The sequence below is a fragment of the Sus scrofa genome, chromosome 14, assembly GCF_000003025.6.
Source record: "Sus scrofa isolate TJ Tabasco breed Duroc chromosome 14, Sscrofa11.1, whole genome shotgun sequence".
NCBI classification, from domain to species: domain Eukaryota; kingdom Metazoa; phylum Chordata; class Mammalia; order Artiodactyla; family Suidae; genus Sus; species Sus scrofa.
In genome coordinates, this window is record NC_010456.5 from 132,036,217 (window position 1) to 132,152,048 (window position 115,832).

At 49.8% G+C, this 115,832-nt stretch overlaps 1 protein-coding gene across 1 annotated transcript; it reads left to right on the top strand.

Annotated features, from left to right (window-relative positions):
* HTRA1 (HtrA serine peptidase 1) lies at window positions 6,828-67,374 on the top strand. Its single transcript, XM_003133208.4, is given in 11 exon segments — window positions 6,828-6,903; window positions 6,906-7,316; window positions 34,588-34,687; window positions 35,380-35,555; window positions 35,558-35,583; window positions 57,076-57,270; window positions 58,501-58,533; window positions 60,852-60,966; window positions 61,556-61,613; window positions 64,745-64,840; window positions 66,661-67,374. Coding segments are annotated over 11 exon segments (1,440 nt in total). The 5' UTR covers window positions 6,828-6,842; the 3' UTR covers window positions 66,830-67,374.

Below are 115,832 nucleotides of genomic sequence, written 5' to 3' on the forward strand. Positions count from 1 at the left end.
CAGACGTGGCTTGGATCTGTGGCTGTGGCATAGGCTGGCAACTGCCGCTCTGATTAGACCCTTAGCCTGGGAACTTCCATATGCCACCGAAGTGGCCTTAAAAAGAGAGAGAGAAGTTCCTGTGATGGCGCAGCGGGATTGATGGTGTCTTGGGAGTGCTGGGACGCAGGTTCAATCCCTGGCTGAAACAGTGGGTTAAGGATCTGGTGTTGCTGCAACTGTGGCTTTGGTAGCAACTGCGGCTCAGATCCGATCCCTTATGCCATGAGGTGGCCAAAAAGAAAAACAAAATCAAGAGAGGAAAAAAAGAATGACAGTGGGATGAGGTAGAGAGACGGATCTGTGAATAAAAGAGAATCAATGGATACATAAAACAAGAGGGGGCCTTGAATGGGAAAGTATTAAAAGTATGATTTACTCCATCTCTGCATCTGAGGTCCAAATAAATATATCAATAAAAATATTTTGAGTTCCCTGGTGGCCATCAGTTAAGGATCTGGTGTAGTCACTGTTGTGGCTTGAGTTCCATCTCTGGCCTGGGAAACTTCTCATGTGGCAAGCGCTTCCTCCGACTCCCCCCCGCCCCACAGTTTAAAACTACACTTTTGAAAAGCTCTTAAATGTTAAAAAAACTTTTCTTAGAAAAACAAAAATACCTTTTCCCGAAGGCAGGTTTTTTTTTTTTTTTTCCAATAAGTGTTTTTTTCCGACTGATTTCTGAATTATATTTTCCAGGGTATACTTTGTGACTAAGTTAAGGGGGCAGCAGGATGCTGCCTTCTCTACCTAAAGATGATATCATCAGCCCCCCACCAACAGGGCGTGCGTTCTGATTTGTTTTCTATGATGTGGTGCTATTTTGTGTTGATCCATCCAAACTCTTCAGCAGGGCCTGGGAACTTTCACAGGCTCGCCCCAATCTCCCTTCCTCTCCTTCTTTCTTCCCCGCCTAAACAAAATGGGCTCCTCACTGCTCTTTCAACAAACTTGTCATAGCTCTGTGCCTTGAACATACTTCTCGTGTCTTCTTTGAAATATCACTTCCTCTGCGAAGCTTTTTCCAACAGGGCCAGGAAGAGTTAATCACCCACAGCAGGGAGGGGACAGATGACCTGGGTACCGCAGCTTGCCTCCAACACATACGAGCAGGATGATTTGCTGGATTTTTCGGAACCTCAGTTTCCTTATTTAAAAAACAAGGTTATGCTCATAAACACCTACATTACAGGGTTGTTGTCAGGCTTGGATATTTAAACTATTGGGAATTGGCTGGTGCTTGAGAAATGCTTGTTCCCTTCCTCCCCTCCAAAATAAATAAATAAATACATAAATAAATAAAAGTCAAACAAAAACAATCGTGCCTAAAAGGCAGCATGTTCTCTCTGTGACCTTGTCCAGCTTTTCATGCTGTTCCTGAATTACAGAAAATTGACAAGCTGTCACTCATTAATTACCCTCTGGTGGCTGCCTGTGGATGTATTTGAACTTGAATCTGACCGATATTTGGTCATTGAGAGTGGAAAAATTGGTCATGCGCCAAGCACTGTTAATTTTCTAAAGCAAATATATTGCAAAGAGCCAATGAGTGCAAAACATGGGCTGTTGGTTTTCTGCAACAAATTTAGGAGACAGGTGAGTCTAAACGAATGAAAGATCTGTAGATCCTGAAGTTTCTCCACAGAAGAGCAGCCAGGCCTGGGATTGTTTTTTAAGGGGTCCTTCTTTATTTAATAAACATGAATGTTTTATGATTTGATATTAGAATCAGCAATATTCCTTTTTATTTTATTTTATTTTATTTTATTTTATTTTATTTTATTTTTTTTTGCTTTTTAGGGCTGCACTCACGGCATATAGAGGTTCCCAGACTAGGGGTTGAATCCAAGCTACAGCTGCCAGCCTACACCACAGCCACAGCAACACCAGATCCAAGCCGTGTCTGGAACCTATACCACAGCTCACGGTAACGCCAGATCCTTGACCCACTGAGCAAGGCCAGGGATCGAACCCGCAACCTCATGGTTCCTAGTCGGATTCATTTCTGCTGCGCCACCATGGGAACTCTGAAATGCCGTTATTCTTGAAGCACTTCGGAAGTTCTCAAAAATATGTGAAACATCTTTACCATGTGCTCTGTTTTTGAAGGAGGGGTTTGCATTGAAGGGATCAGGGCCGAAATGAATTAGGCGTCACAAAGCTAATGGAATCTCTGTCTATCCTATTGGGCCATGCTGTGTCTTTAATGTAATTCAAAGTGCTCCTTCACCGAAAATCTAAGAATGTATATACATTTAAACATGTCTGGGGAGTTCCATTGTGGCTAAGTGGTAACAAAACCGACCAGTATCCATGAGGACATGGGTTTGATCCCTGGCCTTGGTCAGTGGGTTAAGGATCCAGTGTTGCTGTGAGCTATAGCATAGGTCGCAGACGTGGCTTGGCTCTCGTGTTGCTCTGGCTGCGGCTCTGGCAGCTGCAGCTCTGATGGGACCCCTAGCCTGGGAAATTCCATATGCTGCAGGTGCGGCCTTAAAAAGATGAAATAAATAAATAAATGGGTCTGGGGAGTTCCCTCTGTGGCACAGTGAGTTAAGGATCTGCTGTTGCCACAGCTGTGGCATAGGTTGCAGTGGCAGTTCGGATTCTATCCCTGGCCCAGGAATTTCCCTATGCAGTGGGTATGGCCCCAAAAGAAAAAAAAAAAAAAAAAAAACAGAAATAGATAAATATGTCTGTTACCGAATCTGCTTTTTTCAATCTTCCATCCCTACTGCAACCAGGCAGTTCTGCCAAAGCACATGTCTTTAAAAGCCTAGGAACCTCTTAGCATCAGTTAAGTCCAAATTCTTCGGGAGGACAGTTGAAACCCTTCACAACCTGGCCTCCCCTCCAGCTGCCCTCCTGCCCGTGGGGACCCCTTTCCTCTCTGTGGCCACAGTGGGATTTCCCCAACTAGGGGGCTCCGTACTATTGCCCCCCCCAATGTGCTTCCCCCTCCTGCCGGCCTGGTGAAATCTTCCCCGGCCCCCAAGATGGAGCTCAGTCAGCACCTTCTTAACGCCCCAATTTCCCCCTCATGGAATTCCCTTCAATCTCCCTGCTGTTTCTGATCTCCCCTCTCTCCAGCATAAGGCACTTATGTCCCACACCTTTAAAGGGCCAATCGTGTGGCTACTTACACTTAGAGGAATGAAAGAAAAATGAAATCCAGTTTCTCCCTTGCACTTGCCACCTTGCAAATGCTCAGCAGCCACATGCAGTTGGTGGCTACTGCCTTGGGCAGCACAAACACGCAACCTGGGAGTTCCCATTGTGGCACAGCGGAAAGAATCCAACTAGGGACCATGAGGTTGCAGGTTCGATCCCTGGCCCCGCTTAGTGGGTTGGGGATCCGCATCGCCATGAGCTGTGGTTGTAGGTCACAGACACGGCTTGGATCCCGTGTGGCTGTGGTGTGGGCTGGCAGCTGTAGCTTGGATTCAACCCCTAGCCTGGGAACCTCCACATGCCATGGATGCAGCCTTAAAAAGCAAGGGAAAAAAAAAAAAAAAAGTACACAACCTTTCCATCCCTGCAGAAAATTCTAAACGTTGAGCTCCTGGGAGTTCCGTTACTTAGCACCACATCTCCAGTGGCCAGCAGAGTGTCAACACATGGCAGCCACTGAAATTTTTCCTTTTTTTTAATGATTTTTATTTTTCTCCATTATAGCTGGTTTACAGTGTTCTGTCAATTTTCTACTCTACAGCAAGGTGACCCAGTCACACATACATATATATGTTCTTTTTTCTCACATCATCAGGCTCCATCACAAGTGACTACATACAGTTCCCAGTGCTATACAGCAGGGTCTCATTGCTTACCCAGCCCGAAGGCAACAGTCTGCATCTATTAACCCCAGATTCCCAGTCCCTCCCCTCCCTCCCCTCCCCCTCCCCCCTGGCAACCACACATCTGTTCTCCAAGTTCATGATATTCCTCCAGCTCCTTAGTTTCTGGTCCTGTGGATCAGGAAAGGCAGCAGGAGACCCCAACCATCCTGGGTCCTTCATGCACCTGGGTGGCCCCAGGCAGGAGAGCTTTCTCCTTCTGGGAAGCGCAGACCTGGCTGCTCTGCTCCACTTCAGAAGCCTCATTTCCTAACCCAGGCTCTGGCAGCCATGGTGCTTCATTGTTCATTATTCATGAATAGACCTGACTTTGTTCAAAATTAAAAGCTTGCATGCTGTAAATGTGGGCTTCAGAGAGGATGGCCGGGAACTCATCTGGGTGGCTTCAGAGCTGCCCCCTTTTCTCTGGAAATAGTCTCTCTATGAATCTGTAGTGAGAAAGAAATGACTTTTCATGAGGTATTTTTTCAAGAGGTAGTCAAAAAAAATGCATCTTTTAAGAAACTGTCTTTAGGAGTTCCCGTCGTGGCTCAGTGGTTAACGAATCCGACTAGGAACCATGAGGTTGTGGGTTCGATCCCTGGCCTTGCTCAGTGGGTTAAGGATCTGGTATTGCCGTGAGCTGTGGTATAGGCCAGCGGCTGCAGCTCTGATTCGACCCCTAGCCTGGGAACTTCCATATGCTGTGGGAGTGGCCCAAGAAAATGGCAAAAAGACAAAAAATAAATAAATAAAAAATAAAAGAAACTGTCTTTATAAATGGCATCAGAGGGGAGAGAAATAAAAGAGAGAAAGAGTAAACTTTCAGATTGAAAACACTATTTCCAGCTATGGAGGCGTTAAGACAAAGGGAAGCTCAATGAAGGGCCCACGATGCCACATTTCACCTCATTTATCGTGTCCTTCCGAATGTTTGTCTTTTTAGGGCCAAACCTGTGGCATATGGAAGTTCCCCGGCTAGGGGACAAACTGGAGCTGCAGCTGCTGGCCCATACCACAGCCACAGCAACACCAGATCTGAGTTACATCTGTGACCGCGCCACAGCTTGTGGCAGCGCCAGATCTTAACCTACTGAGTGAGGCCAGGGATTGAACCCACATCCTCCTGAATACTAGTTGGGTTCTTAACCACTGAGCCACAGCGGCAACTCCATTTTTTTTTTTTTTTTTTTTTTTTTTTTTTTTTGCCTTTTCTTGAGCCACTCCCGCGGCATATGGAGGTTCCCAGGCTAGGGGTCGATCCGAGCTGTAACCACCGGCCTATGCCAGAGCCACAGCAATGTGGGATCCGAGCCACATCTGCAACCTACACCACAGCTCACGGCAACGCCAGATCCTTAACCCACTGAGCAAGGCCAGGGATTGAATCCGCAACCTCATGGTTCCTAGTCGGATTTGTTAACCACTGCGCTACGATGGGAACTCCCAATTTTTTGTTTTGAAACAGTGAGTTCACCCTGCAGTCTGGCCACTTGGCTGTTGGGTGGAGGATGGGTCTTCTTCAGGCCCCAGGATGCTGCGCCTCCTGCTTCCAGGCCTTCGGTCCTAGGGACCCCTCTGGTACTTAAGACACTGACATGCCTCACATTTAGGAGGTGACTTGGGGTGGGTGGGGATTATACCTATTTGGATATTACTTTTAAATTGTTTTCGTTGGAAAAGTACTGCGTGCACAAGGGAACAACCCACATGCAGAATAGTCAAAAGTCGCTCGACCTCCAGGGCCCCCTCCCCTCCCCAGGAAGGTCATCTCAGCCCAGCGGCCAGCCCAAAAGACTTTTGGGAGTTTCTGCCCCATCCGGGCCCAGGACTGTGTGAGCCTGCCTCCTGCCAGGTCCTCAGGCTCAAGCTTTGCCCATCTGCTACGCGTTGGTTCAGTGGCCGCCGCCCACCGGCCTGGCACGGCCAGGGCTCAGGGACCCACCTCCAGGGTCGCCCCGCTCCTCCTGGCGGCACCTAGACTGGCGTCTGTCTAAAATGATGCACCCAAGACTGTCGAGTGGGAGATCAATGGCGAGCTCTTCTACTTAATGTTTTGAGATAATCATGCCCGCGGTGAAAAATTCAAACAGTACAACGCCCCCTTTCCCACCCCAAACTCCCCCTTCCCTATCCAATCCCTGGTGTTAGAAGCTTCTCGCGTCTCCTTCCGGAGCTGTTCTGTGCATGTACAAGCACACATCTCACCCATAACAACTTTTTAAAAGAATTTGATTCCCATGGCTATATTCTAATTACTTCTGCTCTTTGCTTTTTTCACTTAACCGTGGGTCAGCGCTGGCTCTCTGCCAGCCCCGCGGGCCCCGCCTTCTTTGCACACAGGGTCCACGGTCATGGTCGCGCGTGCCCAGCACGGGGGTCAGTTCCAGAGAGGTACCCATCCTCCTCCTCTGGAGCGCGTGACCAGGGCCAGCGGTGCCACCGCCGCCCGGGGGGGGGTCTGGGCGACGGCCCCTCCCGCGGCGGGGGCGGGTCCCCAACTTGGCAATTTGCAGGAACTTTCCCTGGCGCTCGCGCGCGGGGCCCCAGCAGGTTCTCCGGTGCGGAGCCTCTTTTTGGTTTTAAGGTCGCCAGCCGCGGTGAGGGAAGCCGAGACAGGCGGATCCGTGGGAAGCGGAGACCGGGAAACCGAGCCCCGCGAGCGGGCGGACCCATCCGCACGCCGCCCCGCCCGCGCCCACGAGCCCCGCCGTGCCCGGGCGCGCCTGCCCAGCCCCCGCCGCGGGCGGTCCCCGGTCCAGCCGCCCGCCCGCCCTCCCGCCATCCGGCCGGCCCCCCTCCCGGGCGCCGTGCCCGTCCCCAAGGCGGCTCGTCACCGCTGCGAGGCCAATGGGCTGGGCCGCGCGGCCGCGCGCACTCGCACCCGCTCGCCCGGAGTCCCTCCCGCGCTCTCCCCGGCACTGCTCTCCGGCCCTCGCCCAGCCCGCCGCCGCCGCCGCCGTACGAGCCGCCATGCAGCCCCCGCGCGCCTCGTTCCTCCCGCTGCTGCTGCTGCTGCTGCTCGCGGCGCCCGGCTGGCGCTGCCGCCCCGGGCGGGCCGCTCGGCGCCTGGCGCCGCCGGGTGTCCGGAGCGGTGCGAGCCGGCGCGCTGCGCCCCGCCGCCGGGACACTGCGAGGGCGGCCGCGTCCGCGACGCGTGCGGCTGCTGCGAGGTGTGCGGCGCGCCCGAGGGGGCCGAGTGCGGCCTGCAGGAGGGCCCGTGCGGCGAGGGGCTGCAGTGCGTGGTGCCCTTCGGGGTGCCCGCCTCGGCCACGGTGCGGCGGCGCGCGCAGGCCGGCCTCTGCGTGTGCGCCAGCAACGAGCCGGTGTGCGGCAGCGACGCCAACACCTACGCCAACCTGTGCCAGCTGCGCGCTGCCAGCCGCCGTTCCGAGAGGCTGCACCAGCCGCCGGTCATCGTCTTGCAGCGCGGCGCCTGCGGCCAAGGTATCTGCGCTCTGGGGAGCTCCCCAGTCTCGCCGGGTCCCGACCCGCTCCGGCGGAACGGAAGGGCCAGGCCGGGGGCGGCGAAGTGTTGCGGGCTGTTCCGGGCACCCACTGGCTGGGGGAGGCGGGCACCGGCCCTCGGGGTGACAGAATTGCGCGGGATCCCTCGGAACCGAGCTTTGCGCCCAGCCTGGGTCAGTTCCTCGCGCAGCGGGTCCCGGACGCGCTGTGTCCGGAAGCCAGGAGCCGGGGTGATGGGGTATCCTCCAGGAAAGGCCCGCTGCTGGATCCCCGCGGGAAGGCACACCGCGTCAGGGTTCGGGGACAAACAAGGCAGGAACGTGGATATAAAAAGTTGAAAAGTTTGGGGCCACAAGGACTAGGTTCTGTGGCTTCTTTCCCTTCCTTTTTGGCTTCTGCCCGCGTTCTGCTCGCCCTTTAAAATTAACCATGCATTCATTTTTATTATGGATACTGTCGTGGAAACTTTTAACTTTTTATTTGAAAGGGGCATTGTTGCTTGTCCGGCACCCCTGTTTCCCCAGGAGACCCCCTGGCCGGACACGGGTTTAGTACAGCAGGCGTTGCAGCAGCAGCACTGCCTGCCTTGCTTCCCATGATTGGAGCCAGCCCTACAAAAATGAAAGTGGCTCCTTTTGAATAAGCAGATGACGGAAAATGCCGAGGAAGGAATGCGGGGGGGGGGGGCATGTTAGGGATGAGGAAGTGTCCCCCTCTCCCTCCTTAAACATCTTTTCTGTATCAACAAGTCTGGTCCTGGCAGGGGAGGTAGTGGTGTTGGGGCGAAGGGTGGAGCGAACGGCGGGAGCTTCCAGAGGGATGCTTCTCGTCTTCAGTCCCAGAGACCATGTGGAAAAACAATACGGAGTTCAGCTGCGGCCAATCCAGCGGTATAGGGACGGGCCAGCCCTGCTTGGCAGTGCACTTGGCCGCAGCCACTGGCTGCCTCCTCACTACTGACAGTGCATGGAAAGGGAGGGGGGAGCCCAGTGAGAGGGGCCGGTCTTGGTTTTCTTTGTAGGAATATGGTCCAGCCCTGGGGCCTGGCGCACTTTGGCCAACACAGAGAGGAAGGTGCCAGAGCAGTGTAGGTCAAACAGAAACTGCGGATCCGACCAACACGGGAGCAGGGAGCCAGCCTTGGCCCTCAGGAAACAGCCTGGTTAGCACGTGGAGGAGAATTATTCCAGGCAGAATTGAACCTGTGGAGTCCAAGGGGTGGGCCTGACAACACACATGAATTGAGTCCTTGTGCCAGGCATGTCACTCTTGTGACCACACTTGGCCTTCGAAGAGGAGGGAGCCTTTGCTGCCATTCCTGATTTATAGGTGGGGGGACTGGGGTTAAATTTCTTACCCAGGGCCATGTAGCTAGAATTTGAACCCAGACAACCTTACTCAGAAGCAGCCCGGTGCTTAACCCTGAGCTGGGAAAGAGAGGTCAGGCAGGGTGAAGGAAGTTTCTGGAGGGCCCCAAGTGCGCCCGAGGTCGAGTAGGAGGCAGGCGGATCGAAGTCTTGTCTGGGAGGTGGTGAATAGATCGGTGTGGCTGGGGACATTTGGGGAAGGCATCAGAAGTGACCTAGACTAGTGGCACAGAGTCCCAGGGCCAAAGAGGATGGGCCGGGCTGCTGTGTACTCAGATGCTCTTGAACCAGGGCAATTCAAAAAAAAAAAAAAAAGCCTGAGTAGGATGCACCTAACAGAACACACCAGGGCGCGGAGTTCGGGCTAATGCAATAGTCTGGGTGTGAGGGGATGATTTTAGAAAAGCACATGCATGTTTTTGTCAAAAACAAGCCAGCGCTTAGTGTTTGTGGTCTCGCTGCGGGGTCCAGAGTAACTGGCACGCTTCAAGCACCTAATTTACTGCCAGTGAGGTGGAGTCACTTAGCAAGCTTCGGAGTTGGCAGAGTCATTAATACTGGAGGGAAGCAGGTCCTCTCCCAGGGGCCCTTAGGCCCGCAGCAGGCTCCTGGGAGAGCCGGGAGGCTGGGGATGGGGGGGTGTGGCCACAGAAGGATGAGCTTGGCAGCCTGGAAAGGAGGGAGAGACGGAGAGGGTGCAAAGCTGTTCTCCTCTGTTCCTCTTTGTGCAAAAGAACTCAGCTCTGCGGTGTGTCTGGCACTGTGTGTGTGTGTGTGTGTGTGTTGTGTATGTGTGTGCGTGCACGTGCACCTGGCACATAGGAGGCAGGTGTGGGGGGAGTGATGAATGAATAGACAAATGAATGAAAAAACAAGAGGCCCTGGACAGTCATGGCCACGTGGCCTGTCCTCAGCGGAAGGCTTTGCTTTTGCGGTCCTCTCCCCCATCAACCCTCCACCCTTGTCTTTCTGGGGGTACCTCTGAGGACGGGGAGCCTGGGAGCCCAGCCTTCGTTTAGGGGAAGCCCTGCCCACGAGCAGGTCACCGATGTCATTGCTAAACCCAGTGACCTGGCTGCAGCTCTGGCTGAGAGGCTTGGCGCGAGCCCTGTTTTAGCTGAAGTGGCCACGGGAGGCCTTCTGGAGGACGTGCTGCTGGACCAGAGGCCTGGAGTTGGGGCGAGCAGTACGAGGATGTGGGGAAGGGGCTTCTGAGACAGGAGCGGCTTCACGATGCACGAGATCCCCAGGAGGGTTTGTGTGGATTGGAGATCGATGGGGAGGGAGGTAGGACGCGCGGGTGAGCCGCGCCTGCAGGTCACCGTGGCTCTTTGGATGGCGGAAGGGTCACCGTTCAAAAGAAAGCACTTTTATCTATAGAAGCTCTTTTACAGAAACTTCAGAGAGGGTCTCTAATCTTGGTTCTGGAAATGAAGTCAAAGCATCAATTTCAGAAATCAGTGCTGCATCAGGGTTTGGATAGGCAAGTATAAAATTGTACCAGGGAACAGAGAGCTGTCATCTTTGACCAGGCGTGGTTTCAATTAGCTTAAAGCAAAAAAGATTCTGGTCAGGAGAGTACAAAAAAGAAAGGAATCGCAAAGAATAATTGGTAATAAGGGCTAATGTACCTTTGGTGCTTGTTCTGAGCCAGGCGTGTGCTAACCTGTTCGCTTGTCCTCGCTGTCCTAGGAGGGATGTGCTGTAATCCTCCTGGGGTTACAGCTGGGGGACAGAGTCACAGAGCGATACCTTGCCCAGGACTTGAACCCGAGCATCTGGTCCACATCCCATTTGCAATCACCATGCAGTGCCGTTGACAGAGAAACCGAGATTATAAGCCAACCCCAGCTAAGCCGAAGTTAAGAGCTGGAATAAACAGTGCTCCAGATGGCCATGGCCTTGAGATGAAACCTAGGGCACGCCACAGCTCTCACTCCCCAGGCCTGGGGGTCGGAAGCCGTGGTGGCCCCCAGTTTTCATCAGGGCAGCCCTTCCTGATGAAAAGCAGAAGAAAAGCAGAAGGGGCTGTGATTAAGATGCCTCCAAACCAGAGCCCCAGGCCCCAAACTGCTCTTGGGGAGAGGAAGTCTCTCTGGATTCCCAACAGTGCAGAAGACCGGCCAGGATGTATAGCACTGCACAGCCTTGCGAACAAGTGGACAGAAGCCAGGAAAGGGGCCTGAAAAAGACGCCCCAGGCGTCAGAAGCCTGGTCCGTTTCTCCTCCTAATACACACTCCAGGAAAGCCCCCCTCAAAATGCAGCCCCAAGCCCAGAGGTCCCCAAGTCCAGCAACTCCCGTCCTGTCTCACCCCAGGCCCAACAAGGCAGGGCTTCTGGAGGAGGAGCCGGCCCTGCCTTCCTGGTCCGGAACCAGCACCAGCTTAGCTGTCTTTTCAGCAGTGGATAAGGCTTTGCCCTCTCTGGTTGGTTATTTTCTTTTATTCTCTGTTGGTTTTGCTCAAGAGTTGAAATAGTAAGGTTTCATAAAACTAGAGAGCCAAGCGTATAGAGGCCAAGCGTTTGGATAACTTCATTCCTCCTGAGGAGCCGTAAATAGGTTGCATTAGCGCTTAAAATAACCACATTCAGGAAGTGATGATGGAGGACCCATGAGCTAACCGTGGTCAGACGGCCGGCAGCCTCGGCACCGCAGGGCTGGATTCTGAGTCCACTTGGAGCTGTGTGATCCTGGACACAGATCTGTGCCTTGGATTGAGAAATCAGACTTTCCATGAGCTTATATTTCAAGGGAATAAATAGCCCTGGTCAGGCTTAATTTGACGAAGAAATCAAGCTTGGCAGTGGGTGAAGCTTCCTTGGAAGGTTCGCTGGAGTGGAGGGACCGGCAGGCTGGGACTGGCTCTGACTCTTGCTAGGCTGTCACCGGACCAGGTGACCGGCCCCCGACCTCTCGGAGCCTCAGCAGGGAGGGTGATCCCCGAGGGCTCCCCTGGCTGGAACCGTCTGTGATGCCTGTAAGACAAGTAGTCTCTGAAGAATTGTGGTCGCCTCATCCTTGTCTTACAGTCTGGACTGGCTTCTCTAAGACTTTTTTCTTTTCTTTTTCTTTTTTCGCTTTTTAGGGCTGCACCCGCAGCGTGTGGAAGTTCCCAGGCTAGGGGTCGAATCGGAGCTACAGCTGCCGGCCACAGCCACAGCCACAGCCATGTGAGATCCAAGCTGAGTCTGTGATCTACACCACAGCTCATGGCAATGCCGGATTCTTAACCCACGAGCAAGGCCAGGGATCTGCATCCTCATGAATACTGGTTGGATTCGGTTCCTTTGTGCCGCAACAGGAACTTCCTCTAAGAGTTATTTTTTTCCTAACTCTCTGATGGTTTAAGCCAAGGCTGGCATTGAATGCCGGTGGCCCATCTCAGACCTGATTACCCTGAACTGCAGTTTTGGGCCACCTGCTGGAGTCCCCAGATGACCACTCAGGGGACACGCCCAGGCCCTAGAGATGGGCTTCATTGAGCCTGGTGGCCCTCACAGGGGCTCCGAGGGCGCATGTGTCCTCCTGAGCGAGGTGAGATCTCTCCTGAGCTGTGTGTCCTTCCTTCCCCATCTTCTCTGCCATTAAAAGAAAAGAAAGAAAGTTAACATCACAGAGAACCTGAGAAGGGTAACCCTTCCGAATGCTTTCCCGAAAGGGTCCCATTGAACCGGCTTGTCTGTCGCTGCCGGGAGGGCATAGAATTCAGCTTTGGGAATTCGCGACACGAGTTCTAAGTTCATTCGCAGCATTTATTGGTCACCTACTATGTGCTCGGAAGCCTAGATAGAGGGAGTGGGAGGGGAATGAAGCTGGATAGCCCATGATCTCAAGGAGTTTGAAGGAGGTCAGGTCACACCTGCTCAAGGAGTTTGATCACCACTTTCTAACTGTTTGACTTCTCGTGTGTGCCTTAAACTCTCTGAATCTCAGTTTTCTCATCCGTTAAATCATATGGTGCGTACATACGTACATCACGGGATTGCTGAACGATGGAAGGACCGAATTATATGAATTTAGAGCTTAGAAGGGTGCTGGGTGCATTGCTAGCATTGGATCCATGTCCTCTATCGGCATCAGCAGCAGCAGCATCAAGACATCTAAGAAGGAGTCAGCCCGGTGGGGACGTGCTGTGACGGTGGGGACAAGGTGGGTGGCTGAGTTAAAGAAGGCGCCACAGAGAAGGGGGCTGATGCAGCCCCTTGTGTCCTGGGGGCTGACTCGGGGTCGGCCAATACGTATGTTAGAAAAGGTTCTCGGGGCAGAGGGACTCCTCGCCCCCTTGCCTGTCACCCTCTGAAACCTCCCGTCGTTGTCTGTGTCATCCAGGAAACGTCTGACTTCTCTTGGATGAAGAGCCGTGTCTGGAACACCTGGGGTTTTACACATGTCATCTTAGTAACCCTTCCTAGAGTTTGTGACACTCAGAGGACACTAGAAGTCCCCAGACCTTCCTGAACGACGCTTAGTTGGGTTCCCATGCTTTGGGGAGTTCCTTCCAAGGAATTAAGGGGAAAAAAAAGTCTGGGAGTCTGCAGATACCCTATTATTTTAGATTCCTAGGACAAATTGTCAAGTCAGGGCACTCCCTAAGAACACGCCCCCACAGTGTCATGTGACAGCAGCTGGCCCCTCACCGGGAGATAATCACATCTCTTTGGGCCACATGATGGTTTTAGAGGACATATGGTTGCGGCTGGAATTTTCGATAACTTTCAAATTTGAATAAGCCCCGTCTTAATGAGTCAGAGCCTTGTGCAATATTTTCAAACCTCAGGAAACATCTTTTTCACTAGTTGTGCAATCGTATCTCCAGAAGAAGACGGTAAGCCTGTCTGCCTGATGAGCTGTTTTTTTTTTTTTTTTTTTTTTTCTCTTCTCAGACTTTGGCGAAATTGCCGTAGAGTCCCTTTCCCATCGTCTCGGGCGAGATTTTACTGGCTCCTCCAGCGTTGAGTCATCTCACACCCCATGACTAGGAGAGCCCTCCGTTTGGTGCCAGTATTCCGAGTGGCAGTCACCACTTGGTGGGGATGGATGGACAGAGCCTTCTGCCAGTTAGGGTTGCCCAGGCAGACAGCTGCCAACTGGACGCAGAGGAGGGAAGGCCCAGCTAGGCAGGAGTCACATCTGCTTTCCCTTGGCAGAGAGTGAGATAGCCTGGGGGTGGGGGTGGGGGCAGGGGACAGTATTCCCCAGGACAGCCAGGTGGTGGCAGACAGCACTGGGTAGAACAATGACCTGAAAGCTACCACCCCTGGGTGTTCCTGGGAGTTGGGTCCTGTGTTCGTTGTGTGTTGGGCTCACTTTGTGCTCCCCTCATCACCACCCAGGCAGGTGGGGCTGTTATCCCATCCTCTAGCCAACGAAGAGATGAGGCTCCCGGAAATTGAATGGTAATTTTCCAGGCCTCCCAGCAGAAGGAGGGCAGGTCAGGATTTGAACCCAAGTCTGCCTCACTCCCAGTCGACTCTTGAGATTTCTTTGACTCAAGTGTTACTTAGAAGCATGTTGTTTAATCTCCAGACACTTGCCTGGTTTCCAGCTCGCCTTCTGTAATTGATTTCTAGCTTAGTTTCAGGGTGGTCTAAGAACATGCTTTGTAGGATTTTTGCTCTTTTAAATTTGTTAGGATGTATTTTCTGGTCAAGAATGAGGCCTCTCTTGGTGAATGTTCCATGAGATCAGCAGATGGAGTGGTTTATAAACCTCCATTAGGTCTAGTGGATTGATATTGCTGTTCGGTTCACTCTTACTGATTTTCTGTCTGCTTGGTCTGTAAGTTCCTGAAAGATGGTTGTGAGGTCCCTGGAGTCTCTTCTAGAACCCTGAATGGCCGTCCCCTTTATGGCCTCCTAGAGTTAGAGAACCTAGGTTCTAGCCACCCTTGGACTTTTTAGTTACTAACTCCATTCAGCCTCAGTTTCTGCATCTGCAGCAAGGGGATAATGCTGCTGCCCCGGAGACCTCAGAAGCAAACTGTGAGGTCAGAGGAGATAATGAGTGTGAAGGTAGTTTGTCAACTGAGAGTGGCAAGGAATTTGGACCTCAACTTGGCAGTTGCCGACTCTTTCAGGACTTCCGGTAGAACCAGCACCGAACAGTGGAGGCAGAAGGATGGAGAACGTAATATGCTTCCTGGGTGTCAAGACATGGGTCTCCTGGAGTTCCCGTCATGGCGCAGTGGTGAACGAATCTGACTAGGAACCATGAGGTTGCGGGTTCGATCCCTGGCCTTGCTCAGTGGGTTAAGGATCTGGCGTTGCCATGAGCTGTGGTGTGGGCTGCAGACGTGGCTCGGATCTGATGTGGCTGTGACTGTGGCCGGCAGCTGCAGCTCTCCAATAAAACCCCTAGCCTGGGAACCTCCATATGCCGCAGGAGAGGCTCAAATAAAGGCAAAAAGACCAAAAAAAAAAAAAAAAAAAAAAAAAAAAAGACGTGGGTCTCCTCTGGACCTGTTCCCTTGTCGCACTGAGACGTGGTAGCTCTTGGGCAAGGTGACCTTCTGTTCCAGGGAAGCTAAAGGCGGAGTTCACTCCCATCATCTCCAAGGGCAGAACGCCTTGGTTCAAAACACCGGCCCTGCAGCCATTATGCAACCACACTGTCACCTCTTGTGCCTGCATCACAGAGACCTCATGCTCCTTACCAGGGAGCCTGTGGTCGGCATTCGAGGTTTCAGGCGGAGTTTCTCTTGAACAGCTGATCAAGAAATGGCTTGAGTTGAGGTTTCTGAGATCCTAGTTTGATCTTTCTCCACCAGTTTGGCATTTTTGGCTCTGAAAATGTCACCCAGTATGGCGCAGCCCTCATTGGAAAAAACCCAGGAGGAGGAATCCGATAACAGCAGATTTCTATTATGGAAGGTATGGGAGGAAGGGCAAGAACTTGAGACCGTCTAGAAAGGACCCAGTGCACTGCCCTCTTTGTCTGCGGGGGTTCTGTGACCTCTCGTCCCAGGCTCTGCCCTTGGAGCACACGTAGTCCTCCATCCTCTGGGAAAGCTCTCCGTGGCTTCACCTTCCGTAACCCGTCTCTAACCACATCAGTGCCCCATTTTCATGTTTTCGGGGATCTCATGGACCAGGACCCCTCCTTCCCTGCTGAGACCTGTCGACTGGCCAAAGCCACCAATTGGCTTGTGGACAGAATCCCAGAGCATGCCATCTGAGTGTGGAAGGGTCTCGCAAGTCCCGTAGCCCAACCGTTCATTTTCCAGAGAGGCACCCAAAGGGAACACGACTCTCACAAGCCACTTAGTTCATCAGGGCAGGAGGGTAGTGGGCCAGTGTGGACTCCATCCCGAGGCCCAAAGTAGAGCCCTCGAGCCCTTCCCTCCTTGGTGGCACCTTCCCACTGGAACGGGAGGTCGTGGGGAGAGGCAGGGGTCCACACACGTGACTGTCCCGTGAGGCAGAGGAACAGCGGGTGCTTTCATTTAGTCGCCCATTACAAAATGATGCTAAAGAAAACTTCCCTCATCCCCGCCAAAAATAATCTCCTTGGGTTGGAAGATGACCAAAAAGCTATCCATATAATGACTGACTTCTCCTCTCAGGACACTGAGCAGATATTAATGCCCTTGAACCATAATTACAGTGCTTTTGCTAAAAGGGAAAAAAAAAATCAGTGTAAATATCCCGGTGGACTCGCCAGTTCAATCAGGGCTGAGATCCTTCAATGTCTTCTAAGCTGTGGGTTGATTTTCTTTGGGATGAATATTCTAAGATTTTCCTCTCTTAGCATAAAGGCTCTTTTTACTTTCCCCGCACGTTTAGAAATCCTGGGCACTGCATTCATACATTTGATGCGATCGCACGATCCTGGTTTTTGAAAGGCATCAACATGCTTTAATCGCATCGAAAATAAAAGAAGAAAAAAGATCCAGGCTCCCACCCTCATTTCAGCAGCTTCATCGTTTCTGTCCTGACATTATCACCGTGGGGTTAACGCGTCCCCTCCTTGTGTCCCTTTGGGCCACGACTGCTCCTGCAGTCAGTGTGGAAACAGACATTTCTGTGTTCTTGGTTATTCTCCATCTAGGGTGATTTTTGGGGAGAGATACTGAGAAGTGTAATAATGGAAAGATAAGGGCTTTTATGGTCCTTGGTATATGTTGCCAAATGATTTTCCAGGGGGTTGAACTCTGGAAATTCATTGTCATCAACTATAGAATTATTCACCCCCGGAGTCACTGGAAGCTGGGGCAACCAAGATGAAATCCTCTCCAAAGAAATCCTTCAGGATAAATGGAATAGCATGGTACCAAACCGATCACTCTGCTCAGTCCGTAAATTACCTGGTCTGTCTTTAAGTGACTTTTATTCCCGGGTTGACTGCTTGGAGGAGATGACCAACATTTGTGGCAAAATGGGGACTTTTAAATTTTGGTTTTGGGGGTTCCTGTCATAGCTCAGTGGTAACGAATCTGACTAGTACCCATGAGAATGTGGGTTCGATCCCTGGCCTTGCTCAGTGGGTTAAGGACCTTGTGTGGCTGTGGCTGTGGCTGTGGCCGGCAGCGGTAGCTCTGATTCGACCCCAACCTGGGAAATTCCATATGCTGCACATGCAGCCCTAAAAAAAAAAAAAAAAAAAAAAAAAAGGCAGAAAAAAAATTACAAAAAAAAGGGTATTGGGTGGGTTGTCAGGTCCTCTGGTCCAATACTTGTGTTTTCAGTGAGGGGCTGGGATCAACTGGGGGGCATTGTGCCAGCCCAAGGTCACCAGCCAGGCTGTGGCAGAGAATCTGAGTCCTGGCTGCCCAGCCTTCCAGATGCCAGCTCCGTCCAGGATGCGGGAGGAGGCCAGACTGTGTTTGTTTGGAAAAGCGAACAGTATGTTTATTCAAATGTTTGGTTACGCATGGCCGGAACTATAACTGAGCCACACGTATAAAGTACAGTTTTCTGGTAGCCGCATTCAAGAAGCAAAAAGAAACAGTGACTTTTTTTATGCAGTGCTACTGGAAACAATTCACGTACCATAGAATCTACCCTTTTAAAGCATACAGGACAGAGTTTTTATATATTTACAGAGTAGTGCAGCTGTCACCACTGTGTAACTCTAGAATAATTTTATCACTCCCAAAAGAAGCCCCGTACCCATTAGCAGTCACCCCATCACTTCCCTTCTGCCCTGGGCAACCGCTCATCTGCTCTCTGTCTGTATGGCTTTCCCTATTCTGGACATTTCATATAAATGGAATCATACATTTGCGGTCCTTTGAGACTCAGCTTCTTTCACGGAGCACAGCGTTTTCAAGGTTCATCCACGTTGCAGCGTGAGTCTGTGCTGCATTCTGTTTTATGACCGAATCACCTTCTGTTGTATGAACCTAGGAAGGCCAGACTTTTATCTTCCCTTCCTGATGGGGAAGCCAATGCCCCCGTGAAAGTCACTCTGAAAGTCTAGATGGCTGAGGTGGCCCTGACTTGTTCTCTCAGAAGAAACTGGAGCTCAGGGCTCAGGAAGCCAGCATTGAAAATAGGAATATTCTATATGGATGGGAATTACATACTGAATGCCAGAGATCAGGAAATGCACTTTTCAGATTTATTAGATCATATGCATTTCTTTGGGGGCAGCTGGAAAGGATGCCGGAAGTGGTCGCGCCTACCCCCTCGTCTTGCTGATGAAGTAACTGAGGCCCAAGGAGGGGAAGTGGTTTGTCTTGGGTCTTAAGGCCCACTTTTCACTTCTCACTTGAGCCAAAGATTCTTTCTGACTTTGGTCTCCGTTTTGCAAATTCCCCTTATTCTCCTTCTCACACCTCGAGGAAAGTGCCCGTCCAACACGGACCGGGGTTGCATCGCCTCCCTGGACGGAGGGTCTCGGCTCACCATCCATCCCTCCCGCTTCCTTCCTACCCCAAGCCCCCGGGCCCGCTGTCCTCCACCAAAGGCTGCGGAGGGCGGCTGAGGACAGCGGCATGTGTCCCCAGCTCCTTAACAGAGAGAACCGTCATCTCCCAGCCCGCTGCGTGCAGCTGGTGGATTCGGGAGCCCGAGCGGCCCCGGCCACTGCAGATGCAACAGCCCGGAGGAGCTGGAGCAGGAAGAGAACCCAGCTGAGAAATCTGGGCGGTCAAGACCGGAGCCAGATGCTTATCAAGAGGAAAGTTAGCCGTGCGTTTGTGAGCCGAGCAGTCAGCTGTTTCCCCAAAGATAATAATAGACACATCATGTTGGGCGTTCAGGAGACTTCTGAAAAAAGACACCGTGGCGGCATTGATTGGAAACTTTTTTTTTTTTTTTCGTTGCTCATACATAAAATGGGTCAGAAGAGACACAGGCAGTAGTGCCCAGTAAACGCAAGCAGTCACCATGGGTGTGCAAGCGAGGACTTTTTTTTTGGCCAGTGAGCCTGAAAAGGGATGATCCATGACAGGCACCTTTAAACAGAGACACATTTTTCTGGAAAAGGCAACTTTTACCAGTAAAGTTGAAGCTGCGGGGGTGGGCTGATGACTGATAGCCAGCTGGCCCGGCGCCCCCTGGAAGCTGCTTGTCATCCAGAGAGACTGGCTCAGACGCCTTTCTCTCCCTTTACTTCACCTGCCCGAGTCTTTTCCAGCAGCCTTGGCCCAGCCTCTGCCAGCGGGGCCTGGCTCAGGGCACACGGATGTGGGGGATGGGCTTGCCGTCTGAGGTCTGGCGACGGGCGCACTTTTCCCACTCCGGGCCGTCTGGGAGACTGTGCCGGAAAGCCAGGGGCTGCCCGCGCTTGCAAGTGCCAGTGTGGGCTGGAAATTGAGGCCAGGCTCCACCCCTTCTTCCTCCTTTATTCACTAGGAGCAAAGAAATGGGTCACACGTAACTTTCCTGAACTTTCTTTCTTTGTTTCTCTGCAAAAGACGGAGAGCGTAGTGGTCCATCAAGCAATGATGAATCTTTTTTGTTTGTTTGTTTGTTTGTTTTTAAAGTAACAACTGCTCTCTATGAATTCCGTTTCTTTGAACAAGAACAGGGCTGAGGGCCTTTGGGTGCGGGAGGCTTGATTCCAGAGCTGTGTCTTTTCCATTTGGTTCTCTCTTAGGTTCGCAGGTGGTGGCCCGGATGATGTTCAGGCCTCGCAGGTGGCTCTTTGACCCCAGTCAGTGAGAAGCCACAGTGATGCCCCTCTCTCCTTCCCGTGCGTTTTCTCTGCAGGGTTCAGAGAAGTCTGGTTGCGCGGGCCCCTCGGCCCTGGAATTTGCAGCCGCAGCACTGATTAGAATGGGGGTCTGGTTTCCTGGAATGTGCAAGGTCTTGCTTCTGTTTCTGCTGCCTCCACGCTCCAGACCAGCCCTGGGCCAGACTCTGGGCTGGAGCCGCAGCCGACAAGTTCCTTGGCATTTAATGGGGTGGGACAGACAGGATGCCGTCACTCAACTGAAAACATGGAGAAAATGAGTCTTGCAGGACATCTTTGCTTCATTCACTGGGTTATGCCGCTTTTTTTTTTTTTTCCTCCCCCAGGCAACTGTTCCTGCAAAAAAAAAAAGGAGGCCCCATCCCTTTTGCCCTTTATGTGTCATTACCCATTAGGAACCCATTTAAATTGATTTCTCTCCTGATCCTCAGGGAGAGAGTAGTCAGAGTTCAGTGGAAGAGGAGGAAGCTTCTGTGCTTCTCTGCTGTCCTGGCTCCTGTACCTGCAGCCTGCTTGCTGCTTTCTCCCTCGGCTGGTCTGGCCTTCTCCTCCTGCGCCTCGCAAGGTGATTCTTGAATTCATCATGCAGCCCCACAAAGAAGGCTTTTCTTAGTGAAAAAGCATCCCCCGTGTGCCCTCCCTGGATGGGTACCAGCCCCGCTCCCGGCCAGGGTGGTGTCAGGTTAGTTAACCCCCTGCCTCCTGGTCCTGTCTCCACGCACCTGCACACCTGGGTCAGGTGTCGGGCTTGGGCCTCCGGTGCCCGAGCTTGGCCAGAGTTGTAGAGGCCACATTCCAATCCTGCCGTCAAAAGTCCCGAGGCGTGGAGTTCCTGTCGTTGTTCCCTGGTAATGAACCCAACTCGTATCCATGAGGATGCAGGTTGGATCCTAAGGATGTGGCCTTGCCGTGAGCTGTGGTGTAGGTTGCAGATGCCGCTCAGATCTGGTGTTGCTGTGGCTGTGATGTAGGCTGGCAGCTGCAGCTCTGATTTGACTCCTAGCCTGGGAGTTTCCATATGCTGAAGGCGTGGCCCCCCCCCCAAAAAAAAAAAAAAGAAAGAAAAAGGAAACCAAGAAACAAAACAAAACAAAAAAAGTCCGGGTGTGGGAGCAGCGCGGCACATTCAGTATAAAGCTCAGGCTTCCAGCTTCTCTCTTTCCGAGGTGCCAGTAGCTGGCTGTTGCCAGTGCTCACATCAGCTGGCCTTGGCCTGCAGCCTCCTCATTCTCTCTGCTCTGTTTTGTCTCCCTGTTTTTACCTTCCACCCCATCAGACATGTAGGGATCTTTGGCTCAGGGCAGTGTGGTGCCCCCCAGGCTTGCCAGGCTTCACTTGGCCTTTTTGCGAAGGCGCTGAGCAGAACAGAACGGGTGAGAGCAGGTCCCTGGGCCCGTGCAGATGATGCGCCTGGAGTGTAATGATTTCCTCCTGGGACAGGGCGCTCCTTTGGCTTTGGGCCCGGATGTATTTACCAAGCAAGTTGCCTCCTTGTAGTTACTCTATTTCCTTTTTTTTTTTTTAGGGTTGCACTCGCAACATATGAAGGTTCCCAGGCTAGGGGTCGAATGGGAGCTGTAGCTGCCGGCCTACACCACAGTCATAGCAACATGGCATCTGAGCAGCATCTGCGACCTACAGAACAGCTCACAGCAACATCAGATCCTTAACCCACTGAGGGAGGCCAGGGATGGAACCTGCGTCCTCATGGATACTAGTTGGGTTCTTAACCTGCTGAGCCACAACAAGAACTCCTGTAGTTACTCTTAATCTAGCCATACTAGGGACCAAAAAAAAAAAAAAAAAAAAAAAAACAAAACTTCAGGTGTGACCCTGGGGCCATCTAAAGATGAGGAAGACAGCCTCCAGGTACACCCCCGCGGCAGTGCGTTCTGAGGCGTCCCTGGATTCTAGGCCGGAATCTAGGCTGATACTTGGAGGATGGGATGCCAGAGGCTGGACCTCATGTGGGAGCACCTGCCTGGGGTGTTGTGGCTGTTCCCAAGGCTATTTTAAATTTTCATGACACCCACCTGCGAGCCTCCTGTGTTTGCGCCTTTATTTACAGTTTCTGAGCCTGCGGGAGACTAGCTGGCTGTGTCTGCTGGTGGCCCAGAGAAATTTCCCAAGGTTTGGGGGCAGGATTTTGAGTTTTAGAGCAGTGGTGGGTGCAAGCTGGCTTCTGGGGGTAATTACTTTCCCCGGTCCTTCGGATGGAAACAGGCACCTGTTTTCCACTGGCTTTCCTTTCCAGCCTCTGTCCAGTGTCTTTGTGCCCTTATCTTCTAAAGAACTAACTTTCTTTCTTTTTCTTTTTCGCTTTTTAGGGCCCTACCCATGGCAAATGGAAGTTCCCTGGCTAGGAGTCAAATCGGAGCTGTGGCTGCCAGCCTACACCACAGCCACAACAGGTCAAGTTACGAGCCGCTTCTGCAGTCTACACCATAGCTCACAGCAGTGCCAGATCCTTAACCCACTGAGCGAGGCCAGGGATTGAACCCACATCCTCATGGATACTAGTCAGGTGTGTTACTGCTGAGCCATGATGGGACCTCCTAGAACTTTATTTCTTTTGTCACCTATGCCCAGGTCGCACACAGAGGGAAGAGAAGGGCTGGACTAGAAGAGTCCGGGGACTGGGGCAAGTGTAGGAGGGCAGGCCATGCAGGGGGGCGGCTGCCCATCCGACCTGGCACAGTCCCTTGGCTAGCAGACCCTGGACCATTCAGCCATCATTTTGGTTGAATTCGTTTTCTTCACATTATGTCCTTTCCCCTGCCTCCTGGTAAGTAAGTGTCAGGACTGGGCTACAGTATGATTAGTATTTTTTTAAGTATGATGTCTTTGCTGGCATTTAAAGTTGAAGAAATTGGAATTCCCATCATGGTGCAGTGGAAATGAATCTGACTAGGAACCATGAGGTTTTGGATTCGATCCCTGGCCTCACTCGGTGGGTTAAGGATCTGGCGTTGCTGCGAGCTGTGGTGTAGGTTGCAAATGTGGCTCGAATCTGGCATTGCTGCGGCTGTGGCATAGGCCAGCATCTGTAGCTCCGATTAGACCCCTAGGCTGGGAACCTCCATGTGCTATAGGTACAGCCCTAAAAAGACAAAAGACAAAAAAATTAAAAAATATATATATAAAAATTAAAAAAAAAAAAAAAATAAAGTTGAAGAAATCGAATCTCCCGTTGTAGCTCAGTGGGTTGCGAACCTGACTAGTATCCATGAGGACGCGGGTTTGATCCCTGGCCTTGCTCAGTGGATTAAGCATCTGGCATTGCTGTGGCTGTGGTGAAGGCTGGCAGCTGCAGCTCCGATTGACCCTAGCCTGGGACCTTCCATATGCTGCACGTGTGACCTTAAAAAAAGAAAAATAAGTTGAAGAAATTAGGTAAAAAAATCAGAAGTGAATTCTTCCCTTTCTCTGTGGAGCCGGGAGGGACTTTAAAAGCGTCTCCATCTGATCCTGAGCAAGTGTGATGCCTCTCAGGGCTTCGTGTGCACTCTGGATTTTAAATCAGATGAACTTGAAATGCAGGCAGGGCCAGCTTCATGGGTGAGGACCCCGCACCTGGTTTAAGGCTCTGCTGTGACCGTCTTGTTAGTCTTAATAATTTGGGGACAAGGGACCACCCCTTTTTTATTTTGCACTGGGCTCTGCTCATTATCTAGCGGGCCCTGAATTAGGACAGTGCATTAAAATGCCAGTGATGGGATCAATCTGCTCCTGCAACTGATTTGAATTTCGGGAACATGCTGTTCCCGTTGAATAAAGGAGGATTCATTTCTTTTCCGTCGAATACACTGGGTTCTGTTTTCCAAATTAGCTCGACTTATCAACTCGATTGAGGATTTGGAAAGCGCCATTGTTCTTGCTGGAAGCGAAGGTTGGGTTATTAATCCTGAATCCTGGCTCTGAGCTCTCAGGCCTGGAAGTGGGGAGGGTGTTCCCACAACTGCGGGGGGCCACAGGGGCCTGGAGGCTGGGTGAAAGGGCTGGACCTGGAAGCAAAGCCAAGGACGCAGGGCAAAGAGCTCCAGCTGCAGAGCCAGACAGATGGGGTCGGCCTCCAGCCCCTGCCACTCGCCAGCTCTGAGGCTTTGAGCAACGCTCTTGACTTCTCTGATTCTTTGTTTCTCTGATCCTTTGTTTCTCTGTCTCTCTGTGGCCTGGGGGTAAGATCCACCCTGCAGGCTTGAGGGAATAAGTAGAGAGTAATGTGTACTTGGTGCCTAGCGTTGTGCTTGATACAGAATAGGTGCTTAATAAATGTCTACTATTATTCTTGTTGGTGTTACTAGTTCATTGCAAAAATTGAGCTTGGGTGGGATTTGACTAGCTCTAGGCTGTAGGAACGAGTACTCCAGGCAGGAAGGAAAATGGGTATGAATGCAAGAAGGTGGGGGGAGCGTGGTAATTTTGGAGGCCCGGTGAGAGGTTTCTGAGAGGGGAGAGTGAGCCTTAGGCGTCTTGGGCAATGGCGTTGGGGACCCAAGGCCACATAATGGAGGGAGTGGCTGAGCCAAGAGACAGGGATGGGCATGGGGGTCCCTTGGGAGTTAGTTCATGCACCCTAAGTGGCCACTATCAGGGAAGACAACAGCCCAGACCTGTTGATTTAGAATTCTGAATTAGAATGCAGAAGTGGCCTTCTTCGAAGTTTCAGCAGCATGGGAGAGGCCTCTTGGGGATGCTCAGATGCACCTGCGAGGCTGGGTGCAGGGCTGAGAGCGTGGCCTCAAGACAGGCGTGAGGTTGACTGTTTTTTGGGAGTGTCTCACTCAGAGTGTCCCAGCCCCGTTGACCCTGCAAGGCATGTGCTGGGGTTGGAGTTGAACTTGGCCTTCCTGTCTCTCCCAGACACTCTGGGTCTGTGAACCCGAGTTGCCCTGCCGGGGCGGGAGGAGGTGGGCATTGCAGCATGGAGAAAGGACGGGGGTCGGGGGCGAGGGGCAGAGCATCAGGATCCAATTCTGCGTTGACTGGAGCCAGGCAGCTGCAGACTAGTGTGGAGCAGGGGCCACCCCGGAGGGCGCCCTTGGTCCTTCTGAAGTGGATGCATCCCACGCTGGCCACGGGGACTTGTCAGAGGCTGAGAGTCCTGGCCAGCAGAGGCCGCGTGTCCTACAGGTGTGGCTCCTGTGTCCTGCTGGCCCTTTACACTGCGAGCCAGCCACGTGCTCTAGAGGGTCAGGGAGCCGAGAGGGGGGACCCATGCCTGCTCTCTGGGCAGGAACTGGCACTCCCACCTCTTCCCTTGCGGGTCCGGTTTTTATGGGATCTGAACCTTTGCACAATTTGGGGCCCCTTCTTCTTCTTCTTCTTTTTTTTTTTTTTTTTGTCTTTTTGCCATTTCTTGGGCCTCTGCTGCGGCATATGGAGGTTCCCAGGCTAGGGGTCGAATTTGAGCTGTAGCCACCAGCCTACGCCAGAGCCACAGCAACTCGGGATTGGAGCCACGTCTGCGACCTGCACCACAGCTCACGGTAACGCTGGATCGTTAACCCACTGAGCAAGGCCAGGGATCGAACCCGCAACCTCATAGTTCCTAGTCGGATTCGTTAACCACTGAGCCACGACGGGAACTCCCTGGGGCCCCTTCTTTGAGAAAAATCATTCAGAATAAAGAATGCAGCACTAGGCAGGGAAAGGGTTCCTTATTTAGATTGAAAGAACAAACTGCCACAACTTAAAAATTTTAAAAGTGAACAAGTCCTACAACCTTCACAAAACCCAGAAAAATGGTGGATGTTGTCAGTTACTACCAGATCCCCCTTCACCTTTAAAATACTCTCTTGGAGTTCCGGTTGTGGTTCAGCAGGTTAAGAACCTGACAGAGCGTCTGTGCAGATACGGGTTTGATCCCTGGCTTCGGTCAGTGGGTTGAAGATCCAGCGTTGCTGTGAGCTGCGACATAAGTAGGTTGCAGATGGAGCTTTGCTGTGGCTGTGGCTGTGGCTGGCAGCTGCAGCTGCAATTTGACACCTGGCCCTGGAACTTCTATATGCTGTGGATGCAGCCCTAAAAAGCAGAATAAATGAATAAATAAAATCCTCTCTCCATATTTTTTGGCTAGAGATGCTTTGATGACCTTTTTACGTGACATAAAGTATAATGTTTCTTCTGGAGGGAACAGAATTATTTACCATCGTTGTTGTTGTTAGTAGCAGTAGTGCTACCACCAGGGTTATTATTGAGTCTTTCCTCTGGCATTTTTCTCCGCTACCCACATGCTTCCAGGCTAGGTCACCCTCCTCTGTACAACCTCTGGCCTACAGCAGGGGAGCTAGCAGCGTGGCAATAACAGAGTCCTTGGAAACCGTTTCTGCACCAGCATAGATAACCAGACACAGGAGTGACTTCGAAGCACATGAAAGTACGTAATTATAAACCCAAAGAACGTGATCCCCCAGTTTTACTGTCCCCACGTGCCCACCGCACTTTGACAGGACAGAGACCTGAGACAGAGGGAAGGAGACAATGGCCTCGACCACCTGCAGTTTAAATGGTTTATTTCTGTAAATTCCCCCAAAGCATTTGACAACCGAATGCTTTGCTAGGGCCCTTGCAGGGCGAATGTGGGCTCTAGGCCGAAGCCTTGTCAAATCCATTTCTGCTTCGAATTATTGCAGCTGTACTGGGACTCAGGATTATCCCCTGGAGAGAACCCAGGAGGATCTGGCTGAGGTTCCCAAACTTTCCTGGTTTGTGGAACCCTTGGTATCTCGGTAATTGTTCATGGCATCCCCTCGGCCAAAAGAAGGAGGTGACAATTTCATTTATGAAGTATTGGGGCCCAACCACATAATAAGTATTTGTATCTTTGTGACATAGTAGTCAGTTGACAAAAAAATTGATATTTTTAACTTTATTATTCAATAACTGTAGTTCCTTACAACTGGGATCAGATTGGACACTGCCACCCCATCTCCAGTTCAACATTGAGTTTTGTATGGTACTTGCTTTTTTTAAAAAAAAATTAAAGTATAGTTGATTTACAGCACTGTGCCAATTTCTGTAATACAGCAAAGTGACCCCGTCAACATATATACACATTCCCTTTCTTATATTAGCTTCCATCATGGTCTATCCCAAAAGCCTAGATCTAGTTCCCTGTGCTGTAAGCAGGACCTCCTTGCTTATCCATTGCAAATGTAATAGTTTGCATCTACCATCCCCAACTCCCAGTCCATCCCACATTCTCCCCTCCTGCTTGGCAACCACAGGTCTGTTCTCTATATCTGTGAGTCTGTTTCTTTTCTTCAGATAGGTTCATTTCTGCCATATTTTTGATTCCACATATAAGCGATATCATATGGTATTTGTCTTTCTCTTTCTGACTTACTTGATGTAGTAGAGAATCTCTCTTTGCATCCACATTGCTGTCAATGGCATTATTTTGTTCTTTTTCATGGCTGAATAGTATTCCATTGTATATATGTACCACGTCTTCTTAATCCATTCATCTATCCATGACATGTAGGCTGTTTCCATGTCTTGGCTACTGTGAATAGTGGGTACTTGCTTTTAATCATAGCAACCATCAGAAACCCACATTCACAAGCACTTGGAATCACTGAAAGAATGTAGTGCCATCTGATTTTGAAGCTTCGAACCCCCTGGAGCTGGTTCTCAAGGCGTCCGATAGAGATCAACTATCTCTGTGTTTCTCCAGAAAACTTGAAATATCTTGTGAGTTTGCTCAGATGCTCTGGGGCGGCTGGGACAGCCCTTGAGAACCTTGACTTTAGGAGGGGAAAGATTTTTTTCTTCTTCCTGCCTCATGTCTCATCTCTATCTGACACGTTTGCCTTAAAGACGAAAGAAACACACATTTTTATGTCTTTAAAGCACATGTGCAAGTTCGTGCAAAATCTTTTGGAGGAAATCAGATAAATGCTTATTCTTTGATTCATAGTCTCCCGCTGATTTAAATTTTTACTGCAGCAGATTTTCTTTAATGTGATATGGTGTGTGAAGTACTCTGTGCCTGGCTCTCTTCAGTGAACACTTAATAATGGAAGTGTCTGCTGTTCTGATTTGATAATAATCATTGAAACATCCGCACCGCGTGTGTCTCTTTCCTCCTCTAAGGAAGTTGTTGAAAGTAGTTAAGAAGCGTTTTCTGTAAAACTCTAGGGATGATGGGTTCCAAGGGGGAGACATTTGTGGAGCTTTGTGCATGAGTAGTAGTTTATAAAGAGGAAAGATGAATCATTTACTATCTTTGGATAAGAATCTGGCAGTTTAAAACCTCATAAAATTATAGGAGATGTCGGCTACTCTTCAGGGTCATTTGTTATGTTAAAAATCAGTAATGATAAATATTTATTAGGTAAGTGGAAAGGTCTGTCTTTGTAAAATGTTGTGACTCATTCTACTAATCCCAGTTATTCAGACTTTTTGTTTAAAGTAAAATCACGTAGTATGTCATTCAGTTTTCTCTTCCTGAGAATTATTTTGATAGCCTGTGTTCTTTGCTTTCCACATAGGTTTTAGAGATAGCTTAGCAATTTCTGCAAAAACTGCTGGGATTTTCATCGGAGTGTGTTGAATTTGTAGGTTAATTTGGGGAAGATTAGCAGCTTAGTAATAGGGAGACTTCTGACCCACATGTAGGATGACTTTCCCCATTTACTCAGATTTAATTTATTTTAGCAGTGTTTCGTAGCTTTCAGTGTATGTCTTATCTGCATTTTGTTAACTATTTTCCTAAGTAGTTGATATTTTTGATAGTGTTCTAACTTAGGTTTTTAAAAATTTCAGTTTCTAATTGTTTACTGCTAATATGTAGGAAGACATGTGATTGTGCCTATTGACCTGTTAGCCTATGTGTTGATAAACGCACCTATTTTAGGTAGTATTTTTATAGATTGGTTTTCTTTGTGGATCCTTATGTCATCTACAGATAAAGACAGTTTTAGTTCTCCTTTCCAATCTCTATGCCTTTAAATTTCTTCTTCTAGCTCAATCATCCTGCCTAGGATTTCAATAAAATATGGAACAAAAGTGGTAAGAGATGTCCTTGCCTTGTGCCCATTTTTAGAGGGAAAACATTTAATCTTTTACCATTAAGCATAATGTTGGTTTTAGGTTTTTTGTTGATTCCTTTTATCCAGTTGAGGACATTCTCTTCTATTTCTAGTTTGCTGAGTGTTTTTGTTTTTTTTGTTTTTATCATGAATGGAGGTATGGAATTTGAATAACATGTCAAATCTGTTTGCATCTATTGAGATGATTTATTATTATTATTTCTATTACTCAGTGAATTTATCACATCTGTAGTTGTATAATGATTATTTAGGTTTTCTTTTTTGGTTCATTCACACGGTGTTTTCAGATGTTACACCCACCTTATTTATCCTTTCCTGAGATAAACCCCACCTGGTCATAATCTTTTTACTATATTGCTAAATTTTATTTGCTGAAAAAAATCTAAGATATTTAGTCTATATTCATGCTGGATGTTAGACTATAATTTTCTTATAGTGTCTTTTTCTGGCTTTTATATTAGGATAATAATATATCAAAGTCATAAAATAAGTTAGGCAGGAGTTCCCACTGTGGCTCAGTGGGTTAAAGACCCGACTAGTGTCCATGAGGAGGGGGGTTCGATCCCTGGCCCTTCTCAGTTAAAAGGATCTGGCATTGCCGCAAGCCATGGCATGGGTATAGATGTGGCTTGGATCTGGCATTGCTGTGGCTATGGCGTAGGCTGGAGGCTATGACTCTAATTTACCCCTAGCCTGGGTACCTCCATATGCCATGGGTATAGCCCTAAAAAGACAGGGGAAAAAAAAAGTTAAGCAGTATTTCCCATCTTCTATTTTTGGAGAAAGTTTATGAAGTGTTAGTATTGTTTCCTTCCTAAATGTTTGGTAGAATTCATCAGTGAAACCATATGGGCTTTAATTTTCTTTGTGGAAAGGTTTTTAGTTAGAAATACAATTTAATAGATATGGGATTATTCAGGTTATCAGTATCTTCTTGTATGAGCTTTGATAAATTATGTCTTTGAAAGAACTCTATGCATTTTGTCTAAATTATAGAATTTATGTGAATAAATTTGTTCATAAAATTTCCTTATCATACTTTTAGTGTCTGTAGGATCTGTAGTGATGCTCCGTCTTTGATTACGTACGATTGGTCATTTTTGTCTTTTCTCTTCTTTCATTCATCAGGAATGTAGAAAATACCTTACTTTCACTTTTCAAATTCTGAATTGCCAGCTTTCTGTAAATAGCAGGTCATTACTGAATACCAGCCAATTCTAGCTTCCTGTCCAATCGTGGAGCAGCTAGAAGGGCCTGGCCTTGACCCTGCTCAAGACTTCCCATCCTCATTCAGCTCTGCCACATCCATTCTGGCCTAACTAAGCAAGGCCCTCACTTTGTAGAGGGAGTTATATTTATCTTTTTCTGGTGCAGGTTGGGAATTTGAGAGTGCAGCTGGGCTTTGGTTCAGGCGAAAATATCCTGCTGACCCAGCTCCCCGTCTCCCTCTGTACTGGCTGTAGGGTGCTCTTGTAAGCTGGGAACAGAGGTACATGTCAAGGCCAGAAAAACCGGCTTGCCACACAGCTTCCCCTTGATCTCTGCCTCTGCACTGGTGGCCACAATGGCCCTGTCAGGGGGAGCCTCCACGATGTGCACAAATTTGCCAAGATGGGGAGAGTGGTTCTCTAGATGCTTCCATGTCTTCCTTTGCTCTTCTGCTGTGTCTCCAAGGTCTGTGGTGCTCACATCTGTCCAGAGCTGCCTACGGAGCAGCACCTCCACCACTTCCTTTTTAAAAAAAAGTTTTTAAAAGGTATGCATGCCATGGCTTGGCCAAGCACTTCATCATATACAGTAGCTCATAAAATCTGCATCAAACCTGCATGGAAGTAGGTGTTATCATCCTCATGTTTTATGGACAAGGGGTTAAGACTTGGAGGAGTTAGGTGACATACCTAAGGTCACACGGCAAGTAAGTCCCATGCCGAGTGTCACACTCTGATCCTTCTGAGACCAGAGCCTGTGCTCTTACCCCTTCTCCCTGTGCTGAGCAGCCTGGATGCCCTATCCTTCCATCATCTGCCTGTATCATTCAGAGAGTGCGTTGTGCCAGAGCCAGCCTGGGTCTGTCTCTGGAATTCTCCCCCTGGGGGAGCAGCCTCCCCTGGTTTGATGGCAGACTTTTAGCAGGAGCAGGACCCTAGCGCTGAGCCAAGCTACTCTTAGGGACACTTTTAGTCTCATTCTGAAATCATGCTTGGAGAAGACAGATGCTTCTTTGGCTTGACCTTTTTCCCATCTTGGAACTGTTCGTCGATGTTCTTTCAGTTCAGTTGTTTCCGCTCTATTGGATTCTCCCACTGACACTGATCCACCAGTGATGCTGATGCTTTTTCTTCTCCGCTGCACAATTAAGGCTTGTCCGCTGGGCTTGTCCATAAGGTCTGTGCTCCCACGGCTCCTCCATTTGGTTTACTCATCTGCAGAATTAGGAGATTTCTGTGCCCAAATCCCACATTCCACAAGGTCTTCCATCTTGCTCAGCATGTTGGAGTGAGAGGGAGAGACAGCGTTTATGTCTGAGAACATTGGAGCCGGAATAGACCTCCCAGCTCCTTCGAGAGGTGGCTGGCCCCATTTTACAGACGGGGAAATGGAGGCCACCCAGGAGGCTCTGGGTGGGACCGAGACCTGCTAGTGACCAGGCCAGTGTCGTCCCTGCTCTCCCACGTTGCTGTCCCAGGTGGACAGACCCTGGAACCACTTTCTCCCGTGTGGGTGAGAAAGCAGGTGCTTCTCACTTTAGCTGGAAGAAACCCGTGCGCATCTTCACCCCCATGGGCAGATTCTCCCACGCCCGGGTGGGAAGTGGAAAGATGAAGCGACTGAATGATTTTTGAGTGACCACACTCTAGTTATCATCCTTCTTGGGAGGGCCTCAGAGACTCCACACTTGCCTGGGGGTGGCTGGCCGTGGTGGAGTTCAGTCTCTTTTTGGCCTTTCCCAGGGAGCTGGCCTGAGGAGGCCCACATGTATTTGTTTACAGCGTCTCTGGGAGATGTTTGCCAGGTTCTGTGCTGGGAGGGATCGCTTCCATCTCGTATTTATATCTCCTGCTGGCGAACGCAGGGAGACACACTAGTCAAATACCCACAACTACCTGGAATCCTGGGAGAACAACAGATATGCATGGGGCACTGCTCAATTGGAAAAGTGGATTTGCTCAGGTTTTTTTCTTTTTTTTTTTTTTTTCAAGGCTGCACCTGTGGCCTATGGAGGTTCCCAGGCTAGGGGTCAAATCGGAGCTGCAGCTGCCGGCCTACACCACAGCCACAGCAACGCAGGATCTGGGCCATGTCTGTGACCTACACCATAGCTCACGGCAACGCCATATCCTTAACCCACTGAGCAAGGCCAGAGATCGAACCCACGTCCTCATGGATACTCGTCGTGTTTGGAACTTGCTGAGCCACAGCGGGAACTCCCAGGTTTTTCTGTTATTTATGTGCTCTGTGAAGAAGGTTTATTGTCTACGGGGAAGTCATTTATACTCTGTGAGCCTCAGTTTCCCTAAACACAACAAGGGAACAGCATCTGATTTTCCTTCTCTCCTGGAAGGGTGCCGTAAGGAAGGGTTTTCTTGTGGTACAGTAGGAAAGGGTTCTGAAAGCAGAAACTGTAAAAATTTCTGTTTATGGAATTAGTTCATGTTGCCTAGTAGTTGCAGATCTTTTTCTGCGCCTTAGAAGAATCAAGCTGTGCCAAAGAGAGCAGATCCCAACCCTGAAATATAAAGCAGCTCAGAGCCTGGTAGCCGGGACAGAGAGGGGCCTTTGTTCCTTGACAGTCTCTCACTTCCAAGAAGGAAAGCTTGTGACAGGCTGGCCCCGGACGGTCCCTGGGCTCAGGGGTGCTGAGCTGGAGAGCCAAGGTCCCTGGTGGGGACAAACACACGGCCCCATCTGTGCCCATGCTGGGGTGCCACTGGTGTGCAGCTCTGAGAGCTGCAGGGGACTTGAGGATGTCACAGTTTTCACAGCCCAGAGCCTGGGGAATGGCCGTGCCCCTCGCACAGAGAAGTGTGTATGCACGTGTGTATGTGAGTGTAGATTGTGTGTGTGTGTGTGTATGTGTGGTTCTTCGAGAGTCAGAGTCTGTGTGTGTGTGGATGTGTTTGTGTATGTGTACCTGTGAGTGTATGGATGTGTGTGCACGCTCATGAGTGTGAGAGTGTGTGTGAGTGTATGTGTGGGAGCATGTATGTGTGAGGGTGTGGGCGCAGGTGTGGCACGTGTGTGTGTGCTGGGGGCAGGGTGCACAGGCCCTCTGGTTGGCGAGGGGCCAGCGTTGCAGGCCGCTGGTTTCCTTTGAAACTTCAGGCTCCTGTGCATCCTGCCTCGTGAGCTGTGAGCAGGTAGACCCCTGCTTGTCAGACCGTCGTCCGTGGTGAAGGATCAGGTTTCTCTTCCTTTCATTTCCAAGCCATCCTGGGTCAACACTTCCATAAAATACGCTAAAAGTGAATCACTGCCAAAATCTCATAGAAAAAAAGACACACAATACCAGCCCCAATTTAACGCTTTGGGATGCATGAGGTCTAAGATTGCACTGTCAGATGGCTCTGAAGGTTTCTGAAGGCTGCCTGTGAGTTTCTGCTTGGCCCTGGTGGCTGTGGGGCTGGCAGAGTTGCCATGTGCATCCCTGAGCTGGACCGAGGGGCCTGGGCAGAGAGAAGGAGAAGGGAGGGCAGTGGGGGTTCCTGGCTGCACATGGCCTGAGCCCCTCTGCAGTTCAGGGCTGTCAGCAGGAGGCAGGGGTCTGAGGTCAGAGGAGGAGACACAGGCTGCCTTTGCCACCTGCAGGCCAGCTGGGGGCTCCTGGACCCCAAGTCTCCAGGAGCTCATTTCTGAGTCAGCTGTCACCGGTGTGTGCATGGGGCTGGTGGCAGCTACCTTTTTGCCTGGCTGGGAGCAAGCTGTGATGGCTTTGTCTGAAAGCAGCTTTGCAAATGCTTGCCCTTTAGGGGGTCCCTAATGAGAGTGCATATTTATAGAGAGAATTGATCATTGGATTTTTCTGTTTTTTTTTTTTTTTTTTTTTTTTTTTTTTTTTGCAGCAGTATCAAGGCATCTCTTATGCCTTTTGACCCGGGATGTCCCTGGGGCTGGGGGATGGAGTGCATGGCTAAGGTGTGCTGGAAAACTGCCGAGGGGACAGACAGGGGGAATGACAGGCTCGGCGCCTTTGCCTTAATGCTTTTTCATAATAGCCTTTGAGATCTAAAACATCTGATGGGCATTGCGTCAAGAACAGCCTCAGCCTCCTGCCCACCATGGTGGCTGTGTGCCAAGAAGGGCAGCCTTGGTGCTGCAGGAGCTGGGGAGGGAGGGACACAGGCAGCAGATGCTGTCATGGCCAGGTGACCCTTGGGGGACCAGCTGTTCAGAATCCCTGGTAGGATGCCCGGGTATTTGCTGGTATCTCTGGCTCAACATCTCTTCCCGTGAGACTATCGAGAGCAAGGAAGCCAAGCACAGTGGTCCCCTTGGGTGGATTTTGCTGTCTTACCTGAAGAGCTATTTCCTCAAAAGCTGGAAGGAGCTTTGCAACTCAGCCCAGGTCTGGGGTCTTGTCCTCACCATCCCCTTCAGGTTTCTTGGCTCCTCTGACCCAGACCTTTGCTCCAATGAGCACAGGGCAGAGCCCAGCATCGTTAAGTGTCTTGTCTTTGTTTCTGTTCTCAGGGCAAGAAGATCCCAACAGTTTGCGCCACAAATACAACTTTATTGCCGACGTGGTGGAGAAAATCGCTCCTGCTGTGGTTCACATCGAACTGTTTCGCAAGTAAAGAGGGCCTTGCTTTTTTCAACAGCCTCGGAAACTCCCACCAAAACACTGCCATTAGCAAAACGTCAGAGCTGTTGTCCACACTTGAAAGTGTCACGGAATATAGTTCAATAGGAAGATAAGCCTTTCTCCCCTGGGATGTTCTCCTGTTTGACTTTATTTAAATCTATACTCTTGACCCTTCTAGATTTTTGAAGAACCTCTGGTTCTGAAGAGATTCCTTAGAAGTATTTTCCAAGTGGAATTTTTGGATGCATATAAAAGTCAGCCTAGTGTCCCTTTGTGTGTGTGTGTGTGTGTGTGTGTGTGTGTCTTTTTAGGGCCACACCCATGGCATATGGAGGTATCCAGGCTAGGGGTCGAATCAGAGCTGCAGCTGCTGGCCTACACCACATCCACAGCAAAGCCAGATCTGAGCTGCTCCTGCAACCTACACCACAGCTCATGCTGGATCCTTAACCCACTGAGCAAGGCCAGGGATTGAACCTGCGTCCTCATGGATACTAGTCGGATTTGTTACCACTGAGCCATGATAGGAACTGCTGTCCCATTTTTTTTTTTTTAACTTAAATAAACCCCAAATGTAAAAGTAACAATTGCTAGAGGTATGTTACTATTACAGAACTAGTCCATCAAAGTGTCAAAGTACTGATGTTACGGTGTTAACGGGCTACTCCTTTTGGTTCTAGGCTTCCTTTTTCTAAGAGGGAAGTACCGGTGGCCAGTGGGTCTGGGTTTATCGTGTCCGAAGATGGACTGATTGTGACAAATGCCCACGTGGTGACCAACAAGCACCGGGTCAAAGTCGAGCTGAAGAACGGCGCCACCTACGAAGCCAAAATCAAAGATGTGGATGAGAAGGCAGACATGCGCTTATCAAAATTGACCATCAGGTAAGGGTGTTCCCACCTGCGGAGCCAAGTTCTCAGGTGCCTTGGCTAACATGTGGCCAAACCCGGAGAGGTCCGAAGGCACCGGAACTCCCCGATTTCCTGAGATTGTAAAGTGGGACTGAACCAGTCAAGTCTGGACCAAAGGCGAGCATTTGGGAGAGGCTGAGGGTGGCCTGGGCTGGGGGAGGGGAGGGAGCGCATGGAAGCTTCTTTAACAAGCAGGCTCTGAGATCAGAGTTTGGACCGTCGTCTTTTACTTATTTATTTTTAAGATTTTTATTTTTTCTATCACAGTTGATTTACAATGCTCTGTCAATTTCTGTTGTACAGCAGTTCACCCAGTCGTGTGTACGTGTGTGTGTGTGTACATTCTTTTTCTCACATTATCCTCCATCATGTTCCATCACAGGTGACTAGATTTAGTTCTCTGTGCTCTACAGCAGGACCTCATTGCTCATCCACTCCAGATGCCATAGTTTGCGTCTGTTAACCCCAGACTCCCAGTCCACCCACTCCCTCCACATCCCCCTTGGCCACCACAAGCCTGTTCTCCACGTCTGCGAGTTTGTTTCTTTTCTGTAGGTGGTTTCATTTGTGCCTAATAGTGTTTTAAATTTTCATAAAAGAAAGCAATGGGTTGATCAAGAATTTAGTAGGAAAGCAGTTTTGCTTTCATTCCTGTCCTCGAGGCAATTGTTGCTACAGAGTTTTGTTCATTTGTGCACTCACCATGTAAAGAGAATTTACTGGATTTTGAAGTTAGCCACAATTAGCATGGAAATAGCTGCTCTGAAAACAAACCACATCTCCCATATTGGGTTTTTGCAGAGTTACTAGATGTATTTTGGGAGGTGGGATCAAGATGGCAGAAGAGTGAGACGTTGGCTCACCTTCTCCCACAAACACATCAAAACAAAAAATCCATCTAGGAGTTCCCGTCATGGCTCAGTGGTTAACACATCCGACTAGGAACCATGAGGTTGTGGGTTTGATCCCTGGCCTCGCTCAGTGGGTTGAGGATCCGGTGTTGCCATGAGCTGTGGTGTAGGTTGCAGACTTGGCTCAGATCCTGAGTTGCTGTGGCTATAGCTTAGGCCAGCAGCTGCAGCTCTGATTCGACCCCTAGCCTGGGAACCTCCATATGCTGCGGAAGTGGCCCTAGAAAAGGCAAAAAGACAAAAAAAAAAAAATCCATCTACATGTAGAACCATTTGCACAGAACATCTACTGAACACTGGCCTTAAGCCAGCGTTCAGACCTTAAAGCTCCCGAAAGAGCAAGAAACCCTTCATGTAACTGGGTAGAACAAAAAGAAAAACAAAACAAAACAAAACAAAAAAAAAGAGATGTGTTTTAAAACAATACTCCACACTTGAAAAAGTTTTGGAAACCTTGGCATAAAACAAAGTTAATGGGGAGTTCCCGCCAGGACGCAGTGGGTTAAGAATCTGGCTGTCGTGGCTCGGGTCACAGTGGAGGCGAGGGTTTGATCCCCAGCCGGGTGCAGTAGATTCCATGATCAAGTGTTGCTGCAGCTGCAGCTCAGGTTCAATCCCTGGCCCTGGCACTTCCATGTGCCTGGACCATCAAACAAAGCAAAACAAAACCCAAAGCTAATGGGTTTCTCCCTCGTAGAACTTCTCAGAGCTTTTGATATGCTAACGTGCATATGACTCTCCCACAAAGGGGCTGTGTTCCCCAAACTACAATGATTGAGTGTCCAAGGAAATCCTCCCTCTCCCCGAAACTGAGACTTAAAAAGCTCAGTTTGGGAAACGGTGTGCTTCCTGCTGCAATATTCTCCCGGCGGTCGCTTTTGCTCTGTTAATATGTTTAGCAGAGTCTTCACATCTGAAATTAAATCTGATTTTTCTGAGGCCATCAAGAGTCCCCAGCTGCTGGTACATGGGTTGCAGAGGTTTGGTTGACTCTGCGGGAGGTGCCCAGTGGATTGTGCTTTCTGGTTTCTCCATGACCTTGTCATCTGAAGGAGGAATCAGGTTAGGTTGGAACTTTGCGGCTGGCCCAGGAAAAAAGCATGGGCTGGGAGCCAGGAGGGGTCTTCTTAACCAGCTCTCTGTACGTTTGACTTGGATGCAGGCTGTGAAGCCAGACCCGCATCGTAGGACGTAGGCTGTCTTTGTCTGTGTTGTTTATCGGGACAGAAACAGACTCTGTGCCCAGTGTAGGTAATTGGCCTTTACCGATGTTACAATTGCATATTACTTCTGTTAGGCTACTGTGGAATTTCTGTAGCAGCTAATCTTTCCAAATGTGTTTATCAGCCACAATATGAGCATAATAACTTGTATTGATAAGCTCCAAAGCTGGACCAGGCTTTGCCTTCATTCATAATTGTCCTCTAATCTGCGAGATAGCTGTAGCACGCCTATTTTGCATAGGAATAAACGGGGCTCCAGAGAGCTTAAGTAACCTGTCTGAGGTCACACAGCGATGCCATGGGGCAGTGACAGCCTCCCAAGCCAGCCAGGCTCCCCAAGCCCGTGGGCATTTTGGGAGGGTTGCAGCCTGGCCTTTTGGTGTAAGGGGATGACTTGACTTTAAATAGCCCCCGGGGAGGCTGGCGCACCCCGGTTTAGGCTGCTCGGAAGGTGTCTAGGATGTGGTTAGTCTCACCGGAAGGAGGCCGGCCAGAATAGCACATCCTGTGGCCACCCTCGGGACTTGTCAGCTCCTCAGAGCCCTCGGCAGCCGGCCAGCCCAGGGGGCTCTCTGCAGGCAGGGTGCTCGGCCGGACACTGCTCCCAGGGAGTAATTTCATTATTTGGCACAGGTGGGTGCCTCCCGTGTGACTGCCCTGCCCGGGAGATATTCTTTTCCGATTTTAAGCCAAGGTGGAGAGTGTATCTCCTGTCCCCTGGCATGTCCAGGCAGGACGAGAACCCTTTCAACAGGCCCAGCCTTGCAGGGTGTTCCTGACCCGGCTCTCGCTGTTCCCGGGAGGCTCGCCCTTCTGCCAGCAACTTGCTATTTGAGATGCGTTTCTAGCCCAAGAAAAGGGAGCTTGAAAATTTAAAGTTGAACTAATGTGGCTTTTCAAAATGGAATCGGAAATGAAAGGATATTAAATTGCAGACACCCACACAAGAGACTGGTTTCCACTGACTAAACTGCTTTTTTTTGCTGATAGGAGTTGGAAGGGCGGAGAGGGAAACCATCGCTTCCAGCTCTTTCCATGTTGTTCCCTTAGTTTGATGATTGAGTATTTAGGCACATGGGGCGGAGACTGGCTTGGAATGAGGCTCAGTTTTGGAAGAAGCCTGAAATTTCACCCTCGATGAATACAGATTTGTCCAGCACACGATGTTATAACTGGGGGGAGGGGGCGGGCTGGCCTGGCACTGTCACCTCAGGAACAAGAAACAGAACAGGAAAGAAATCTCAGTGGAAGCAGAACAGAACCGAACACGGTTGGGCTGGAGGAGGGAAATCGGTCCAAATGGCACGTGTCATGTGAGGTCGTGGCCCAGCGCCCCCACTCCCCAGGAACACTTCCTGATGACCCCGTGACACTGGTGTGACTGTCCCCACATACACAGCCTCAGTGGTTAAGTTAGTGGCCTCTGTCTGGGCCCATTTCCGCCCCCAGCCCCAAGATTTCTCTTGAAAGGTCCTCTCTTACCAACAGCTAACCTCCTTCCTGAGCAGGCTATTCCTGCTCCTTTTCATGAATGGAAATGGCCACGGATGTCTGTTGTCACTGCCCGCTTGTCCCCCACCCCTCCCCTTTCCTGGGAGCAGCGGCCAGCATGGCCTTCTGGGTCCATTTCTCCCCCGTTGGACAGTCTGAGGGGGAGCTCGGTCCTAGCACCCCACCCCCTGGGTCAGGAGGGGGACACGGCACCCACCAGACCAAGCACATCCTCCGCTTGGAGCTGCCGCTGGATGCCACCTGCAGAAAAACTACATGGCGGAAGCCCTGCCACCCCGGCCGCCGAGACCCCAGCGCTGTCTGCGTTCCTCCTCTTTCTGAGCCGGATCCGTCTCCTTTCCCTTCCATCCTTCAAGCCCCCCACCCCCGCCCATTTTCAGTCCACCTCCCTCGGCTTGAAGGTGCCAGAGACGTTTCTGGGCTTGTAACCAAAGAACGCTTTTCTTCTCACTGCTGAGCAGACACATGTGCGCTTACGTTCCCTGGGAGTCTGGAGCTGGGAGAACCTTGGAAGGAGGAGCGGCCGTCCCTTCCTGGTCTGCTGCCCCCACCAAGCTGGAGCACAGGCTGGCCCCGCGCACGCCCATCGCCTCTAACCGCAGCCGGGCTGGGCATCGCTTTCTGTGCTTCTGCCCTCGGATGTGCAGCTCGCCTTGCCTCGGGCCTCGGCCGGGGCCAGTGATCACCCGGGGGGAATGCCAGCTGCAGGAAGGAAGGACAGCGTGCAGACAAACAGTTTAATAGAAAGCAGCTTTGAGGGCAAACTAGTTCAGCCTCAGATAAAAACCGTTTCCAAATGTGCTTAACATGACGCGGGCCGTGTTGGTAGAACATTTCAACATTTTATCCAAAGGCAGCATTTTGTCTATGCTGCTTTTTTTTTTTTTTTTTTTTTTTTTTTTTTTTTTTTTTTTTGCTGAGTCGTTCAGGGAGGATGGGGGAGAGAGAGGGAGAGAGGAAAGAGAGTGAATATTTGAGAATATTTGTTTCTTTCGGCCAGAGTGCAAGACGGGGGATGTATTGCGGAAGATGGGAAAGGACAGTTACTTTTGTCCCAGCTGTTCGTCCAGCTGTGTTGCTCGGGAAACAGGCGGGAGGAAGGCATATGTCTTGTGTTTGATGATTGCAATGTTTGGATCGTGTCCTGTGTGCCCTGTATAAACCCTGTTTCCCCCTGTTCTTACAGAGAGAGCCTAAACTCCTTACTAGGGCCTTGAAGGCCCACCCAGCCTGATGGGCACCCCGCTCTCCCATTCTCTTTGATCCCCCATCCCTCCCCCACGCTGCTTGCCCTGCTGTCTGCTGCCAGCTCCTACAAAGGGGGGCTCTTCTCCTGGGGCCTTGCCTTGCCTCCCGGGGCCGGAGGCGGGTGTCCCCTTCCAGCGCCTCCGTAGAGGATCTTCCCGGCCTCTGGATAAATTCTGCCCCAGACAGCCCTTCTTGCCCCTTGTCCCAGTCCACCCCCGTCACTCCGGGGACACAGAGCCCCAGAGGTGATCGCATTCCTTTCATGTTCCCTTCCTCCCATCCTCATCATAGCTTCAGTTGTCATATTGACTTCTGGGTTTAAGTTTCCCCCTGCTGCTGCCGTGTGAGGGGCACACCTGTCTTGCTCACTTGTCATGTAGTAGGTGCCCAGCGACAGTGCCCTGAGTGTGCACGCAGAGCCCTCTGCTCAGAAGGAGGCAAGGCCTGTGGGCTGGGGGAGCAGGAGGGCCCTGGGGCTCCTGCTGCGAGCTGAGCCCCACCTTCCAGACAAGGAGGTGACCACGTGGCAGGCTGGTGACAGAGCAGCACTCCCGGCTCCCCAGACTCTGAGGCCAATGCTTGTTGGATCCCAGGGGTTGCCTGAAGTGTGGGTGGCTTTGCCGGGGCCTGTAGCTCTGTGCTCATTGGGAGCTCAAAGCCCTGGGAGGTGGTGCAGTTACCTGTGGGTGCGTTTCCCTGACGCCAGCAACTAGGGGAATATTTGGAAGCAGCCTCGGGGAGGCTGGCGAGGTGGTTTTTCAGCCTCACCTCCAGGCCTGCATCCGGCCCTGGGCAGCTCTGAGCCAGATGCCACCTATGGCCCTGTTTGAAGTGGCTGAAGTGTGAGACCCCTGGGCCTGGGGGTGCTTCGTTGGCAGAGGGTCCTCTCACCGCTGAGCTGGCTGCAGAGGCCAGAAAAGCTGACGCCACCTGTCATCAAGTTCAGAACTGGGGTCCCTCTGGGGGCGAGGGGCCCTCCATGCACGAGCCCCAGGAGCTGTCGAGGCGGCCCTGGTCTCTGCAGGCCGGCCCCTCGGAACCTGGCCTGCCCCGACTTCTCTGAGCAAGGAGGGTCCAGGCGGCCTGGGGATGGTGGCGAGGGAGGGGTGGCATGTACCAAGCATGACTCATGCCCCCCGTGCCTGCAGCCAGTTCTCCTCAGACAACCTGATTGTCAGAAGGCGCTGACTCAGCCGCCCGAGCTTGTCCCAGAGTGAATCAGATAAGGCCGAGCCCGTGCTGGACCAGCTCTGCATCTTCTGCGGCCCGTCCCTCATCCTGGTAACGTTGGCGGGAGCCTGGAATGTGGCTTCCAGTACCATAGTTACCCTCGTATTGTGTTTCTGTGTTTTTCCATTTTGAATTCTTTTCCCCACTGCCTCTGTCCTGGTTGTTTTGTGGTCTCTCCTCTCTCTCTCTCCCTGAGCTCAAAGGCCCGCGTGGCATTGGCTGAAGAGGCCACAGACCTTACTGGGGCTACAAGGCTCCTGTTACCGTATGGATTTTTACCATTTTTAGGGGGAGGTGAATCCATATTTCATGAGGTGAGGTCAAGCCAGACGCTGAAGTGGAAGCAGCTTTTTGCTCTGGACTGGCCTTGGTCCAGAGGCTAACAGGGACGTGGCTGCTTATTGTTCAGAGTGCAGCTTCTTGTGGAATGTGAAAATATTTCAGTTCCCCAAACTATCAAAACCGAGCCCTTGTGTGTTCTCTGGATCCATTTCAAGAACTTAGTTGATTGTTAAGGAAATTCTTTGGCTATGTTTTTCTCTTAATATGGTAATGCTTTTTTTTCCCCCCCCATGTTGGCGTTCTCTCTTCAGGGGATTGGACTAAGACTCTGATTTTTGGTTCTGACCAAGTGACTCCCAGGTTGTTGGGACTGAATTTGTAGGTGAATGTCTCCTGTCCCTTTTGCTGAGTGGGGAGGGCAGCGTGGATGCCGTGTGCCAGTTCAGTGAGTGTGGAGCAGGGTCTAGGGACCCAGGGGTTGGCCAGCTGTGGCCTACAGTCCAAATCCGGCCCTCCAGCTGTTTGTGTAAATAAAGTTTTATTGAAACACAGCGTGCCCATTTGCTTTTGTGGAGTCTGTGGCTGCTTTTGCTCCACAGCAGCAGAGTTGAGTAGCTGGATTGGAGACCCCGTGGCCTGTGAAACTGAAAGCACTTACTTTGTGGCCTTTCAGAGAAAGAGCTTTGCCAGCTCCAACGGAAGATGATTAGCACGTTGTTCTAGAGGAGCCCAGTGTGCTTGGAACAAAATGTGCTTTTAAGACTCGCGTGAGGGAGTTCCCGTTGTGGCACAGCAGAAACGAATCCAACTAGGAACCATGAGGTTGCGGGTTGGCTCCCTGGCCTCACTCAGTGGGTTAAGGATCCGGTGTTGCTATGAGCTGTGATGTAGGTCGCAGTTGTGGCTCGGATCCTGCGTTGCTGTGGCTGTGGTATAGGCTGGCAGCTGTAGCTCCAATTAGACCCCTAGCCTGGGAACCTCCAGATGCTGTAGGTGTGGCCCGAAAAAGACAAAAGACAAAAAAAAAAAAAAAAAAAAAGACTCGGGCGACCTCAGGGGAAAAGGACAGAGCAGCTGATCTCATTTGCTCTTATTCTTGGGGAGACTGTGTTTCTTTGCTGGAGAAGATGCTTCGGTCTTGCCTGATTAAACAGAGAGAGGCCTTAGTTCTGACCCATTTCTCAGTTATATCAATAGAGAAGAATTTTGTGAGTCCAAAGATGTTTTGCACATTATTATCCAATTTTAAAAGTCCTAATGATCTCTTAAGGTCTAGTTGGTCCATTCTTTCAGTTATTCTTTATTCACTCATAGAGTCTATACATATTTATTGAGCATCTCTTGGCCAAGCACTGTGTTAGGTTCTGAGGATGTGCCAGCAATGGGCAAAAGCCGCGGAGCTCACATGTGGTGCAGGGACAGGTAAGCTAGACTGGGGTGATAGGTACAAAGAAGAAACAGAGGGAGGACGCGGTGGAAGGCCCCGGGGCTGTGAAGTTGTCTGAAGGTAGTGAAGACAGAGAGGCTTAACGAGGAGGTAACATCCAAGCTGAGACATGAAGGATAGATAGAGCCAGCCAAGGGGGAGAGTGGGGGCCACGAGAGCTGCTTAGTTTTCCTTCTCTGCCTTGCCTGAGACCTTGCCTTTGGACCACGTGCAGACGTATTTCCCAGTGAGTTTAGGAGAGCCCCCTCCAGAACACGAGCTGATGCTTCTGGATAGTTCCTCTGCCTGTTGTCTGCGTCTCTTATTGTTCTTTGGGATTCCTGGTCTAACTCTGGAAAGCTCCAACTTTTTATGAGGTCAGTCTCCTGAGAGTCTAGAAGTGCAAGGGGTTTGTAATGAGCTGGTGACCTCTCGGTCATGGCAGAGTGGAGGCTATTTCCCAGAGTGGCTTCCTAGAACCATCTAGACTGCTTTCTATGGCAGGGCAGAAATAAGACATTCTGATGAACTGAGGACTCATGGTCTGATAAATGTGCTAATCAAGAAGTCCCTTTTGTTAAGTAAGGCACAAGAATCTGCTAATAAGAACATATGTTTCATGGTATGTCCCTCTCTGCTTTGGCTACCAGGCAGCTCCTAGAAACCCTTGGCCCTGTGGTTAGAATATTTTCTATGCCACCATTTTATGTCATGAATATACAAGTTAACTTATTGTAATGAGCCTCATGTAGAGGAGTTTATATGTCTTTAAGGATTAAAAAAAATAGGAGTTCCTGTTGTGACTTAGCAGGTTAAGAACACTACATAGTGTCCGTGGGGATGCAGGCTTGATCCCTGGCCTTGCTCAGTGGGTTAATGATCTGGCATTACCATAAGCTACGGTGTAGGTCATAAATGTGGCTCAGATCCCACTTTGCTGTGGCTGTGGCTGTGCCCTGTTGCTGCAGCTCGGATTCGACCCCTAGCCTGGGAACTTCCATATGCTGCAGGTGTGGCTGTAAAAAGGAAAAAAAAAAGAATTAAAAAAATTTTTTACAAGAGTGTTATATCCTGGTCAATTTCCCTGCATATAGGACCATACAAGCTCTAAATAGTAGCAGATAAGGAGCCACTGTGTCTTTAATTCAGTTCGGCAGCTAGCAAGTGGCTGCTGTGTGTTGTGCACGGAACCAACCAGAGTTGAGACCACGCCTGCTCCCAGCAGGGAAGGTGGGCAAGGGTTGCGCCTTTGTCCACCTGAGCCCGGAGCCTGCAACGTGATAGACGCCTAAAAACCAGGCTGCATCCAGCATCAGTTATCCAGACGTAAATGCCTGGCCTTGGCTCACCCCAAATATTGGACTAAACCCAATTTTTAAATCCTGATGCATCTTTTAAGATCTGGTTTGTTTATTCATGTGTTCACTTTCACATCCATTGATTTTCATAATATTGGGTGGCCAACCCGTGTTGTGGCAGCAGTGGCCAACTTGACGTCACCAGAGAAGAGGGGAGGGATTAAAAGTGGAGGGGCTGACGGATGGGGATGCGTTCCCTACGCCCGATGAGGATGAGACGATCCGTTTCCTTCTCTCGATGCCCCAGAATATATATAGTCCCTGGCCATGGGGCTCCCCTGTAGAACTGTTGACGTTTTGTCGTTTACACCGCAAGACTTACTCTTGCTGTTTTTGACTATTTGAAATGCCAGAGCTTCTTGATGCAGCTTTCAGGAGACTAAATATTGTGGCGATGGTTCATAAACAGTGAGGGAGGAGGAGAGGGCGGTTTCGTTCGTTCTTTCCCTCTTTTGTTTTTGCGTGGCCATCCCCTGTTCTTTTCCTCTTTCCTTCCGTCTCCCCCACTTCTCTTATTTCTCCCATCTGAACCTCCCCGCCCCCACCCCAGCCACCCTCCCCCTCGTTCCCCCCCTTCCCCTCCTCCCCTGCTGGAGGGCAGCTATAATATGTCACTTTGGGGACACGGATGGTGGTGACTTGACCACCCCCGTTCTTCCCACACGTACTGCCTCCGTGTCATGTAGCAGGTCCTTCCCAGCCGGCCTCTGGGCTCACCTGCTCACTGCCCACCCCCATCCCTTGATGTACCCTTGACCTTGTCATCACTGAAAACCTCCCCCACCTCTAATCTGAATCCCAAGCGTCTCATTCTTGGTCTGTCACCTCTTTTTCTGGCGTGGCTGCTTTATGGGCACATGACCTGTGCACTCACAGGCTCCATGCTTGAGGGGTTAGTGCTCTGAGGTGTCCATTTTATTTTATTTTATTATTTGTTTATTATTTATTTTTGTCTTTTTAGGGCCACACTCACCACCCATGGAGATTCCCAGGCTAGGGGGCGAATTGGAGGTGTAGCCACCAGCCTACACTACAACCGCAGCAACGCCAAATCCGAGCCATATCTGCAACCCACACCACAGCTCATGGCAATGCCGGATCCTTAACCCACTGAGGAGGCCAGGGATCCAACCTGTGTCCTCATGGTGCTCGTTGGATTCGTTTCCTCTGAGCCACGATGGGAACTCCTGAGGTCTCGGTTTCAATTTTATCTTTGAATTTGTGTTTTGTGGGTTTGGTGAGACGGTGGAGTGCGTGCTGGGGCTTGGCCTCTCGGGCCCACAGGGTTCTCCTCCTGCTGCCTTCCCAGGATAGGGTCTTGGCTTCCTTCCTTCCCTGACCCCTGGGACCCCGGGCTCCACATGGTCATGGCCGCCTTCCTTCTGCCTGAAAGTGAAGACGTGCAGAGAGTCAGAGTCAGGTGCACGCGCCCCATAGCATCCCGGGCAGAGAATGGTGGCTAACCCCGCCTGTGCAGAGGTGGGGCCGAGGCTTTCCTTCCCGTCCAGGCACCTAGTGCATTCTGCTGCTGGAGGCTGTTGCCCTGCTCTTGGGGGTCGTCCATCGCCTGTGGGTTGGGGCAGTGGACCCTGGGGATGGGGAGGGGCTGGGCTCGATCTCCCTGCCCCGGGTCGGCAGGGGACTGTCCAGAGGCTGGTGAGCAGAGCACCGCGTCTGAGGCCCCTGGGCCTGTGCTCCCCCGAGGACACATCTCCTCATCCCAGGGAGCAAGACACTCAGCAGCAAATAGAAACCTGGGGGCACATCGAGAGAGAGAACATGAAAGAAAAGGAAACACTTTACATTTTAGTATTTTTTTTTTTTGTCTTTTTCTAGGGCTGCACCCGCAGCATATGGAGGTTCCCAGGCTAGGGTCTAATCCAAGCTATAGCTGCTGGCCTACACCACAGCCATAGCAACTCCAGATCCGAGCCTCGTCTGCGACTACACCATAGGTCACAGCAATGGATCCTTAACCCATGACGACAGAGAACCTGCAATCATGTTCTAGAGATGAACATGAAGAGGAATACATTTTAGTATTTTAAGGGCACTTTTTTTAAAATTTATTTTTTATTTTATGGCTGCACCTGCCACATATGGAAATTCCTGGGCCAGGGATTGAATTCAAGCCACAGTCGTGACCTATGCTGCAGATGCAGCAACGCTGGCTCCTTTAACCCACTGTGCCCGACTGGGGATTGAACCTGAACCTCTGCAGAGACCCGAGCTGCTGTAGTCAGCCACTGTAGTCAGGGCCACACCTGTGGCATATGGAGGTTCCCAGGCTAGGGGTCGATCGGAGCTAAAGCTGCCGGCCTACACTACAGCCACAGCAACACCAGATCTGAGCTGCATCTGCAACCCACACCACAGCTCACAGCAACGCCGGATCCTTAACCCACTGAGCAAGGCCAGGGATCAAACCTGCATCCTCATGGATACTAGGTGGGTTCGTTAACCGCTGAGCCACCACAGGAACTCCTGTAGTTGGACTCCTAACCTGATGCACCACAGCAGGAATTCCTAATGGCACTTTTTATGCCCTTTCTGAAGGAGGAGTCTACCATTTGGTCCTGGGCCTGCAGATGGTGTGGTTGATGCCAGGTTCCTCTGGGTCCACCAATCTGCCCACCTTTCCTCCCTCAGCCCCTCCTGGACTCGCTTCCCTCCTTCCTGGGGCTGGATCCCTGTCTCCCAGGCAAGTGCTCGATGCTCAAGTCCTCCCCGAACCCCTCTGCGGTCTAGTTTGTTGTTCCCCAGGCAGTGGGCAAGTTCAATGGCATTGCTTCTTGCTGTGTATGGGGGACGTAGTGTTTCCCCAATTGCATATTTTTTAAAGAAAATGAAAGGTTAGCATAACTGTTTCCAGAAGACACAGTGAATCACTTAGCTGAGTCTCAGCCAGTTGCTGTAGCGTTCGCCTTTGAAGCAAACTTCACCCGACACCCAGGCCCAGCCTGCAAGCCCCAGCCCCTTGAAAACGCGGGTGCTGGGCAGCTGGCGGATACAGCGGCTTCTGCAGATTCAGCAACACAAATATTTGGGTAACAGGAGCACTTTATACTTTGCAAGGGAGGGAAAGAAGTAGTTGACTTGCGTCATGAGGTTAAAAAAAGTTGCCAGTTTTTCTTTTCATTTTATTGGTTCATTTTATTGCCCTTCTCTCCAAGCTTCAGGGAATGAGGTTGCAATGAGAGGAGCCCTCAAGGGCTTTTAGGCAAAACCCAGGGTGGCCAGAGCTGAAAGCTTGATAGCTCCTTGTTTTTAGGTCCTCACTGGATGATTACTGGCTGAGCCAGCGTCTGGAGAATTCCAGGAATCCCCTTTCCTCTCTCGGCTGTGAGAGTTTGCCGGGATCATCTGACCTCGTAGGGGAGTCGTACGAAAAGAGATTTATTAAGGGCTCTGGTGCCTGTTTTCATCTTGCCAACTTAATCATTTTCTGGTTATAGACTTTTTGAAAATCTACCAGGTCTTCTGGAAAGATCCCTAAGTGTCGGAGCTGGATGGCCTTGGACATCACTAGGCTTGACTTCCGCTTCCTTATTTTCTTTCTTTCTTTTTTCCTTTTTTTTTTTTTTCCGACATTGCTTAACTTTCAAAATTTTTTTTGTTTACTGAAGTATCGTTGATTTACGTTGTTGTGTCCATTTCTGCTCTACAGCAAAGCAACCCGGTCATATATATATGTACCTTTCTTTTGTATATTATCTTCCATCGTGGTCAACTCCTTTTTTTTTTTTCCTGTCTTTTTAGGGCCACACCCACGGCATATGGAGGTTCCCAGGCTAAGGGTTTAATTGGAGCTGTAGCTGCCGGCCTACACCCCAGCCACAGCAACACCAGATCTGAGCCTCATCTGTGTTCTACACTGCAGCTCCCGGCAACACTGGATCCTTAATCCACTGATTGAGGCCAGGGTTCGAACCCACGTCCTCATGGATGCTAGTTGGGTTCGTTAACTGCTGAGCCACGCCGGGAACTCACTCAACACCCTTATTTTAGAAGTGGTGAAACTGAGACCCAGAGAAGTCTGTCCAGTGGCCCAAGGACAGAGTGATTAATACAGATGTCATGCTCTCTGGGACTGGGCACCCCCACGTCATGGGGGCCGAGGTAGCAGTGTGTGTGTGTGTGTGTGTGTGTGTGTGTGTGTGTGTGTTGTCTATGTTGTTACTTCTGTAGCACTCTTTGTTGACACCAGAGAATAAGCCAGAAGCAAGGCATCCATCTGAGGCCTTACTGAGCACAGGCCTTTTCTTCCCGGGGAATTGGCCTTTGCAATGACCCTTCAGGGGCAGCCCCAACCCCACAGAGAGCCCCTGGAGCAGGGACTGCCTCACAGTCTGCTTCCGATGCCCCCAGCCTGGGCTGGTCTGAGGGTAATTCAGGCTGCCACTGGGAGAAACACCTGGGCCAGGCCCTCACCCGGAGCACCGTGAACTTGGCCTCCTCTAGCTGGCCTCTCCCGATTTCCCATCCACTCCCCCGTGGCCCTGTTGGAGGTCAGCTCTGCTCCGTCTCCTGCCATGTGGGAAGGTCTGGCACAGAGCAGCTCTCTTCCAATGGCTGGCCGTGCCCCCTGGGTACCTGGATGGTGGGCAGAGTTACCTGGTGAGAACATCTGGGGTCCTGGCCCCATTGTCACCAGCTTTGGGACCATCAGTCCCTGCATGAGCAGAACGGGCATGGCACCTGTCCCGTCTGCCTGAGGAGTGGCTAGGGACTGACGGTGCACTTGTGATAGAGCACAGGACATACAGGGCATGTGAATAAGGGGGTTGTCTACACTGGCAGGGCTTTGCTCAGACACTTGTACCTTGTGCTGCCTGCCGTGGAAATTTTGACTGTTGCTTTCCTTGAAGAGACATTGTTGTGGTCCTTGGGCTCAGGTTGGAAAAAGAATTTCCAGCATAGGAGGTGAAGAGAAAGAGAGTTTATTGAGATAAGAGATTTTGCTAACACCAGCCAGAATGGCCATCATCAAAAAGTCTACAAATAGGAGTTCCTGTTGTGGCCCAGTGGTAATGAACCCAACTACTCGGGTTCAATTCCTGGCCCCTCTGAGTGGGTTAAGGATCCGGTGTTGCTGTGAGCTGTAGCATAGGTCACAGACATGGCTCGGGTCTGGTACTGCCATGAGCTATGGTGTAGGTCACAGATGCAGCTTGGATCCCACATTGCTGTGGCTGTGGTATAGCTGGCAGCTGCAGCTCTGATTCGACCCCTGGCCTGGGAACTTCCATATGCCGTGGTTGTGGCCCTAAAAACAAACAGACACAAACAAAAGTTTACAAATGATAAATGCTGGAGAGGGTGTGGAGAAAAGGGAACCTTACACCGTTGGTGGGAATGTACATTGGTGCAACCATTACGGAAAACAGTATGGAGCTTCCTCAAAAAACTGAAACTAGAACTTCCATGTGATCCAGCAATCCCACCCCTGGGCATCTATCCAGCAAAAACCATAATTTGAAAAGATACATGCACCCCAATGTTCATTGCAGCACTATTTACAATAGCCAAGATGTGGAAGCATCCTAAATGCCGCAGAGGAATGGATAAAGGAGATATGGTACATATTTACAGTGGAATGTTACTTAGCTAAAAAAAGAGAATGAAATAATGGTATTTGCAGGAACATGGATGGACCTAGAAACTCTCATACTAAGTGAAGTTAGACAATGAAAGACAAACATCCTGTGATATCACCTATATGTGGGATCTCAAAAAAAGTGGATTCAAATGAACTTATTTGAAGAGCAGAAACGGACTCACAGACTTTGAAAAATTTATGGTTACCAAAGGGGACAGGTGGGGAGGGGGAGGGAGGGACGGACTGGTGGTTTGGGGTTGGCATGTGTACACGGAGGTGTATGGAACGACTGGACAAGGGGACCTGCTGTTACAGCACAGAGACCTCTACCCAGTATTCTCTAACCATCTATGTGGGAAAAGAATCTGAGAGAACGGACGTGTGTATACGTATAACTGGGTCACTTTGTTGTGCAGCAGAAATGACAACACCCTTGTAAGTTAACTGTGCTGCAATACAACTTTACAAGAGAGAGAGAGATGCTGTTAAAAAAAAGAGAGAGAGAATGATGCTGCTGGTGCAGCCAGATGACCTTCTAATAGCCAGGGCAGGCCAGCCCGAGCACGCGGGCACGTCTGTTCTTAAAGCCTGGGATACACTGGCTGGTTGGTTGGGGTGTATATTGCCCCCTAGGGGCGGGGTGAGGAGCGGGCCATGGGCCTTCCTAGTGAGAGGCAGGAAGGAGAAGGCCAGGGTGCTCAGGAGGCCTGAGAACTCTGCGGCAGTCGCGGTGGGACAGAAGGGGCCATGACAGTCTGGTCATTTTTATCACGGCCAGAGGCTGTTCGCGTTGATCTCATTGGAGAGGCCTTGAAGTCCCACCGACGCCTCCTCTTGACCCCATCCCTGCCCCCCCCGGCCCCGCCCCAAAGCCTGCAGGAAGGAATAGGCGTGTGTAGCCTCTGCAGACACCTGTCAGGCTCGCCACTGTACAAAGAGCCATTTCCCCTAAGCTTCGGTGGCCTCTGACGGTGGCCCATGCAGCCCTCCACCTCCTCCCGTCTGGCACAGCCCTGAGGTTGTCTTAGGTCCGCTCCTGCCCCCACCCCATTCCTAACCCAGGCACCTCCTGAGGGCTGAGGCCGCCATCCCCTCGCCAGAGGGGGGGTGAGGGTAACCTTATGACCAGATGGTGGCCGGGACCCAGGAGGAAGAATGTGCTGGGCCCTTCTGGAAGAGACACACGAGGGAGAAAGATCCTGTTGGTTCCACATTGTCACATCTTTCTGTCATGCCTGGAATGGAGGTGGCCCCTTTGTGACCATGAGAACAGGCTGCTGCTGATCAGATGGAAGGCAGGAAGGAGCCCTTCTTGACACTGTCTGTCCTTAAAGTGATCAGCCCTGCCCCCACCCGCCCCTAGACAGGTGCATGTTTACTCCATTTTGCGTTGGGTTTTCTGTGACCTGAAGCTGGGAAAAAAAAAAAAAAAAAAAAAAAGCCATAATTGGTACATCCAAATCTTTTTTTGCTTTTTCGGTCTTTTTAGGGCCGCACCCATGGCATATTTGAAGATTTGGAGGTTCCCAGGCCAGGGGTCGAATCAGAGCTACAGCTGCCGGCCACAGCCACAGCCACAGCAACACAGGATCCGAGCCGTATCTGTGACCTACACCACAGCTCATGGCAACGCTGGATCCTTAACTCACTGAGTGAGGCCAGGGATGGAACCTGCTTCCTCATGAATACTAGTCAGATTTGTTTCCGCTGAGCCACGACGGGAACTCCATTCCAAATAATTTTTAGTGTTGCTCTATATGTAACCCTTATGGAAGATTTGAAGCTGAGCTGCTTTTTGGGAGGGAGATGGGTTTTATCTCTTTTAACTGCTGTGCGTCCAGCTGGCTGTGTGCAGCCCGCCCGTCCGCAGTAAGCCTAGAGGGCACGGGTGCTTTCATTGATCTTTTGTGTTTCCTGTGCCAGGCCTGCAGTGAATGCTTGTTGAGAAAGTTCTTTTCCTGTAGACAGTGTTTCATGGGAGTGGTGCTGCCAGGCCTGCCGCTGGTTGGTTGGTTGGTGTAATCTAAACGAATGTGAAGAGCCTTCTTTGATCACGCTGGGCACCAGCCTCTTCCAGGTTTCAGAAGTACGTCTACCGCACAATTAGGATCCTGCCTACGGCTGGTAGTTAGTGATTTAACATGGACACGGCCTGTCTGGAGTCACACGCAGGTCTTCCGACACCCTCCGTCAACCTGGGTGGCATGGCCAGTGACCGGGGGTCAGGCTCTGTGTATTCCTTTCCTTTCCTTTCCTTTTTCTTTTCTTTTCTTTTTTTTTTTTTTTTTTTTTTTTTTTTTTTGCTTTTTAGGGCCACACCCACGGCATATGGAGGTTCCCAGGATAGGGGTCTCATCAGAGCCACAGCTGCCTGCCTACACCACAGCCACAGCAACCCCAGATCCGAGCCGCGTCTTTGACCTACACCACAACCACGGCAACGCCGGATCGTTAACCCACTGGCGAGGTCAGGGATCGAACCTGCAACCTCATGGTTCCTAGTCCGATTCGTTTCTGCTGCGCCACGACGGGAACTCGTGTGTGTTCCTTTCCAGTCCCTCTTGTCGGCTGTGCTGTGAGGCCAGCATCTAGCACAATGTGTCCCTTTCAGACGGGGGCTGGTGTGTGTTTCAGCCTAGACTTCCCTCTGGTCTCCTGGACCCTTCCGTCTCTTGAGCAAGAGCGTGACCTTGAGACCGAGCAGCGTGATGGACTCACTTTGGATGCCCCTTGTCCTGGAAGTGCATCACCAGTGTCAAAGGGACAATTTGCTCCTAAGCTTTGGTGGATTCCGATGGAGGCCCACCACGGGCCACAGAACCGCAGGGCCAAGGCCGGCTCCATACAGGCTCTCCTGGTGGGACCTGAGGCGCCTTCTCAGCTCTGACCCACAGCCTCTGGGTGGAGTTTTTGCCAGAAGTGCTCTCCCCTCGCTGTTTGCAGGTCCCTGAATTGCATTTACCTCTCCCCTCCCCCAGGGGTTGGGAATCGATGCCAGGAAAGGGAGCTGCCACCCCTCTTCTCCCCTTTCCCCGTCTCACCCCCCCCATCGGCCGAGGGAGGGGTGGATGTCTGCGCTTGTAGTGCTAGGCGTGCTGGGAGGCTCCGGTGAGATGGTGAGATGTGACAAGTGGCTGTTAGGAGAGGGGCTGGCCTCTGCAGGATGGCCTGTGGCCGGGGCTGCTTCAGAGGGAGGCTCAGACAGAGCGTCTGCAGCCAGGAGCCAGGAGCTGGCTTTGATGTGGGCGACTCGGAAACCAGCCTGCGGACAGCAGCATGGGGTTAAACCAGGAACCGGCGGCCCCGGTGTTCCCATCCGCAGGTCAAGGCTGAGGCGTGCCTTGGCGCTTCCAGCCGTATCTGCATTTCATCTCCCCCAGGTCCCCCCATGGAGCGTGTGTCTAGACAGCTATGGAATAAAATGCTCAATTACCGAGTAGGAATTTGGCCAGCAGAGGTAAAGCTGCGCCGAGCAGACCGGCCCAAGGTGAGGAGGGAGGCTGAGAGTGAGCCCCGATTGTATCTGGAACAGACAGGAGACCTTGAAGCCGGTGGGGCTGCCCGGCACCTGTGGGGAGCAGGGGCCAAAGGCATATTGACCCCATGAAGGCCCATAAATCTGGCCTGGCCCACATCTCTCTGCCCCAGGTCCCTTCCCTTGCAAAGATTCCTGCTTACAATGACAATTTGAGGTTAACCCAAGGAGCGCCGGTCAGAGAGGTGGGAAGCCTCTCCTCTTGTTAAGCCAGGCTGCTCAGGAGCCATGAGGAGTCACTGCCCCTCTGAGTCTCAGTTTCTACATCTGTAAAATGGGCGGAAATGTGCCCCAACGGTCTGGGTGGTCATGAAAGTGCTTTGTTACCTGGGAGGTCGAAGGTCATTCCTTTCACAGCAATTCAAGCTTCATCTTCTAAGAATCCCCCTTGGTAGGTAAGGGGCTTACTGCGTTTTAGGATCATTCTCAGAATCTGTGAGATATTTGACCAAGAGTGGTTGCCTCGGTTCTGAGCTCAGACTTGGAAGAGAGAAGCGCTCAGGGAGTGCCATTTTTAGGCCCCTCTGCCTTCTAAAACCCTGAGACCCGGGTTGGGGCGGGTGGCAGGATGAGTCAGTGCTAATTAAGACCCCCACGCTGCGTCCTGCCACGTAACCTTCTGATGTGGTGCCCAGCTCGGGGCTGAGCTGAGGTGGGCTGGGCCCACCTTTCTGTGTTTGAACTTGACCTCTGCCTTGAAGTTGGTGAGAAGCAGCTGTAATCTTGGGCAGCGTGGCGGACCCAGCCCAAGAGCCTTCACCGCTCTTTCTCCTTGCTCAGCCCTCCAGCCCAGCCCTGAAAGCCGTTCCTGGGCCCTGAACGAATGGCAGTGTCCCTGACAGGCCTCCCCCGGGGTGGCCCTGCACACGTCACCAGCCCTGACTCCTGCCCACCCACCCGCTGTGGCTGTTGGATGAAGTCATTCCTGGCAGGGGTGGCTGGCGCCGGCCCAGGGTAAACAGGCCATGCTGAGCTCACTGGCGTGCTTCTGGATGAGCTCCGGGAGTGGGGACTACAGGCCTGCCCCCACCCCCAGAGCTGTACCATGCCCTCCAGCCTCTGGCATCCCCAAGGGCAAAGGCTCACTGTCACGGCAGACCTGCGCCACCAGCCTTCTCCTGGGAGGAGGGCTGGGTGACACGACTACTTGGTGGGAGTTCAGTTGGTGGGGTTTCCCCCGCTGAGTGTGCACAGACCCCAGGATTAATAACACTAACTGACACGTCGGATGCCTACAGCTCCCACTCGTGTGATGCTCAACCGAGCCAGGCACCAAAGAGCAGTTTAACTTTTTGTCTTTTTTTTTTTTAGGGCTGCACCTGTAGCACATGGAGGTTCCCAGGCTGGGGGTCTAATCAGAGCTGTAGCTGCGGACTACACCACAGCCACAGCCACGCCAGATCCTAGCCACGTCTGTGACCTACACCACAGCTCATGGCAATGCTGGATCCTTAACCCTCTGAGTGAGGCCAGGGATTGAACCTGCAACCTCATGGTTCCCAGTCAGATTCGTTTCTGCAGCGCCATGACGGGAACTCGAAAAGAGCAGTTTAGATCTTAAGTCATTTCATTTTCACTACAAACCAATGAGATAAGTGTGCTACGTTATGCCTGTCTTTCAAATGCGAACACTGAGGACTAGAGAGGCTGAGCTCAGACCAGATCTAATCAGGTCGCCTGGCCCCAGGTCTGTGCTCTTGACCGTGGAGCTGCCTAGGCCTCTCAGTATCATGACCCAAGGGGCACTTCTCCCATCGCGACCCCTTCAAGTTTCATGTCTTTGAGGCTTTCTTCAGATCCCTTCTTCTTCCATGAGTTTTCTCACCCAGCAAGTACCTGATTGGTGTCTTTCTGATTTGGGGTCAGAGGGGGACTTTGTGGCTCGGTACCTTGTAGTGGTGGAGAGTCTGGGTTCGAGGTTGCCGGTTTAAATCCCTGGTGGCGGCAGGTCACCCCGTTGCTTGAACCTCAGTTTCTTCATCTGTTCAGTGGGCACAGTGATCCCTCCATCTCATCAGCTGGTGTCTGCTCCATCCCTGGCGCAGGAGATGCTCAAGTAACCCCCGGCCCCTTTCCCCTTTCCTTCTTTTTCGAGGTGGGCAAACACGAGTCCTCTGCCACTGCAATTAGCACGAAACCTGGGCTAGGTCTTGGCCTTCCAGGCTGGTCCACACTGTCTGAAGCAGCTGCTCGTTTTGACTCAGGAAACAAAGGCGAAAGGAACGTGGAGGCAGGCTTGGCTCCGGGGAGGAAGGGAGGGAGGCGAGCCGAGAGCCTTCCCGTACGGAAGCCCAGCTCTCCTCAGCCCTGGTGACGCGAGCTGGCTTTAATTTGTCCAGTCTTGGTTTGAAGAGTGGTCTGGGGCTCCTGACTCTGCCCAGCCTTCCCAGGGCCCTGGGCTGAGTCAGGCCTTGCTGGGTGAACCAGCGGCTCTGGCCCCGGGGGCAGAGGTGGTTGATGGAAGACCTTTCCAGGCAAGGAGAGAGCCACCTCTTGGGTCTTGGGGCATCTGGGTCTTGGCATCTCGGGGTCCTGGATGCCTTGTGGCCCTGAACCCCATCCATGCCCCTGCCCTAGGACTGCATGGGCATAGCAGAGACGCACAGAACTGAGTCAGGGCAGCTTCAAACCTGCAAAGCTCCCGATTCTCCTGGGCTGGGCCGGGGGGGTGGGGGGACTGCTGACCCTGGTGGGGGCAGAGCCCCTCTTTCCCCTCCACCCAGGGGGGTGTGAGCTCGGGATCCTTGCCTGCAGCTTATCTCTTTGAGACCACTGCCGTCAGGCTTGCCCCCCCCTCTAAATCTGTCCCCCTGGGTCTCCTGGTCTCAAGGCTTTAGAGTAATTCAGGGCTGAGAGCTTCGAGATGTGCTGAGACCCCAAGTTGGCCTCCGCTTTCCTTCCCACATCCTCCCTGGCCGGCGGCTTCCGTGCTCCCTTGACCCGCAACGGCTTACGCCGCCTGGGTTATCTCGGGCAGGAGGGACGTCCCTCCTTGGCGGGAAGGGATGCTCGGCCTGACTCGGTTTCCTGAACGACCTGGTGAACATGAGTGGCCCCCGCTGCTTGGCATCCTCGCCATCACTGCGTCAATTCCTTCTGCTGACTTCCCCAAACGTGGCAACGCCAACCTTGTGTTTCCAGGGAAAGCTGCCCGTGCTACTGCTTGGCCGCTCCTCCGAGCTGCGGCCGGGGGAGTTCGTGGTCGCCATCGGAAGCCCGTTTTCCCTTCAAAACACAGTCACCACCGGCATCGTCAGCACCACCCAGCGCGGCGGCAAAGAGCTGGGGCTGCGGAACTCGGACATGGACTATATCCAGACAGACGCCATCATCAACGTGAGCCCGTCTGCTGCCCCTGCTGGGGTCCGAGGGGGTCGGGGGGAGATTTTGGAAAGCCAGGCTGGACTGAGGAACCAGGGGTTGGGTCAGCATCCCGGGGTCAGGGAGGTGGCTTCCAGGGGGTTCCCTCTGAACTTGTAAAGCAGACGATGCAGAGGGCCGGTCTCAGCCTGCCAGCCATCTCCAGGGACTCCTGTGACAGCCCCTTGAGATTTGCCCAAGTCTGCAGCCTGGAGGCGTTCTCTATCCTCCCCCTCAATGCTCAGCTGCCCCTTGCTGGAGCCGTTTGTGCAGCTTGTGGCCAGAGGGTCGCTCACCCTGGCACAGGGTCTCTAGCCCCCAGAGGCATCTGCACGGCCTTGGGGAGCAGTCTGTGCAGCAGCCCCCCGCCCCTGCCATTCAGTGTCTAATGAGGTCAGGGTTTATCCCACACAGTCTCATCCATGGAATCTTTTTCAAGTCACATTTTTCCACTTCAGCTGTGTCCCCATAGGATTGACGTCTCGAGAAAGCATTTCCCCCACATCTGTGTCATAAAGAAGCAGCACAGCGTGTTTTGTGCACTTGCTGGCTCTGCTCGGTTTTATTCCCAAACTTTCTCTCGTGATCTGGTGTGAAGTCATGGAAACAGCACACACGATGTGGGTTTCCAGCCCCAGCAGCAAAGTTGGGGTCACAGAGGTTGGGGGTATGTTGTGGATTTAAAATGCTGTGATCCTGGCGCAGATGGGCAGCCAGCCTGTTGCCAAGAGAAAGAAGATGTGGTGGTTGTTTTAGGGGGTTCAGAGCTGGCCTCTGGGCTTCAGAGCAAAGTTAGGGAGCGATCCCATTAAGGGCACATCTAAAAATTTCTGAATATTGGAGTTCCCATCATGGCTCAGTGGAGGTGAATCTGACTAGTATCCATGAGGACGCAGGTTCAATCCCTGGCCTCGCTCAGTGGGTAAAGGGTCCAGTATTGCTGTGGCTCTGGCTTAGGGCACCGGCTGCAGCTCCAATTTGACCCCTAGCCTGGGAACCTCTATATGCCGTGGGTGCAGCCCTAAAAAGACCAAAAAAAAAAAAAAAATCTGAACATTGTTAGGGTCCTTTTTGTGCAGCAAAATATTAGGTTGACAGGAACAAATCTCAGGAAAGAACTTGCACTCAGGACCCGCCAGGCAAGGAAGTAGATTGGACCATGTAATGACATAAACGCATAACCTTATAATTTCTGCTTAATTTCAGTATGGAAATTCCGGAGGCCCATTAGTAAACCTGGTAAGACCTTTTAAATCTCTATATACATGCTTTTTCTCCCCCCTGCCCTTTTGGTTTCTTTTCAGACAGGAACTTGCCAAAGCACCTTATCGAATCCTTTTAAAGTGAAATCTGTGACTGTGCTGTACGTTGCAAATCACCCTTCTTATCTTTTCTGGAAAGAGTAAGGCAGGCTGGAGCTTGGGTTGGAAATGTCACGCCAGCCGACATGTCTGTGTTTGAGAGTTGGGAGTAAATGCATTGGAATTCAGGTCCAGTCCAGGAGCAGCGAAAGGAGCAGGTCTTTATTTCGAAGGTGTCAGCAGTTCTGGCCTGTCCCCAGGCCGCCAAGGAGCTGGCTTGGCTCATCCACAGTCTTTGTCTTGGCCACAGGCCCTCCCCTAAGACCTGGCTGGGGCGAGGAGTTACCCCTCTCAGAGATGACAGCTAAGTTTATATTTGAATACGTGAGCATAAAAAGGGAAGCCTTCGAATCAGACGGTCAGGGAGTTCCCGTTGTGGCTCAGTGGTAACAAACCCACTAGGATCCACGAGGATATGGGTACGATCCCTGGCCTTGCTCAGTGAGGTAAGGATCCCGTGTTGATTCAAGCTACAGCGTAGCTTGCAGATGCAGCTTGGATTCTGTGCTGCAGCTGCGTCCCCCCCACCCCCGAAATAAAAATAAAGAGAAAGATCCTGAATTACATGCTCAGTATTCTGTAAACTTTAAAAAAAAAAAAATTTCCTCCTCAAAATCAGACTGTGAGAGCCAGGGGCAGGCCAGGGTCAGCTACCCTGTCATTTACAGATGATGAAATGGGGGCCGTGTTTAGCAAAGCCCAGGATCCCTCGGAGTCAGAGCTGAATTCTTGGTGCTGTGGGAAGTGTGCAAGGAGTGACTTATTCTCTCCTGGCAGTTTTCCCTTCTAACCCCAAATGCAACAGTCCTTTAACATAGTATGCAGAAGAGGGAGCTCCCATTGTGGCGCAGAGAAAATGAATCTGACTAGTATCCATGAAGATGCGGGTTCGATCCATGGCCTTGCTTAATGGGTCAGGGATTTGGCGTTGCTGTGAGCTGTGGTATAGGTCGAGAATGAGACTTGGATCCCTCATTGCTGTCGATATGCTATAGACCGGCAGCTGCAGCTCCAATTCAACCCCTAGCCTGGGAACTTCCATATGCTGCAGGTGCGGCCCTAAAAAAAAAAAAAGGCAGAAAAAAAAAATAGTGTGCAGAGTAATGGTTGGGTGGCATGAGGCGGCCTGGGATTATTTCCTATGGTGTGGCCTCTTCTCAAACTGTGAATCTATCTTGAATCAAGCACGCCCTGTAGACAGGCTTCCCTGTGATATAAAGCTCATCTGTGACCAGCAGAGGAAATGAGATGCCGTCGTGGGCCCTCTGCCCCCACTTAGCCCCCTGCAGTGGCCCTGAGGCTGCTCGGAGATGAGACTTTTTTTCCCTGGTGACAAGCGAGTCCAAGTGCTCAGGTCGTTTTCCTCCCAGCATCAGCAGAGGAATCCTAAGATCCTTGGAAACAGGAGAAGCAGAAGGGTGTGGACAAGCACCTCAAGGACTTTGGGGTTTTTGGAAACATATTCCCTGTCCAAGAGCAAAGGTGCATTTTAAAACTGTCTGGGGCATTCCCGTCATGGCTCAGTGGCTTTAGAACCTGACATAGTGTCCATGAGGATGTGGATTCGATCCCTGACCTCACTCGGTGGGTTAAGGATCCGGTGTTGCCGCAAGCTGCAGTGTGGGTTGCAGACACAGCTCATGGCTTGGATCCTGTGTTGCCATGGCTGTGATATAGGCCGACAGCTGCAGCTCTGATCGGACCCCTGGCCTGGGACCCTCCATGTGCCACAGGTGCAGCTGTAAAAAGAAAAAAATGACAAAACCAAAAACTACCTGGGAGTCCCTTGTGGCACAGCAGGTTAAGGATCTGGCATTGTCACTGCAGTGGCCTGGGTCACTGCAGTGGTGCGGGTCCAATCCCTGGCCTGGGAATTTCCATATGCCATTGGCTTGGCCATACGCACAGGTGCGCGCACACACACACACACACACACACACATGCACACACACTGTCTATCTGATGCTGTGCTGAGATCCGAGTCTGGAGAGGGTGTCCATTCTTTCTGCTGAGCTCGGCTTTGCTTCGCAGGTGAGGCCTCTCTCTCTGTGACCCAGGAACCCCCTCTCTCCAGCTTCCCCCCCGACCCCACTCATTCTCTGAAGAAGCTCCAAGGCTTCATTCCCATGCACATTCTCCATTCTCTTTTGGGGAAGCTTCACGGATTCAGTAAGCTGTCTCCATCTTGCTTTTCAGGACGGTGAAGTGATAGGCATTAATACTCTGAAAGTGACAGCTGGAATCTCCTTTGCAATTCCATCCGACAAGATTAAAAAGTTCCTAACGGAATCCCACGACCGACAAGCCAAGGGTAAAGCAAGACCCAGGGAGCTGTTGGGAGATTTAGGCTTGGGGCTTGGCTGCCCCTTGGGGACGCGGGGCAGGGAAAACACAGCCCTGCATGTTGAGGAATGCATGCGGTTCAGCCCCTGCTACGAGGGTGTGGATGTCTGAGTCTTTCTTGGCCTCTGATCGTGAACATCTCATACGTACCAGGCACGATCCTAGGTGACTTCTGTACAGCATTTCACTCCATTTTTTCATTCTCTCATTTAATTCCTTTGCCTGAGTATCTGGGAATTATATCCCATTTTACTGATGAAAAAACTGAGATTCAGCAAGCTCATTCATTCCACAAATGTTTATTGACCCATCACCTCAAGGTCAGGCTGGGGGTTTAAGGCTCAACAGGGTCCCTTGCAGGTGGGATGTTTAGCTTCTAGCTGGAGGAGGGAGGGGGCAGATGGGGGCCCCAGTCAGTTTTGAACCACAACCAGAGTACATCCTCCTCTGGCCCTGAGTTTACGCTAAAACTAGGGGATTGAACCCATGGCTCCTGGTGTCCCCGATACAGCCACCAACGGGGCTGACCTTCTGTTATCCTTCTGTTGTCACACCAGGCAAAGCCATCACCAAGAAGAAGTATATTGGCATCCGAATGATGTCACTCACGTCCAGGTGCGTACAGGACATCCGTGTATGTCTGGGTCCTTAAGTCTAAAACAAACCTGATGAGGAGTTCCCGTTGCGGCTCAGTGGGCGACAAGCCCGACTAGCATCCACGAGGACACGGGTTCGATCCCTGGCCCAACTCAATGGGTTAAGGATCCTGCGTTGCTGTGGCTGTGGTGTAGGCCGGCAGCTGTAGCTCCAATTGGCCCCCTAGCCTGGGAACCTCCTTATTCCAAATGCAATAGTTTGCATCTACTAATCCCTAAAAAGCAAGTAAATAAATAAATAAGATAAAACCTGAATAGCACAGACAACTCTACCCAGCATTCTGTGGTAATCTATATGGGCAAAGAATCTGAAAGAAGATGGATGTGTTTATATGTATAACTGAATCACTGTTGTACAGCAGAAATTGTCACAACCTTGTAAATCAACTGTGCTTCAATAAAGCTTAAAAAATAGAATAAAAAGAAACAAACAAACTACCAAAACCCCCTGATCTACGGGCACCTCTGAAAGGGAAGCCTTACTCTGGCTCAAGACAGCTCGGTTTCTGCTTAAAGTTAGGTAGCGCTAGGAAGGAGGGGAGGGCCTGTTAGCCTTGGCCTCTTGTTTTATCCTTCATGTTTGTTTGGGGGCTCTGAGCAGGTTCTTCCTTCTGGAAGGTTCTGCTCTTCTTTGAAGACAGGTCCAGGAGCAGGGGTGTTGCTCTCTCCCTCATGTCTTCTTTTCACCACTTGCTCTGTTGAAACCCGCATTCCAGGAGGGCCCCACGCACCTTCCCCCACCCAGAGCGCTGCCTTGCCTTAGCTCTGCCGCCTGTGGGCTGGGGCTCCTGGCATGCCAGCCAGGCCAGCATGACTGATGGGCTTGTTTTCCCGAGCTGCTGGAAGTCGTGGTATGTGGCTGCCAGGCTCATAACTTACTGGTGTTTTTAACCTCGATGAAAAAAATCTGGTATAATTGTAGGCGTCTGGGTACCTAAGGGCCTGGTTGAAACTGCTGTGGGTAAAGTGGGCAAAGAGCAGAAAATATTAATACAGATATTAACATATTAATACAGATATTAACATATTAATGCAGATATCAACATATTAATACAGATATCAACATATTAATACACATGTTAACATATTAATTAACATATTGATTATCCTGGGTAATTAGCTATCAATTAATGGTGAACAGATGACTCTAGTGTAGACACATATTAATGAATAGTGGTGCCTTTCTTAGCTGGTTTGCCAAAACTGAAATGTGTTTTTTTTTTTTTTTTTCCAATTTACAATGTTCTGTGAATTTCTGCTTACAGTAAAAGGACCCAGTTATACATATATATACATTCTTTTTTCTCACATTATCTTCCATCACATTCCATCACAAGTGATTGGCTATTGCTCCCTGTGCTATAGAGCAGGATCTCATTGCCCACCCATTCCAAATGCAATAGTTTGCATCTACTAACCCCAAACTTCCAGTACCTCCTACTTCCTCCCTGTCCCCTTGGCAACCACAAGTCTGTTCTCCAAGTCCATGAGTTTGTTTCTTTTCTGTAGATAGATTTATTTGTGCCATATATTATATTCCAGATATAAGTGATATCCATGGTATTTGTCTTTTTCTGACTTACTTCACTTAGTATGAGAATCTCTAGTTGTATCCATGTTGCTGCAAATGGTTTTATTTTGTTCTTTTTTATGGCTGAGTAGTATTCCGTTGTGTATACGTACGACACCTTAATCCATTCATCTGTCAATGAACATTTAGGTTGTTTCCATGTGCCTCTTGTGAATAGTGCTTCAGTGAACATCGGGGTGCATGTATCTTTTTGAATGAAAGTTTTGTCTGGATATATGCCCAGCAGTGGGACTGCTGGATCATATGGTAGTTCCGTATTTAGTTTTCTGAGGTACCTCCACATTGCTTTCCATAGTGGTTGTACCAATTTAATTCTCACCAACAGTGTAGGAGGGTTCCCTTTTCTCTACACCCTCTCCAGCATTTCTTATTTGTAGACTTATTAATGATGCCCATTCTGACAGTTATGAGATTGCAATCTATGTTGCTGCAATTGCAGTTTTGCTTTGCATGTCTCTAATAATTAGTCTCGCTTGAACCTCTGAGAGGTGGAGGCGTGGTGAAGGGAGATAGGCCCTGGGGTCCAGCTTCCTGGGTTTTCATCCCAGCTCTGCTACCTCCTGGCTTGTGACCTTGAGGTGACATGACCCCCAAGGGCCTCAGTTCCCTCCTGGCCAGGATGAGGCTAACAGTGCAGGCATGTTGGTGCGGAGGGAGCACTGAGTGATTTAATACATGTCAGCGCTTGGATGAAGGGTGGTGGCCGTGGTCACTGCCCACAGTGATGCTACCTGCTACTTATCACCTGCTTGCTCAGTGCTGGGCACTGGGTCAGGTGCTCTACCTAGATGACCTCATCTTGATCCTCAGGACAACCATCCCGTGTCATTATCCCTGGTTTCACAGGTGAGAAAACTAAGGCACAGAGAAGTTTAGCAACTGCCTAAGGTCTTACAGTTAAAAAACGGCAGACTCCCTGGCCCAGGAACTTCCATATGCTCTGGGTACGGTCATTAAAAAAAAAGTGACAGGAGTTCCCATCGTGGTTCAGTGGTTAATGAATCCAACTAGGAACCATGAGGTTGCGGGTTCGATCCCTGGCCTTGCTCAGCGGGTTAAGGATCCGGCGTTGCTGTGAGCTGTGGTGTAGGTTGCAGACGTGGCTCGGATCCTGTGTTGCTGTGGCTCTGGGGTAGTCTGGCGGCTACAGCTCCAATTCGACCCCTAGCCCTGGGAACCTCATATGCCGCGGGAGTGGCCCAAGAAACAGCAAAAAGACCGAAAAAAAAAAAAAAAAAGTGACAGAGCTGGGCCTCCCAAAGAGACCCATTGCTGTATTGTCCTGATCTCTTAAGTGGGAGCTACTACCAATTAAATAATAATAAGGATAAAACACTTCCCTTGCTCTTATACAATCTTTCACTCTAGTGAGCAGGCAATTTCAAGAAGGATCGAAACCCTGGAGGAGTTTGGTGTTAGAATCAGGGGCAGGAGGAGAAACGAGCTAGGTGCCCCGTCTCAGCAGCAGTGTTAACACGGGTGCTCTTTCTCCCGAGCAGCAAAGCCAAAGAGCTGAAGGATCGCCACCGAGACTTCCCAGATGTGATTTCAGGAGCGTATATCATTGAAGTAATTCCTGATACCCCTGCAGAAGCGTGAGTTAAAATTATTTCCTAATATCCTTGTGTTTCCTGGAGGTAGCAGGGTGGGGAGGCAGGGGCTGTTGTTTTCACATCAGCTCAGGTGATGGTGAGGGCCCCTTGACAAAATGGTCAGACATCCTTAACCAGTCCTGCCAATCAGATCTTCCCACCTGGTTCAGCTCAGGACTCATCAGCAAAAGGGTGGTTCCTGTCTTCAAAAGTCCTCTTCCGGAGGGGTATCAGATGGACAGAGCAATATTAGACTTGCGAGTCTCTAGGACAGGTCTGGTTGGGGAAAGAGGGTTTAAGGAGCATTGTCCCTGAGACCTTGGGCAACGGTCCCATTCTGGGCTGCTGGATACATCTCATCCTGAAGCCGCATCTAATTATGTTGTTATTGCTCAGGCCATACTTGTCCACATCTCTAGAAAAATAACCTAGGGAACATCAAAGTAAAATAAAAGAAGCAGCCCAGGAGTTCCTGCTGTGGCACAGTGGGATCAGTGGTGTCTCTGCAGTGGCAGGGACATGGGTTCAATCCCTGGTCTGGTGCCGTGGGTTATGGATCCAGTGTTGCTGAAGCTGTGGTGTAGGTCACAGCTCCAGCTTGATCCCTGACCTGGGAACTCCAAATGCCATGGGGAAGTGGAAGGAAGGAAGGAAGACAGACAGACAGAAAGGAAGGAAGAAAAAAGTAGTACAATTAACAATTAGGGTTTGTTACCTTTATCAACAAATATCCAGAGAGAAGTGCTAGACCAGAGAAGGGCCAGCAAACTGTTTCCTGGGGGCCAAATCTACCCTGCTGTCTACTTTTGGGCTAAGGATTGATTTTGCATTTCTAAATGATTGAAAAAGTTTTAAAAAGAACAGTGTCTTAGAACATGTGAAAACGATATGAAATTCAAGTTTCAGTGTTACATAAATGAAATTTTACTGGACCAAGGCCATGCCCAGTCGATGACATGTTGTCCATGGTGACTTCTGAACTGCAGTGGCAGAGTTGGGTTGTTGTGACCGAGACCATCTGGCCTGCAAAAGCCTAAAATATTTCCTATCTGGCCATTTATAGAACAGGTTTGCCAGCCCCCGGGGTAAACCATTCAAGACAATAACAGCTTATTGGACAGTGTCACACAGAAGAGCTAAAGTTACAGCAAAATGCCGCAAAGCAAGGGTCTCACGGTAGACCCATCAGCCATCCTTGTAGGAGCTGCTCTCTGAGTTGTGACACTCCTCACAAGCAGTTTGGCCAAGGTCATGGTAGATGGTGGATGTTACATTCTCATGCCCTTCAGGGTCAGTCTGTGATAAGATTATGCAAGTGCTTGTAGGCTTTTCTGCGGTTGATGGTTTGGCCTAAAAACCTCAAAAGGAAGGAGTTCCCATCGTGGCGCAGTGGAAACGAATCTCACTAGTATCCATGAGGATGCAGGTTCGATCCCTGGCCTTGCTCAGTGGGTTGAGGATCCGGCATTGCCGTGAGCTGTGGTGTAGGTTGCAGATGCAGCTTGGATCTGGCGTGGCTGTGGCTGTGGCTGTGGCGTAGTCCAACCACTACCCCGCCGATTCTCCCCCTTGCCTGGGAACCTCTATATGCTGTGGGTGCGGCCCCTCCCCATAAAAACCCCCCAAAACACCTCAAAGGGAAATAAGGCAACCCATTGGTGGTTCAAGCCATTCTCACATAAGATAACCACCACCCCACCCTGTTTGCTCTGGGCTTTTAGGTTCTAAACTGTGCCTCTGTCAGTGGGACGTTGATCACTTTTCAGGGCAGTTAGCGCGGGAGGCCTGGGACCCTGACAACTGCCTTTCCCTTTGTGTTGCAGCGGTGGGCTCAAGGAAAATGATGTCATCATCAGCATCAACGGCCAGTCGGTGGTCTCCGCCAACGACGTCAGCGACGTCATTAAGAAGGAAAGCACCCTGAACATGGTGGTCCGCAGGGGCAACGAAGATGTCATGGTCACCGTGATTCCCGAAGAAATCGACCCGTAGGCAGAGGCATGAGCTGGACTTCATGTTTCTCTCAGAGACTCTCCAGGGGACGATGCGTGATGCCTCTGGGCTGGTGGCTCCGGAAGCGCAAGACTTTGGACCGCCTTGTTGCTTGTTCAGCACAAACCCTCTGGCCGATCGACTCCTTCTCGATAGTCCGCAGGCAAAGCGAGTGTAAGGTTGTAGATGCGCAGGCAGAGCCCGCCCTTCTGTATCCTATGTATGCAGTGTGCTTTCTCCCGCCAGCTTGGACTGTTCCGGCTCGGACAGTCGACGTCTGTCTCCTCCTTTAACTGAGTCATCATCCTAGTCCAGCTAAGGCTGTTGCTGTAAAGCATAGATAAGAGGAAGGTCCCGTGGGAGCCAGAATGGTACCAGGCGTGCTTATGCTTTCCTTCGAGTCCGCACCCAGAGGAGGGCGATGCCGAGACCCAAGGGAGGGCGAACGCTGGCTCCCAAGATGGCCAAGGTTGCCTCTTTTAGGAACCTCTTCAGGACTGGGGAGCACCATGACTTGGAGTTTGAGCTATTAAAATACTTCTTCATACTTTTCTCTCTGGTGTCCTTCTTTCCCGGGAACAGCCGGTTGCAGTATCTTGGAATTGATTATAGTGCCGGTGGGCTCCTCATTAAACCATATGGTCCACGCGGGTGGAGCTTGGATCCCACCTGTTCTTTCAGAGTCCTCCCGGGGATTCGACAGGCCTGGGAGCACTGTGCTGGTCCGCCCCCAGCTTCATGAAACAGGCCTTGAGCACACTTGCACTGGAAACTGGAGCTTTTCAAACTAAAGAGACCCCCACGTATCATGCAATCAGCAAAGATTTTCTGGACCTTGGCTCTGGGCCAGGCAAGGCACTGGGCTAAGTGTGCAGGGGTGAGTGCAGAGCAGGACCTCAGAGTTTTGGTTGAGAAAGATGGTTCAGGAGACCAGGACGTGAGCCCCAAACAGTCCTAAGTCTTCAAGTACAGGCCGAAGCCGATTCTGGTTGTCTTGGGGTCTGAATTAGAACTAGACCTTAAGCCTTGGGGGAGTTGAAGCAGGGCTCCTCTGGATGTGTCCTTGAAGGGTTAGAATCTTAAATAGCTGTGGGCCTCTCTAGCTCCCTGAAATCTAGGAGTTTGGGAAGCTGGACCCAAGAAGATGTTTGCAGCACTTTTAACTTGGAGTTTGCACAGGTCCAGGGTTTGTGGGGGAGCGCACAGCGCGGAGGAGGCTGAGGGCTTTCTCAGTGTCAGCAGTCAAAACGGGGGCCCTGGACAGGATATAGAGTCAGTTCTGCAGACCAAGAGCTTCATTCATCCTTCCTCCACCGCTAGATGTCAAAGGTCAGCCCGAAACTGGGGAGGCTGGGGAGAGCCAAAGGCCTAAGGGAGACGGAGGAGCAGCAAGGCCAAGCCCTCGCCAGTAGCCAGTTCTCAGTATCCTCGGCAGCTGGGCAGCTCGGGTTCTGTTGAAGCCGGCACGTCCCTTTCTTTGCTCTCGGCTTCGATGACCTTGTAGAGTCAGGAAGGAGCCAGCAATGCTTTCTCTCCTGGCCTGGGTTTTGCGTCCCCTCCCTCCTCTTTAAAGGTGGTGACTCAGAGTGGCGCTCGGCTTCAAGGCTTCGTCCTGAGATGTTTCACCCAGGGACCTGCCCCTTTGGTGGTCCCCGGGGCTGAGGCGCTGTCCCAGCGGGGAGGATGTGCTGGGTGGCACTGAGGGCAGAGCCAGCCCGGCCCCAGCCCATCTTGCCACCACCTGTCCTCTGCTCAGGAGATCACAGGTGGTTCCTCTGGAAGGAGTCAGCCTGGTGACAGACAGGCCTGAGTTCTCTATAAACACTCAGCAACATCCCCCAGGGCTGGGTGGGGTCGAAGTTTTCCCTGCATATGTGGCGACACACAGGGCTGCGGAGAGGACAGTTTGGTACAATGTGTGGATATAGCTGCACTAACCTGTGGGAACCTGTGTCCTGGGGCTGGGGTGCCGGGGGCTGGGGGGGCTGCTTACCCAGCACCCCCATGCATCCTTTAAGCTTTCACAGGACCTCTCAGGACAGATGTTTCTTCTTCCTGCTTTGGGCCATGACAGAGGTCTTTGCAACGGGAATGAGCCTTAAAACCTGGGAGGCTGCAGTTCCTGTTGTGCTCAGTGGTAGCAAACAAAACTAGTATGCATGAGGATGAGGTTCGATCCTTGGCCTCACTCAGTGGGTTAAGGATCCAGTGTTGCCATGAGCTGTGGTGTAGGTCACAGACAGCTTGGATCTGGCATTGCTACGGCTGTAGTATAGGCTGGCAGCTGTAGCTCTAATGGGACCTAGCCTGGGAACTTCCGTATGCTGCAGGTATGGCCCTAAAAAGTAAAAAGCAAACAGGAAGAAACCCTGGGAAGCTGAGCTGACTTGAAAGTGCGTGGCTTGGAGTTCCCGACGTGGCTCAGTGGTTAACAAACCTACCAGCATCCATGAGGATGCAGGTTCAATCCCTGGCCTCGTTCAGTGGGTTAAGGTTCTGGCGTTGCCATGAGCTGTGGTGTAGGTCGCAGATCCCACATTGCTGTGGCTGTGGCGTAGGCTGGTGGCTACAGCTCCTATTTGACCCCTAGTCTGGGAACCTCCATATGCTGTGGGTGCAGCCCTAAAAACACACACACACACACACACACACACAAAAAAAAAAAAAAAAAAAAAAAAAAAAGAAAAGAAAAAAAAGAGCATGGATTTGAGGGCTAGGTGGACCTGGGTTCACTACTGTCTGCGTCTTACTGGCTGTGCGAACTTTATTATTATTGTTATTATTATTCTATTATTTGCTTTTTCACCTCTGCCCACAGCAAGGCAGGATCTGAGCCACGTCTGCAACCTATACCACAGCTTATGTCAATGCCAGATCCTTAACCCCCTGAATGAGGCCAGGGATCGAACCTATATCCTCATGGATGCTAGTTGCATTTGTTACTGCTGAGCCACAATGGGAACTCCTGTGTGACCTTTAAATAGTTACTTAACCACTCTGTGCCTCTTTCCCATCTCTAATATGGAGATAACAGTACCTACTTCTCATGACTGTTGTGGGGATTAAATGAGCTAATACATGGCATATGGTGAGCACTCAATAAATACTAGCAACATATATGTTAACTATTTTTGAGCCTCAGTTTCCTCTTGTGTATATTGCAGAATGATAATAATGTCCCCTTGCACTGGGTTGGAAGGTTAATCCCGATGGCATGTGCCACTAAGTTAATACAGCTGTTACTGTTTTGGTTGTCATTAGCCCGCCACTCTTCTGGTCCTCAGTGACGCAGTAGCTGACATCTGCTGGGTGTTTGCTGTGTGCTGAGCTTCTTACTTTTATTAGCTGGCAGTTCAGTTCTCCGATAAGCCCTGGGGTGGCCGCAACGTTTACCCCTTTGACAGGTTGAAGAAGTGGCCACTCAGAGATTAGGCATCTTGCTCAAGTAACAGAGCTAATAAGTGAGCTAGGATTTAAGCCCAGGCTTCTGAGGCGAGGGCTTTGGTACAGTGCCATCGACTCCTCTGTACCTTCTTAGGACCAAGGCTGCTGGTCCCTCCATCTCTGTCTCACCTGGGTTCATCTCCACTGCGAGAAGGTGATCCTGGGGGCCTGCGGACTTAACCCCCTGGTCAGTTTGTGGCTTCTCCTGGCCTTTTCGGATCCCTCCACAGCCCCTCCAGCTGGTGGATCAGTGGCTGCGCCTCTTCTCTGCTTCCCGCAAAGCCCTCTCTGCTCACCCAGTCTTACAGTCTCGGCTCCCTTGGCTCCAGTCTGCTGCTTCCAGCTTTTGTGAAACTCTGAGGGACACTGCCAGTCCTGGGGCTGTGTTTCGCCAGCACGCTTGCATCTCCTGACCATGCCGAGGCCCTGAGATGTCTCAAGCGATGCTCTGGCCAGGAGAGGCTCTGAGCACGGAATGGAGGGGACCCTTTGCTCTGCCTTCTGGGCGCAGCTCAGTAGGTGTCGTGCTGGCAGCTCTCTACAATATTCTGCTCTTTTCTGGCTTTATTTCTCCAGTTGCAAATTTGCAAGAATGCAAAGAATGCAAATGGGCATGGTGAAGGGCAGTGTTTTTTTTTGGGGGGGGTTAATTTTTTTTTTTTAAGGGCTGCACCCATGTGGCCTGTGGAAGTTCCCAGGCTAGGGGTCGAGTAGGAAGTACAGCTGCTGGCCTATGCCACAGCCACAGCCACAGCCACATGGGATCCGAGCTGCGTCTGCACCACAGCACACGGCAACACCAGATCCTTAACCCACCAAGAGAAGCCAGGAATTGAACCTGCGTCCTCATGGATACTAGTTGGATTTTTTTCCGCTGCGCCACGCCAGGAACTCCTGGCAGTGTGTGTTTATGAGAACTGACTCCTGGCTTGTCTCCACCTGGTTAACGCTTTAGTCAGGCCTGAGACTTGGATGGAGTGCTCCGATTGGCCGCCAAGAGGGCTGGACCCATTTAGGTAAACGACACTGAAGTTGGAGCCAGGGCCCCGAGGTTGTACGGATGGGAGCCTGTGTCTGGGCAAATGGGCCAGTTCAGCTTCCAGGTTCCTGTGAAAGCTGCCTTCTCTGAAGGTGGTTATGGGTGAGGTCATGACATGTTTGGGGCATAACAGCACCAGAGTAGCTTTGTGCCAGGATGCCAAATAGATTGCTACTGTGTCCTGCCAACACTGATCAATCGGCAAGGACTGCCTGGAGCTCCGGGCCCAGCACAATGTAAGACTCAGTGCAAAGGTGTTTTGACAGAGAACTGGGAGCTCCTTGGTGGCTCCATGGGTTAAGGGTCCAGCCTGGTCACTGCTGTGGCTCTGATTACTGCTGTGGCGAGGGTTCAATCCCCAGCCTGGGAAATTCCACCTGCCTCAGGTGCGGCCAAAAGAGAAAGAACTGAGGTCTGGGCCTCCACTCCCAGCCATTCTGAGGCTGTCACTGACAGGCGGGCTGCAGCGGGTGCCTGCTGTCACCGCTGCCCTCTCAGCCGTGCTGCCCTGCTCCTCTGGGTCATAGCCTCCTCTCCCCACTGCCTGCCTGCCTGGTGCCTCCTGCAGCTCTCTCCCCGGGCCATCTTCCAGCCACATGCCACTGCCCCACTCTCCTGCAGGGACCCCATGCCGTTCCAAAGAACTGTCACCAGAATTGGCTCCTGAGATGCGACTGTGTGCCACCTGGATCTGAGAGAACCCTCAGGATGCTGGCTTAGAGAGCCATCCCTGTTTTGAAACAAGTGTTGTTGGTTGCACTTCTGAGAATGTTCCCCTCTCCCCCATCTCAGGATGCCCTCAGCTACAGCTCACCGGAAGCAATCTGCTGCCAAGCACAGGGCCACTTCTAGAATCGAATAATGCCCATGTGTTGAAAGCACACATCAGAAGTACCATGGCCGGAGTTCCCATCGTGGTGCAGCAGAAGTGAATCCAACTAGGAACCATGAGGTTGCGGGTTCGATCCCCAGCCTCGCACAGTGGGTCAAGGATCCAGCGTTGCCGTGAGCTGTGTGTAGGTCGCAGAGGCTGTTCGGATCCTGCGTTGCTGTGGCTCTGGCGAAGGCTGGCAGCTGTAGCTCTGATGAGACCCCGAGTCTGGGAACCTCTACATGCCACGAGTGCAGCTCTAAAAAGCAAAAAAAAAAAAAAAAAAAAAAAAAAAAAAAAAAAAAAAAAGAAGCACCATGGCCTTGGCGGGTCCCTGGGCCTGGTTTTGCACTCCATCTGTGCTCTGCTTCTGGGGCCCAACTGGGCTGATCAGCCGTCCCTGCCAGCTCCCGCCCAGAGGCCCTGGTCCTCTGGGTGCTTCCATCAGAATGAGGGTGGAGCATACAGAAAACGGAGGCTTTCCTGCCATTAGGCAGATGTTTTATTTAGACCTTTAAAAGGTGATTGCCTCAGTGAGGTGCCTGCCAAGAATCAGCAGACAGCAAATGAAATTAACACGAACACATGCGTAATTGTTAAAAAAAATTCAAATGAAATTGGCTCAGACTCTTTATGGAAATAGTTTTCTGTTCAGTGTGCTTCACTGGGTCAGTTGAACGTTGGTACATGAATTGCCGGACCCTCTTTCTCCTCATCTTCTCCTTGTCACCACCCCTGGAGCATCCCCCACTTTACTGATGAGGACAGGGAGGCCCAGAGCAGTTAAGTAACCGGCTGACGTCACCCAGCAAGAAGGAAGGCAAAGCTGATGCGTTGGAACCTAGGTGTCTGGCTTCAAGCCCTCTCTCCTCCCGCTAGGCTGTCATCCCCCTTGGCTGAGGCTGCCCAGGGACATGTGTAACCTGGGAAGACCCACGTTTCCAGTGTGGTATAACTTTCACTTGGCCCATCTCTGAAGCAGTAAGGAGCTTAGTGGTTGTTTTGTGAGAATGACTTTGCAAAACTGGAAAGTTCGAACTCCTTCCCCCGCAACCCCCCCACCGACCCGGCAGAAAGGGCGTAAATGCTGTGGGCAGTAAGAGAGAGCCTGAAGCATGCCTGCCTCACATGTATTTTTTTATTTTTTATTTTATTTTTTAGGCAAGAAATAGATTTATTAACATAGGACACTTGTGAGAGATACAAGTGGGCAGGCAAGGAGGCTTTGCCACCTGCCTCATATTTATTTACAGATTTCCAGGCATTAACTCCTACCTGCTCATCGGCTTAGTGTTTTTCCGTTGTGCTGACTTCTGATGGGTCATTAGAGCTGGAACATAAAGTCAGAAACGACACCCAGGATAAGTAAGCACGGTGCTTCATCATCAAAGGCCCTGTACCGATGCGGAGCCCAAGACCACGTCCTAGACACCTCCAGGAAGGAAGAGCAAGACGTCACTACGTCGACCACAAACTTCACCAGAAATCCCGACAATCAAGACTCCTCAACATTTTTTGGAGTTCCCGTTGTGGCTCAGTGGGTTAAGAACCAGACTAGTATGCATGAGGAGGCTGGTTCAATCCCTGGCCTCGCTCAGCGGGTTGAGGATCCCGCCTTGCCGTGAGCTGAGGTGTAGGTTGCAGAATCAGCTCAGATCTGGCGTTGCTGTGGCTGCGGTGAGGCCGGCAGCTACAACTCCGATTCGATCCCTAGTCTGGGTATCTCCATATGCTGCAGGCACGAAAAGAAAAGAATCTTCAACATTTTTAGCAGTTTTCTGGCTTCTCATTCTTGTCCTTTCCCTCGTAAATGAACTGCACTGACCTAAGATGACTGAAATTGGGAAAAGTGGAGTGGCTCTGAAAGAGCCTGAGCCGCACTCCTGTATTAAGCCGAGTAGATCGAAGTGGATGGGGGGTGGAGAGAATGTTCTGTTAAGATCGGGCAGCTGAGTCGGGGGCTTGTCAGATCAGTTGTCCTTTGATGGTTGGTCATGCACCATTCCTCAGACCCTTCATCCAGCACCTGTTCTGGGCCCGAACTGTGCTAAGGGAATTTGATGGCACCTTGGTCAACCTTGCTGACCCTCTTTTTAGAGGAGGAAATTGAAGCTCATGGGGACAGCGTTCCTTGTCCAATGACACACGACGGTCGGAGGAGAGGGCGGGAAACTGGTTCTTTGCCTCCAGAATCCGTGCACTGGTTCTCACCCCAGAGGCCCCAGCACATCCTTCTGATGGCATTAGTGGCCTCGACCTGGGTGGCTTAGTGGCCTGGAGCCCCAAGCCCATGCCCCATCCTGGATTTAGGGGAGCCTACATCCAGGGGTAAACATTTGTCAGCACGGTTTTCTCATCCACAAAAACTACTTCAAGCTGAAAGGCCACAAAAAGTAAAAATAAAAGCATCTGGAAACAAAAACGGTGTCCACCCAAAAACCTGCACATGGAGGTTTCAGCAGTTTTATTCATAATTTTGCTAAGACTTGGAGGCAATCAAGCTGGTCTTTGGTTGTTGAACGGATAAGCTGCGACACATCCATGCAGTGCAATATTACCCAGTGGTCAAAAGAAATGAGCTATCAAACCATGAAAAGGGAGTTCCCTCTATGGCACAATGGGATCAGTGGCATCTTGGGAGCACTAGGATGCAGGTTCTATCCCCAGCCTGACACAGTGGGTTTAGAATCCAGCATTGCAGTAGCTGCAGCTAAGTCAGAGTTGTGGCTCGGATCTGATCTCTGGCCCGGGAATTCCCTGTGCTGTGGTGTGGCCAAAAAAAAAAAAAAAAAAGAAAAGACTCGAAGGAACTTTAAAAGTTTATTATTAAGTGAAAGAAGTCAATTTGTAAAGGCCACCTCCTGTATGATTCCAAATATACGACTTTTTGGGAAAGGAGAAACAATGGAGATAGTAAAAAAAAAAAAAATCAGTGGCTGAAGCACAGAGGATTTTTATGGCAATGAAAATTCTGCATGAAGTGTTCCCATGTGGCTCAGTGGTTAATGAACCCAACTAGTATCCATGAGGATGTGGGTTTGATCTCTGGCCTCACTCAGTGGGTTAAGGATCTGGTGTTGCTGTGAGCTATGGTGTAGGTTGCAGACCCAGTTCAGTTCCCGAGTTGCAGTGGCTGTGGTGTAGGCTGGCAGCTACAGGTCCAATTGAACCTCTAGCCTGGGAACTTCCATATGTTGCAGGTGTGGCCCTAAAAAGACAACAAACAAACAAACAAACAAAACTATTCTGTATGATACTATGATGATGGACAACCTGGATTTGTCCAAAGCCACAGAATGAACAACAGAGTGAACCCTAAGGCGAATGGTGAGCTCTGGGTGGGTAACGGTGCGTTGATGTAGATTCGCCAGTTGTAACAAATGTCCCACGGTGTGCGGTGTTGAGAGTGTGGGAGGCCGTGGGCTGGGGTTGGGGCGAGTCTCTATGGGAATTCTATTTTCTGCTCAATTTTGCTGTGAACCTTAAATTGCTCTCAAAAATAGTTTAGTAAGGAGTTCCTGCTGTGGTGCAGTGGGTTAAGATCTGGCATTGCTGCCGATGGCGTCGGTGGCAGATGTGGCTCAGATTCGATCCCTTGGCTCAGGAACTTACATATGCTGAGGGTACGGGTGTGGCCAAAAACAGGAAAAAAAAAAAAGTCTATTAATTAAAATTTTAAAACAAACATCTGAACAGTCAAGCCCTAGAGCCAAAGGAAGCACCTGCCTGACCCAGAAAATGACTTCAGATTCTGCTCACCCACCGTGGCCTCCAGCAGTGGGCCCGTGCTGCTTCCTCGGGCCCAGATTGCAGATCCAAACAGATGTTCTGGGCACAAGGGAGAGGAGGTGCTTTTGAGAGCCTCCAGAGGAAGATTCGCCAGCAGGTTCAAGCCCGCAGAGCTCACCCTGAAATAAAAACGAAAGCCCCCATCTCAACTGCTGGGAGCCTGACTGCTGGACCAAACCGACCCCACGGAGCTCCGAGCCCCGTTCCTTGCACCCTGTCCTGCCAGCGCTTCGCAGCCAGCCCTTTCCCTGGCAGAAACAAGGTTCTGATGGAAGAAAACCTGCTCGTGATGAATGAAGCCTGGGGGGTGCTGTGCCTTGGGCTGGAGAGGGGTCGGGGGTGGGGGGGCCTCTGAGGTGCTCCAGGTGGGGTGCCTCTGTGTGTGTTTCTACACTCTGGGTGCAGACCCTTCTCCTCTGGCAGTGACCTATCCTTCTGCCAAAGTCCCTCAGTGCCCACGCAGCATTCAGAAAGCTGTCGGTGGCCGAAGTGGACTCTACCCCACAAAGCCACTGCCACCCCGCTCCTGGGCTCTTGGGCTGTCCCTCTTGGCCTCTTGCATTGTCCACCTGCTCCAGGGCCCCTGCCTGGCTGACGTGCTCTCTCCCCTCCGTGAATACCCCCGCCACGTCCCCTCTTAGGCTGCTAGGTCTGGGACCACCTGGTCCCTGCTCACACAGGGCCCCCCTCCTCCTACTGGTTTGTTTTATAACCTCCTTCTCCCTACCCAAGAAGCAGGCACATCACATCCGAGCTCCAAAATACCAGGAGATTCATTACTGGGCTGGGAGAGGAGGAGCAATTTCATTCAAAATAGCGGCTGGGTGTTCTGTCATGGCTCAGCAGAAACAAATCTGACTAGTATCCATGAGGATGCAGGTTCAATCCCTGGCCTCCATCAATGGGTTAAGGATCTGGCATTGCTGTGAGCTGTGGTGTAGTTCGCAGACTCAGTTCAGATCCCACATTGCGTGGCTGTGGCTGTGACTGTGGTGTAGACCGGCAGCTGTAGCTCCAATTAGACCCCTAGCCTGGGAATTTCCATATCCTATGGTTGCAGCCCTAAAAAGCAAAAAAAAAGAAAGAAAGAAAGAAAGAAAGAAAAAGAGTAGCGGTTGGGATGATGGAGTAGGGGTGTCCACTAGGGGGTGAACTGACCTCAGGAAAGTCCAGGAAGGTGTCAGAGCCCTGGCTGGGGAGGAGAAGGGGTGCCTGGGGGAAGCGACGGAGAGGACCAGCCTGCCAGCCTGCAGGTGGCTTCTACCAGCCATGACATGCGCAGCGGTGCCAACCAGAGGGGGGCATCCCTGTGCCCCCTGCCTCTCCCAGTTCCCTTCTGTGCTACTGCCACAGCAGTTCCCTTCTTTCCTGGGTACACATGCGTGCGTGCGTGCGTATGCACGTGCACACACACACACACACACACACACACACACACACGCCCCAATCTCATTTACTTGTTTGCTTCTTGATGGTCTGCTTCTTCCACCAGAACACAAGCCCCCAAACCTTATGCCCTCCAGGACTGTATGCACGGCCTCTCCAGCGGGGTGAGGAGTAGGAAATGAGGAATGATGAGAAAAATGATCAGCTGTAGAGAAAGGTCTGCCACACGCTCAGCCATCGGCAGTGTCCTGCCCGGCCAACAGGAAGCCTCCTGCGGCCTCTGGTTTCCTGCACTTTGAAGCTGGGGACTGTTGAAGAACTAAGGGCCAGGAGCACCACCGGGAGCACCTCTCTGATCTTGGAGTAGCTGGTTTCCTCTCCTGCCGTATTTATCGTCTCTGTTCATGGTTCTCTTTACTTGGCTGGCATCTCTCCTGGTTTGGAAGATGGGCAGGACTTCGCGTGCCCCGTGGCCCTGGGCTGTGATCTGGAGTAAACTGGGGTGTCCTTATTCAGAGGGACACCCCCGGCCTGAGGACTGCTCCACCAGGGATTCCTGACCCCACAGACCCGCCTGGGAACCTGCGGGCCAACAGGCCCTGCCTGGAAGATCGATCTGTTTCCACTTCATGCGGGGCCCACTTCCCCCTGGCATGAGATGCTGGGAACCAAGATGATAAATGGTTCCCTCTAGGGTGGCACATTTTCAGGCCAAGAATGTTTACTTACAGCTTTTCTGCCCTCCTGGGTTCCCACACCCCCAGGCCTCCAGGCCTCTCCCGTCGCTCCTGTTTTCTCAGGCTCTGCTGTGAGTCACTCACTCTTTGCAGGGACACTGAGCAAGTGAGTCACCCTTGGGACCTCTTGAGCCTTCCCTGTTATTAAAGGTTGAGGCTGCTGGGGGTCCAGACCAGGAACAGGATGGAGACGGGGGACTGGGGGCCATCAAGCATGACGGCTCCAATCCAGCGAGAGACAGAGGCAGGAGCTGAGCCAAACTAGGTCAGAATCCACCCGCTGCCCAGAAAGGGCATTTCAGCCAGCGTCCCAGGTGAGGTTGGACACTATTTAGTCTCTTGGGGCCTCACTTGGCTCCTGTCTCTGTCTTGCGCTACAGCAAACACCTGTCTTCCATCAAACCAGATTTAACAGTTGCTCCCACTTTGCTACATTTGCTTTTTTGGGGGGTGGGATGGGGGGCTGTGCCTGCAGCAGGTGGAAGTTCCCAGCCTAGGAGTTGAATCAGAGCTGCAGCTGCTGGCCACAGCCACAGCCACAGCCAAGCCAGATCCAAGTCGCATCTGCAGCCTACACTACAGCTCACAGCAGTGCAGGATCCTTAACCCACTGAGCGAGGCCAGGGACCAGACTGGCATCCTCAGGAACACCAGGCGGGTTTGTTCCCACTGAGCCACAGCCGGAACTCCCTATATTTCCTTCTTTACACATAAAAAGGAAATGCCCTACACATATATCTGAACTTCACCTTCACCAATCCCATTCTTCCTGTTCCTTCACCTCACAGGCGACTGCTGTTATTAATGTGGTGTGTCACTTTTTCATACACTTATATATTGCATACATATCTAGGGGCAATATGTATTGTTTTATGGACTTTAAGAATTTTATAAACAATATTATGGTGGGTATTTTCTTGTAACTTTGTTTTTATACAACTTTGTTTTTTTGAGATGTATCCTGTTGGGATACAGATATCTTTCCCATATCTCCATCATAGTACTCCATCATATGAATAAGGCTGTGATTAATTGTTCTATTTCCTGACTGATGGATCTTTATAGTGATGAGGTTCGGTGTCCAGATCTGTAGAGTGGGGATCATTATACTTTTCGCCTACCTGTGGAGCCCATGTGAGGGGCCCATGTACAGACGTCTCCCCTGGCCCCTGGCCACAGTCTCCTTAAGACCTACAGGGAGTGGTCTTCCAGCCCCCAGGGTGAGTCCTATTGCAGGACACACTGAGTCTGGTATCCAACGTTCAGCGACAGCAGCCTTTCCAAGTGGCCTAATGAAAGGAGAGCTAGTGGCCCCGTGAATGGGGTCAGCGCTGGGGGGCTCCCCTCCAAGACTGGAGGGAATCTAACCTAACTTCCTTCACGAGTTACCACCACAGGTTGTCCCTTCCTTCCTGTCCCCAAAGGCAGCTCAATCTTATATTGGACCAGAAATCTGTGTCCTGGTAAGTTCTACTTTTTTGCCCCAGTTCTGCCGGCAAGGGTCGTACAAGCCATCCAACCCCTGGGTGAACCCCCGAATGCTGCACTTTTTTTTTTTTCTTTTTGGCTGCACCCATGGCATGTGGAAGTTTCTGCTCCAGGGACCGAACCTGCGCCACGGCAGTATCCAGAGACACAGTAGTGCCAGTGTCAGATCCTAAACCTGCTAGGGCACCCTGGAACACCCCCCCCCCCCGCCCCACCACATGGCACATCCTTATTCCTGTCTTTCATTCTCTAGGCTAAGCATCCACAGTCTAAGAAAGAAAGGCAGCCTTACTAGCATGCATTCGCCCTTCCCCTGACCATCCAGATCATTCTCTGAACGTGTTCCTGTTTCGCATCTTTGATGATAGATTCCTGGTTGGGCTGAGTTCCTGCTGAAATGTTTGGGGCTACAGCGTGTGCCAGAAACGAGTATGGGCTACCCTCTGTGGAGGCTTTTTGCCTTAAACACAAACAGCTGTGCACTGAACATCTCTTGGTTTTTCCGCTCGGTGCCCTCTCCCCATTCACAACTTTTTTGGAACCATCTCTTCACCCAGTTTGCATAAACGGTGCACTGGGCCTCCACTGTTTAATTTCTAAAGCCATTTCCTGCCTCCTGGCACAGGGAGGACACCAGGGCCCTGGGAGCTCTGAGACGTGGTGATGGTTTCCACACCCCCCCATCCCCAGCCCTCTGCTGTCCTTTGCTGTGGACAGCCACTTTTTGATGTAGTGGCTTCAGCCTTAGATAAATTGCTGTATAAACGCAGTGTCGAGCACGGTTTCCAATTTGTTGGCTTTTAGGTTGGAATTAAGAGATTCTGGGAGTTCCCATCGTAGCTCAGAGGAAACAAACCTGACTAGTATCCATGAGGACACAGGTTCGATCCCTGGTCTCCCTCAGTGGGTTAAGGTTCCTGCCTCGCCGTGAGCTGTGGTGTAGGTCGAAGATGCAGCTCGGGTCCCGTGTCGCTGTGACTGTGGTGTAGGCTGGCGGCTACAGATCTGTTTAGACCCCTAGCCTGGGAACCTCCATATGTCACAAGTGTGGCCCTAAAAAGACAGGGAAAAAAAAAAAAGATTCTGGGTTAAAGTTGCGGGTCTCTTTACAGGAACAGATGCAAATGAGAGAGTTGTCGGCAGCCAGTTTTCCTTGTGAAGCTGAGAGAATCCAAGGAGTGAGAGGAAAGATGGAATGAAGCAAAAGGCGAGTGGGAGCGCTTGGACCGAGCAGAGATGAGGGGAGAAGGGGGTTCCGTGCAGCCGAGCCCTGTTTCTCATCCCCTCCTGGGAGCCTCTGTAGCCTGGACTTGGAGACCTCGCGACAGCCTGGCTGCGTAATGAAACTCCCTCTGTGCGTGAGCTCCTCCCACTTACTTTCTGTTTCTTGCAACCACCAGACTTGATTCAAGCAAACAGGGAGCCAAGCCCACCCTACTGCCAGAACCGGCCATGGGCCCCGCGGGCCAAGCCACCTCTGCTCCCTTGTCCCCTCTCCCCGTGGCCTCTATCCCGGAGCCCTTGAATGTGCACTGTCATACTGTGTGTTTACTCCTAGGCTTGCCTTGGAAGGCAGTGGGGCACAACACTGGAACCGGTAAAACATAGGAGCAAAGGGGAAACTCCCCGTGAAAAGGCTCAATCTGGACTTTGTTAGGGACCCTGTTCCACCACTTCATCTGGTCCAGAGAGAAGAAAAGCGGCCCCTCGATGGGAAGCACCTGTGTGCTTGTAACTGTTCTTGCAGGTGATGCAGCCAGAACTGTGCAGCCCAAGGCTCCCAGGAATGTGCTGAGGTCTGGGTCAGTGTCCATATCAGCCACACCCAGTTGCTGGAAAAATCGAGTTAACCTAAGAAGGAAGTCCACTCCCCTCCCATCCCACCTCTGGCCACCCGGTGTGTCAGCTTGGAGGCTTTGGATTCTAAGCCATGCCAAGGAGCTGCTCTGCTGGGGAGGACGTGGGGCACCTTGGTGCTGGTCCAAGCTCAGCCATTTATTAGCTAGGGCAGCTTGGCCAGGGGAACCTTTAATTCTGTGTGTGTGTGTGTGCTCGTGTGTGTGTGCACACACGTGTGCACGTTAGTGGAGCTAATGAATCTTATGTCCACCTCTCTTGTAGAGTTTTGAGAAGATGAAATTTTAAAAAATACATTAAAGGAGTTCCCGTTGTGGCTCAGCAGATTAAGAACCCGACTAGTATCCATGAAGATGTGAGTTCCATCCCTGGACTCGCTCAGAGGGTTAAGGATCTGGCTTGCTGCAAGCCATGGCGTAGGTCTTGGAACGGCTCGGATCTGGTGTTGCTGTGGCTGTGGTGTGGGCCAGCAGCTTCAGCTCCAATTCATCCTCTAGCCTAGGAACGTCTGTGTGCTGCAGATGTGGCTGTAAGCAAATAAAAATGGATTAAAGAGTTTTTGCCAAGTAGTGATGCTAATGACAAGAATGGCTTTGTTTGGAGTTCCTGTCATGGCTCAGCCGTTAACGAACCTGACTAGTATCCATGAGGACTTGGGTTCAATCCCTGGCCTCTCTCAGTGGGTTAAGGATCTGGCATTGCCGTGAGCTGTGGTGTAGGTCAAAGACATGGCTTGGATCCTGCATTGCCGTGGCTTTGGCTTAGGCCGGTGGCTACTACTCCCATTGGACCCCTAGCCTGGAAACCACATGCCTCGGGGGTGGCCTTAAAAAGATACACACACACAAAATAAATGGCTTTGTTTGCTGAAGATAGAAGTGTGTTTCCTCTCAGTGCTGGCTAGGATGTGGACAAAGGGGAACTCTCACACACTGGTGATGAAGATGTAAATTGGTGCAGACATTGTGGAGGTTTCTCCAAATACTGAAAATGGAACTGCTGTATGATCCAACCATTCCACTCCTGGGTATTTATTCCCCCAAAATGAAAATCTTCATTCAAAGAGATATATGCACATCAATGTTCACAGCAACATTATTTACAATCACCAATATATGGAAACAACCTAAGGGTCTATCAACAGATAAATGGAGAAGGAAGATGGAATACTACTCAGCCATAAAAAGGAAAGAAATGTTGCCATTTGCAGCAACGTGAATCAACTTGGAGGGCACTATGCTAACTGAAGTAAGTTAGACAAATACTGAAAGATATCACTTACATGTGGAATCTTAAAAAACAAACAAACTGCTGACTATAACAAAAACCTCACAGATCTAGAGAACAAATGTTACCAGTAGGGAGGGGCAGGGAGGAGCAGTCCAGGGGTAGGAGGTTAGGAGGAACAAACGACTGTATGTAAATTAAATAAGGTGCAGAGATATATTGGCTGTATATATTCCTGTGTTATGGGAATAGAGCCAATATTTTATAGCAATTATAAATGGAGTATAAACTTTAAAAATTGTGACTCACTATATCGTGCGCTTGTAACTTTATACATCAACTCTACTTCAATTTAAAAAAAAAGAAAAAGGGGTGTTGTCTCTCGTATTCAGTCCTTTTAAAACTTTTTGGCTGCACCCTCAGTGACAAAAATTCCCAGGCCAGGGATTGAACTCTCACCCCAGCAGTAACAACACGGATCCTTAACCACTAGGCCACAAGGGAACTCCTCATATTTGGTCCTTATAACACTCTGCAGCTTGAGTGTTATCGGCCCGTTTTTAGAGGTGAGCAAAGTGAAGTTTTCCTCACTAACTGGCTTGTCCCAGATGCTCAGCTAGTAAGAGGAGTTGATGGCAGGGTTTTTTTGACTCCAGGGTCTGTGAGACACACAATCCTCTTCTTCCAGGAGCACCCTTCACATTGAAGGCAGCATCGTGCTGGCTCACTGGTGTGGGCACATGCTCTTTAAGGCCACTCAGTGAATGCGGTTCTACAGCTCTGGCCAGAAGAGGAGACACTGCTGTTTGAATCTAGAGCTGCCTGCACCTACCGTGCAGCCCTGGGAAATGGCCTCTCGCACTTCACAGCAGATGGTTCTATGTTTGGGGGAGACTTTGGAAGGCTCTGGCTCCAGCGAAACTCCTGATCTAGAGCAGAAGGCAGGAGGACGTGGCTGAACAGCTTTAGCGAAGAGAATGTGAGGGATTTGGATTTTTTTCTGGGCAGCCCTAAAAGAGAGGTTAACAAGCCTAGAAAAATGGAGAGTGGAGGGGTGAAAAGGTTTAGATCATGACAGGAGCCAGTGGGAAATTCCTGATGGTGGTGAAACTGACAGCACCTAGGACTTGAACCCAGCCAGAACCCAGACTGGGACTTGAACCCACAGTTTTTAAGCTAGAATCACTCACCCGTTGTCTGGACTCACTGAGGTTCATGTTCTTCCTGCCTCCACCCAGAAGGAATTCAGTGAGAGACAGAGTGATAGGCAAGAAATAGATTTATTGGAATTCCTGTCATGGCTCCATGGAAACAAATCTAACTAGGATCCATGAGGATGTGGGTTCAATCCTGGTCTCACTCAATAGGCTAAGGATCCAGTGTTGCCATGAGATGTGGTGTAAGTCACAGATACCGCTTGGATCCCATATTGCCATGGCTCTTGTGTAGGCTGGAGGCTATAGCTCTGATTCAACCCCTAGCCTGGGAACCTCCATAGGCCATGGGTGCAGCCCTAAAAAGACTAAATAAATAAATATAAATCCTACCTTAAAAAAAAAAAGAAATAGATTTGTTAAGATAAAGCACTTGTGAGAGATACAAGTTGGTGGGCAAGGAAGCTCTGTCCCAAGGATTAGGGGGGCTACAGTTTTATAATCCAACGGGAGTGGGGATAGGAGAAGACTGCCTCTTCCTCCTTCTTGGAGTTGTAGCTCCTCCTTGGTACCCAGTAAGAGAGTGTTCGACCCTATAAGGTCAAACTAGGATTGTCATGGTGCTTAATCAAGTCAGCAGAAGGGTGGTCCTTAAACTCCCACCCTTGGTCTGAACCTGAATGCAGGCCCCTCCCCCCATCTCCCACCCAATGACCAGAGGCGTATCTCTGCACCTTCACTGGTCAAGCAAGCCTGCCTTGTTCTGATGGCTTTCTTGAGCAATTATTTTACTTACAGTGATCTCCCAAAGTCCCCTAGGTTTCCCTCTCTATTTATGGTCCTTTATTGGGACTGGCACAGCAACCTGTGTAACTGCCCTACTCCATTCCTGTCAGTGGGGGAGCCGAGAGAGGTCTTTATACTAGAAGTTCTCCTTCTTCTGTAAACGCCTTCCATTGTTCCCAAACATGGGTCAAGATTTGTTGAAGAAACTTTAGGTCAATGCTTGGCGGAGAGGAGCAAAAAACTGAGATGGTAAAACCATGGTGAGACCAGCCACTGATCTCAGTGGGTACAGGAAGAGGAAACCAGTGGTGGTTTCCAGTGTGAGTTACAGAAACCATGGGGACTGCGTTAATGCCCTCAGTAGGTGGCATGGGATGCTGGCCTTTTATATTTAAGCCTCAGAGGTCTGGATGACTCTAAAGAGCTGAAGGCTTGAGGATGCACCTGGCTTGAGTTTTCTCAGCTTTTCACAAGGTGTTGCCTCTGATTTCCAGTTTCCCTCACCCCCCCTTTTTCTTTGGTCTTTTTAGGGCTGCACCTGTAGCACATGGAAGTCCCCGGGCTAGGGGTCAAATTGGAGCTATAGCTGAGACCTACGCTATAGCTGCAGCAATGAGGGATCCGAGCTGCATGTGTGACCTATGCCACAGCTTGCAGCAACACTGGATCCTTAACCTACTGAACGAGGCCAGGGATCGAACCTGCATCCTCATGGATCCTAGTCGGGTGTGTTACCACTGAGCCACAATGGGAACGCCTGAAAGGCTACTCTTCATCAGGCCTTGACAAGATCTGTGAATAGGCTAGATCATGCAGAAGCAAACTGATAGATGGTCAGAAGGGGTCAGTGTAAAGGAGAAACCACTCAGCCACACATCACTGGGATCATCACCCATTGTCCCCATCGGACTTATCTGTCTCACAGTATCTGAAAGAAACCCAAGGATGGTGCATTTTCCTGGTAATGGGTGCTAGCATCTCAGCCACAGCCCAAGATGGCCACTGCCAGCTCCAGCAGTGGTGCTGGGTTGCTATGGAAACAGTTTCCTGATTGGAGCCAAGGGCATCTCCTCTGGTTTGACCACTTCTTTTTATTCTGGACAGAAGTAGCCGAATGATTTGGCAGGCGATCCGATGTTGAACTTATAAACGCTGGGAAGGAGAGTGGCACTGATGTTTTCTTGGTCACTCTTAGGATGCTACATTTTTCACCGACAATTTCTCTTTTGCTGCGTCCTTTGGGCCTTGAGGGAGATAGTCTGTAGTGAGCAGTTAAGGTGGACATCAACTCCAGTGTTTCCCAAATCCTCCTTCCTGGTCCTACATATTAGTGACCTGGCACACTCACCACGTTGCCAGGCACTTTACATGTGTTATCTCATTTAATCCTCCCATAATCCAGGGGACTAGATGTCACACTGACCTGCGCAGGAGGAAGCTGAGGCTTCGGGTTTGCTTGACTCCAAAACTCATGCTCTTACCACCACCTGGACCTACCCTTCCTTGCTCGCCTAGAAAGTTGGGTTTTTTCCTTTTTCAGAATTGAAGTATAGTTGCTGTACAATATTATATAAGGTACAGGAGTACAATATAGTGATTCATGATTTTTAAAGGTTATACTCCATTTATAGTTCTCATAAAACATTGGCTATATCCTCCATTGTGTGAAGCCTTTTCTAATAAAAAGCCAACCCCTATTGGGCAGGGCCCCCACCCCTAACCGTCTTTGTTGGATGCCTAGGTCTGTGCATGTCCGAGGTAGACTGGATAAAACCCTCTGCCCCCGCCCCGCAGGACCACGTCCTAATCCCCTGTGAATTTATCTCCTTATGTGGCGGAAGGGACTTTGCAGCTGTGATTAAATAAAAGATCTCGAACTGCGGAGATTATTCCAGGCTACCTGAGTGGGCCCAGGGTCATCACAAGTGTCCTTATAAGAGGGGGGCAGGAGGGCCGGAAGGGGAGAAAGCAGATGTGACTACAGAAGCAGAGGTGGAGGGATGCTCTTTGAGGACAGAGGAGGAGACCGTGAACCAAGGAATATGGGGTGTCTAGACATTAGAAAAGGCAGAAATGGAGGCCAGTTTGCGGAGGCGTGAGCCCGCTATGTCCCCCTTTGCCTGGCAAAGCAATAAAGCCACTCTTCTCTCCTTCACCACCCACTGCCAAAAAAAGTCGGAAGTGGGTTCTCCCCTAGAGCCTCTAAGAGGAATGCAGCCCAGCTAGAACCTTGATTTTAGCCCATAAGACCCATTTTGTACTTCTGCCCTCCAGAACCATGAGAAAATAAACGTGTGTTGTTTTAAACTTCCCAGTTTGTGGTGATTTGTTATCAAGCAATGGAAAATGAATTCCAGTCTGTATCATGATTTTTTCCCCCAGCACTTCTATCCACCGCCCTAGCCAGGATGTAAGTTTCTAAAGCCTGAACCAGCTTAATTCAGTATCTGTGTTTTGAGCACTTGCTCTATTTCCGTGGAAAGTGATGCAGTCCTGGGTAAAATACATCCCTGCCCTCAGGAAAACCACATCTAAAATCTTTGTATTTTTATTTATTTATTTTTCATCTTTGCATCTTTTCTAGGGCTGCACCCACAGTATATGGAGGTTCCCATGCTAGGGGTCTGATTGGAGCTGTAGCCACCCCGCTATGCCAGAGCCACAGCAGCTCAGGATCTGAGCCGAGCCTTCAACCTACACCACAGCTCATGGCAATTCCAGATCCTTAACCCACTGAGCAAGGCCAGGGATCGAACCTGCAACCTCATGGTTCCTAGTCAGATTCATTAACCACTGTGCCACAACGGGAACTCTTTTTTTTTTTTTTTTTTTTTTGTCTATCTTTGTATTTTTAGAGGTCCTGGTTCAAAACCTGGCACAAAAGAGGTGAGCAGCAGGAGTTTTCCTTGCGGCTCAGCGGTTAGCAACCTGACTAGGATTCATGAGAATGTGTGTCCGATCCCTGGCACTGCTCAGTGGCTTAAGGATCTGGCATTGCCATGAGGTGTGGTGTAGGTTACAGATGAGGCCCGGATCCTGCATTGCTGTGTCTATGGTGTAGGCTGGCAGCTGCAGCTCTGATTCCACCCTAGCCTGGAAACTTCCATATGCTGCATGTTTGGCCCTAAAAAGAAAAAAAAAAAAAAAATGGGAGAGGGGTGGTGATCAGCATTGAGCTAGTGACTGAGGGTCCCCATCATACAAAGAAAACAATGTACAGAAGAAAATGCAAATAAACTGAGTCCACGTTTTTAAATGAAATTAAAATAGGCATCTGTGGTTTTTAAAGGAACGGCAAAGAAAAACATTTCTTTCAACTTAACTCCACAGGACAAGAAGGCGGGAGAGGAGGCCTTGGAGCCCAGGAGATGGAGGGAGAGGAGGATTGGTGAGAGCCTGGAGGGAGGGGTTAGGCCAAGGCTAGAGGCCAAGGGGCTGGGAGTTTCTGGAAAGAGAAGAGGCTTGGGAAACTGCCTCAGTGATTTATAATCACTTATCGCCACCTTTGCCTTACTAGTTAAACAAATTAGCCACTTTCCCGGAAGTTAAACTGGCCTCTATCCTTAGACCTTAGCCTTTGCCTCTGAAAAAAATAGCAAAGCACCAGAACCGAACTATTAGCATCGCTGTTCCTCACCCTGGGGGTGGGTCAGCCCCAGGGCATTGATGATGGGCAGGCTAATGGGCATCCTGCCAGGGGAGGGGATGGGCCCGTATCCAGATGTTCGTCTGCATCCCTTTAAGGTACAATCTCTAAGATCACTGTATCAGAATTACCTGAGCAAATATTAAGATCCCTCCCCCCCGCCACGACTCCTTGATTCCGATGTTACGTAAGTTTTGAGGAAGTTTGAGTTTTCTGTCTATTAGACAAAAACACTTTTCAAAATATTAACAACCTTAGCAGTTTTAGGAACATTATTAACAGGAAGCTTGGGGCTTTAGTACACCTGGGCTGGACTAATTAATTCTTATGATTGATTTTCTTCTTCGATTTCTCTAGAGTACAGAACAGTCTGAATAAAAGATACCTCTTAATTGCCCTCTATTAATAATTATTAGGAGTAACACAGCTAAGTGTTTTATGGTATATCTAGCATACGTCAGATTCCCTAAAAGAACACTTAGTACTCTGTTAACTCATTATGTCGTCGATATACTACTTCAGGGTCTGATAGCAAGTATCCTCTTAGGAGCCTGATGTTTAAAAGACAGAGGATGCTGGACTTTGCCTGGAAAACTTTGGGGAATCAAAGTGATTCAGAATAATAAAGTCATTCTTGGGACATATGGTGCTTCCCCACAATCTAATTGATAACCTAAATATCAGCAATTTGGTATTTACCGGAGCAATGAAAACTCGTCTTTCTGGCAGGTAATTTTTGCACTGCGCATTTCTGGCATAATTATACTGTGACGACACACAGTAAATGATTACTGGTGGTATAAAGGTGAACCCGCTGGGAAGTTCCCTTGTGGTGCAGCAGGTTAAAGATCACCTGTGGTGCAGGTTGCAACTGCGGCGCAGGTTCAATGCCTGGCCTGGGAGCTTCCTCAGGCCGTGGGTGCGGCCAAAATAAAATAAAGATGAACACACTGGATAATGTCCCTACACTGGACGTTGGGAGGCTGATATGCTATCTTGTGCTTATTTTCATGCAAAGGAAATCAGTTTGATTAGCTAATTTTAGGCGGCTCCTGAGCGTCTTGAGCACTAGCTCTGGGCTTAGGGTACCAGATGTGCATTGCTTATGATATAGTGAATGGGAAACTGAATGGTAGACTTCTTTAAAAGGCTGTTGAAAAGGCAGCTCAGCATGGAGCTGTCGATGCAAAATTAACCAGTCGATGTAAGAAAGAAAAGGAAAATTGTATTCGAGCCAAATTTGAAGATTATAACCTGGGAATAGCCTCTTAGAAAACTCTGAGAACTGTTTCACCAGTTAGACGTCAAGGCCCAGTTATGTAAGTTTTTGATACAGAGAGCTGTACATCCAATCACATATTGACAATTTACATAATCCGGATCTAAGCATCATCTGGTGGGCCAGGTACCCCTTACAAGATCAAGAAGGACTTGGAGTTCCCGTTGTGGCGCAGTGGTTAACGAATCCGACTAGGAACCATGAGGTTGCGGGTTCGGTCCCTGCCCTTGCTCAGAGGGTTAACGATCCAGCGTTGCCGTGAGCTGTGGTGTAGGTTGCAGACCCGGCTCGGATCCCGTGTTGCTGTGGCTCTGGCGTAGGCCGGTGGCTACAGCTCCGATTGGACCCCTAGCCTGGGAACCTCCATATGCCGCGGGAGCGGCCCAAGAAATAGCAACAACAACAACAACAAAAAGACAAAAGACAAAAAAAAAAAAAAGAAGGACTGTTATCTCCTAAGGAGCTGTCTTGCTGGTGCTGGGAGAATGCGGCTCCTTACAGTTGAGCAGGTATTCCCGCTGATGAGGAGGTCTGGGTGGTGCATAATGCAGGTACACAACGCACAGTGGAGGCGAAAGCAAGCAGGGCCGGGTGGGGCTCCTGGGCACGAGCCTTTCTGTGTCCCCCATTTCTTGTTTTTAGGGAAGGAGTTTCAGCCTCCATGGCCTTCCATGCTCTAAAGGGCAGTTGCTCAACAGGGAAGGGAGGGGATGCAGAGACCAGGGAGGAGCCGTCAAGAGACCGTAGCGCAGACTTAGGGCAGGATCCTGGTTCCTCCTCCAGGAATATACGTAACAATATCTTTGAGCCTCTCTGCAGAACTAAAACCTCCAATAAATGGAAAACTTGATGAAGTTGATTCTTCATCTGGAAAAAAGGAGGACCACTAGAACCAGTCTCTAAAAAAGGAGGGCCACTAAACACCAGCTTCGAGAAACAATGCAAGCTTGCCTCTACCCTGATCCTTATCTGAGGCCCTATTTTCTACTCCCTGAACTATAAAACCACCTCCTAATCTCTCCCAAAGAGGGACACAGTCTTTAAGGCATTAGCCTGCTGTGGCCTCCTTTGCCTGGCAAATAAAGCTGTCTTTTTCTCCCTCACCCAAAACCCTGTCTCTGTGTTTGTATTTGGCACCAGCAGACAGAGGCCAAGTTTTGGCAACAGAGGAAGAGAGGAAGCCAAAGGGCAGAGAAGAATTTTTATGTTTAATTTTTTCTTGTCTTGCCATAAAATATGAATTTGATTTCGCACAGCCCTTAACTCTTCTTAGATCACAGATCCATGTTGCATAGTGCTCAAATCTAGAATTACATTGTGCATTCAAAATTCCCTTTTTTTGGAGTTCCCGTTGTGGCTCAGTGGCAAAGAACCTGACTCATATCCTTGAGGATGCAGGTTCCTTGGCCTCGCTCAGTGGCTTAAAGATCTGGCATTGCTGGGAGCTGTAGTGTAGATCACAGACACAGCTCGGTTTCCACGCTGCTGTGGCTGTGGCTTTGGCCTGGAGGTGCAGCTCCTATTTGACCCCTAGCCTGGGAACCTCCATATGCCAAGGGTGTGGCCCTGAAAAAAAAAGGAAAACTAATAATTATAATAATAAATTTTAAAAATTACCTTTTGGAATATGCTTCTTGGAAGACCAAGTACATGAAACAGATAAACCAGAGTCTATTTCCATTACAGCCAAAGGTTTACAAGAGGAGTTGTGAAGGGTTCTGGAGGCAAACAGAATTGAGGTGAAGCTCTTGATCAGCCATGTAGTACAACTGTTGTGCCACTGGGCAATTTTCTCCACTTTATTTCAGCTCCGAAAGGGGCCAGTAGAACTTTCCTCCTAGAATAGCTGTGGTGATCTGAGACCCTGCGTATGACATGCCCACCCCATGTTGGTCCTTGTTAAGTGGGGGGTGACAGCGGTGCTCTTTATCTTGTCATCGTTCTTCAATCTGATTCCATAAACCACTGAGAACTAGGCTTTGTGCCTCATGTTTAGGACGCTATTGATTACATCAAATGGCTCCCTCCATCCTTCTGTCTTGCCAGGAATCATGGGCTCAAAGGAAATTAATAATACGGGGATTATGGGGCAGTGGCAACACACCCTGCTTGCAATAGGGCAGGGTGACATAGGAAATGTCTTATTCCCCTTCGTGACCACCTTCCCAGGCACCCGCCCACATGTGCCTGGGCGGCCCTATTGACTTGTAAGTAGTAGGTGCTACATTAGATTAGGGTTCAATTGAGTTGAATTATAAGCTTTGGATCATGACAAGGGGGTGGGGAAATTTTCCGCCCTTGAGCAGAGGCCATAACTAAACGACTAGACCTGAGAAGAGTCAACAGAGACTATTATGTCCACCTGTTTACCTGTAATTAGGATGCACAATGGCTCTTTGAAATATGAATGCACCAGCGTCAGAGCTCTGAGTATTATGAGGTCTTAGAAACCTGTCTGGTTCTTTTTTTTTTTTTTCCTGGGCTGTGCCTGTGACATGTGGAAGTACCTGGCCCAGAGATTGAACCCGTGCTACAGCAGTAACCCAAGCTGCCACAGTGACAGTGCTGGGTCCCTACCCTGCTGTGCCGCAAGGGAACCACTCCCTTTTGTAAAAAATTAGATTTTGCTGGAGGCACCTTTGGGCCCTTCTGGTACCAGGCTTTGGACTTGATTTTAACAGAGAGAACAGCTAGAGGCTCTCTGTAATCATAGGGCTCTTTGGTTCCCAAGGAGCTAGCAAGTGCTTCTGCTGATAGGAAGAGCAAATATGAGGTAGTAGTTAAGCAGGTAGACCTGGGATTGAATCCAAGCACTGTCATTTATGATTTGTGATAACAAGCTACTTACTTAACTTTCCCAAGCCTCAGTGTCCTCATCTGTAAAGTGGGTGTGAGATAACATCGGTACTTGTCTCATAAGCTATGGGAGGATAACTGAGATAATGCCGCCAAGATCCCAGGCACAGTGCATGGAGCCTAGTAGAGCTTACCACCGTCACCGCTGTCTAGTCTTCCAGGGCAGGTTGGGTGCAGAGTGAGTGACCTTGACTGCAGAGCAGGAACTCACCGCTCTGCTTCCTGCATGTTGAGCCTCTGCTCATAATAGACTCAGATAAAATAGAAATGAATAAAGGGGAGAATGCTTTCCCCTGTTTGTCTACACCTTTGCTCCTTTGTGTTCTTCCTCTGGGCTGGAAGCCTCTGGAAGGCAGAGCCCCTGTGTTCTTTGCTCCCTGTGCCATGCCTGGCACACAGTAGACGGAATAAACCTTTGTGGAGTACATCATGATTCCTGATTCTCAAACTGCTGTTCTGGGCAGAAACTCTGCCACCTATCAGTACAAGTGCTTAGGTCGGTTTGCAGGACCTATGGTCCACAGACTAGTTTTGAACATTCTCTTTGCAGTAGAAAAATGCATTGAGAGAAAAACTATAGGTTTATATAGAGCATCGAGTCATCCAGCACATCTTCCTCAAAGTCCTTATAAATTCCAACAGGTCTGACACCGTTAATGCTAAAAGAAATGCTTCCTTCAGGGTTATAAGGATCAACTTTGCTTTTCTAGCATTTGGGGTTTATTTCATTTTTTTAAAAAAAATTAAGTATCGTTGATTTGCAATGTTGTTCCAATTTCTGCTGTACAGCAAAGTGACCGAGCCATATATATAAATTTTTTCGTAATATTTTCCATCATATCCATCACAAGCGATTGGATATTGTTCCCTGTGCTACACAGTAGGACTTCATTGCTGAGCCATTCGAAATGCAACAGCTTGCATCTACTAACCCTAAACTCCCAGTCCATCCTGCTCCCTCCCACCTCCCCCTTGGCAACCACAAGTCTGTTCTCTATGTCTGTGAGTCTATTTCTGTCTTTTGTTTGTTTTGTTGATTTTTAGGGCCTCACCCGCAGCATATGGAAGGTCTCAGGCTAGGGGTGGAATTGGAGCTACAGCTGCCGGCCGGAGCCACAGCCACAGCCACAGCCACAGCAATGCCAGATCCAAGCTGGGTCTGAGACCTACACCACAGCTCATGGAAACACTGGGTCCTTAACCCACCGAGCAAGGCCAGAGATCGAATCCGCATCCTCATGGATCCTAGTTGGGATCGCTAACTGCTGAGGAAACAACTCCTGCTTCTGTTCTTTAGATGGGTTCATTTGCGCCATATTTTAGATTCCATATATAAGTGATATCATTATGGTATTTGTCTTTCTCTTTCTGACTTACTTCACTTAATATGAGAATCTCTAGTTGCATCCATGTTGCTGCAAATGGAATTATTTCATTCTTTTTTTATGGCTGGCTTTCCTACTATTTGTTAAGGCCATGATTAATTCATTGTTGATTTCTTGGCCAAGAAAACAACATCCAACTAGGATATTGTTTTTTATAAGCTTCCTAGTCACTTTGCACTAAAAACAAACAAACAAACAAACAAAAAACCCACTTTATTTTTATTTTATTTTATTTTACTTTATTGTCTTTTTGCCTTTTCTGGAGCTGCTCCCAAGGCATATGGAGGTTCCCAGGCTAGGGGTCTAATGGGACCTGTAGCTGCCAGCCTACGCCACAGCCACAGAAACGCATTATCCGAGCCATGTCTTCGACCTACACCACAGCTCACGGCAACACTGGATCCATTACCCACTGAGCAAGGCCAGGGATTGAACCCGCAACCTCATGATTCATAGTCGGATTCATTAACCACTGAGCCACGACGGAAACTCCAAAAACCCCACTTTAAATAGCTGTTTATTATTATGATTACATTTTGTGTTTGTGTGTTAAATTCCAACAATGCCAAAGTCTATATGGTAAAAGGGGAAATCCCCCTCATAAATGACCACTTTCAGTGGTAAATATTTGCCATATCTCGCTGTTTAGCCATCCAAACCTTTATGGATATCAGCATTTGCCAACAAGACTGGTGGCCAAGTGATAATCTTGGCTGTGCAGGAACTTCTAGGAAACAGTCTGAATCTCACAGTGAGAACACGCGTCCTTGTCCCTCCCCTGAACTCTGTCGTCTCCGTTAGGTGCTGGATTTTTAATATTCCCTAAATGTGAATCTCCCTTTTAACAAAAATAGAGCACAATTCGAGTTCTGACCCATGTTAACCCCATCCACTTTCTGGTTTTATTTGTTTATTTGTGTGTTTTAATTTTTTTATTTTTTAGGGTCACACCTGCTGCATGTGGATGTTTCCGGGCTAGGGGTGGAATCGGAGCTGCAGCTGTAGGCCTGCACCACAGCCACAACAATGTGGGAGCCAAGCTGCATTTACAAAACTGTGCTGCAGCTCGCAGCAATGCCGGATCCTTAACCCACTGAGCAAGGCCAGGGACTGAGCCCACATCTTCGCAGATACTATGCTGGGTTCTTAGTCTGTTGAGCCACAACGGGAAATTCAGGTCCACGTTTTGAAACAGAGAATATGTCTTTATGAGCACATTCCTGGCCTCCAGGAGTTTACCGTTTAGCTCAAGAGATGCGAAGTAAACTCATAAGAAATTTGACAATGGCAGATGTCATACAGGCAATGCCTGTTAGCAGGCTGATTTTTTTCTCAGGCTCCACCAAAGCTTGAGATGGGTCTCAGAGGATGGGGAAGGGAGCAGGAGAGCAGGCTGCTGTAAGCAAATGAAAAGAGGAGACGAAAAGGAAGGCCTGGTGCCAGAGCACGAGTTGGCCGGGAGAGGAAAGAGTGTGCAGAGGCAGGTAGATTGGGTGGAGGCAATGGAGGGCCTTGAATATCAAACTTGGAAGTTGGTCCTATAGACAAGGGGCATTGGAAGCTTCTAGACCTGTCTGATGGCAGCAGGAAACAGGTCAACAGGCTGAAGAATTGATTCAAGCCCAAAGAAGGTAAAGCCAAGAAGTGGTTATTACAGGCTTCCAGAACCATGAGAAATTGTTGTAGAGATGAGGCCAAGCCTCCTTCTAGAGCCCAGTATGCATTGTCTCCTGTCAGGTGTGCACACAGGCTGCCCCCATCAGGCTTCTGCTTCCTTCTGAAGGCCCATCTCTCACCCACACCTCCTCTATCCCATGTGCCCTTGGCGAGTCTCCCAGGGTGCCTGTGCTTCTCTTCCCTCGGTGGCCTTGCACATGCTAATCCTCTTGTCTAGAAAGCCCTCCCCACCCGCCCTCCCTTCCTCTGCCTCCCTACTGCCTGCTTTTCTTGCTGGCTTGGCTCAAACACCACCTTTGTGACTAATGCTCTTGCTCTGTGCCAATCCCTCCAGCCAGAAGCCTCTCCTTGGGGCCCTAGAACCTTCTTGGTTACCTTATCACACTGTATTGTTACTGTTTTATAGTTCTCCTCATTGCATCAGAAGCTCTTTAAAAGCAGGGACCTTGTATTCTTCTTCTTTTTTTTTTTTTTTTTTTTTTTTTGCACCAAACCCATGGCATGCAGAAGTTTCCAGGCCAGGGATCAAACCCACACCATAGCAGTGACAAGGCCAGATACTTAGCCCACTAGGCCACAAGGGAACTCCATTCTCTCTCTCTCTCTCTTTTTTTTTTTTTTTTGTCTTTTTGCCTTTTGCAGGGCCGTTCCCACGGCATACGGAGGTTCCCAGGCTAGGGGGTCTAATCCGAGCTGTAGTTGCCGGCCTACGCCACAGCCACAGCAACCCCAGATCCAAGCCGGGTCCGCGACCCACACCACAGCTCACAGCAATGCCGGATCCTTAACCCACTGGGCAAGGCCAGGGATCGAACCTGCAACCTCATGGTTCCTAGTCAGATTCGTTAACCACTGCGCCACAACGGGAACTCCTCCATTCTTATTTTGAATCACAACACCTGTCCCAGGAGCTGATGTGGAGCCGGCAATCTATAAATTCTCATTGAATGCACCGTGCAGGTTAATTATTCATTTTTTTCCCTTCCAGGAACTGACTTAAATGAAAGCAAAATGTTACGTTTGTTTATTTATGTATTTATTTTATTTTTAAAGGGTTGCAAGTGTGGCATATGGAAATTTCCAGGCTAGGGGTTGAATCGGAGCTGCAGCAGCAGGTCTAAATCACAGTCACAGCGACACCAGATCTGAGCTGTGTCTGTGACCTACACCACACCTCTCAGCAACACGGTAGCCTTAACCCACTGAGCAGGGCAAGGGATTGAACCTGTATCCTCATGGATCCCAGCTGTGTTTGTTTCCACTGAGCCACCATGGGAACTCCCTGAAAGCAAAATGTTATAAAAGAAACCATTTAGGCTATAAGGATAATAAGACTCTAGAACTGTGGTTCTCAAATATTTTTGCTGTGGAAACTCAACGTGTTCTAAACTCTTGGATCAGTGTGGGATAAACACTTAATGTGTATTTTTGTTATAGTAAAAGATCTAATTTTTTATGGTGGTATTGATCCTATGCTCTTTGAGCTAAGCAGGGCCTTTGATGTGAGGTAGCTCTCTCCCAGAAAAGTTAAGAGGCTTGGTGTACTGTTGAGTCAGGGAGAGATGTGGATGTGTGTATATAAGAGGATACGGTCACGGCAACGAATGTTCTGGATCAAACAGAGATAACTGGTAAAGACCAGCCTAGGGACATCACATGAACCGTGGAGGCTATCACAGGCAGCGTGGACATTCTGTTGTAATCTTCAGTGTTCTTGCTGGTCTTTTATTCTTCAAGTTCCTGCCAAACTGTCCTGGACAGTGTTCCTGAATGGTGACCAGGCCACTGGCCAATAGGCAGAGGCCATGGAGATACCTCTTAGCTTGACACGATTTTCCCAAACCCATGGAAGGATAAAAAGTCAAAATTGCTTTGTTCTTGTTTTTAGGCAATGGTCACCCTTTGGCAAGTTTTATAAATGTCTTGTATTAGGTTAATGATTAAATAATCGTTTTTCAAGAGTCATCATTTTTCAATCATGCTATTTCCTCAGATTATTTTCGGGCTGATAAGAGAAAGGACACTGAGAATAACATCATGAAAACTTTCGCCTTTTATGATTTACCTAAAATTGTGTTAGCGATTGGATTTTAATCAGGGTTTTGTGACTACTAGTTTCCTTTTTAAAAATTTATTTTATCTTATTTTATTTTTTGTCTTTTTAGGCCTGTACTTGTGGCATAAGGAAGTTCCCAGTTTAGGAGTCGAATGGAAGGTGTAGCCACTGGCCTACCCCAGAACCACAGCAACACCAGATCTGACAATGCAATTTGCTCCAACACCAGATCCTTAGCCTACTGAGCAAGGATGGGGATTAAACCTGCATCCTCATGGATACTAGTTGGGTTCTTAACCTGCTGAGCCACAATGGGAATTCCGATAGCTTCTTTTTATTTACAATTCTTCTATATTCTTTTTTTTCTGGCTGTGGCCACGGCATGTGGAAGTTCCTGGGCCGGGGATTGAATCTGAGCCACAGCAGTGACAATGTTGAATCCTTAACCTCTATGCCACGAAGGGACTCCTCTTCCGTATTCTCATAATGTTATACATGCTTGATCTGCAAGTGTTTGAGAAAAACCTAAGATCTCCCACTGCGATTGTGGTTTTTTATTTTCTACTTACAAGAGTGTTCGTTTTGGCTTATTATGCTTTGATTATTTTGGTAGATGCAATCAGATTTTGATGGAACTTTTTTATTACCATGTAACATACTTCTTTATCTATATTAATGATTTTGCTATAAGTTTTATCACATTTTACTGCAAATTAATATCACTATGTAAGCTGTTGTTTAGTGCTTATGCAGTATATTTTTTCCCTATATTTCTACGTCACTTTGTTTTAGGCATGACTTTTACAGATAGGCTATAGCTTGACTTAAAAAAAATAAATATGGAGTTCCCTCTGTGGCCTAGTAGGTTAAGAATCTGATTGTAGTGGCTCAGATCCTTACAGAGGTGCGGGTTTGACTCCCAGCTGGGCACCGTGGGTTAAAGGATGCAGTTTTGCCATAACTGTGGTGCGGGTCACAGCTGTGGCTTGGATTCAGTCCCTGGCCTGGGAACTTCCAGATGCTGCTGGTGTGGCCATTAAAAAAAATTACAAATGAAGAGTTGGCATAGTTGGTTTCTTTCAAAAAGTAGGCATAATCCATTTACATTTATGGTGATTTTTTGTATGTTTGAACTTATTTTAAACATTAAAAAAAGTATTTTGTGCTTAGCATCCTTTTTGTTTGAATTTTTTCCCATCCCGCCTTCAATCAGACTGAAGTTTGTTCATATTCCCCTTCTCGTTTGCTGATGTGGAAGCTATGCATTCTGCATTTAAAATTTTTAACTCTTTTCCTTAAATTTCCAAACTTTATACTTCATTCTAACTTTTTCTGGAGAAATATAAAGACTCAGTATCAGAGTTCCCGTCGTGGCACAGCGGAAACGAATCCGACTAGGAACCATGAGGTTGCAGATTTGATCCTTGGCCTTGCTCAGTGGGTTGAGGATCCGGCGTTGCCGTGAGCTGTGGTGTAGGTCACAGATGCAGCTCGGATGCTGCATTGCCGTGGCTCTGGCGTAGGCCAGCAGGTATAGCTCTGATTTGACCCCTAGCCTGGGAAACTCCATACGTCTCAGGTGTGGCCCTTAAAAAAAAGAAAAAGGTATTCAGTACCTACCATTTACCATCTTAGTATAATAGCTTTTGGCATTTTGATAACTTCAGTTCTACGAACTTATTAAGTGTAAACAGATCTTCAGGCAGTGGCCTTATCACGGCTCCCACACCTACATGCAGATTTACAGATACTTTATTGTGGGTGTCTATTGTTTTGAGTATTTTTTCTTCAGTTCTTCTTCTTTTTTTTTTTTTTTTTTTTTTAAACCACACCTGTGGCGTATGGAAGTTCCCAGGCTAGGGGTTGAATTGGAGCTGCAGCTGTTGGCCTACACCACAGCCACAGCAATGCAGGATCCAAGCCGAGTTTGCGATTTACATACACCACAGCTCACAGCAAAGCCAGATCCTTAACCCACTGAGCAAGGCCAGGGATTGAATCTGCATTCTCATGGAGACTTGTCGGTTTCTCAACCTGCTGAGCCGTAATGGGAACTGCCTCTTCAATTCTTTTAATTTTTTCCTTTTGCTTCTGGAAACTGCTTCGTCCAGCCGAGTGGGCGTTGCCATGTCCTTAGAGACCTCAGCCACTTGCCTTTGCTGATTGGCTCAGGGGTGAGCATCAGACCTAAATTAGGCCAATCAGAGTCCTTCCCTGATTTTTTTGAATTGGAACAGAAAAATGAGGGCTCATCCTTTCTTGTTACAGACACTGTGACGGCTCAATTCTTATACACCACATTGGAAGAGAATGAAGAAAACAGCAGAACTCCTCAAAAGGCAAATGGTGGAATGGTTCTGGCTCCTCGGGAAAGGGGACAGAAGATAGTGCAAGAAACTCTGGGAGGCTGTACGAGCAAGAACGGACGCGGGGACTTCGTGGAATGCATTGCATTTAGGGAGGAAAATCTCCTTTATGCTTAAGGTACCAATTGTTTCTTATTTTCTGTGAAGACCTGAAAAAGGACTTTTGGGATTGTAATCAGTGCCTTTCAAGGAAGAGTGGGACTGGATGTGCCAGGACGTGACAATGCTCTCGCCCACCGTTATGCCACCATCAGAAGAGAGACAAAGGAAGAAGCTTTGGAAGAGAAAGAAGAAGCCAGAATGAGACTGGAGAAAAGTTTATGAAATCAGAAAAGATGAAATGACAAAACAGTTATGTTTTGAAGTCCACAGAAGTGGTCCCCTTAGAACACGGAAAGGAACCATGAAATATTCCAGATGGTAGGCGGTAAATTCATATAACATATGGACGTGAGAAAAGTCATTATTTATAATACTCAAAAGGAGTATTGAAAAAATTCAATTGTAGATCAACTATAATAAAATTTAAAAAAGAACAAAATTTCTGAATGACAGGTTTAATTTAATAGCTGGCTTCCTCTAGAATATCTTTTCTGTTCTTTGTGCCTGCCCACCTGTCCACATGTGCTGATTCGGGCCAAGGGTAAAGAGGCAGAGAAGCCTGAACACAGGCCATTCCAGCCCATTCCTGTTTCTGTAGGTCTTGGAGGAAGACGGAGGCAACTGTGCCCTAGTCGTGCTGGGACAAAGGGACACTTCCTTATTTTGGGCAGTGTTTAACAACTCTTATTCTCATGACTTTTGTGCTTTATTTGTCCTGAAGTAGGGTGGCTAGGCATCGTGGCGCCCCATTTTTTGATTGTCTTTCAAACTGTTTCACCATCTGGGGGTGGTTCAAAGAGGTGTTCTAACCTGAAGATTGTGGAGTGGAGAAGTTGGTTTCTTAGTAAGTTCCTTCTTGTCCAAAGGTCCCCAGATATTACAAATATGTGTTTGGGATGAACAAGGCGCAGCCAGCAAGCCCTGGCCAGATGCCTTATCAGAGGCCTCACCCGAAGCCTGGGGCGCTAGATGGGTGGGTGCATCACTGTGGACACAGCCCAAGGCAAAGACAAACCCAGTGGGGCTGGTGTAGGAAGGCCATGAAGGAGACACTCGGGGAGGGATTCCTGTTCCAGGCACAGGCCAACAGCAAAGCAATCAGGACAGAGACGGGCAGAGACCGGTGGGGTGGGGGCGGCCCCAGGCCTGGCTCTTTGGCAGGATCCAGCTTGAATTCTGAGTGGAGTGAGCTGGTGAGAGAGTGAGGATGAAGGGCCTCAAGGAAGCAAACATAGAGGAGGATGGGAGACTGGCTGCTTTAGCCCCGGAAAAGCAAGTCGAAAAGAAAGGGAGGCCTTCCCGTTGTGGCTCAGCGGGTTAAGAACCCAATACTGTCTCTCTGAGGATGCGCGTTCAATCCCTGGCCTCGCTCAGTGGGTTAAGGATCTGTTGTTGCTGTGAGCTGTGGTGTAGGTCGCAGATGTGGCTCGGATCTGACCTTGCTGTGGCTGTGGTGTAGGCCGGCGGCTACAGCTCTGATTTGACCCCTAGCCTGGGAACCTCCATATGCTGCAGGTATGGCCATAAAAAGCAAAAAAAAAAAAAAAAGGAGAGTGAACAGGAAGAAACTCAAGAAGACTGAGGCCCTATAAGCTGGCAGGACGGGCTGCAGGCGCTGACAGTGCAGGGTGTAGGAGCGGAGGTGACAGAGGGGTGTTGGGCAATCTGAGCTGGCAACAGAAGCAGGAAGCTGCCCCCCATTTCTGTGCAACCTTCGCCCAGTCCCTGCCACACAAAGAGCCTTCAGATAACCTGCCCCTTGTCCTGGGACTTCCGGGTGCGGTGGGGGGCCCGTGGATTCTTGCCGATAGGGTTGGCTTGGTCCTTCTGGAACACACTCACCTGGGGATGGCACCTGCCCTGCTTGGAAGCTGCCTGACATGCCCCCTTTCCCCGCGGTGGCCTTGTGCGCCCTGTCCTTCCTGTCACAATTGTTCCCCAGCTGAGAGCTCTGGAGGACAAGCTGCTTGGCCGGGCCTGCAGCAGCCCCTTTGGGGGGGGACAGGGCTTCTCAGAGGTAGGGTGACCAGGGGAGGCAGGAGGGGCTGGACCCACTTCTTTGAATTTGGGGGTGTGGTTGGACCCCCCTGAAGCTCTGTTTCCTCATCTGTGAAATGGGAGGAGGATTGGATGTGGCTGGTCACTGTGGTCCTTGCCAGCTCTGGGCTCTGTGACTTAAAGCGACCTGTAACTGCAGGTGGACAGTTTCCAAGCAGAGGAGGAAAGGGGTCTTGATAACTTTTGAAGGGAGCCGTGCTGTGCGGTGGGTTTAAGACAGGGCTCCTCTGTTCCCCTGTTATATGGGCAACTGATCTGCCTCTTTAATTTCCATTTCTGGGACTTCCGATGGCCTAGGGGGTTAAGGCTCCTGTGCTTTCACTGCTGTGGATCTGGTTGCTGCTGTGGCACAGGTTTGATCCCTGGCCCAGGAACTTCCAGATGCCATAGGTATGGCAAAAAGGAAAAACAGAAAAACAAGAGAGAACCTGAAATAAATGTTGCAACTCTCATTTACTAATAACAAAAAGTTTTATTTCTCAGCCCAAACAGAAAGAACAGTTCGACTAATCTGAAAAAGTAAACTAGGAGTTCCCATTGTGACTCAGTGGGTTGTAAATCTGACTAGTATCCATGAAGTTGCAGGTTTGATCCCTGGTCTCACTCAGTGGGTTAAAGATCCGGCATTGCTGTGAGCTATGGTGTAGGTCAGTGACACGACTCTGATTTGGTGTGGCTGTGGCTGTGGCAGAGGCCAGCAGCTCTGTTTTGACCCCTAGCCTGGGGCCTTCCATATACTGCAGGTATGGCCCTGAAAAGACAACAACAACAAAGCAAAAAAGTAAACAGGGAGTTCCCATTGTGGCTCAGTGGTTAATGAACCTGACTAACACCCATGAGGATATGGGTTCGATCCCTGGCCTCACTCAGTGGTTAAGGGTCAGGTGTTGCCGTGAGCTGTGGGGTAGGTCACAGACACAGCTCGGATCCCACATTGCTGTGCTATAGGCCGGTGGCTACAGCTCTGATTTGACCCCAGCCTGGAAACGTCCATGTGCTGCTGGTACGGCCCTAAAAAGACAAAAAGACAAAAAAAAAAAAAAAAAAAAAAAGTAAACGAAAACTTTGAGCATCTCGATGCTACGGAAACCTGATTTACGCCCCCTCCACCAATGACTAGCCAAAGATTTTTCAATGTGCAAGTGGGATCTTATGGATTCCTTTAATGCCATTTTCCTCAGTTTTCATACAGTGGGTTCTGTTCACAAAACGTTGCTCATAAAGTTTCCAGAACAGTTCTATTTTATAAAGAAAGTATAATAAGGATCCTTCCTGCGGCTATTTTGAGACTCATAAAGCCTTTGGGAATACATGGGAGTCTGTGTTATGATAGGAAGCCATTCATTTTATTATTTTGTAACATCTAAAAATGGTACTTCTGGGAGTTCCCGTTGTGGCTCAGTGGTAATGAACCCAACTGGTATCCACGAAGATGTGGGTTGGATCCCTGGCCTTCCTCAGTGGGTTCAAGGATTTGGTGTTGCCATGAGCTGTGGTGTAGATTGCAGACACGGCTCAGATCCCGTGTTGCTGTGGCTGTGGTGTAGGCCGGCAGCTGCAGCTCTGATTCAATCCCTAGCCTGGGAACCTCCATATGCTTTGGGTTCAGCTCTAAAAAGATAAAAAAATAATAAAAAATAATAAAAAATAAAAAATACATCTCTCATCACTATTCTCAACTATACTCTAATAAATAAAGTTTAATTAAAAAAAATAACCCTACCAAGTCTCCCCATCTTCTACTGAATTAAATGCAGAGTCTTCTGTTAGTTGTTTGTTTGGTTTGGTTTTTTTGTTTTTTTTGCTTTCTACGGCCGCAGCCACAACATATAGAGGTTCCCAGGCTAAGGATCTAAATGGAGCTACAGCTGCCGGCCTACACCACAGCCACAGCAACGTGGGATCCAAGCCACATCTGTGACCTACACCACAACTCAAGGTAACTCTGGATCCTTAACCCACTGAGCGAGGCCAGGGATCGAACCCGCAACCTCATGGTTCCTAGTTGGATTCGTTTCCTCTGCACCATGACGGGAACTCCTCTAAGCTGTTTGAAACCACTGCCTGGTACTCCATACCACTTTCTGCTTTTCCCTAATGAATCTTTCTGCTGCTGCCACAATGTGAGTTTCCTTCCATGTTGCCAGCCAGGCAGCCATGCTCAGAACCAGCCTCTCTCAGTTCCCGGTTGTTCATCAATGCTACCTGGAAAGGAGCTCCCTGACGGCTCAGTGTGTTAAGGACCTGGCATTGTCACTGCTGTGGCTCAGGCACAAAACCAAAACCAAATGAAAGAAACAAAATACCTGGAAGATCTAAGCAGAAAGATCTCCAGATCCAACACCAAACTTAGCCTATCAGAATCTCAGGGGTGGGGGACCCAGGCATCTGCATTTTTTTTTCTTTTTTGGCTGCCCCTCAGCATATAGAATTCCCAGGCAAGGGATCAGAGCTGAGTCACAGCTGCAAGAACACCAGATCCTTAATCCACTGCACGGGGCCGGGAATTGAACCTGCATTCCGGCACTCCAGAGATGCTGCCAATTCTGTCGCACCATGGCAGGAATTCCCAGGCATCTGTATTTTAAACCAATGCCCAGCACAGCTTGGCGACCTCTGATTTTGGAATCGGTCTAGAGCAACCTCATCAGCCAGCCACTGCATGTCGCTCTGCTGAAAAACCAAAAGGACTTTTAATATGTCCTTGCTCTGTGTAAGTTTCTACAGCTCAATGAGGACAGCTTCCAGGAGGGCTTGGAGAACACAGTTATATTGTCTCTCCAACCCCAGGGAGGGCCCTTCTCACCTTTGGGCCACAGGGCAATGGAAGCAAGGTGATTTCTGATTCAACCAGGAAGCCAATTTCAAAAAAAAAAAAAAAAAAAAAAAATCTGGCTCTCTTATCTCATCTGGAAGCTTTCTTTTCAATCTGCTACTGGAGAGGCCATGGTTATCAAGTTACTGTAAGGTTCTAAGTTCCATTAGAAACAGGTAAGGAGGTAGCGGATGAAGGGGGGGAGACCTTTGACTAGGGAGAGGGTCAGGTGACTTGGGGAAGATACAGAACTTTTGTGTGTGTTGAGTAGATGACTTTAAATTTTCTTTTTTGTATCGGGAAGAAATCTTAGAAAATCTTAGAAATCTTAGAAAACACAGGGAACTCTACTCAATATTCTGTAATAACCCATATGGGAAAAGACTATGAAAAAGAATGGACGTGTGCGGAATTCCTGTTGTGGCCCAGCAGGTTGAGAACCCGACTGGTATCCATGAGAATGAGGGTTTGATCCCTGCCCTTGCTCAGTGGGTTAAGGATCCCGCATTGCCTCAGGCTGTGACGTAGAGCACAGAAGCAGATTGGATCTCGTATTGCTGTGGCTGTGGCACAGGCTGGCAGCTGCAGCTCAGATTCGACCCCTAACCTGGGTACCTCCATATGCCTCAGGGGAGGCCCCAAAAAGAAGAAAAAAAAAAGAATGGATGTGTGTATATGTGTATAATGGAGTCACTTTGCTGCACAGCAGAAAACATCCCAACATTGGAAGTCAACTCTACCTCAATCAAACTTTAAAAAGTGAAAGAAAAAATTTTGAGAAAATGAGCTGTCCCATTAAAAAAAGGAAAAAAAAATCCTCTCCAACCAAATAATGTTGTTAATCAATCAAACACATGAGTTTTTGGTTTTATTTTCAACATTTCGGACACTGGAAATTTTCTCGGCTGAGAAAATTTATGAGTTTCTTCCTTCTTCCCATCTTAACACAGTTATTAAATCCAAGGGCAAGATATAGGAGATCTATGTCCTACTGTAGCCAAGAACATTTTGTGTTTTATGTGGAGGACACACCCTTTCTTTCCCTGTATATGTTGTCACATTTTTCCCTGAGAAGAGAAAAGAGCTCTACAGCATAATTATTTTTATTTTTTTATTTAAAATTTTTTTAAATTTTAATTTTTCAATGAATGTTATATTTATAGTTGTACAACCATCATCACAACCTAATTTTAAAACATTCCATCCCAAACCCCACCCATCCCTCCCCCACAACCTGTCTCTTTTGGAAACCTCAAGTTTTTCAAAGTCTGTGTCTGTTTCTGTTTTGCAAATAAGTTCACCCTATCCTTTCTTTAGATATCACATTTTGGTGATAGCATATGACATTTGTGTCTCACTGACTGATTAACTTCACTTAGCACAATAATTTCTAGGTACATCCATGATGCTGCCAATGCCATTATTTCATTCCTTTTCATGACTGAGTACTATTCCATTATGTATATGTACCACATCTTTATCCATTCCTCTATCAGTGGATTTTAAAAACTTTATTGGAGTATAGTTGACTTATGATACTCTGTTAACTTCAAGTGTATAGCAAAGTCTGCAGAATTCTTTTTTTTAGGGTTTGAATTTTTTCTATTACAGTCCATTTACAATGTTCTGTCAATTTCTGTGGTACAGAAAAATGACTCAGTCTGTTTCTCACATTATCCTCCATCATGTTCCATCACAAGTGACTAGATATATAGTTCCCTGTGCTGTACAGCAGGATCTCATTGCTTTTCCACTCCAAATGCAAGAGTTTGCATCCACTAACTCCAAACTCCCAGTCGATCCCACTACAGAAGAACTCTTGAGAAGAGAACAATGTTAGAAGAAAAACTACCTCCTTAGAGGTTTTTTAAAGCCCAGGCGAGGCTTGAAAACCCGACCCAGAGCCTCTAGCAGTGAGGAAGAGGAAGAGGAGAAAGGGCTGGGGATCCAGATGTGGGACTTCTTATATGAGATGCTTGTATGGCTGATTGCATGGAAAAGTGAAAGTCTCCTGGGAGTTCTGGGTGCTAGGAAAACACAAGATGGAAGATTTTAATAAAGTTAAGTCAGAATTTCTGCTGGCCATGAATTGAAATGTAGGATCTGCTTATCTCTGGGCTCTGTAGGCCACCACAGCATTCTGAGAGTTACTCAGAAAAGGGGAGCTATTCTGCTGGAGCAGAGCCAAGACCCTCACCCTCTGCTTCATCACTCATAGCACCCCAGGGATGGGGGCGTATGACATGAAAGCTGCTGTCCTTCACCCACGTACTCAGTCCATGAGGCCTTTTGGGAGACTTTTTTTTCAGGCCTTGAGAACAAGAAAAGTAGTGCCTCTAAGAACAATAGATGGGCCAAATCTTACACTGATCTTGTTTCCTTCTTTGCTTTGGCTGCTGGGAAGCTTAGAGCCACAATTCCAGTTGATCTCTAGCATCTGAAGTCCTCTAGCGGAGGGCTTTATGGTATTTCTCAATTTTGTGTTGAAATTTTACCCGGGCTCTGTTTTCCTAGGCTGCCATTAGTTATTTTTCTCATGGTCTTATTAGACGTTTCTTTCTTTGCTGTGGCACTGTATGTGGTTTCAAAAATTGCATCAGTTTGTTTTGCAGCATGGCAGTCTATGAGATTGTACCATCTATGAGAGGATCATCACATGCCACCAGGGAGTCTCAGCCAAGAGCAGTGAGTTTCCTGGGGGGCTTAAAAGATCTGAGTCAGCTAATCATGGGTTTGTGTCCTGAGCTCTCCTGACTCTGCTCACTTATTAACCATGATTGTGGGAGAAGTGCTTCACCTCTGTGAGCCTCAGTGTTCTTCATCTGTGGAGTGGGCTCAGGCTCACCTGAAGAATACACATGAGGCTTTGTGGTCAAGAATAGAGTGCTGAGAGCGTGAGAGCAATTCACCCTCAGCTGCTATTGGGGAGCTTGCTGGGTGTGCCGCGCTGGTGGAGTGGAAGCTGTGGTCCCTGATTTCACAAGGAGCACTCAAGACAGTGGCGCACGGAATAATTAGGGTCCAGGCCAACGTGGTGTGTGAGCTAGTGGAAGACTGAGAGTGAGAGGGGCCCATGTCATGGGTGTGGAAAGAAAAGGCTTCATGGAAGGAGGCAAGAGGGATTAATCCAGTTTTCTGAGATTGTATGAGGCAGCCATGGAGAAAGGGAGAGAATTCCGAATAAGTCTCTCCGGCTGAGTGAGAAAGGGGCAAAGCCCTCCCCGTGCCCTGGAACCTTCAGCGGGAAGAAAGGGTTAAGCCCTGGCTTGCTTCCCAGGGACCCCCTCTGTGGAGTCCAAGCCACCAGTGCCTTGGCAGTGACCCCAGAAGTGGCAGAGGGCACGCAGCTCTACCGCCCCAACCTTGGAGAAGAGCCAACCTGGCACTCTTGGCCTGAGCGCACCTCCCTACTGGATTCCCAGGGGCTAAATTCTCAGCTTGATCAAAGGCTACAGAAAAAGCGTGTTCATTCAATGAAATCCACCCAAATGTTGGGTCAGCCATCTCCAGGAGGATAAAGCCAATGTGTGTGTGCAGGACACACACACGCACACACACACACGTGCACTGGTTCTCTGGGTCTTGTTCTGTAACAAGGAAGAAGGAACTATGAACAAAGCCCTTCTTACTCAAGGAACTAGTCTGAGCATCCGTGATAGCTTTGGGGGGGGCCACCGATCATGTCTCCTTCTTTGCTGGCCATGCGTAAGCACTCCATTATGGCCCAGCTGCTCTTTATGCATTTCTGTTTTCTTTGGTTTGGCTAGATGGTTAGTGCCTGTCAGTGCTCTGTACCCATTTAAGACTCTTTTTTTGTTCCAATTTCCTCTGAGTTATAGTACATGCTGTGATTTTCAACACCACCTGTCAAGGCCCCCACAAAGACTGACTTTAGTGGTTGTTGATGAACAAAGCAGTAGATCTGAACCACTGCCTCAAAGCCGATGTGAACCAGCTCTCTGGAGCCGAGGGGCCACACCTGCTGTCTGAGCTCACTTTGGGACCACAGCATGTGGGGCCACAGATGACCCCCGTTTTTGGTTTTTTTAAATTAATTAGTTAATTTTTAATTTAGGGCCACGCCTGCAGCATATGGAATTTTCCAGGCTAGGGGTGGAATCAGAACTACAGCCTCAGGCCTACACCACAGCCACAGCCATGCAGGATCCAAGCTGGGTCTGCAACCTACACCACAGCTCACAGCAAGGCCAGATCCTTAACCCACTGAGCGAGCCCAGGGATTGAACCTGCAACCTCATGAATACTAGACAGTTTTTTATCCCGCTAAACCACAACGGGAACAACCAGACCTACCTTTTTAATATTTATTTATTTATTTATTTTGTCTTTTTAGGGCCACACCCACGGCATATGGGGGTTCCCAGGCTAAGGGTGGAATCGGAGCTATAGCTGCAGGCCTATACCACAGTCACAGCAACTCGGGATCGGAGCCGCATCTGCTCATGGCAATGCCAGGTCCTTGAATCCACTGAGCAAGGCCAGGGATCAAACCTGTGTCCTCATGGATGCAAGTCAGGTTGGTTTTCACTGAACCATGATGGGAACTCCTAGACCCTCCTTTTTTAATTAAAGTTTTGCTTTTGGGAGATGGGCCCCTCTGCTTGGTCCACTTTGATTGCTGTTCAAAGCCACTGGGAATCAGAATGAAAGCCTGGGCGGAGGTGACATCTCCAAGACCGAGGGAGGTGCCTTGGGCCTGATGGCTTCCCAGAGGCCGGAGGGGGGCCCTGCCGGCTTTGCTAAGAGCTGGGCTCCCCTCGTGTTTTCTCCAGTCCTGGGCCGCAGAGCCGTGGGAAGATCCACAGCCCTGGGGATGGTCGGCCTGGGTTTGAATGGGGATCATTTCTCACAGCGTCACCTGCCTGCTGTGATGCCTCTTCTGCTTCAGTGTTTCACAGACTCAACAGGCCCAGACTCCTTACTGAAGAGGAGAGAAGGCGGTGGGCAGAGAGTTCCAGACTCCAAGGGGAAAGGCATCGTGGTGCGGCTGAGACAGGCAGGAAGGCCAGCCAGGCTGGAGGGGCCTGGTGTGTGTGTGTGTGTGTGTGTGTGTGTGTGTGTGTGTGTGGTGGTGATGGTGGGGTGACCACACCATCTCATCTGCACCAGGACACGGGGTAAGTGTAGGATGTTCCTGCAGCCACATCCCTAGGATAGGAAGTAAGAAGCAGGCAAGACTATCCTGGGGCAACGGGACACATGATCCCTGCTCAGAGGGCTCCGTCTTCCATGGAACACCCTGGATCGCTCCTGGTGTCTTTTGGCAGGAGAGAGACAGGATCTGTGTGTGTGTGTGTGTGTGTGTGTGTGTTTGTGTGTGTGTGTTTTCTTTTTAGGAGGTTCCCAGGCTAGGGGGTGAATCGGAGCTATAGCCATCGGCTTACACCATAGCCACAGCAACACAGGATCCGAGCCGCATCTGTGACCTACGCCACAGCTCACGGCAACATTGAATCTCAACACAGGAACTGAGTCGAGTTTGTGACCTACATCCCAGCTCACAGAGATGCTTGAGTGAGGCCAGGGATTGAACCCGCATCCTCATGGATACTAGGACCCATTCGTTTCCGCTGTGCCACAACAGGAACGCCCCATCAGCCTCTTTGGACCATGAGACATCTCCTAGAGTAATTGAGCTCTGGTCCCTTAATTTAACAAGACTGTCAAATGCCACCCTTCTGAGGCAACTGAACTGAATGTGAATAACTATGAAATGAACCAACCTGGCTGTGGCCCAAGTTCACCCGTGCTCTGGCAGGAGGTGGTCTATCCGAGGCTCCTGTGGCTCTTTCTTATCAGGGCCCACGTCTGGAATTTGGGAGGGAGTCAAGAAGTCAAGCATTTAGGGGAACCCCAAACAGTTCTTTATGCAGATGCCTCCCAAGAAGGGGTAATGACAGGCTCCATTATCTTGATACGAGTTTCTTTTGGACACCGTTCAGTTTCCCTGTTCTCATTCTTTGTTCCCCAAGCAAACTATCAGTGTATAATTTGATCTTTCAAGCAGAATCATTCTTTAGTCAAAGTATACTCCTATTGTAAAGGAATGAATTGGTCTCCTGGCTCGCCAGTGAGTGTCTGGCGAGCACAATTGGTGTCAACTGGACTTCCAAGAATCTGATCGCACTGGGGCGAATTGAACTTGAAAAGGTGAATGCTCCATGATGCTGCCGTCCCATGGGAGGCTCTGCCTGAAACAGCCATCCCCACTGTCCCCTCTGCCCTGGGCTTCCTTCACTTTGTCATTGGACCTCCACTCTCCAGGGTCCCCTGTTCAGCGGCAGTAATCGCCTTGGAGAGGCAGCGCTGGGCTTCACTCAGCTTAGGCGCCTTAACAGGAAAGCGTTAAGGAGTAAAGAACTCTGGGGAGATGGGCACAGCTCTGGTCTGTGATTTCCCCTCTGCTGTGAGCCAATTGGGCACTGCAAGCTGTCTCTACCACTTCCAAATGTGCTGGTCTAGACCTAGTGTTCACTTTTTTTTTTTTTTGTCTTTTCTAGGGCTGCACCCACGGCAAATGGAGGTTCCCAGGCTAGGGGTCAAATGGGAGCTGTAGTCACCGGCCCACACCACAGCTCACAGCAACGCATCTTCTGAGCTGTGTCTGTGACCTACACCACAGCTCACGGCAACGCCAGATCCTTAACCCACGAAGCGAGGCCAGGGGTCGAACCCGCAACCTCATGGTTCCTCGTCGGATTCATTAACCACTGCGCCACGATGGGAACTCCATCTTTTTTTTTTAATGGCCGCACCCGTGGCATGTGGAAGTTCCCGAGCTAGGGGTTGAATTGGAGCTGCAGCTGCTGGCCCACACCATAGCCACACTGGATCAGAGCTGCCTCTGTGACCTACACTGCAGCTTGCGGCAATGACAGATCCTTCACCCACGGAACGAGGCCAGGGATTGAACATGCGTCCTCATGAACAAGATATTGGGTTCTTAACCCACTAAGTCACAGCGGGAACTCCCTAGTGATGACTTTGAAAATACTCTCCCTTTAGCGTCTTTCACAGGGCATAGGTCCAAAAATTTGGTGCTTATTCTGATGACCTCAGAGCCTACAATCTTTTGCTGTTTCTGCACAGCCAGGCATCCTTTGTGGAGGGCACGTCACAGTCCGCCATTTGGATGAGAACAGTTGTTTGGGAGAAAGAGGAAGATTTTGGGGTCTGGTGGGAAAATACCAGGATTTGGAATTAGAATTCAGTTCAAGTTCTAGCTCTGCTGCTTCCTAGCTGTGCGACTTTCGGTAAGTTACCTAACTTCTCTGAGCCTCAGATAAGGAATCGCCAAAGGAGTTATTGAGCTAGTGTGAGATTCTGACCACCTTCTCCAAATAGCCCTCCCCACCACAGAGATTTGCTATTTTATCACCTTCATTTCCTTCATAATTCTTATCTGGATCTGAAATGCTTCTCGTAAGTGGTTACCTCTTGCCCATTGTCTGCCTTGCACTAATTATAAAGCCCATGAGGGCAGGGGTCACGCTTATCTGGTTTTGGACTTCAGCCTTATTACCTAAGAGCAAGGCCTAGAATATTGCAGGTACTCAGTCCGTATTTGCTGACTGAAGAGATGAGTGGATAACTTAATCCTTAGCAAGTCATTGGGGTTCAGTTAACGCCGACCTCACTTGGACGATCTGTGTAATGAGTTCTGGTCCTTCTCTTCCAGATCTGCTTACCCTCATTTAGTCAACTCATGCCGCAAATATTCCTGGAGCACCTACTCTGTGTGAAGTATTGTTCTAGATTCTGGGGCTAGGGCAGTAAACAAAACAGACGCAAATCCCTGTTTCACGGAGCTTGTGTTTTAGTGGGCAGGCAGGTGCAAGAGTAAAAGAGTAAACTATAAGGAGGCCAGATGCTGTGAGAAGGGCTGCTTAGGGGGTAAAGCCAGGGAGGGGCTGGGGTCCTGGGGAGGTGTGGTCAGGAGAGTCTGCCCCGGGGAAATAATACATCAGGAAAGATCTGAAGGAGAAGAGAGGGTGGATTCACAGATTTCTGCAAGAAAAGTGTTCCAGACAGAGGAACCAGCAAGTACAAAGGCCCTGGGGTTGGAAGATGGCCAGGGGGCGCTGGGGAGAGAGGCTACAGGTGCTGGTCAAGTGGGGCCTCATAAACCATGGTGAGCGAGATTCGGAGGAAGATAAGAAGGTGGTGAGCTGAAACCAAAAAGAAAACAAAAAGACAACTTTCAGAATGGGAGAAAATAGTTTCAAATGATGCAACCGACAAGGGCTTAATCTCTAGACTATATAAACAACTTATACAACCCAACAGCAAAAAAGCCAATCAATCAATGGAAAAATGGGCAAAAGACCTGAATAGACATTTCTCCAAGGAAGATATACAGATGGCCAGCAAACACATGAAAAAATGCTCAACATCGTTGATTATAAGAGAAATGCAAATCAGAACTACCATGAGATACCACCTCACACCAGTCAGAATGGCCATCATTAATAAATCCACAAATAACAAGTGCTGGAGGGGCTGTGGAGAAAAGGGAACCCTCCTGCACTGCTGGTGGGAATGTAAACTGGTACAGCCACTATGGAGAATAGTTTGTAGATACCTTAGAAATCGATACATAGAACTTCCATATGACCCCACAATCCCACTCTTGGGCATATATCGGGACAAAACTCTACTTAAAAGAGACACATGCACCCACATGTTCATTGCAGCACTATTCACAATAGCCAGGACATGGAAACAACCCAAATGTCCATCGACAGAGAATTGGATTCGGAAGATGTGGTATATATACACAATGGAATACTACTCAGCCATAAAAAAGGATGACATAATGCCATCTGCAGCAACATGGATGGAACTAGAGACTCTCATCCTGAGTGAAATGAGCTAGAAAGACAAAGACAAATACCATATGATATCACTTATAACTGGAATCTAATATCCAGCACAAATGAACATCTCCTCAGAAAAGAAAATCATGGACTTGGAGAAAAGACTTGTAGCTACCTGGTGGGAGGGGGAGGGAGTGGGAGGGATTGGGAGCTTGGGCTTATCAGACACAACTTAGAATAGATTTACAACGAGATCCTGCTGAGTAGCATTGAGAACTATGTCTAGATACTCCTGTTGCAACAGAACAAAGGGTGGGGAAAAATGTAATTGTAATGTATACCTGTAAGGATAACTTGATCCCCTTGCTGTACAGTGGGAAAATAAAAAATAAATAAATATAAAAAAAAAAGAAGGTGATGAGCTGATTGTTGTCAAGGATCATCAGAGGGCTGTGGTCGTTGCTGGAAGATTCTGCACTTGGGCTGCACCCTGAGGAGCAGGGAGCTTTATCGGCCCTCTTGCTCTCCATCTTTTTTTTTTTTTTTTTCTCATTTCGTCACAGTTTAATGATCACTAGCATCAACAATTCTTCATTTCTGTTTCCCACTGGTTTTTATAAATCTCCATCCTTCTGATGGGAGGCAGCTTCTCCTTCCCCGGACATGGGCAGGATCTGTGTATCACTTCCTCTCTCTGGACCTCCGTGTCACCAGCTCAAGCCTATTAGTGACCATGGGGAGCGGGGGAGGGGGTGCTCTTGATGCCCACCTTCAACAGCCAGTGCCAGCTGAGCACCTGTTCTGCTGAGCACCTGTTCTGCTGGCGGCTCTGCAATTGCAGAGGAGCAGCGGGAAAGGACCAGGCTCAGCCCACCCTCAAACACGGTGGAGCTGGAGTGGGGCAGGGTCCCTTGAAACCTTGTGGGAAGGACAAAGCTGAGTGACACTGCAACATTGTATCACATACATAGGGCCCAAAGGGTTGTTACAGTGGTAACAATGGCTCACAATTATGTCAGGCTACTCAGAGACGGTACAATTAGATTTTAGGGGTCAACCTGACACCTGAAGGGAAGCCATGGTTACACAGACTTCCCAGGGCTTGGATGCAGAGAGCGATGCCTGAGAGGCCACATCTCCCCGCACTTTCCAACCAGGTCTGTCCCAGGTCACAGGGCTCCTGGGCTCAGAGATCAGAGACCTCACAGAGGTGGGAGGGGCCGGGGTGGCAGGCAGGGTGTAGAGCCAACCTCTGGCAACAAAAGGGCTTAGATAATCCACCTTGAGGGCAGGTGCCTGCTCAGGGGTGTCCAACTGGGGCCCCAGCTCAGCATCAGAGCAGAGCCCCTGGCAACCCGAGAAGCCTTGCTGTGGCTCCAGTTCCTGGTCCTCCAAAGGGAGGGGCTGGTCTCCATCAGAAAATTCCCAACTCTGTCACAGGCTGCCCTCTAGGGGGACAGGGGCTGGTGGCGAGGACAGAAAGGAGGAGACAGGGGCTGAGCTGGCAGGGACTTCCCCGACACAGTCAGAATGGTTCTACCGACCTGTTAAGATCTGGTGCTTCCTTGTGAATTACAATTTAGGAAAAGGTTCTGCTTCTTAAAAAAAAAAAAAAAAAAAGCCGTATATGGAGTTCCCTTGCAGCCCAGTGGGTTAAGGACCTGGCATTGTCACTGCAGTGGCTTGGGTTGCTGCTGTGGTAAGGGTTCGATCCCTGATCCCTAGCCCAGGATCTTCCACATGCTGCAGGTGCGGCCAAAAAAAAAAAACCATGTGTGACCCCTGTAGAACTTTCTTCCTTGTGAAGGCCATGACTCCCAGGCTGAGGTCAAGTGCATGGCTCCCCCTTCTGAGGTTTGCTGGAACAGGTGGTCATCAGGATCATAATCACCTGGGGAAGGTCTTTGAGAAATGGGGTCTGGGGACTGGGGGTCTCAGAGTTTTATGACATTTTCTTTCTTCCTGTTCTTTTTTTTTTTTTTTGCTTTTTTTTTTAAGGGTTGCATCCATGACATATGGAGATTCCCAAGCTAGGGGTCGAATTGGAGCTGTAGCCACCAGCCTACGCCACAGCCATAGCAACGCAGGATCCAAGCTGCATTGAACCCACAACCTCATGATTCCTAGTCGGATTTGTTGCCGCTGTGC